This window comes from Apodemus sylvaticus, chromosome 15, assembly GCF_947179515.1.
Source record: "Apodemus sylvaticus chromosome 15, mApoSyl1.1, whole genome shotgun sequence".
Taxonomy (NCBI): domain Eukaryota; kingdom Metazoa; phylum Chordata; class Mammalia; order Rodentia; family Muridae; genus Apodemus; species Apodemus sylvaticus.
The window spans coordinates 50256309-50400487 of record NC_067486.1 but is presented as its reverse complement, the minus strand read 5'-3'; the positions used below and the strand labels follow the sequence as shown (position 1 = coordinate 50400487).

The 144179-nt window shown below is 40.0% G+C and overlaps 1 protein-coding gene and 1 long non-coding RNA gene across 2 annotated transcripts; one reads left to right on the top strand and one right to left on the bottom strand.

Annotated features, from left to right (window-relative positions):
* Positions 1 to 73483: 73483 nt before the first annotated feature.
* Ift57 (intraflagellar transport 57) lies at positions 73484 to 128662 on the top strand. Its single transcript, XM_052158265.1, has 11 exons — positions 73484 to 73814; positions 76145 to 76307; positions 77457 to 77575; positions 80439 to 80529; positions 86432 to 86500; positions 99620 to 99742; positions 123026 to 123097; positions 123904 to 124035; positions 125516 to 125578; positions 127152 to 127218; positions 128282 to 128662. The coding sequence occupies exons 1-11, from the start codon at positions 73603 to 73605 to the stop codon at positions 128458 to 128460; spliced, it is 1290 nt and encodes a 429-aa protein (XP_052014225.1). The 5' UTR covers positions 73484 to 73602; the 3' UTR covers positions 128461 to 128662.
* LOC127665741 (uncharacterized) lies at positions 117720 to 138094 on the bottom strand. Its single transcript, XR_007973493.1, has 3 exons — positions 137771 to 138094; positions 123867 to 123942; positions 117720 to 120074 (listed from the first exon to the last, which is right to left on the bottom strand). It is a non-coding gene; the product is annotated as an uncharacterized LOC127665741 (long non-coding RNA).
* Positions 138095 to 144179: the final 6085 nt, after the last annotated feature.

Here is a 144179-nt window from a genome sequence, read left to right as displayed (position 1 = left end):
AATGAATTTAACCAATATTTATAATATAATGTTTGCTGTGAGCTTTGAACCAGAAGACTGTGCTCTCTTCTTTTGACTAGTAAAATATCTACAAGTCGTTTCTGCCTCAGCCCCATTTCTACACCCTTAGGTACATCTCAGAAACTCTCTGCACCTCCGCACTCTTTCATCTTTTCCCCTGCTTATTTTTCTTATCCTTTATTAGAAGCAGTTCAAGGTTGTTTCAGATGCTTTTCCCAAAAGCTGTGGTGTGTAAATAAATAAATAAAAGCCTAATAAATGTAATAGCTCACCTGTTCCAGAAATAAAATGCTGACATTTCAAATGTTCCTCATTGTAAAGGTTAGATGATTAAACATATTCCTTTTCTGCTGCCTCAGATTATTCAAATAAACATCAACCTCGTGCAAACCACACAAACCACATCCGGCTTCGGAGCACAGGTAGCTTTGAGGAACAGATAGATATTTGAAATCAGGAGAAAGGAAAACACGGGTATAGCATTCTAGTTTAAAAACAAACAACCTTAAGAAAGCCACCAAATCTATTTATGCATATTACCTGCCCTTTCAAAATACCAAGAAATCCAGCTGCCAGCCAAGTGATTTCTCATAAATGTTGTCGAAGCACAGGACTGTTGCTTCCAGAACCTAGGCAGATCTGCTGTTAGCCCTCTTAAACCATCAGACCGGCTCCCCCAAGCTATGTAAATAACACTTAAAACTGGACCAAATCTCAATTAAGCCTCAAATTCCACGTTATTTTCTAACAAAGAAGACTTAATCCAAAACACACAGAGACTGGTAATCTCTATTTGCCTTCATCCCTCCTCTAAGGATGTCACAGGCAGCATCTCTCATCGCTTTGTTATCTAAGAGAAAGTTCTAAAAGGGAAAGCTCTACCGTAAGATCAATCATCTGAATGTTGTTTAACAGCTCACCTGTCCAAACATGTCAGAATCCTCCCAAGCAGATGCAAACCTCTCGGAGTCTCTACCAGGCTCTACCATCCTCTCCAGGCATGTGTAACAAAGTGTGGCAGGAATTAAGGGACCAGCAGGACCACACAGAAACGGAGCCACAAGTAAGACTTAACATCCTCCTCCACACCTAGAGCGCAGAGGGAGAGTCAAAGTATCTAGCTGCAAAAGAGAGGTTAACAGCTCAGGAAGAAATGAACATCGGTCCTTGGCACAGACTTAAGGATTCTGTGCGCCCCGGGGATCATCTCTGTTATCGTCTTTGGAGTATTTTCCGGTTGCCAATGCCCTTGTCTCCAAAGACACAGAGCACGCTCAATCAGTATGCACAGCACTTTTATGAAACAGCTAGGACTCAGCTCTGAGTCGGAGGCTCTTCTGAGGGCAGGGAACCCAGCCCTGGCACATACTTGATGAGCTACCTTGAATTTAGTCTAATTCCACAGGGCAAGCGCCCCTGATAAAAGGCTTAATGTGAGCATAAACACGCCATTTTCCACCCATCTGGGAAAATAAAGGCACTTGCTCTCCCGAAGAGCCGAACAGAAGCGTTGGCGCAGAGCCTGGCATCGTGCTTGGTAGGCACGGCAACTTTTGTATTCAGATGAGTTGGAAAATAATCCCGACGTTGAGCGTTAGTCTCATTAGACAGTGAGGACACCTTAGCGTTGTTGCCAGGTCAGGGGCGGGAGTAGCATCAGACCTGGCTCTGACTTTCAGCTTCAAAATGACTAACAATACCATTAAATGTAAGCTGTTCTACATGCAGTGATATGCAGACATCGAGGGGTAATAGGTAGCAGTTGCTGTTTTAATTCTTATGACAACCCAACAGAATTTTGACTTACTTTATAATGGACATATAACATCGGTTCACATTCTACATGATCTGCTGTTCTTTTGCCACCTCCTAGCTTGTCTTCTGCCAGATGGAAACAGGTACAAGAGATGTCAAAAAAAATAAAAATAAAAAAAAAATAAAAGAGCTACAGGTACTAGAGGCTCTCCAGAAAACAAATCTTCCCTTTCCTGCCAACTGCCCTCACTCTTCCTTGTCTATTGTGTACTCCCCAAATAAGAATCTGAGAAACTTGTGAAAAGAAAGAAAAGACTATTATCATTTTCATCACCATAATCATCTCCTCATGAAGGCCTTCTAGCTAGCACACAACATGTCATAGCAATGACCCACATGTCAGAACAATGAAAGGACCTCCAGTAGTAGATGCTGAAGAGGTCACATGGTGTGGTTCTTTGAAAGAGAAACACTGCCTCATAGGCCCATGTATTTGAACGCTTGTTAACCCTATTAGTAGAAGTGTTTGGGGGAGATTGTGGAGCCTTTAGGAGATGGAACCTTGATGGGAAATTTCTACTTAGCACTCTCTGCTTTGCATTTGCCTGAAAACCTGGTACCACCTCTCCCCTGCCATGACAGCCTGTGTCTCTGGAATTACAATCCAAAATAATTCTTCCTTCTAATAGATGCTTTGGGCAATAGAAAAAATACAGACCCCCAAACCTAAGGTATGTAGCAAGAGCAGAGTCAGAAGACACCAGGCTTGCTCACTGACAACGAGGAATGAATCCATTCCTGCCAGACTCAGTCAAAAGGAGAGCAGAATTGACCTACACCTACAAAGATATCATGACCCAATTATCACTCACAGATGACCTCTTAAAGTCTCATCACCTTTCAATACCTCTCCACTGCGGAGGGAGGTGTGAGAGACCAAACTTCTAGCCCATGAATGTGTCAAATGAGAGAGAAGGCAATCCCCCAGTCATGAGATTAAAGACTATTTTGTTTCTCAAGGGACAACATAGGACCACTGTCCTCATTTGATGGCTGTTCTCAGAATCTTTTGTTTGTTTCCTCTCTTAACATCTTTCTCTGCATAGAATATTCTAAAGACATAATTGTTAGTACAAGCTTACTGCCAACTTGTTCATATCATGATAAAACCCAACCTGCGTGTGCCTGGAGAAGTCCAGCAGGAGCAAGGTGCACCCCACACTGAGACGGGTCTAGACTTAGGCTGGGGACAATGGCACTCAGTGGAGAACGTGAGGCCTCCCTGGAATAATTACCCTTTCTCAGAAATAAGTGAGTTATGCAAATTAAGGAGGATTTAGTCTGAGTTTGAAGAAAATCCAGCATATGGATTTAAAGAGCTATGAAGACAAGCACTTCCTAAGTGCTCAGTCTCAGTTCTCACACCAGTAAATTAGGACCCGTGTGTTCAAGATCTCAGAGCTAAATTTCTGTGTCTGGTCAGATTTGACTCTGCAGTCAGCCAGGTTTTATTTCTTAAACCACTTTGTGGCTATTCTTTACCCTATACACAAAGACAGACTATATTCAGGTGGTTTGAACACACTGAACCCCACATGCATATGTACTTGATATGCATGACTGGAATACACTTGCCCACCTCTTCCTGCAGCCACAGTGTAGTAACCAGTTCTGAGGAAGACTCTGGTCCACTGAGTACATTCTGATATATTTTGTGTGAGAGCAAGCCTTGATCTAAAGTCCTCAGCAGGGAGAGTGAGAATCTCAGTAATACTACCATCACTCTGCCAACCCAGCACACACAACACAAAATCACAGAGGATGCTGGGAGGGAATGGATGAGTGTGTCTGTCCCTCCTCCTGGGAAATTGTTCTCAAATACACTTCCTAGAAATAAAATGTGCCCCGGTGGTGCAGTCTTTGGTGGTGACTTTACTCATGGTGCAGCTCTGTTTAGCTGCTTCTGTTATTCCCGATTTTACTCCCACTAAATTGCACAGCCCTATTTGCATTTGCACAAGACTACACATGCTAGCCTTTTTTTTCCATAAAAAAAAAGAAGCATGATTCAACTCTGAGGATGCCTGACTTCATATAATTATCTTAGAGTCTGAATTTCTAGCCTTGCGCCAGAGTTCATTTCTAATTGCCACCTAGACATTCGCACTGCCTAAATCTCCAGACTCAGTGGGTCAAAGGCACAGTTATCACCTTTCTAGCCCCTGTGCACCTTGTGGATTTTTGTAAATACATTATTTTTCTCTTCCCTGAGAGCAAACACTTAGAGAAATAATGTAAAGGAGAAACTGTTTACTTTGGCTCACAGTTTCGGGGCACTTCATCTCCATGGTTCTGTATTCCAGAGCATCGTCTGTTAAGGATGTATGATAGGTGAGCTTGGCCATGATAGGTAAGGGACAGAGAAAAGGAAAGGGGCTACACCAAGAAACCAGGGCAAGATACAAATGCCTGTGACCTACTTCCTCCAAGAATGCTTTGCCTTCTTCCTTCTGTAGTTTCCTGATCTGTCATTGTATGATGAACCAATCAATGGAGCAATCCGTTCACTACGTCAGAAGCCCCATGGTCTAATCCTTTTGGACAGTCTCACCTTAATCCCCAGAGGTACATTTCACTCACAGTCCTGCACTCTTATACTATCTATCAATGTTACGTGTCTTAGTAAGCCTCCTTTTCTCTTCACTTCTAAAGCATAAACTTTGCACCAACCGTTCATTCATCTGGATGTTTGCCCACTGCTGCCTTCACCTTCACATGACTGTTCAAATTGTTGGAAAGTGACGCCCCTAACCTCCATCTAAGCATCCCATCAGATGAACAGACTTTCTTTATACCTCTGTGGACACACTGTAAACTCCAGTTTCAAGCAGCAGAGGAGAGGCAGAGGTGGGGATAAACTCATCGGGATCCCTGAGAGGAATGAACATTCCGGAACAGGTAATAAAGGAGGAGGTAATGCGGAGACAGGTGAGAAGCCCAGCAGGCTAGGCTTGGCTAAAGTCTGGTCTCTGCAGCACTGAAGGCTGAATTGCGCCTCAGCCTTGACTTTTGCTGCAGTAAGAGGTTGATTGCATCTCTAAATATATCGGTTGTTGGCTAGGCCCTGGTCAGAAGGTATAGCTTCCCAGGCAGCTCAGAGCCAGGGCAGGCCCATCATTTGCCATTAACAGCAAACACATACAGAGTTTGGGTGCACCAGCCGGATTTGTGTAGAACACAGCAGGGTCTTCCGCTCACACTGACACTTAACAGAAGGCACAGCAAGTAGCAACAGGGTCAAGTCTGGAAACAGCAACAGCCAGGCGCTTGCTTTGCTTGTTTATTTTATGCTTTTCATAACAGAATGAGTAAAATCACCCAGTCATTATCAGTAACGAGAAGCTGCAGCAAGCCTGGAAGCCTGGTAATCAAAGAACTCCGTAGTAGCGGGGAGGCCCTTCTTTGTCCTGTAAAAGCACTGAGGTACAGAAGAAAGGGAGCCTCTGCCAGGACACACCAACAAGTAGAAATGGGGAGGAGGGTCTGGTTTCTTCACTCCCCTCTTGACTTTCAATTTTCTGCCTGGGCCTCCTATTAGCTGAGACTATAGAGATGTCAAAGAGGAAGGGAGTCTGGAAAATGTCGCTCTTTCTGATTGACAGCAGAGATGGGGAGAGCAGAAAGCACAAGAGCTAATGTGTGATTCTAACACCATTACTCTGTTACATGTGAAGGCTTCTGCTCTCACTAAGCAAGTTGTATGCTTACCCAGGAGCCATTTTTCTTCTGTTCTATAGAATCATCCAGCTTGGGGATGTATATATCTCTTTAGATTAAAATAGAAGTAATCACATTTTGTCACGTCCCACTTAGCGCAATCAAATATGTACCATGTGTTGTTTCTCTGGCTCAGATCCTAGCTCCCAAACTGTGCAAAAGACCAATCTTGAAAACAACGCTTCTACGGATGCCCATTCCCAGCCCCAAATTAGAACCAAGCAGAGAAATAAGAAAGAGCTCAAGCTTTTGAAAGTGACAGGAAGGATGGACGCAGGAAGGATATGATAAGGGTCACTGTCCTTGCCGACATCAGCCAATAGACATAGCCATAGGGTCAGTCCAGAGATATCAATAACTATAGGATGCCTATTCTTTTCAACAATTCACGAGGCACTAAATATAATTAAGCATTGGCCATAGGTCCATGTTTAGCCGGCACATTTACACATGTCTTTAATTACTATTTTTCTCACTATAGCAGTACTCAGATTACCCAAGAGACAGCTAAGACAAAAAAACCAATCCCAGGAGAATTAACTAAGTGATTAGAGGCTTATTGGGAAAGAGAGAAAGCCAAGCCTTTAGGTGTTGTTCTCTAACACCTGTGAATTACACAGCTGTGGGTGGGAGCAACTACCATGGATTTGCTATGAGTGGAATAATTTCTCAAGTCTACAAGCACTCTATGAAGACATTACCCTGTTTCTACTTGGTAAAGTGAAGATCAATTGAATTCTGCCAGCATTCTTGACTCTATATTGCATTAAAGCAGCGTGAAAAGCCTATAAGTTATAACCTACCAAATCTATCGTGGATTTTGGAGACACATACAAGCTTATGCAATAAATAGTATTTTTACACAGGTACGTCAGCACACAGTTAATGTAACTTTATTTGTGCTGGGAGTCATGACTGAATCCTCCTCTTAAAGGTTGCATTTAAAAAGTTTCAGTTCTCAAGGAATTTATACACTCGAGAAAATGACATAGAGTGAAATGCAATATCAAGTACTTACATCTTCCCTAAACTCTCTTTCTAAATGGCCTCTCAAGCTGTCAAATCAATCTTGAGATGCACCATAAGGGCATCCAGTTCTATATTTGCTGAGATGAGAAATCAAATCCACAATCATAACAAACAAGCAAATCCATCCTCACTGCCAATACGCATGTGGAATGCAGTTCATTTTCAGTGATTAACAACTTTTGAGAATCAGAATTCAGATCATTATACTGTAAAAATTTCCCTTGAAAATCCAAATGAATTACTCTGACTTGCCAAGAATTTTTTTTCAAAAAAAATCAACAATTAAGCCAGCTGATTTTTCTAGTAAGAGAAGAACAATATATCATTAATGTCAGCAGAAGATGATTGATGGTGGTAACATAAGCGTCAACAGAGTGTTTTGACGAATTTTGCATTTTAAGGTATTTTACCCCTGAAGGCAATTTATAAACTGTATAACTGCTTCTTCTCAGTGTAAGGTTTATTTTTGTTTTTAAATATCAAAACCAGGGATAAAATAATTCCCCCTGGCTTAGCTAGACTTTCTCTAGAAAAAAAAAAATCATGCCTTTTCTGGCTGAATTAGATGCCATCAGTATGACAAGCCACAGTTGGTGAACTACAAAGAAGGAAAAGCAACACAGTACTAAGTTTTTAAGAAGGGGAAATAATGAACAAAGGGCACGGACCTCACTCAACCTGACCCCTAATGCCAAGGCAGGAAATTGTAATCAGCAATATAAACTATAATATCAGATCATAGTGACACAAATACATGGTAAGGTGAACTGCTGCTGTTACTAAATAATTCCAGAGAATATATCTGTACACAAATTCCTTATGGCAAGTGAAGCTTAGTAGCTCAGTCTTTGAATGCAGATTGGACTTGGTTCCTCATAGTGCTGGAATATGAAAGGGAAGAAATGACAATTTAAACTTGACAAACTGCTTTGCACAAGCAAACAGGTTAACATTACACATGGCAGTGCCATGATGTGATCATGTATTATATTATATATACATGTATAATATATATTATATTATATATACATTATATTTACATGTGGTAAGTGTACCACATCTGTGAGTATTCTGCCATAAACACACAGCCTCATTCTAACCATGGGAAAACTATAAGCCAAAGCTATAATTTACCCATAAATTATCTAACCAATACAAGCTCCAAGTGTCAAGGTAACAAAAAAACAAAGCAAGACTAAGAACTTGAAGTTTAGAGAAGACTGGAGAGACAGATATGCTAAGCCTTTTGAGGTATTCTCATTGGGTCCGAAAACACATGAAAAATATGGAGAAAATGGATGGAATTCAAATAAAATTGATAGTGTAGATATGTATGCTCTTGTATTGCAACTATTGCATTATACTGTTCAATTGTAAATTTCTTAAATTTTTAGGAAAGCAACATAAATATTAGATGTAAGGAAACCTGGGAAAAGTAAATAGCATGTGATTGTGTTCTTGTAGATTTATTTAATCCTCAAATTTAAAACTATTTAAGAACTCAGAACTAAAATTTAAAAACTGAATGAAACAAAATAAAAACACTGCCTATGTAAACAGGCAAAATGCAATTCTTTATGTGATGTTGAGGAATTGTCCAAATGGCTACACAGAAGCCACCAGTAGCTGTGGCACTCCATGCCTCATGAAGAATCAAAGGAACAGTATATATGTATGTAACTATATACTGGTCTGGCTGGAGAAGATGAGGAACTCAGAAGTAGAAAAATGAAAGTTTTTCTTCAGAAACACAAGTACAGTAAGATGGATGAAAAGGCAGTGCAGCAGTGTTCTTGGAGCGTGCTCCTCTGAGCAGCCCAGGCCATGACAGGAAAGATCTGCAACAGGTTCTCGGGAAAATTCCACTAGAGAAATTCCCTGGAGGGCTAAAGGAATTTAAACTGAAGCAAACATAACCGTCCACGAGTATTGTTAGAGATGGTGAGAAGAGAAGGCATAGAATAAACGACTACTCGGGGAGCCTTTGTACCTGTCACCCGTAAGAGGGGTCCTGCATGGCACAGCACTGAGCCTGTTCTTAGTGCTGCCACTGGGCTCAGATGTGGAGAACATCACTGAGTCTCGGCAGCAGCTGGCATGCCCAGGAGTCAAGCCTGATCACAGATCTAGAAAGCATCAATTGGGTTCCCAGATACTTATTCTTCAGCCTGGCATCTGACAGCCATCATGGCTGTCCAAAGTACCCAAGTTGTGTTTTTCTAAGAAGGTCAAAAAAGGTTCAGCATTAGAAAGATTTATAAATGAGATTGAACACCTTGCATGCAAATCTCACGAGCCTCTTAGGTTACTGTCTTCACTGTTTTATTAACTAACTGTAATTTGAGAAGCTTATTAGCCAGCCATTTGTACTGAGTGCCAGGCCATTTTCTCAGAACACAACTTCAGAGCTAAGCCATCCACCTGGATAGCCTGGCTCTTCCTCATATTTCTGGAGTAAAATGAAACACTTTACTACAGAGTCTGAGATGTGACATCCTGAACTGTCATCAAAGGGGCTAGAGCCTGGAGATATAGGATGGTTTATCTCTGCATGCTAAATTGGTGCGTATATGTATGTGGGTGTGGGCATGCATGCATATATACACAGTACTTGATGGGAATTCATGCATGCCTCTGAAGGTCAAAGGAGACCATTGACTGTGTCAGTCATCCCTTTCTAGGTAGGGCATCTCTCTCATTTTTCTTCTTTGTATTGAAGACTACGTGGCCCTCAGGCTTCTGGGCGGTCTCTTTTAGCTGCCTCCTGTCTCCCATTAGACTACTGGATTATACCTGCTAGAACTATGTCTCTAGAAATCCAGAGCTTTCTTTTACATGGGTTCTGGGGATTCCAGAACAAGACCTCATGCTTGCACAGCAAGGACTTTTTACCACATAACCATCTTCCCGGCAACGGCATAGTAAGTCTTGATGGAAAGGAAATAATAGCTGTGGCAGGCAAATGCCTTCTCTGTCTGTCATCTTCAGTCTCATGAGACACAGCTCTCTATTCAGGCTCTAAAAATGTCCATCACTCTGAGTGAATGTAACTGTCTGCCACAAAAGTTTCCAAATCTCCTCTCCATTGCTCATGGAGAAGGAAGCAACATGAAAACCTATCTCTCACAGAGCGACCCATCCTGCCTCACTTCTGGTATCTTTACTGCCTCTGGTTCTCACCTTGGACATGAAATATCAACATTTTAATCCTTGCCTCAGGTTCATTTTTGAGAGAGAGAGAGAGAGAGAGAGAGAGAGAGAGAGAGAGAGGGAGAGGCTCATAATTGAACAGCTTATAATTGAAAACCAATCATCTGAATATGTGCAGAAAAACTAAGTTCGTAAAATAATTACCTTAACCCCATTATACGGAAAAGTACATTTTAATATGATAAAAAACTAAACCTTTAAAAACTGCAGCAAAGTTCTATGTATGGAATTAGTAGAAATGCTTAGGTTAAGAACATAGAGTCAAACATGAGTCCTAGTTGGGCAGCAATATAATAACCCATTGGAGTAGTTAAGAACAAATGACAGGGGTAGAGGTATGCCTCAGTTGCATAGTACTTAACAAATACAATGAATTGCTAAATTTGACCTTAATAATTTTATGGGGACTGGTTGGGTGGGTTGACACTTGATGCATATAAACTCAGTTATGCACAAATTATATACACACAAATAAAAATAAAGAAAAGTTTAAGATAAAACAGAACAAAAACAACCAAAATATTCTGTTGTCAGGGTTAAGGGAAAGTAGCATGAATGATGCTCTACCCCCAAAGATAAATGCAGGAAGAGCAGACTCTAGCACTCTACGCTGAAAGAATAATTTACCATATCCACAGGCAGTGGAAGTTTGCAGGGTAGGGCTCTAGGTGAGGGATTGAACAGACACTCAGACTCAGTAGGCTTCTAGTTTGTTGACAAACCTTGAAAGTCTTTCCTAATACATGATAGTTGGTTGACTTGGATCCTGCCATACTTAAGATCATGTATAGAAGATAGGAACCTTCTGGAAGGAAAGGAGGTAAGATCTGAAAGACACACAGACACACAGTAAGAAAGGTCACCAGAAGATGGAGATCGGCACTAGAATTACACTGCCACAACCAAGCATTATCAGGACATGCCAGAATCAAGAAGCAGGAAGCAAGAATTCTCCTCTGGAGCATTTGGAAGGACTGTGTGCCCCACTGAACCAAGATTAAAGACAACAGGGCTTCAGAACTGCAAAACAATGTGTACATTATTTTAATCCATCATATTCATGGGGGACCTAGGAACCTTTGCAGAGCCCACATTTGGACATTCGAAGAGTAATTTTTTTTTCAAAAGTATGGAGCATCCTAAAACAAGATGAAACGTAGACCATGGAGCTGACTCTGGTTGAAGTATAGTTTACACTAACACTATATGTCAACCCTATGGAATTCAAAGTCCTAATAAATCCCCTGACACACAGTACCCAATGAGATAGTCTAAACACAGCAACGTTGGTTTTAGTTCATACTAAAAAAAAAAATCAAGTTATCTCACAAAACCACACACTGTTAAATATCCACCCATGGCATCTAATTCAGGTGAATAGAAGAGATATAACAGATCATTTAGCCTTCAGAGAGTACTGTGAGGTCAGGTGATAGCAATTACAGCTATCATCATCAGTTTTAATGTCTCAAATGCAGTGCCCAAAATAATTAAGCATTTAAGCCTATCACATGTATGCTATATCAAACCTACTTGGGTATTTTGAGCAAAGATAATAATAGTCTATAAAAGAAGTAGACATTAGGAATAGCATTACTGGAAAGTAATGAGCAGAATATATACACAACCATGCAAGAATGAAACCCAAGCCTAACAAAATGGCAAGACAAGAGAGCATTGAAAAGCCAAGCAAATGATTGTTTTAATAGTAACCAGTGTAAATACAGAACTTGGAAAATGCAGAAGATATCCCATTGGAAGCCAGTCTTAAAACAGAGGAAGTTTGAGCTAGCCTGATTAATTCAGATGAATAGGATCAATGAGGTTAATCTTTAAGACACAAATGTGATGCTTGAAGTAAAAAATCCAGCAAATGGAGCAGCTGACACACAAATAAAATAAAAATATCCCCTGAAGTGAAAATAAAATCAAATCCTTTTACTCAAAGTAAGTCTGTCTTCCAATAAAAGTCAATCCAGCTTGCTCAGGACAAAGACGAGTACTAATTAAGCATTTGAACATAAAGAAGAGAAAGAGGAGGAAGAGGAACAAGAGGAACAAGAGAAAGAAGGAGGAGGAGGAGGAGGAGGAAGAGGAAGAAGAACAACAGAAGGAGGGAAAGGAGGAAGAGAAGAAAGGTTTTTCACTGGGAGAAAGGAAAACTTTGGTTTCTACACAGAAGACAGTAGGATTTGCTGATTCTGTGACTACTACCCACTGCTGCTTTCATAGAGAGAACAAGCACCAGAAAGAAAAAGGAGCGCCTGAAGGAACTATTTATGAAGCGAACTCATTTCCTTCTCTGCCTTTGCTGACCCTGTTACACAGTATCTTTAGTGAAGGCTCAAACTGGAAAAAAAAGCCACACACACACACACACACACACACACTCACCACCACCACCACCACCACCACCAACAACAACAACAACAAACCAAAAAAAAAAAAATCAAAGACTAATAGGAAAACAAAATCTTGTAACAGAAATTATCCTAAATATATCATAAACTGCTTTTGAAAATTCCATGGGACCAGAAAAATACTGTGACTTAAACTGAGGACAAGGACGCGGACAAAACTTGAAAAGGGATTGGAATTCAAAGGCAAGACAAATGCATGATTGGGAAGGCCTTCGCACTTGCGAATGAGTGGCATTGGTTGTCAGGAGCCAGGACTCCTCACCAGTAACTGAACAAATCAAAGTGGAGTTGGCAAGGGAAAAAGTTTTGTCAGATGGCTGATAAAGAGTCTGTATCTGTCACACATTCTTTCAGGAAAACAGTGGGAGGGAGGCTGAATTCAGGATAGTGAAATATTTACAGGTTTCTAGTTACTCTAAGGTTGACACTTGCAGATCTGAAATAAATAATTAACCATACTCAACCAGGAAAACAAAGTGAACCGAGATGATTTTTCTTTCAATCTCAAGTTACCATAAAAGTCAGGTTGCTATACCATCATATTAATATTCATCTCCCAACTAGGAAAATCAGCTCAATGCACTTATTAAGTGTATAATAATGTGTGACAATGAGCATAATAAACAGGCAGGGCAGAAATCAAATTTCTGCTTGTTTGGTGTCTCCTCAACCTACAACACAATTCAATTGTCTCCTGAATGAGAATAGTCTTGGATTAAACAAGTTTTGCCTTTTCTAATGAGCAGACAACACAGCAAGTAACTACTGAACTCCCTGTGGAGGGAAGTGTACCCAGAAATAAGACTCATTCAAGTGAGGTCAAGAGAAATGATAGAAGAAAGGTTAAGGTATGAAACTTAGAAAAAAGGGAATAAAGTGTGCTGATTGCTTGCAGGAAATGCAAGGTTTACTCACTTGAGGTTGCTTGAGTTGATGCAGACAAGACAGAACTCTTTTTCTTTTTTATTCCATATATTCTTTATTTACATTTCAAATAATTTCCCCTTTCCTGGATACACCTTCCCTGAAAGTCCCATAAGACCCCTTCCCTCCCCCTGTTCCCCAACCCACCCCTTCCCACTTCTCTGTCCTGGTATTCCCCTACACTGCTGCACTGAGCCTTTCCAGGATCAGGGGCCACTCCTTCCTTCTTCTTGGGCATCATTTGATATGTGAATTGTGTCTTGGGTATTCCAAGCTTCTAGGCTAATATCTACTTATCAGTGAATGCATACCTTGAGTGTTCTTTTGAGACTGAGTTACCTCATTTAGAATGTTCTCCAGTTCCATCCATTTGTCTAAGTATTTCATGAATTCATTGTTTCTAATGGCTCAATAGTACTCCATTGTGTATATATACCACATTTTCTGTATCCATTCCTCCAATGAGGGACATCTAGGTTCTTTCCAGCTTCTGGCTATTATAAATAGGGCTACTATGAACATAGTGGAGCATGTATCCTTATTACATGCTGGGGAAATCCTCTGGGTATATGCCCAGGAGTGGTATAGTGGGATCATCTGGAAGTATCATTCCCAGTTTTCTGAGGAACCGCCAGACAGATTTCTAGAGTGGTTGTACCAGTTTGCAACTCCACCAGCAGTGGAGGAGTGCTCCTCTTTCTCCACATCCTCGCCAGCATCTGTTTTCTCCTGAGTTTTTGACCTTAGCCATTCTGAATGGTGTAAGGTGAAACTTCAGGTTCATTTTGATTTGCATTTCCCTAATGACTAAGGATGTTGAACATTTCTTTAGGTGCTTCTCAGCCATTCAATATTCCTCAGGTGAAAATTCGTTGTTTAGCTCTGTATCCCGGTTTTAAGGAGGTTATTTGGCTTTCTGGAATCTACCTTGAGTTTTTGTATAACTTGGATATAAGCCCTCTGTCAGATGCAGTGCTGGTAAAGATCTTTTCCCAATTTGTTGGTTGCCATTTTCTCCTTTTGACAGTGTCCTTTGCCTTACAGAAACTTTGTAATTTTATGAGGTTCCATTTGTCAATTCTTGATCTTAGAGCATAAGCTATTGGTGTTTTGTTCAGAAACATTTCCCCTGTGCCCATGTGCTCAAGGATCTTCCCCAGCTTCCTTTCTATTAGTTTCGTGTGTCTAGTTTTATATGGAGATCCTTGATCCACTTGGACGTGAGCTTAGTACAAGGAAATAAGAATGGATCAATTTGCATTCTTTTGCATGCTGTCCTCCAGTTGAACCAGCACCATTTGTTGAAAAGGCTATCTTTTTTTCCACTGGATGGTTGTAGCTCCTTTGTCAAAGATCAAGTGACTGTAGGTATGTGGGTTCATTTCTGGGTCTTCAATTCTATTCCATTGATCTACTTGCCCGTCACTGTACCAATACCATAAGTTTTTAACACTATTGCTCTATAGTACTGCTTGAGGTCGGGGATACTGATTCCCCCAGAAATTCTTCTTTTGTTGAGGATAGTTTTAGCTATCCTGCATTTTTTCTTATTCCAGATGAATTTGAGAATTGCTCTTTCTAACTCTATGAAGAATTGAGTTGGGATTTTGATGGGGATTGCATTGAATCTGTATATTGCTTTTGGCAAGATGGCCATTTTTACCATATTAATCCTGCCAATCCAAGAGCATGGAAGATTATTCCATCTTCTGAGGTCTTCTTCGATTTCTTTCTTCAAAGACTTGAAGTTCGTGTCATACAAATCTTTCACTTGTTTAGTTAGAGTCACACCAAGATACTTTATATTGTTTGTGGCTATTGTGAAGGGTGCCATTTCCCTAATTTCTTTCTCAGTCTGTTTATCCTTTGAGTATAGGAAGGCTACTGTTTTGCTTGAGTTAATTTTATATCCAGTCACTTTGCTGAAGTTGTTTATCAGCTGTAGGAGTTCTCTGGTGGAGTTTTTTGGGTCGCTTAAGTAGTCTCTGGTTAGTCTGGCTAACGGTTTGTCTATCTTTTTGATCTTCTCAAAGAACCAGCTTCTGGTTCTGTTGATTCTTTGTATAGTTCTTTTTGTTTCAACTTGGTTGATTTCAGCCCTGAGTTTGATGATTTCCTGCCTTCTACTCCTCTTGGGTGTATTAGCTTCTTTTTGTTCTAGAGCTTTCAGGTGTGCTGTTAAGCTACTAGTGTATACTCTCTCCAGCTTCTTTTTGTAGGCACTCAGAGCTATGAGTTTTCCTCTTAGCACTGCTTTTATTGTGTCCCATAAATTCGGGTATGTTGTGCCTTCATTTTTGTTAAATTCTAAAAAGTCTTTGACTTATTTCCTTATTTCTTCCTTGACCAAGGTATCATTGAGTAGAGTAGTGTTCAGTTTCCATGTGTATATGGGCTCTCTGTTGTTTTTGTTGCTATTGAAGACCACCATTATTCCATAGTGATCTGATAGGAGACATGGAATTAGCTAGATTGTCTTATATATGTTGAAATATGTTTTGTGACCAATTATATGGTCAGTTTTGAAGAAGGTACCATGAGGTGCTGAGAAGAAGGTATATTCTTTTAATTTAAGATGAAATGTTCTATAGACGTCTATTAAATCCATTTGGTCCAAAACTTCTGTTAGTTTCACTGTGACTCTGTCTTTCCCTGATCTGTCCATTGAAGAGAGTGGGGTGTTTAAGTCCCCCCACAATTATTGTGTGGGGTGCAATGTGTGCTTTAAGCTTTCGTAAGATTTCCTTTACGAATGCCGGTACCCTTGTATTTGGGGCATAGATGTTCAAAATTGAGAGTTCTTCCTGGTAGATTTTTCCTTTGATGAGTATAAAGTGTTCTGTGTCTTTTTTGATGTCTTTTGGTTGAAAGTCTATTTTACTGGATATTAGAATGGCTACTCCAGCTTGTTTCCTGGGACCATGGAGGAAACTTGCTTGGAGAACTGTTTTCCAGCCTTTTACTCTGAGGTAATGCTTGTCTTTGACACTGAGATGTGTTTCCTGTATGCAGCAAAATGTTGGGTCTTGTTTACAAATCCAGTCTGTTAGTCTATGTCTTTTTATTGTGGAGTCCATTGATATTAAGAGATATTAGGAATAGTGATTGTTGCTTCCTGCTGTTTTTGATGTAATTTTTATGTTTGTGTGCTTATCTTCTTTTGGGTTTGTTGAAAGATTACTTTCTTTCTTTATGTGTGTGTGTGTGTGTAGTTTACCTCCTTTTGTTGGTGTTTTCCATTCATTATCTTTTGAAGGGCTGGGTTTGTGAAAAGTTACTGTGTAAATTTGTTTTTGTCATGAAAAACCTTGGTTTCTCCATTTATGGTAATTGAGAGATTTGCTGGATATAGCAGTTTTGGTTGGCATTTGTGTTCCCTTAGGGTCTGCGTGACATCTGCCCAGGCTCTTCTGGATTTCATAGTCTCTAGTGAGAAGACTGGTGTAATTCTGATAGTTCTACCTTTTTGTTTCTTGACCTTTTTCCCTTACTGCTTTTAATATTCTTTCTTTCTTTGGTACATTTGATGTTTTAATTATTATGTGACAGGAGGAATTTCTTTTCTATTCAAATCTATTTGGAGTTCTGTAGGCTTCTTGTATGTCATGGGCATCTCTTTCTTTAGGTTAGGGTAGTTTTCTTCTATAATTTTGTTGAAGACATTTACTGGCCCTTTAAGTTGGAAATCTTCACTCTCTTCTTTACCTATAACCTTAGGTTTGATTTTCTCATTTTGTTCTGGATTTCCTGGATATTTTGGGTCAGGAGTTTTTTGCATTTTTCATTTTCTTTGACTGTTGTATCAATGCTTTCTATGGTATCTTCTGCATCTGGGATTTTCTCTTCTACCTCTTGTATTCTGTTGTTGATGCTTGGATCCATGACTCCTGACTTCTTTCCTAGGTTTTCTATGTCCCGAGTTGTCTCCCTTTGTGATTTCATTATTGTTTCTACCTCCTCCTTTAGATCCTGGATGGCTTTGTTCCTTCACCTGTTTTGTTGTGTTTTCCCTTAGTTCTTCAAGGGCTTCTCCCTGATTACTTGTGTTCTCCCGTATTTCTTTAACGGAGTTATTTATGTCCTTCTTGAAGCCCTCCATGAAGCCCTCCATCAGCATCATGACCTGTAATTTTAAATCCAAATCTTGCTTTCCTGGTGTGTTGGGGTATCCAGGACTTGCTATTGTAGGAGAATTGGGTTCAGATGATCCCTAATTGCCTTGATTTCTGTTAGCAACGTTCCTACATTTGCCTATTGCCATCTGGTTGTCTGTGGTGTGAGTTAGCCCTGCTGTCACTGGCTGGTGCTTGCCCCTCCTGTGTGCCCACAGGCCTATCTCAGCAACCCTGGGTAACCTGTTTTCCCCTTGCACAAATTGCTGTGGTGCTGCCGAATTCCTGGGTGCAGGTGGAGTCCTGGTGCGGTTATGTCCCAAGCAATCTTCTACTCTGGCAAACCCTGTCTTCCAATCTGTTACACAGACATGGGAGCAAAGATGGTAGCAGAGACTCAATCTCTTGTAGTTGTATTTGGGTACGTAGCTCTGTGGCCCCCGATCAACTCTGGATGTAGGCTGTGCTGGCTCTCTCGTCCTTGCTGGTTGCTGGGTGTATAGCTGGCTTCCTGCGCTGCTTGGAGATGTTGCACTGTGGCCAGAGGTATTCCCGATCTGGAGGCAGGAAACCTGAAGGCTCTTGCCAGAGGCCTCCAGACGATCCTCCGATCTGCAGGACTGGTCTCACCTGTGCAGGCTGCCTCCTCCTTGATGGCTGCTGGGTGTATATCAAGACAGAACTCTTATAGAAAAAAAAATTGCAAGAATTTGTCAAACAGAGTGAAGCCATGCTAGGTCATCCTCAAAATCCCCCAAAGAAAAGGAGGAACAGTGCCGTCTTTCAAACCACCCAAAAGAAAAAATAGGGATATAAAAACAAAGAGGACTTGAAAACCTGGGGTCCAAGAGAAGAAGATGAGGTACATCTCAGCTTGTAAAATAGAAAATAAGAATAAGGATTTTTTTTTTTAGTTGAATGGGAGATACCTTAGGAAAAAAGACTGCAAAAGTATAACTCTAGAAGAAAACAAATATACTGAAAAATATGCTTAGAATGCTCAAAAATTACTCTAGAGGGATCCCTTAAGACTTATGAGTATATTCTGCTCTTGCAGTGGAGCCAAGTTTGGTTCCAAGCATCCACATCAAGTGGCTCACAACTGATCCTACCCTCCAGCTCTACAAGATCCAATGGTCTTTTCAGACCTCTTGGGGCACATATCACTCATGTGGGTGTAACTAATCACACACACAAATTTAAAACAAAGTAAATCTCTTTTAAACATACCATAAAAGGAAATGGAGTCAGTGTAAATGTAAAGGAATGTAAAGGAGCTTTCTGCCAACCAAGCCTGACCACCTGCCTTAGATCCTTAGGCTAGCTAACAAGCCCTATACTATAACTAGATAAGAACAGAATATACCTTCTGAAATCAGAAGTCCTCAAATACCTTTTTAAACAAGCTTTTTTTTTTTTTTTAGTCCTTCCTTCTGTATCTTTTTCTTTTCTTTTCTTGGATATTTTCTTATTTGCATTTCAAATGTTATGCCCTTTCTAGGTCTTCCCTCCTGAAACCCCCTATTCCATCCCCACTTCCCTGCCTCTATGAGGGTGCTCCCCCACCTACCCACCCACCCACCCATCCACTCCTGCCTTCCTGCCCTGGCATTCCCCTACACTGGGGTATTGAACCCCCACAGGACCAAGGGACATTCCTCCTACTGATGTCCAACAAGGCCATCCTCTGCCACATATGCAGCTGGAGCCATGGGTCCCTCCATGTGTACTCTTTGGTTGGTGGTCCAGTCCCTAGGAGAAGTTCAGACCAATTTCCCTTATGAATATTGATGTAAAAATACTCAATAAAATTATTGCAAACCAAATCCAAGAACACATCAGAACCATCATTCACCACAATCAAGTAGGCTTCATCCCAGGGATGCAGGGATGGTTCAATATTCAGAAATTCATCAATGTAATCCACTATATAAACAAACTCAAAGACAAAAACCCACATGATGATTTCATTAAATGCTGAAAAAGCGTTTGACAAATATTCAACATCCCTTCATGGTAAAACTCTTGGAAAGATCAGGAATTCAAGGCCCATACCTAAACATAGAATGGTTAAAACAACTGCTTGCAATTCAGTGGCTTATATTCCTATGTAAAAGAGCCAGAGTCCTACATCACATACACCCACACATATAACCTTTACTGCTTTCCTGATTGCTAGAATACACAAGCTTAGCATATTGCTTCATCTTAGCTATCTTATCTTCTCAAAGCATTACCTATACAATGTTCTTATCTTACTTCCATGTTGAACTCTTAGCATTGTGTTTTCTCTATACCAGTGGTTCTCACCCCTCCTAACACTGTAACTGTTTAGTCCAGTTCCACATGTTGTCGTGATCCCAAGCCATAAAATTATTTCATTGCTACTTTGTTACTATAATTTTGCTACTGTTATGAATCATGATGTACATACCTGATATGCAGGATATCTGATGTGTGACCCTAAAAAAATCGTTGAGATCCAATAGGTTGAAGCCACTGCTCTCTGCTCTCTATGCTCTCACATCAGTGATAGTTATAACTCTCTCTCAGACTGTCTGTCTGTCCTGTAGTGTCACATGTATGCATCTCCACAGTATATAAGAGTAGCCATGATCACTCATGCCTATTTCTTCAGCAGCTACCATTGCATTATGGTGCTTACAACACAGTAGCAGGTAGTAGACTGTCAATCCATTTGCCCATTGAATGCATGGGAGAAAAATCACAAGAGCTACAAAGTGTACCACAACAACAAAAAAGTGTGAAGACAAGCACCAGAAGTCTTCTATCTGCACTAAACCTTAGGATGGTAAGCAATTCTCCATGTTACGTGACTTCATCTTTGCACATCACTGACTACCCACTTTATCTACCTGTCACTCATGGGAGAGGACAGGCACATGAAAAACTCCTCCTCTCTTCTTATCCAGGTCTCCCTCCACAACTATATCCTGAAGTCATCTGTTCTAAACCTTTCATTGCCAACTAAATACTGATGTAGACGTCCCCGAATCCCCACAGTCACCCACTCCAACTTTTATCATCCTTTAGTAAGATCTAATATGACACAAGATCAAACTGGGACTTCCTTGAAGGATTCAGACTCTCCCAGCTTCCAACTCTGAATCCTTGAGAGCCATGTAGTTCCTGATACATCACAGCCACTCTTGAGTTCATTTAGGGAAATAACTAAGATCTGATAGGATTAAAGTATCACCACAAGGGAAACACACAGTCATGGAATCTTAAAATAGGAGAACTAGATGTTCTCTGAAGATGTTTGAAGTTTTAGAATGAAATACTGTATAGATCCAGAGATACTTGGTATGCAAAGATTGTTCAGACTATGGCTAAAAAAGGAACTAAGGTTTTTAAAAATACCAGTTACTGAGACAGAAGTCAGTCCATGCCAATGTTGAAGACTAGGTCAACAGCTTCATGGTTTGCACCTTTCCCTTGTAAGGTCTTTGCCATAACCACCCCAGTAAAAGGTACCTGAAGAAAAGTTAGATGGCCCATTAGGGAGCTACATAATCTAGCTACATAATCAAGATAGGGAGCTATCTTGCAGAAGTTCAGTTGTCAGTCACTGAAGTCCATTATCATTTCAGTTTGAGTTCTCGTCTGCAAAGTAGCTCTTTAATCCCTTCAAGGGGTGCCATATGAAATATTGTTAGCTGTGATTGTATCTATAATGCACACACACATATACCTATATGCCAGAGGAGAAGTTACAGAAACATCAGTGTTTAACCTTCATTAAATATATAAAAATTATTAAGGAATTAAAGCATCACTGCCGTGCCACTTGAGGAGGGCAGGGGAGCTGCCGGTTGATGTCTCAGTGATCAAAAAGGGCTGAAATTAATAATGTAACTGGAGGCTTTCAATTGTCAAAGCAGTGCGGAAGAAAGTGAATTTGAAGTGTAGAGCTGAAAGGGGGATCATGACTAAAATGTAGATCTTAAGTGGGTTTGAGGTGTAGAGGTGTTTTACTCTTCATGTATTAGCCACTTAAAGAGTATATATCAATTACTATTAATTCTAGCAGAATCTTCTGCCTAATATTCAAATCAATAAAAAAAAACATGATGTGTTAGGATTACACATTTGCTTCCCAAGATGCTAAATGTGATGTTGCTAACACTTGTGTATGTCCTATGTTCTGATCCATTGCAGTTTTGTAAATGCTGCATTAAGGGCGGAGTTCCCATGGCTTTCTCCATGCTTTCTCTCATCTTTTCCCTATTTTGTGGCTATGCCTATATGTCTTCAATATCCCCAGAAATTTTCAAATTTGTAATGCGTTGTCTGTCAAACAGTTTCACAATCTCCTTTTTTTTTTTTTTTTTTTTTTTTTGGTGAACAGGCAAAGCAAAAGACCCTCCTGCTTCTTTTAAGGTGATGACTAAGACTAAGTGGGCATGATACTCATAATGAGTAATTGTTAGTGGTTTTGGGGCATTCTATTAGACATCTTCATGCCCTGTCACATTCCCTTGATACAAGTCTTAGCTCTACCTATTATTGAGTCGACTAGCTCCATATGAATGCTTAATATCTTATCTCAGCCATAAAGTGTGACTCTCCTGCTTTTTGTTCCATATGTTCTTAACATCATAATAGGACTACTGAAAACGATAACATTGATATTGATAACCTCTGGTGCTGATAGAAGCCTATAGGGGTCAGACCGCTCCTTATTTTGTGTCTCTAGTCAACAATCCTCAAGGGTATTCTACATGGTTTCCCACCCGAACCAGGTACCTTGTGCCCATGGGAATAGCCTACTCAGCAATGCATTCTCAGATTAGATCACCCTCAATCCTGAAGATTTTCAGGATCTCTCCCTCTAGTCCATGGGTTCAGTTCCCAAAAGACCATATTTGTATGAAAGATTTATGGCCCATATTGCTTGGAGCACCCTCATTGAAAATGGGGTATAGGTGCATAGCCCACCAGGAGAGAGTGATCACCCAGCAGTGCTTTCACTTCTGAGCTCAGAGGTGAGATCTCCACCTTCTCTCTGGAGGGGACCAGCTAGGAGCACAAAGGGCACAAGATCAGTGGAGCAGCTGGGACAGAAGTCTTCCTGCTGCCATTTGCACCAGGGAGCCGGGAGACTCCACAGTCTTCTGTGCATAGCCTGGCAGGAAAGAGATCTCCCAGCAGTGCTTTCACTTTTGAGCTCAGAGGAGTAAGGACACAGGCTTACAGGCCCACAGGAGGAACAAACTCCAGCCAGAGACAACAATACCACCTAGCACCTGAGATAACCAGATGGCGAAAGGCAAGCACAAGAACGCTATCAACAGAAACCAAGCCCACATGACAACATCAGAACCCAGTTCTCCCACCATAGCAAGTCCCGGATACCCCAACACACCAGAAAAGCAAGAGTTGGATTTAAAATCATATATATCATGATGCTGATAAAGGGCTTCAAGAAAGACTTAAATAACTCCTTTAAGGAAATACAGGAGAACATTGGTCAACAGGTAAAAGCCCTTAAAGAGGAAACACAAAAATCCCTTAAAGAATTACAGGAAAACACAATCAAGTGAAGGAACTGCACAAAACCATCAAGGATCTAAAAGTGGAAGTAGAAACAATAAAGAAATCACAAAGTGAGACATCTCTGGAGATAGAAAACCTTGGAAAGAATTCAGGAGTCATAGATGCAAGCATCAACAACAGAATACAAGAGATAGAAGAAAGAACCTCAGGGGCTGAAGATACCATAGAAAACTTTGACTCAACAGTCAAAGAAAAGGCAAAATGCATAAAGCTGGTAACCCAAAACATCCAGGAACTCCAGGACACAATAAGAAGACTAAACCTAAGGATGATATGTATAGATGAGAACAATGATTTAAATCTTAAAGTCCCAGTGAATATCTTCAACAAAATTCTAGAAGAAAACTTCCCTAACCTAGAGAAAGAGATGCCCATGAACATACAAGAAGCCTTCAGAACTCCAAACAGACTGGACCAGAACAGAAACTCCTCCCAGCACATAATAATCAAAACACCAAAATCACTAAACAAAGAAAGAACATTAAAAACAGTAAGGGAAAAGGGGCAAGTAACTTATAAAGGCCTATCAGAATTACACCAGACTTCTCACCAGAGATGATGAAAGCTAGAGGATCCTGGGCAGACCTCATACAGACCCTAAGAGAACACTAATGCCAGCCCAGGCTACTATACCCAGCAAAACTCTCAATCATCTTAGATGGAGAAACCAAGATTTTTTTCCCTGATAAAACCAAATTTGCATATTATCTGTCCACAAATCCAGCACTACAAAGGATAATTGATGGAAAATGCCAACACAAGGAGGGAAACTACACCATAGAAAAAGCAAGAAAGTAATCTTCTTCCAACAAACCCAAAAGAAGATACCCACACAAACATAAAAAAAAATCAAAAATAACAGGAAACAACAATCACTATTCCCTAGTATCTCTTAACAACAATGGACTCAACTCCCCAATAGGAAGACATAGACTAACAAAATATTTCTCATGTAACTTTTTAATTTTATTAGAAAATGTTTATATTCCCCTTTTAATTAATTTAGTAATGTTTTTATGTCTACCATTTTACCTGCACTATTTTTTGTGATAACCTTCAATTTAATGTCTTTCTATATACTTCCTCTATTTTATCAGAAATGTTTTCAATTAACTCTTTGATTTTATTACAAATGTTTCTAATTCCACCTTCAATTAATTTAGAGAGTTTATATCTGCCATTTTATATGTAAAATTTTTCATGAAATAGTCAATTTTAACATGTTTGTCTATTTTTTTTGAATTTTATTTCCAGAAATATTTTCCATGTAAATCTTCAATGTTATCTGAAAATGTTTATAATTTCACCTTCAATCAACTTAGAATTATATTGATGCCTATCATTTTATCTATATGATTTCCATGATAATGTTTAATTTTAACATGTTTTTCTATATTTTTCTTCAATTTTATCAGAAATATTTTAATGTAAATCTTCAAGTTTATCAAAAATGTTTATAATTCCACTTTTAATCAACTTAGGAATACTTTTATACCTACCATTATTATATCTATATAAAATTTTCCATGATAATCTTAAATTCAACACGTTTTTCTACTTTTTTCTACAATTTTATCAGAAATATTTTCCATGTAAATCTTCAATTCTATCATAAAATGTTTCTCTCCCATATTTCAATTAATTTAGCAATGTTTTACATGCCTACCACTTTACTCTTTAATTTTCCATGAAAAGTGTCAATTTTAACATGTTTATCTGAAATATTTTCCATGTAAATCTTTAACTTTATCATAAAGTGTTTTTACTTCCCATTTCTTCCCTTTTTTTATTTATTTTTTTTATTCGATATAATTTATTTACATTTCAAATGATTTCCCTTTTTCTAGCCCCCCCACTCCCCGAAAGTCCCGCAAGCCCCCTTCTCTTCCCCTGTCCTCCCACCCACCCCTTCCCACTTCCCCGTTCTGGTTTTGCTGAATACTGTTTCACTGAGTCTTTCCAGAACCAGGGGCCACTCCTCCTTTCTTCTTGTACCTCATTTGATGTGTGGATTATGTTTTGGGTATTCCAGTTTTCTAGGTTAATATCCACTTATTAGTGAGTGCATACCATGATTCACCTTTTGAGTCTGGGTTACCTCACTTAGTATGATATTCTCTAGCTCCATCCATTTGCCTAAGAATTTCATGAATTCATTGTTTCTAATGGCTGAATAGTACTCCATTGTGTAGATATACCACATTTTTTGCATCCACTCTTCTGTTGAGGGATACCTGGGTTCTTTCCAGCATCTGGCAATTACAAATAGGGCTGCTATGAACATAGTAGAACATGTATCCTTATTACATGGTGGGGAGTCTTCTGGGTATATGCCCAGGAGTGGTATAGCAGGATCTTCTGGAAGTGAGGTGCCCAGTTTTCGGAGGAACCGCCAGACTGATTTCCAGAGTGGTTGTACCAATTTGCAACCCCACCAGCAGTGGAGGAGTGTTCCTCTTTCTCCACACCCTCTCCAACACCTGCTGTCTCCTGAATTTTTAATCTTAGCCATTCTGACTGGTGTAAGATGAAATCTTAGGGTTGTTTTGATTTGCATTTCCCTAATGACTAATGAAGTTGAGCATTTTTTAAGATGCTTCTCCGCCATCCGAAGTTCTTCAGGTGAGAATTCTTTGTTTAACTCTGTACCCCATTTTTTAATAGGGTTGTTTGGTTTTCTGGAGTCTAACTTCTTGAGTTCTTTATATATATTGGATATTAGCCCTCTATCTGATGTAGGATTGGTGAAGATCTTTTCCCAATTTGTTGGTTGCCGATTTGTCCTCTTGATGGTGTCCTTTGCCTTACAGAAACTTTGTAATTTTATGAGGTCCCATTTGTCAATTCTTGCTCTTAGAGCATATGCTATTGGTGTTCTGTTCAGAAACTTTCTCCCTGTACCGATGTCCTCAAGGGTCTTCCCCAGTTTTTTTTCTATTAGCTTCAGAGTGTCTGGCTTTAAATAAAAAATAAATAAAAGAAAAGAAATAGAAAAAAGAAAAGAGAAAATGGGGTACAAACGTATTGTTTCAATTTCCCGGTCCGTTTTTCTTATTACCTTAACAATCACCAGACCTTAAGGTCATGTCTATCATATCCATTTCAATCTCTGAGAAGGCTACCATATTTAATATTTAAATATGAATCATTTAATCTCTTTATGCTTTAATTTAATTTATTAATTTTATTTAATAATTTAATATATGCTTTGCATATATTAGGTGCCTAATTATGGAAAGCTATGGTTACCTTTAAGGCAAGCATTGCCTCGGAAAAAGAATACATGTATAAAAGCAGAGACTGTCTGTAGACAACTCAAGAGAGTTGGAGTAGCTATCTTTACCCCATGACATTTCAGTCTATAAGACTTCCTGGCAGGCTCCTTTTTATTTTGGGTTTTCTAATAAGAAGTCAGACTTTTATTCTTATGGCTTCTTATTTTAGATGTGCATGGCTTATTTTAAGCAGTCTCATCAAACAGAGAAAACAAAAAATATCTTTACAGATCTGAGGCTTATAATAGAAATAACATCAACATTTACCAGCTGTAATTATATATACACATGTGTATTTATTGAGACTTGCCCCTCAAAGTTTTACTGGTGGGCTCCTGGTTGTTTGTTTTTTGTACAGAAAAAAAAGATATTGAGAAAAATAAATGAAGCATTTGAGGTGAAATATCATATCACTGTCAGCATGCTCTATAACATAGGAATGAGAAAAATTAACTGCTATTATCGAGTTAGAGATGATAAATTTAAATATAATAACCCAAAGGAATTATTCTATTCATCATTCTGGCTATCACGTTAGTTGGTCACACTACTTCTGACATAAGAGCTCCTAAGGGTCACTTAGGATACACATGTTTAACAGAAATATGAAGGCAGACAAACAATGCTATGCTTGTTCATAAGAGTAAAAGGTTATATGTGAAAATGGGAGGAAAATAACAGGACTCCTGGATCTCAGCTATATTAAAGTGTCTGTTACTCTAATATACCATTCTATATTTATTCTGTGGTTTTTCTAATATATATATATATATATATATATCCAATCTATGTAGAATATTTAATAAATCTGTTCTTTCAAAGCAAGCATAAAATAGAGACCTCCCATCAGCAACTAACTCATACAATTGGCACTAGAACTGACCATATGATCAATAACTTAATAGAAAACAACTTGGTAAGAACAGGTAATTGGAGTTTAGAGTTTGCCATTTGATTGTAGATTGATTGCACTTTACCAGAACATAAGAATAGTAGCAAATAATTCATTTGGAAAACAGGGTATGACAAAAAAAACTTCATAATTACTTTTAATTATTTAGTAAAAACTGTATTTTAGAATTTTGGTTGTCTGCATGATTGTTGGGCTGTCCCAGGATCTGACCTTGGGATCTTGGGCTTTACCATTGAAGTCCATCTCCAGTCCTTTTTTTTTTTTTTTTTTTTTTTTTTTTTACTTTGATACAGGGTTTCATTATGTTTCCAGAGCTAATTTTATTTACTCAGGAGCCCAGGCAGTTGCTGAACCTGTGATCCTCTTGCCTAAGCCTATGAAATTGATGGAGTCACAGGCCTGCACCACTGGATCCATCTGTACTTGCTTTAAAAGAGATATTGTTTCTACCTCCTTTTCTCCCTAGCCATCATAAACAACACAGTTATGTGGTGCAGAAGTTCATGACCAACCAACTACCCCATAGGAAACCAGTGATTGTTGATGGCCTTTACCACAGTAAAGCAATGATACTTAGGGCAGTAATTTTAGGAAAAGTAGCCAACACGTATAGACCATCCCAGATTTCATCTTTGAAATTGGATTCAGGGCTCATTTCGGTGGTAGCAAGACAATGAATAGCCTTTGACATTATTTATGACTGGCTATTTGGATTGTGCAAAGAAAAACGCGCCAAACACTGACTTGTAAGGTTCGGCTGGTGTGAGAATAAATCCCTTCAAGAAAACAGTGAGAAAACTGCAGAGGAAGAATGAAGAGTATTCAGGGGTCAGCAGAGGCCAGCAGGAGCCCTAACAAGAAGCAGAAGTAAGGATTCTATGATGATTTTCTCCATGGTAATTGTGCAAAAACAATTCATAAGGGGGTTAAGAAACTACAATTTCCATGTTTTAGAAATTGACCTTGAGCTGGAGAACTGGTTCAATAAAGCATTTGCCACACAGGCATAAGGGTCTGAGTCGGTTTTCCAGAATCTGTGTATAAATGCTTGAAGGAGTGCAGCAGCTCATATGCCTGTGAGACCAAGGCTAAGGAGGTGGAGACAGACAGACACATTACTGGAGCTTCTTGGCCATCCAATTTGGCCAAAATGTAGGTTTAAGGACAATAAATTTCTGAAATTTTTAGCCAGCACCTAGATATTATCATCTAAGGTTGAAGGTTGGCCTCCTTACATACTAACACATTAATGCAAACACACATACAAGCACACACACCCACACATACACACACATTTACTTACACATACAGCCTTTGAATTGCCATGCAATTTACTAAGAAAATAAAATACTTTTATTTCTGTAAGTCTACTCCCCAACTGATTTCATGTTCCATTACAATGGAAGTGCTCATACTTACGAAGGCTTTCTGTAGTCTCCAGCATTATTATTAAAATTTAATTGCTGTTTTCATGAACATGCAGCAAAGGCAAAGTTGTGATAGTGCTCTCATCAATGTGATTAAAATTGTACATACTGAATCTAGTCACTAGCAATATATATTGAGAAAAGATCCAGGCATCCGGATGACAAGGTAACAAAAAGTGAACAGTAGACATTGCAATGGCCTTGGCTGCTGGCAGCTTTAAATGGTTGCAGATGAACAATGGGAATCAACAGGATCCAGCAGGATCAACAGTGAGGAAAAAAATCTCTTTCAAACTCAAATTAAGTCTAAGATGTCAAGTAGTGGCAGACAGGGTGGACTTTATTGGATATGCATTATGAAGTCTTCATTCTGGGGGAAATTATATACTTGCTCTAGAAACAGGGCAATTATGTGAAACATTAATGAATACTTTCACACAAAAGAAGTGTCAAAATAGCAAAGTGGGATTGGATTTTATGAGGAGGTTAATTTCTCAAGTCAGCAAAATATTCACAATGTCAGAATTACCTCTGAAACTTCCTTATGAAAATCTCTTCCTACATAATGACCAGACAGGAGCAGGAGAGTTTTATATATTTAAAAATTAACTATTTTCTTTCATAGGTGTGTAAGTATGTATGTATACAATGCACTTATGTATATTGCATATAGTTTTGTGTAAATATAAAATGATACACTGAGACTTTATCAAACAATCTTGGTGTTATTTGTCCTGTGTCCCTCCTGTCCTTTATTGACCTCCTCCCTTCTCCCCAGCTGGAGACATCTCCTTGTTATTCCAACTCCGTATCACCTGTGTCCTGTGAATTCCCTCCCCCAAGTCTCCCTGAACTATGATCCCCTTATACTTTCCTGGTTTCTGCTTATACTCACATCTGAGAAATTGAGGCTAGGAACTGGAGACCAAAGAGAACATGAGACTTTTGTCCTTCTGGGTCTGAGTAACCCCACTCAATAGAAAATTTTCTAGGCCCATACATTTAACTGAAAATTTCAGGATTTCATTTTTTTCACAGCCAAATAGTATTCCAGTATGTGTGTGTATGTGTGTGTGTGTGTGTGTATACACGTGCATGCACATGCACACATGCACACGCGTGTGTATATTGAAGTTAAGCCACTTGGGCTGACAGAGCTTTCTACAATAATATACATATATATTTTTATACATATGACATTTCATCTATTAATAGACATTTGGGTCATTTCCATTTCTTATGAATAGGGGCAATGAATATCTCTGTGGAGAAGGATTTCAAATCTTTTGGACATATTTCAGGAAGTGGTAGAGTTAGTAGTTTATATACACACACACATATATTTAAATATGTATCTTAAATCTTGTATATAGTTAAAATATATACTATATGATAATTATATATAGTTAGGAGACATATATGATATAAATCATTATATATTATATCTTATTATATATATATATATATAAAATTTGTGCATGTGTATGTATATTAGTTATATATTATATTGAACTTAAGTCACTTGGACTGGCAGAGCTTCCTACAATAATCACAGTGCAACAAAAAGCTCGTACCAGGCATGAGAAATGTCCTTTCGAATGATTGCTCAGGCTAGTCCAAGCGACTCCCAAATCAAATATTATAGCTGAAACTTTTGGTTGCCTTTCAGGGGCTGAGAGTCAGGCCCTACCGATGAAGACACTACATATTTAGGTCTTTAGATAAGACATAGGTCTTGTATATAAGATAAGTTGGACCTGACCTAGAAGCCTTTTTCCTGTAGCCTTGCTACCATGGTTCCAGAAAATACCATAGAGGCTGCAAGGAGGAAGCAATTAAACATTCCTATCCAGCAGCAGCATCTAGGAGCCATGGCATTTGCCAGCATGACAAGATATACGTAAAGGTGCAGTCGATGATACCTGTATGTCTGTGTCAACCAGCAGCTGCTTAATTGGACTTAAGGCCCACTCAACAGAAGGAAAACCATACCTGGTATTGGAAACATAGCCAGTTTCCTGGGGTGGGGGTGAGGGAGTCTTGGACCTTAGAAAAGAATCTACTGCTGCCACTTTGCTAGACCAGCATGATTCCTAAATATATTTTAAATTTTATCTTTATACCCACAAGTAAATATAGCTACCACCCCTCATCAGAGAAGCCTCTTCTTACAGCAAATGCAGACTATGGCAGAAAACCACATCTGGATAAGATGCAGACATCAACTGATCATGGAGAACCCCGGCCAATGAATACATCTACATCCTAACTCATGCATCTAAGGATGGCAGAACACTGTGGAAGAGAAGGTGGATATCCTATAAGATCCAGAATACCAGGAAGTCTACTGTGAAATGTTCTTCCTCCCCACTCCCAAAGGATGGCATAAACAAAACCAGAACAATAGACATATTGGTGAACATGTTAACATACATGTTAGAAAAAATTTTGGGTTCCCAAGGCTGACCTAGGAACTAGAGGCAACGGATGATGGTTAGGAAAGAAATTAGTTTCTCCCAGGGAAGGGAGGTGCCTCTTACCTGTTGTCTATTGCAGAGAGGTCAGTCTCGAAATCATTTACATGAAAATAACAAAAGTGGGCTAAAAAAAGTTCTATTTATATTAGTATACACACATCCCTACATACTTTCATATTGACTTTCATGTGTGTGTAGTGATAATGAAGAGGAAGGCTACCAAGTTGAGAATAAAGAGAACATAGGAGAAGTCTTAGAAGGAGGTATCTGAGAGGGACTGGAGGGAGGAAAACAAGGGGAATAATGATATAATTCTATTTCAATAAAAAGAGGAATTAAATAGGAAAGAAAGAAATTACTGTTTTCTCAAGAAGACTTGATGTGGTCAACTTACGTTTAGGGGCTATGCAGTACCAAAATACCTGCTTTAAAAGCAATATTCCCCTAATTACTATGAAATGATGTCACTCAAAATTGTTCAGTATGACTTTTAGAAAAAAAGAAAATTCTCAGAACACGGCATGGTGCCAATTGCCTAAGACTGTTAAGAGTTTCCTCACAGATGGGAATGGAAGCAGATGCCACTCACTCCCTACACTAACTTCTGGGTCTGAAAAACTGGGTCATTGCTCCACGGACAGCAGCAACCAGGAAGCTCTGACCCACAATAAGGAAAATCAGAAAGCTCCGTGGAATTCTACAATTGGACCTCTCAGAACTAGGACTTTAGGTTAGTAACCACTTCAGTCTCCTGAGTCTGAAGACATACTTCGAGTCATTGCCGCAGCTTCGGAATTAATGATTCTTTGACACAGGAGCGAGTCAAAACTTAGTCGATTCTGAGCACATGCTTTCTCAGCAGACTTGCATTTGAACCCTATAAACAAACACTTTAAACATTTATTTTGAAGATACCCTGAACCTCTTGCCATACAGTTGTCTTGGCAGTGTGGTGACCCATCAAGTCATTGACCAAGGTCCTAACTGCCACACCTGGAGGCCTACAGAGGAGTGGGAATTTTATCAGGTGGAGAGGAGGTACTGGCTTCCTCCCAGCCTTCATACTGAAGCATGGCCTGGCGCCCCTCGGCCCCTGGGGTTCTTCCTCAGCATCCTCAGTAGCCCTGCTGCTGCATCTGCAACAGCCCTTGGTTCTCCATCTTCATCCTTCCGGTTGCCCAATAAGCAAGCGAGTGTTCGGTTCACTTGCAACCAGTGGTCCCTTCAACCAGAAGGCTGAGCGGACTGAAATTCATCCCGCATCTTTCCAGACACACGTCCTGCTGGCTTCCCCTCTCCCCCAGGACTTCTGCGGTAAGCCCTCTCCTCTGGCTGCCTGAGGCCACTGGAAAACTCCATTCCCAGACATTTCAGTGGTACCGGGTGTCCCACAGGGAACCTGACCTCGCAATCCATGGGATGCAGATCCAGTGTTTACACCTGGGGTCAGTCCCCAGGTTGGCAGAAAGTTTTGTCAGCTTGGGTGTTACCTATGAGCACAGAAGTTTTCAATGGATTTAAAAGGTAAATTGGTATCCTCTTTGGAGTTGGAATCTGAAGCAGGACCAAAGGCTCTTAAGAAAGCAGTGCTTGCTGGAGTCTGCAGCTGCAAGGCTCTGCAGATTCCTGAGAGCACTCCCTGCAGGTCACTCTGAGCCTCGCCATCTGCTGACACTGTAGAAGACAGACACCTCATTTAAAAATCGGGCATGCCAGCACAGCTCTGACAGTGACAGCCAGACTCTCACTGTAAAAAATACACTGGGGACATAAGAGAAGGAAGAAAGGAATCACAGGCCTAGAGGAGAGTTTGCGGTCTGCCTGTCCCCGTAGCCCTGGGTCAGAGATAACTGCAGGAGTACGCTACTGGTGATTGTTGAGACCACCAGAGAACAGACAGGGATGGATTGGCAAGGGATGAGCCACTGAAGAGTTGAAGGCAACATCAAAGTAGTATCCAGGAGGCTGAGATCCTCTGAGAGCAAAAGAGAACCGCCTGGGCAGAGGCAGAACCTGAACCCGACCAGTGTAGATGCTGAGCAAGTGAGGGCATTGATATCGCCAAGATTTGGGCATGTGGATGAGCTTCTGTGGCGTTAGAGGCAGCACTGCACCGGAAAGGGGGGCAGCGACCTGTAGAGATGGATTCAAGTTTGCTACCATGTCGTTTCCAGGCTAAGCAGCCCCTGTGGCTCTTCAATACTCATTCGTGCTGCTTGGACTTTCTCTCGCTGAAAGCCTGTGCTTCATTGTAAGAGTTTCTGTGATGCTCGCACATTCTGCAGTGGGAGGAAGGGAAGTTTGACTTCTCGCCTCATTTTCCTCTGGATGGCTGGGCACCAGCTGTGGAGCTGCTGTCAATCAGGCCTCCCCCCCCCACCCCGCCCCATTTTTTTCTTCCAAAATAAACTAAAATGTAACAGTTAAAAAATCGTGTAGGCAGTATCCGGTGTAGTCTTTATCCAGTTTCTCAGGCAAGCAACGTTTCTCCAAAGTGTAACAGAGTATCCTAACAGTCTATTCTTTTCTTTTGCTATAGCAACGCACCTTCCGGCTGACTGACAGGAACAAAATGTCTCACAGTTCTAAATACTAGACGTTCAAACACACGATGTCAGAGAGGTTATTTCTTCTGAGACATTCTTCTTGGGCTCGCAGGTGACTGTCTTATCCTGTACCTCACAGCATTGTGCTGTGTCTGTCAGTCAAAATCGCTCTTCTTCTAAGTAATCCAGTCATATTAGACTTTGGCCCACAAAATCAGTCTTCTTCCAAGGAATCCAGTCATATTAGACTATGGCCTACCCCAAAGACCACTTTTTTTAGTTTAAATATCTCATTAAAGATGCATATGCTCCCATTCTGAGATACAGGAATTGGGGTGGAGGTGGACATGGTTTATCCCAGAAAAACTAGATTACTGATGGTAACACAGCCAAGACACGGGGTTTTTTGTCACCATAGAGACACTCAAGTTGACCTCGGGTAGCGTCTCTTCCTTCTTCCCCTCAACCCATTTAAACCTTGGCAATTATTCATCTGCTCCTCATGATTATAATTTTATCATTCCTGATCCATCTTTTAAACAGTATCCCAGTACGAAACGTTTGAGAAAGGCTTTTTATTTAACTCAGTAAAACTGTCAGGAGACTCATCCAGGTAGCTGTGTATATACATCAATGGTTCTTTCTTCTTATGGCTGGATGGCGTTCCATGATCCACTTCTCTTTAATCGTCTACCCACTGAAGGACATTGGCTTAACTTCAGAGTTTGGAAATATGAGTCTGGATGTCATAAATATCTGTGTGCAGGTTTCAGAGTGAATATAATATTTTTTATTTCTCTCTGGGAAAAATGCCCAGGTATACAAATGCTTTGATATTTAGTGTTTTAAAGAACAGGCCAAACTGTTTTCCCAGAACTCTCTACTATTTACACTCTCAGCAATATGCAAAATCCACCAATAATTGGAGCAATCTGACTTTAAAACTTCTCACCAGGATTTGATATTGTCATTATTTTTTATTTTAGTCATTCTGTTAAGTGAGTAGTGGTATCTTGTTGTGGTTGTAATTTGCATTTCCCTAATGTCTAATAATGTTGAACATCTTTTCATGTACGTATTCACCATCTGTATATGCTTTTGGGTGAAATGTCTCTGCACGTCTTTTGCCCATTTCCTAATTGGGTTGTTTTCATGCTGTTGAGAATTGAAGGTTCTTTATATATTCCAGATTTCATCCTTTGGCAGATATGAGAGTTTGCAAATATTTTGTCTCATTCTATAGTTTGTGTTTATATTCTTTTAACAGAGAGTTTTGCAGTGCAAAACCAGTTAATTTAAGAGACTGCGTTATTTTTACATTGTATTTCAGCTGCCTTTTTCTGACACGGCTCCAGCAGGGGGAGAACAAAAAGGCATTTGACTACCACATACTGCAGGCAGACATCCAGATCCCAGCATAGTCTCCATCAATGCCCTGGGGAGCTCTGGAGGGCACAGGGCTCATGTTAGTTCCTGGGGTGGGGGATAAAGGTCCAGAATCTCCATTCGGCCTCCTGTGACAGCAGCCTTGAGAGTGGGCACATCCTTGTAGCTGCCAGGAAGGAGAAATTGAAGTTCTCAGTCTGAACATCAAAGGTGCCACAGGCCACTGTAATAACATCCCATCTTTTCAGCAATTTTCCTTCTCCCTTATTTCCTGTTCCACAGCAAGGAACAGCTGGGGACTGTGGAGACAAGCAGAATAGGAGGAGTACAAAGAATTGTCCAGAGTCCAGGACTGCCTTGTATGAGAATTCTAGCCACTATAGGACAACTCAGGACCCCTTTTTGAAGTTATAACCAAGACTCTCCTTTATAATTGAATATGAATACATAGCCAATGTGTTGTAGAGCTATATAGCCATATGTATGTAGGTTAAACTACTGAGTGAAAGCTACACATAAGCAAATAGAAGCTAATATTCCAAAAGAATATACCCTCTACTCTAGTCTCCTGTCACACTGCCAAGGGCAGATGTATCAGGTGCCCTTCAACATTTTTATTTCCCTATTTCTCTAGAGCCCAAGCTACCTGGAGTGGGGAGTTTATATCTTTGGTTTCCAGAGGATGTGAAGATTGTCTCACTGGATGTGAAGATGGAACCTATTTTCCTCTCTTCATTTCTGAAGAACACTTGTCTTAATTAGACCTCTATAACGGTAGAGTACAAGTGATATCTTTGAAAAAATATTAAATAATCATTTGTTATTAAATGGCTTTAAATAGGCCAGAGTTTCCGAACTAGGAAATTGCAAGGCATATGATCATAACCCTGAGCTTAGTAAGCTGATTCAGTTTCTGGATTCTAAAAAGTACAAGAAAATCTCAGGGGAAGAGGCTGTCACATATCGGAGGAGGGCTGGGTAGGCATCTGATTACCACACTAGTCATCAAGTTTTAATATCTAATTTTTTCATAAATGATAAAAAAACATGCACGTGACCATTCCTTATTTAGTGCAAATTTACCATAGTCTGTTTCCCTACTTTGAAAGCTGAAAGATAAGATTCTACAAGGATGTTGTGGTTTGTATAGAGCTCAGACATAAATGGTCTCTGTTCCTGCATGTTGAAGAGGAAATTTTAGTGTTTAGAAATGCAATCTTACTGACATTCACTGAAAATGGCTGATCTTGGCATGTGGTGAGTGCTTGCAGGAAATTCCAGCTTCTTGTGTCTGGCATAAAGAATTCAATAGCAAATTAGACATTGGTAAGCAATGTAAGAGAGCAGACTTAGAAAGGCTGCTCCTCTGCAGAAGCAGGTAGACCCCAGGAGAGAGAAAGTTTAATATCTCAAGTGTCCATTCCTTTGTGAATAGGGTTGTATGTCTATGTCCCAAAAGTCCAAACTCTTGTCTCATTTGCATAGCATTGTCTTTTTAATTCATGTTTTGTTCCATACAACTCTGTACTTTATATGTCCCATTAACAGCTTAGGGCTCCACCCAAGAATATTTTAATTAGCATTTATATTAGTATTAGTATTCTAATGAGGCATGGGTTACTCTCAGACACTTAGAAGTGCCTCTGAGCCTGCACCTGCTGTACCCGTGCCAGGGGCGCCAGCCAGGCTTAGCTGACCTTTGGAAGGCACCTCCGAGCCTGACTCTGCCAAGTTGTAAGGCTATGCAAGCAGCCTTTACACCTTACTCTTCCACATTGTTCTCGTGCTACACTGCCACCTGCAGATGAGTCCGATGACCTTTGACATTATGGCTTCCCCATTCCTCTCTAGATATCCAGCTCACCTCCAGTTGGGAGTCTGTTTCTTTGGTTACCGCGGGATGTAAACAATTTCTCAACCACAAGGAAGCCATGTACTTCTCTTTAATTTGTTTAGCAGACCCCTTCCAGGAAAGGGTTCTATTTCGTCACCAGTGTCACCCTAGCACCCTGGCTCACTCACTGGCAGTCATTAAGGAGCATGGATTGAATGAGAGAAACATGAAAGGAGTTTTAGAATAGAAAGAAGAAAAGTGGCTCTCGTGAGCATCACGGGGTGTGTTTGCTGGACTTGTGCGGGTTGGGATTGAAGCTAGAGTGTGGGGGGAAACAGCTCAGAGTCAGCAGACACAGCCAAGGCAGCTGTTGGGAGAGGAGCCCTTAGCAAAGGTCTTCCGATGGGAATGTGTGGAAAGTGTTTAGCCCTTCAACACCTTTCACTGGAGTAAGATAACCATGAGCCTTAGAAATGCACCAGCCCGCTTTCCAGTGGACCAAATCCTGCTGTAAGAGCCTTCCGTGCAGCCCAAAATTAGTACTCTAGGTAGCAAGGGAGAGAAAAATAAAAGAAACACGGAGGCAGTAGGAGAATGCTGTATGAGCGAACCAGAAAGGGTAAAACGTACAAGAGCGAGCAGCAAGCCGGCTCCGAGAAGACAATGAGAGAAAGCGCGCACCCTTATACAGCTGGATAGCAATTGTTTGTTGCTGGTTGTTGGGTTGCATTTTCGTTAGTGGTATTTTTCATCTACAGAGGGCTTTTCCCAATTGGAATAAGATACAGTTTCAATTAGTTCTGTTAAAGTACCCATTTCTCAAAATACACAATCTTAATTTTTAGTAGGAAACACTTGGAAAATGTTGGCATTATAATAGTTACTAATATTTGTATTTGTGCTAATATGGTAGATTAAATGCCCTAAACAATTTGTTTCAATTAGACATAAGACAGCAAATAGAAATATAAAAATCACCCATGAACTATCAATAAGCTGATACAAAATTAAAGAATATGAAAATTTCCAAATCATTTAAAACAAAGAATACAGGACAATAAGAATGGCACCGCGATCGGTTTACCAGTCTCTGCTGACCTATGAAGATTCCTGGGTTTCTTTTGTGTGCTTTAATATGAGTAAAGGCGCTTACTAAGCCCTATGCCCAGTGCAGTTGGAGAATCCAACAGAAAAGCCTTAACTAAAATATTGATACCTTTAAGATATAGAGAGAAAGAGTGCCAAGGAAGGGGGAAAAGGGATAAAATCAAGAAAACATACATCCTCAAACTTAGTTGTAGAGAGCACATGTACCATGTACACAACTGTGCCTCTGAGCATGGCTATGCCAAGGACACCAGTGCCTAGTCCCAAAGGGAGTATCAAGGGTTTCCCGTGGTACAAATGCCAACAACATGTACTGGAAGTATTGACAGCAGCTTCTTCCACGGCAAATGACTGTGGCTGAAACTGCTTCCCTGCAGAGATGCCCTACCAAGATTTGTGAACACGCCTCCTCCTCCAGCTGCATATAATAAAGCCAGGACATTTCTCCCAGGCTGGTGCAGCTCCACCAGAGTGCACAGTTCACCTGATCCCAGATTTTTTTGTGTGTGCATCTGTTGAGTTCAGTCTCAAAGCTGCTGTGCGGGTAGCAGCACTTAGCTGTAAATAAAGCAAAACAGAAACTCATTCTTTCCTGAGAGCACATAACTACAAATTAGTCTCTTGGTTTGATGGAAAAATTCAGGTCATCCGTGTTGTCGAAGAAAATTCCGAGTACAGACTTTAATTTGAAATTGTCCTGGATAAGTCGTACCTCTTGATACTGATAAAGCAAACATCAATTTCTCTCAGAATAACGAACAGTTAGCTTAAACTCTAAAAATTTTTATAAATAAATTTCAAGTGAAGTTGAACATACAAACACACATCAAGATACAAATAAAAAATGATAGTGAAAGCTCACTATGAGCTAAAACTGGGTATTAGAATTATCAGTGGTAATAAAAGGAAACGAGATTCTGAAAAGTAAGCTGGGGATCTATTGTACAAATAGAACGAGAACTAACAGATTTAACACGCAGTCATATGGAATGTGCGTAAACTAAGAATCCAGTGTGTCAAATTCAGAGGAAGAACTTGAAAAGGCTGAATAATTTTATTTTCATTCTGTGTCTTCTTGAAGTCCATTTTGAGGAGACTTCCAATACATGTCCAGGAAAATTGATGCACACTTATAAAAGAGACGATATGGCTAATAGAATGTAAACCCCACATATGTCCAAATCAGGTTCCAAAAGAACATAAGAACTGGAGGAATAGAGAGAAAGAAGATCGTGGGTAACAGAAACATGTGCTGATATAATATGGAGGATGGAAGACGAAGGTGTGTTATGGTTAGAGGGAGAAAGAGAGTACTCTATACCTAGAGACATTCTAAAGAAAGAGGAAGTGGGTACTTCGAGAAAGCCGTTGCATCTTTAAGAACATGGCCTTTCTCTGCTCTTGAAATGTTCTTTAACTCAGAATTAGGATGCTGGACTTGATGCAGTGCCAATGGCCCCAGGTCTGTCATGGTGTCTTATCACAGTGATATAAAGGAAAACTAAGACAGGAGATGATCTGCTGGTTAGTCCAGTTGGCCCAGCCATTAAGGTGTCCAGGGGCCTCCTCTCAGTCACCTACTCAGACATTGTTTCCAGGCAAAAGGAAGAGATAACAAAGAACCATGAACCAGAACTCTCCTCTGCACTCCTGATCTCCACAAAGGATATTTTAAAACTGACACTTTGGGGTCCCTGGGCCTGACCAGTTTTTATCTCCTTTTTGCATCATTAAGAAGAACTTTGCTAGGGGCTGGAGAAGTGGGACTCAGCAATTAGGAGCACTGGCTGCTCTTCCAGAGGACCTGGGTCAATTCCCAGCAACCACATGGCAGCTCACAACTGTGTAACTCCAATTCCAGAGGATCCAATACCCTCGCACAGACATAAATGCAGGCAAAACACCAATGCACATAAATTTTTTTTAAAAAAAAGTTTAAAAAAGAAGAACTTTGCTGTATTAAGTTAAATAAATACCATTCATTTGGGTGGGAAGCAGGTCTATATTTAGAGAGACTACAATATTAAACAATGCCCATAGATTGGCAACATAAATATTCAAATGTTTGTTGTTCAAGTCTCTCTTTAAGAAAGAATCAGTGTGGTCTGTTATCAAACTTTGCTCTGTGTCTTTGAGATCTGTTGGTGTTTGAGTGAAGACAGCCCTTCCTGAATAATCCCAAACCAATGACTTAAGACTGTACGGAAATACAGTATACTGCTTACTTTCCCCCATAAGCATCACAGGTATCCCCAACAATATGACAGGAGCTGTTTCGATCTCTGTCTTCACAATTTCATCCTTGAAGATACAAGCTAACACCATGGCTTTGCAGAGTAACGACAGGTATCAGGTAGGAGGCGGTTTGGGTCCAAGCTTCTAGTGATCAGGTTGAGTTATCCATCCTTTGTGCTCTGTGAGACAATGCTAATTCTTTACTGCAGTGGGACAACTTGAGCACTTAAAAATTAATTATATGTAGGCAGTCAAGGAAAGCAGAATTGATTAGCTACTACAAAAAACGGTATCAACGATCTAACTACAGGGAGAGGGTAAATAAGACCATAGGGCAGTTTCAAAGTTGATAACCAATACGAAATACTAAGGTCCTGTTTTGGGAGAAGTAACAGAAATGGATGTCCTTGAGGGCTATGCCTCTGAGGACATTCTGAACCAAAGACTATTAAGATCCTTCAACCCTGCCTCTTGAACAACAATTTTGACCTCTTGAAAGATGTTGCTTTTCATTAAGGGAAGCATGCTCGGAAGGATACAAAGACTCTGTCTCATAAAGCGTTTAGTATCTACATCCCCAAAGCCCCCAGGGTTTAGGATTTTAGGATGACAATTAGGGAAATCAGAGCACAAGCCTGCTGAGTGGTACTGACAGGCTTGTTAAGGGCTGACGAAGAGTAGTTCCCCAGAGAACTCTAAAGACTTTCCAGACTTGCTCTAACAAGGACAGGGTGAGTCCCCTTGTAGCAGGCCATCCTTTATTCGGAAATTTCAGTCTCCTTACTTACTCCCAATCCTCTGGGAAAGGGCAAGATTCTTAGTGACTCTGAGCCATTATAGACCTCACAGTGGCATTCTCCAGGAAATCCTCAGGTCAGCTAATGACATCAAGCAATTAGTTGCATTAACTTCAATTTCTAGGGTCTAATCTTCAGACTCGCTATGGCATAAATGTGAGAAATGTGAGATAACTAGACAGACAGGGAACCAAGGCAGAATAGTCGATGTAGCTACTCTCAATTCCTAGGTATCTCATAGAAAGTGATGATATTGAAATAGGAACTCCGTCTGAGAAGTGGGCACAAGCCTTTCTGCCAACCCCTAGTGGAACCTAATAACATCTTGCTGGTCATTGAATTAAGAGATAGGACACAAGTGCTCTATAAGTAGAAACAGGATAGTACTAAAAGATCCAAACAGAACTAGATCCTGGGCTGCCTTGGAACTAAAGGGAACACACACACACACACACACACACACACACAAACACACACACACACATACACACACACACACACACACATACACACACACACACATACACACACACACACATACACACACACACACACACACACACACACAAACACACACTATGAGTGAGACTGGTATGTACTCTGCTCTCGTGACTGCTGTATTCTACATTTAGGAATCCGTTTTTAGCCCTAAGAATTGCATGAGATACAACCTATTTTAAACCACAGGCACCAGCCTGCTTCAAACCCTGTACACCTCTGCTAGAACAGTGTGTGCAAGAGAGTGAAAAAGTAGCAGGGGAAAAAAATCTCAGGAAGCCTCGGCAACAGAAGAGAAGTAAAAGAGAAGGGCACATAAGCCAGAGCACCAAGCAGGAGCAGGCGTTCTCTCAGCATTAGTATGTATCAGATGTTACGTGCAAGACTGCTGCTAGCACTTATCAAAACAGGACAATAACAATAAAACAAATGCCACAAGACATTAGAAGAGTCAAATAAAATTTTACACATATTAGCTTAAGATTTGAGGGTGTCTTTGTCCTTGATATTTGCATCTAGAAGCATTTAAAAGCAGAAGCTGGAGAGATGGCTCAGCAGGTAAGAGCGCTGGCTACTTACTCTCCCAGAGGACCTGGATTTGCTTTCTAGCACCTGTATGGCAGCTCACAACCATCTACAACCCCACTCCTGGGCATCCAATGCCCACTTTTGACCTTCACATGTACTGCATGCATGTAACAAAGATGCACACAGGCAAAACACCTGTCTGTACATATAGAATAAAAGTAGATTTTAAAAAATAACCAACAGCAAATATAAAAAAATCATTCTGAAATTCATTTTTATAATTGAACTCTTAATGTTTAAAAAAAAACCTGAATGTTTCCAATAATTGTAATAGATTTTCCTGTCTCTTTTTCTTATACATTAGATACTGTAAACTTTTTTTTCCAACCACGTAAACATTGATAATGATAAGCTTTTGTGGGTTTGGTATTATCAGCACTGGCTTAAAGCACAGACATTCTTCAGAGTCGACAAAAGCTACTGTGCTAGCCAGCTAGATGTGCCTAGATTCCAAGCAAGGCAACAGAAGTAAGGATTGTCTGGGTCTGGTGCCCCCATCAGGTCAGCCGCTGTGCATCTGTGGCCTCAGGATGCAGAGGATGAAAAGGATGCAGAGGATGTGGAGGGCAGGGTCTCAGGGAGTGGTGAGTACAGAGATGTTGAGAGATTTTAGGAATTTGGCATTTGTCACTGTGCTTGGACAAGGAAGTAGGCTCAGATAAGAATACTAGAACAGTGACCGTGGGGCTTTGCTTGCTACTGTGCTGAATCACTACCTTATGCGATCTCTTTGCTGACTACTTTACTTAATTATTACTTTGTGTGATCCTTTGGCTTACAGCTCTGCTTGATGACTTTCTTGTGTGCTCCTTGTTTACTACTTCACTTGATTACTTTGTCTTTGGACTAAAAACAGAATATTTTTTTTTGGATATAACTAGAATGATATAAAAGCAGGCTGGAGAGAAATAAAGCAGCTTCAGCCTCAGGCCAGGCTAGAGTCATGGTATAATTTTCTCTAACCATTTTTCTTTTTCAATCCTCACTCCCTCCTTTGAGACCCTGTTGATTCACTGAGCTGGCTTGGCCATGGAGTGTATGAACAACCCAACTGACTGTTTTGAACGACAGCTCTTATTGAAGTAGCTACCATGCCTAGCTTAGAGAGCTCCAGTCAGGGGAAGGAAGGATAAAAGGTCATGGAAGTGTTCCAGTGGGGACATGGGCCTTCCAGATGTATCAGCTAGATTGGTAGACTGCTTGTCCCATGGTTTCTGAGAAGTCAGTTCTCTGTCAGGGAAACCAAAGCCTAACTGGTTTTATCATATCATGACATTGTCTTTGTAGAGCTGAGTAGGCCCAAGCCTGATTCGAGGAGGGAGCAGCCTCATGCCTGCTGTGCTCTCTGAGTGGTGTCCAGGGCTCTACCATCTTGGGAACCCACAGTACTGGCTCAGGTTGGTGGTTTAGAAGCTATTAGAGGCAATTGGCTATATACATATCCCTCCATTCTAGCAACATCGCGTGTTCGCAATCAAGTCTTTTACATCAGAAGACTTTGAAGGCCATCTGAGATCCAAACTTTAACAATCACTCAAATGTTGAAAAATCACAAGTCTTATCTGTGTTGTACGTGGAAATTGAGAAAAAAAATCTGGGAACTGTGAAGCAACTTTCTCTCTCCTCATATGTTCTGATATATACACGGAGAAGAAAGTTATTAAATGAGCAGTATGCAAACTTGACAGCCGGAGGTGACACCGGCAGAGAGATGTATGCTCAGTCCTCTAATTTCACTGGCTGTTGTCCAAGCATCTCTGTACGCCAGGTGCGGATTTGAAAGCCAAGTTGCAAATAAGATAATGGGAACCCTTTTTCTATAGCCAGTTTCATCTTAATGCTGGATCCCCACGACTGCCCGGATTCAGAAAAAAAAAAGTCATCCAATTCAGTAATTATTTCCAGCCAACTTCAAAATCACCTAATTGCATTCCTGTTTAAAGATCCAATTTGAAGGGCTTCTCCTCATTCTTGAGTTTCTCAGAAATGATGTCACTTGGCTGTGGGGTGAAAGAGGAAAAAGACCCTGTGTTTTCTGCCTGTGTCTGCATAGCTGGTAAAGTCTACGGATAGGTCTCCTAGCAGACATTCTATCATATAGAGTGAATTTTTACCAGTACTGCCCCTTTCCTGACTTGTAGTCTCTCATTTTCCACTGTCCTATAAAGACCTGGCTGTATTAAACTATAGCTTGGATCTTGACACCCCAAAGGCCTATGTATCAATGATTCATCCAGTGGCTCTCTTGTGAGGTGAGACCTTTAAGAGATAGGAGGTCCTTAGAGCCCCTGAGACCCTGACCCCATCTTATCCTCTTGTGCTCCCTGGCCATGAGAGGGCAGCTTTTCACTGTCACATGCTCTTGACATGGTTTGTACATGGTTGGGAATAATGGGGGCACTCAATCCTAAATGAGACCTTCCAAAAAGATTGCCTAAAACACCCTTTTTCTCTTTCTTAATCAATTATGTAGGATACTGTGTCACAGCAATGAACAAATACCTAATATATCAGGGATAGGTAGCTCATGACCAAGTATGATCTATTACATGACTTTGTATGTTTAAACAGTTGAGAATTAGAAAAAATATATATAGAGAGAAACAAACAAAGAAACCATATGTCTGCAAAAAATTGAAGAATTTTACATTTTGTCCCTGGGAGGCTATCTCCTTTTGAGCCTATCAGTCCCCGTCAGGTTCAATTCTGTGGAACGGGTATTTTATTACCTGATTCTTATTGTTAACCACCTGAATTATTAGAGATTTTGAGCCTTCTTGATGCCAAGTTCATTGCTGTATTAATTAGGGATAAAATAGGCCCTCTCTATTCTAGACTTCTTTACCATGTCCATCTGCCTTCTTTTCCCAAGAGAGCTACATTAGATCTGACTGCTTAATAAACTCTAGTCATGACACTAACTCTAGAGCCCACCTGCCTTAAGGAAGAATCCATTTACTACTGTAATCTCTAGAGTAGAAGAGCATCATCTGTTTCTCTTATCCCTTATAGGCTATACTCTAGTGCATTAATGTCAAGAGTTACTCAGGAATTTCTCAAAAAAAAATTAAAGCTAGGCCTATTGTAGCCTCTCTAATTCCTTGAAAACGTCTGATTATTCAAGTATATTTAATAAAAGTCAGATATGATCAAGTAACCCATCCTTTATACAAGTATGAAAAATGATATGAACATCATATCAAAAAGTTTCTCAATTTGCTACAGTTCTTGGTTTTATATACTAATAATTTCAATCTTGATAGTCATCTAATAATAGATTAATATGATACCTTTTGGCCATTCACAGAAATACATGATTTTAAGAGAAAACCAACCAATCAACAATCAATTCCCCGCCTCTCTCTCTCTCTCTCTCTCTCTCTCTCTCTCTCTCTCTCACACACACACACACACACACACACACACACACAGAGAGAGAGAGAGAGAGAGAGAGAGAGAGAGAGAGAGAGAGAGAGAGAGAGAGAGATTCAGAGAAAAATACTTATAGTGCTCAGGGAGACATCCTGGGGAAAGAATGACTGGATCATGCTCTAAAAACATAAATAAAGGTGAGATAACTAAAATTTCAAGTTGTTTATCATTGACCCAGTAGGTAGCTGACAAGACAATAAATTTTGGATCATGGAAAAATAACAGTTCATACTATAGTGTAGTGAGACCCTCCATAAAATTGACCCTTGTTACATCATGGATGCTTTTAGACAATGTGGGTCCCTGATAAGATGACATCAGTGGGGAAGAGGTTAAAAAAAATAGTGCTTACCATTGTCTGAATTTGTTAATGCATAAGGAATCAATAACTCAAGAGAGCATTACCTGATGTGTCAAAGTAAGAAAAGAAGGGACAGCTCAGGGAGTCTGGGAACTGTTTGTCTCCAGTTGGTAACGAATAAAGGCAGACGTGGGGGCTTAGAATTTACTGACACAGAAGAACCAAGTCAGTGGTCAATTGTTTCAGAATAGTGGTCGTTTTCAGTGAAAAGACACAATGATTTAGCTTTCCACGCCCAAACCCACGTTCAAGCCCAGTACTTATAGAAGGAAGCCCAACTTCAAGAATAATTGTGCACATGTCTTTTGGCACAGGATGCTGCTTGGACTCAAACAAGTGAGAACCCAGTTTCTGTAGTAGTTATGGTCCAGAGAACCACAAGACTAGATCAAGAATTGACAGGTGTTTGATACTGAACCAGGCACTTGGTCCTTAAAACAAAGTTTGAGAAAGTTTTCAACTATAAAATGGGGACATAATCTACAATACTGTTGTCAGATGTAGCGTGGAATGACCAAGAATAAAGAAGAAACTTCCCAATGGTGAGGCTGAGGGCAGCAGAGCAGGTGTCTTCATCCCCAGGATGTATCACTGAGTCCCAATTAGAAACTACCACCTCCAAGTTCAGGACTCCTTGAATTCCCTTGTTGATATTAGGATTGAGAATTGTTCTACACCATGCTCCACCCTTTCCCACCTGAGCGGCTTCTCACTAAGGTCACTTTCTCCTGATTCTTCAAGGTGCACTGGCCACGTGAGCAGTTGGTACTTAGTCATCTTTGCTCATAACTCTCCAGAGAATGATTACCACTCAGAGGTGCAGGAACTTTGACTTTGATAAACTGGCTGGAATTGGTTTTTAGATGCTATTTCTCAAGAAATAGCAACAATTTCTCACTTGCAAGAAAAAAGATAATGTCCTGTATTAGTGCCACAGAGGTTAATGTTAGTGCTTTTTATTTATTTATTTGTGTATTTATGTATGTATGTATTTATTTATTTATGTATGTATTGGTGACCATTTTTAAACGAAATGGTGGGATTTTGCTTCCCTGCCCTTTTGGAAATTGGCTAAGGCATCATGACACTTCTTGGACAGAAGGTTGTGGGCAAAACCTATCACTTCCAGGCCAACCCTTTAATTTTCATCCCAGTATCTTCAACGCCCTCTTCCCTTTGTCCCTGCAGTGCTTACATTAATAGCTTATCCATCAGGCCCTGAGTGACCATGACAGGCAGAAACCCCGTGTTGATCCATAGTTGACAAGCTCATTTCTCACCCAAGTGTGCAGACAGTTCGAAGCCATAAAAATCTGGGAGATGTTTGCTACTGCAACATAGTCTAATCAATCTTGACTGATAAAAGGGGCCGATGAGGATCACAGAAAAGAAAGAAATGAGCATGTTGAATTTATGAAATTATTGTCTTCAGATACACAGCTAGATAACAAAGATCTTTAATTTATTTTCTCTGTGATACTTGCAATAGGAGATATTGATAAGAGATTAATATCTAAAATGTATAATAAAGAGACAGGAACTCCAAGAGGGAAATAAAACTGTACCAAAAATATACTGACAGGCAATTTATGGAAGAGAACCCAAAGGCTAGCAAGAATATAAAATGATCCCTAAGCTCATTAATAACCAGAGAAATGTAAATTAGGAAAAGATATCACTTTACACCCATTAGCCTGGAAATGGAAAGCAAAATTAATTATTAAAGGTTGGTAAGAATGTGACAAATGGGAAGCCTTTTGCTGATGGGAATGAATGATGGGACACTTGACTGGCCCAATCTTCCTACTAGACTATCGGTCACCAGTAACAATCAAGGTAAGAATAGTTAAAACTATTTTTTTTGGTAATAAAGATATAAAATAGAGTAAACTATTTCTGTAAGTGAACAGATATGTGTAGAGCAGTACATATTTTATAAGGATACATAGAAAACACTAACATCAAATCAATGTCAGTAGAAGACAACAGTAGTAAAGAGGGAGAATCCACTAACATAATAAAAGACTTAAACCATGAGGCACAAGGCGATGGACACTGCCCTCTGCTCTTGAAATCTCCCTGGAAAGAAGCAATGTGCGTTCTTCCCTCACCTTAATATCATAATTGTCATATGGCAAAGGAGTTTAAATCACTGAAAGAAATAATAATAAATCCAAGATCCCTGAAGCCTATAAGTAAATAAATCCCAGTGGCTGCAGTGGAATGAGTCAATCTTTAAACGGTAGTCTACTGATAAATATTTAACAATTGCATCTGGATGAGGGAGTGTGGGTTTTGTTTGCAGGATGTGCTGATTTCTGTGGTATAACTATTCTTGTCCTGGCTGATTTTACACTATCAATCATTGTATTAACAGATGGCAGAGCTCTTAACATTCCACAGTGGACGTTGCTGAGCATCCAGGAGCGTGTCCCCACATGCTACCTTTGAGGTCCCAGTGGCAAAGCACCAGACCAACTGATTTAAACACAGACCATGCAAGGGTGTTGCATAAAACAAACACTTAGACATTTCCTGTACACAAGCTCTCAGAAAGCACTTTATTTCACTTGCACCGAATCATTAATCTGAGCGAAGGGGACCCTCTTCCATCTTTCAAGTTAAAAACATTTAATTGTTGCACGTGTGTAAATCTCTTTATTAAATGGGGGCCAAGTGGCATCTCCAGTTGAGTCACAAATTCTGAGCCTCGGATGGTATGTTTGTTCCTAGAAGCAAGAAGCAAGACTGAACAGTTGAATATTCCTGCAAGTTGGACAGGGGACCTTAAACAAAATGAGGAGACTGAATGCCTATATCTAGCATCTTGCAAATACCTTGCATTTTCAAAAGGACAAACATACAAAGAGATCTCTATAGTGCTCACTGCTGACCTGTTCCCCACCTGACCACAAGCAATCCCACAAGCTCTCCAATGTCTAATTTTTCTCCTTGTTCTTTTGAGAAAGATTTTATTTTCCAACAGTCTCTTCTTCTACTAAGTGGTTATTATATAAGGACAGTAAAATCCTCTGAGACTTTTTATGAAGATTAGAGGCAGAATCATCAAAATAGCCTTTGGCATATGTTACATGCTTACAGGGCAGTTTCCTTTTTCTTGGTTTTCTCATTATAAATAAAGTTACAGAAAAAAAAAACCCAGTAATACAAGAATAATACAAGATCTAGGTTAATTTTTTACTTAGCTGACAGTCTTTGCTAATAATTAGCATATTCCTCAAGGACCTTTATCATACCACCCTTTATAATTTGTATCATCTTTCCTGCTGCCACCAGAAAGTTGACAGAGAACCTACATGTGCAGTGTTAACAGACTCAAAAGCCAAACCTCTCAGTACTCCCCAGGAAAGGGCAGGAACATGAGTTTGAATTGTGGGATCATCACCAAGTCAGGCTTTGTAAATTAGGGAACATCTTGGTATCCTAGGAGCATTGCCTGTTTTCTGATGATTAGTGGTAAACACATGGAAACTTGGGCATTTGGTGAATAGGAGCACAAAGTCCTCCAGGTATTCTAATACCAACAAAAAAAATCCAAACTCAGGAAATACTCTTGTACATGTTTTTGGTTTTTTTCTTGGGGGAGGAGTTATGTGTGTAAGAGTGTGTGAATATGTGTGTCCCCTAGAGTGCTAAATCTGCTACAAAAATAAATCAATACTTTATTAAATAGAATACTGAAAATTTACATGCACGCATACAAAAAGTCAGTATAAGTTAAGGGAATATTGCACAGAGAGGAGCATAATTGGGATAAAGACATTATTTTTAAGCTATTGGATAATTGACTTACTTTCTGGTTTCTACCTACTCAATGTAGCATAGCACTTCCCAGTACATATTAGTTAAAAGTGCAGATGTGCAATTACTGCAAAAACTCCAGGCAGATTGCAAATGTATCATAGACTTGGGACTCCCTTTAAGCGACTAGATGCCAAATATTATCAAATTAGAGGAGCATATGGAAAGCTTACTGCATTTCACTACAAAAAAAGTGTATTAAAATTTTATATCCTTAGCCATCTTACATTGTTTTTGTTTAGTACAAGGATAAAACTTTATGCTGTGAAAATAACAATAAAAGTTTTTGTAGTTGTTTATTTTTCAGCCAATTACTTCAACACTATGAATGGGAATTCATTTAGCACACAATACTTGAAGTGTCTTATTTTCATTCACTCGATAGCCCCAGTGGATTACGGATGACTGTGGCCTTCTCTGACTTGGTTTATGGCACTAAATGTGTGCCCCAACATGGATAGGATTTCAAACCAGGAAACCTGACAGTTTGTCCCCATTATACCAGGTATTGCAGTAGAAAGAAAGAACGTGCATCATATGCACACTGCTCTTATTTGTAAGAACCTTATATTCTTGTAGATTCCATCTCAGAAATCTTAGATTGGCATGTTACTTCTCCTTCTGCTGAGGCAATGCCCTCCCTTAGCATGCAAGCAAGCAACAACAACAACAACAACAAAAATACTTGTTTGCTTATGCACAAGATCACAAGATGAGCACATTTATTCCATTTATTCTGATTGTGAATGCTTTCTCAGTAATGTATGTCAAAATCTATTTCCCAAAGTGATGCACTGGTGTGAGCCTTTGGGAAATAATTTAAGAGGAGAAAGTATAATCCTCATTAACAGTATTAATGGCCGCATAAAAGAGAGCACAAGAACCCTCTGGCCCTCTTACAGTATGTGAGCGCACCACAAGAAATTATATTATTTAATTTAAAAGGAATCCTTCAGCGTCCAACTGTACTATAATTTTCACCTGAAACTTCAAGCCTTTATGAATAGGGAAAGTGAATGTTTGTTTAAGCCATTCAGTGGTGACAGCAGACTGAGGTGCCATGGCTTCAACATCGTTGTCTGGCATGAAGTAGTGTTGGCTATTTTTACTTTTGTGCTCAAGACTAAGATATTACTATCTTACCACTCAATTGTCTTTCATGAAATTGGAACTGGATATACACGCATAGCCATATTGAATTAATTCTAATATTTAAGTATTTTCTTTAACATAATAAAGCACTGTATTGTCATTTGAAACTCATATACCCAGGCACATTATAGATGAACTTCATTTTGATATAGAAACATCTGTGATAAAGGAATCCTGGAAACACGGGTTTGCATGAGTCTTAAACACATTCCTTAGCAGTAGGGTAATCATCATTCTATAAGGCCAAACACCTGTCTATAAGTAGATGAACAGAACTTTTTATTTTCCATTCCCCTGAATTGCCTATGGAACCAGCTGTCTTCCAGTTGATTTTTTAACAATTAAAATGTAAGAGCTACACATCAATTACAATGGCAAAAAAAAATCCTAACAATAGTAACCATTGCTGAAGACATAGAAGAAAACAAACACTTACTTGTTGGTGATGGGAATGCAAAAAAGTACAGTCATTATGGAAAAGAGTTTGATATCCTCTTACAAAGCTAAACATAGTCTGACCATATAACCGAGCAATCATGCCTGTAGATGCTTACTAGAATGATTTGCATATTTATGTTTACACAACAATCCACTTGTCAGTGCCTATTGCAGTTTTAGTCACAGTTACAAAAAAGCTGAAAGAAATCAAGTCATTCCTCAGTAGGTTGTTAGGTAAACTACCATGGTGTGTGACAGTGCACTACTAATCAGGGATTAAGAGAAGAACTGAACTATCACACACTGCAAAACGACATGGATGCACATATACGCTCACTAAAAACTAAAAGAAACCAGTCTGAAAAGCTATATAATTATGATCCAAGTTATAAGACCCAAATGACAGAGATCATAAAAAGAGCCAGGTTACATGGGTGAAATATAGAACAGTTCTTTTCTAGGCACCACTTCTGCATAATTTTGATTATCAGGGCACATCATTACATTTGTAAAACTCATGGAAATTTATTGCACAAACATGTATACACAAATACAAATATTTACAAGGTCCAGTAGTCTATGTATAGAATGCACTGTGTAGAGAACCTAAAATGTATTGCTAATATATAGCACAATCTCACTGAAGAGAGTGGGAGGTGACTCAAGAAATGAGCAGACTGGTGCTAATGTAAAACACACACACACACACACACAAATTAGCACCTAGCACTCTTGTTCATAAAGCTCATTCCCATACAGTAGATAGAACAGGAACCAGGTCTCTTCACTGAGAATATGCGTTCAAAGTCAGAAGGCTAAAGAGAGCTATGTGATAACAGACCAGACAATAGTTTGATTTATTATAATGAACTCATTTAGATTAACACAGCTATATATGCTCGCATATGGAAGTATATGTAGTCTCATGTATGCAAATGTTAGTTCGTAGATAGGTATAAAACAGAAATTTTTGTCATGTTGACTGAGAGAACCTAGGAGCAAAGACAGTAGCAATCTAGAAGCCATGTCCCTGTTTCAAAACCACTTTAAACATAACCACAGTTCTTTTGAGAAATGACTGATTCTAGCATTGAGGCTAAAATAGCCCAAGATGTGATGACTTAGAAACAGTCGCACACTAAAAAAGGCATTTGAGTCAGTGATAGGTTGCATGTTATGAGATGCTATAATGTTACAGTAGATCTGAAATATCCCTTTTGGCCACTGACACCATCACAGTGTATCACTCCTGCTTTAGTGATTCAGAGAAGCCTACTGTGCTGTCAGTCATGTAAACACAGAGCCCACGCGATGACATCCAGTGCACAGTATTTACTCACAATAATAATACACAACTATGTTATCAGATTTCATATTTACTCTTTTATACTTTTAATCTTCAGGGTTGACCGCTCCTGTTTGCTGAAAACATTCACATAAAAACAGTCTCAGCCAAGTCGGACATTCTAGAAGAAGAAGGAGCTTTTATCGCAGGAGACAACATGAACATGTCCTTGACTGTTATTCCTGCAGAAGACTTTCCACCAGGATGAGATGTAGAGGGAAAGCAAAGGACTCAATGATCCATGACCCTCATCCAGTGGCAGCCTAAAGACAACAAGTTTTGTGTTAGCTTTAAAAAAATTAACCATTAAAATATTGAACTAGAAAGAAAAGGCCAGTGGATTAGGAAAGAACAAAAAACAACTTTTGCATACCTGCACACTGTGTTTGTGTCAGACAGTTGAAATATAAGTGTTTATAAAGTCAAAAGATAGAGTAAGCAAGAGTTAGTTTACTACTGAAGGAAGATTCCTTTATAAAACTGGGATAGCCAAGTATCCCATGCACATAAGGTCCACACACTGTGCACAGTAATGTCCTGTGTTTTCATGCCCACCCACCATTCACACACACACACTCATACTCATGATTTCTAGTTGTGGAAACTCCACTCTTCATACTGCCCTGACACAGGCAGTGGTTTTAAAAATCTCTCTACCATATATTTTCTCTACTTTTTCTCTCCCTGTGTCTACAAATACTTACCATTGCCTGCAGTGTCCAGTGCAGTAGGACACTATGCCAACTTATACCATGGGAGCAGCAAGCAAAACTGGACAGTTCATGTATATACCAGGAGCTGAGCCACCCAGGCTTAATATGACACACTTTCTGGTGTTTCCACAATGATGAAGTTTCCTAATTACAGTTTTCTCAAATATGTAACCCCATCATACATAAGGAGGCATATGTTTATAAAATGTAAAATTGTAACATTTTTAGTGAATGTGAGAGAAATCTTTGGAATCACAGATAAACATTTCTTAGACTGTATACTGAAATTATGACCCAGAAAAGAAAAAATACTGTGACTGGGGCTCTGTTAAAATGTAAAACCTTCAGTCTAAGAAAGACTACATTGGGAGACAAAGAAAAAGCATTTCTCTGTAAGCCTCTTCTCTGGTGAAAGACTTGCATCTGGAATATCACATTTCAACAATAAAAAGCAATGAACACAATAATACAATGGGAAAAATACACAAAGAGATATTTCATAAAAGATAATGTAAGAATATTTGTATGAAAAGATGCTCAACATTATTGGACATATGAGCTATCGCCATACATCGACCACATGACTGTGATAAAAGCCCATGACAACTCTATGGGAAAGAAAGTAAGAAACTGGGACATTTGTACACTGTTGTTAAAGATGTCTCACAACATTTTTGCTAGTTTCATTAAAACAAAGCATACAACTATCATACTATCAATAATTACCCCTAAAATTTCATCTCAGACTGACAGTTATACAAAAACAAATACAATGATATTATAGAGGCTTCAATAACCATAGTCCAAACCTGGAACCAATGTAGATAATCCTTTAGGGGAATACAACTCAGCAATAAAAATGAACCAACAGTATATGTGAGTGTCCAGGGAGTAAACTTTAGTTTTACAATGCAGTCCCCAAAGGTTTCATACTGAAGGTGATTCTCTTCACCTCCAGTGAAAACATTCCTCATTATAATAGTATACAACTGAACAGCTCAGTAGTCCCAGGGGATTGAGGGAAGTGGACAGGGCTAGAAAAAGTCAATCTGAAGGATCTCTGTGGTGCAATGGATATGCTCTGTATCTTGATCATATCAATGTCGGTATCTTAGTGATGATCTTGTACAGGTTTTGTACAATATTAATTAGTGTGAGGTTTGGTAGGTAAAGAGATACTGAATCCTTACTAATTTTTTACAAGTGTGTGTGTGTGTGTGTGTGTGTGTGTATGTGTGTGTGTGTATCTATACTGATCTCAAAATAAAACGTAAAACTCAACTTAAAAATGCCTCATCAAAGGGCAAGGCAATGGAGACTCTTGTTGTATGTAATATAATCATTTTGTTGGAAGCTGCTACTTTATTTTAGTTTGGCTTACAGTGGAAAGATTATGAGTTTGTCATTGGAGGTGCTGGATCACAACCTATGGCATACCAACCTGTGCCTTTTGACAATATGAACCTAGTGTCTGCATTTACAAAATACTAAACACCTTTTAAGTTTAGTGTGAGATCATGCCTAAATTTGATACATGAAGAACCAAGTACTATTACCCCCCCCCACACACACACCCAGGACTGTGTCTGACACACAATTAGATTCAAATGCTAGCTAGCAGGGAATCTCAAGAATTGCTTAGGAAGCAATTGTCTCCTCTATCCTTTTCATTATCTTTGATAGTCGAGACTTGAATAGATTTTAGAACCAGCTATAAAAATAAAAGAGAAATCTAACCAGGAAGACAACCAAAGATGGAGATATATCTATCTACAATAAAAATGATCAATTACAATTTTCTTATATTTAAAATACTATATAGTTATATTTAGAAAATGAAAGAAAAATCACAAATATCATAATAATCTGATGGTAATGCTGTGGTTAACATGATTCACCTTGTTATAGTTCCAGAAGACTGATATTGTACTCTTTATAAAATCTTGAAACCCTCTTTGAGCATGAGCGTTTTTCCTTGTCATTAAATATCTCAAAGTGTCTTTTCCAGTGTTTTCTAAGTAAGCACTATATATTCAATGGAATATTAACTATGTACCACTGGACATGCTATTTGGTTCCAATTATTTTTCTATTGTACGAACTAATAGAAAAATTCTATTTACATAAAACTTTGCATTGACTTTGATGTAGCAATGTTTTATGCAGAGGGAGTGTTGAAGGGAAAAGATATACACCAAGTTCTTGATTTGCCTGATGAGTTCTTCTGAAATGAATGAAGTGGGATTTATTTTTAAAGAAGCTTCCTTTAAAAAAAGAAAGAAAGTATATTTTCTCCCTGAATTGAATTCACTTGGTCCACAAATTATTGCATTTGGGAGAGAATAGAAACCCTGGGAAAAAGCGAAAAAGAAAAAGAAAGAACAACCAAATCTATAAAAACCAAAAAGGAATGTCAGGAGCATGGTAAAGTGTGAGGTACTAAGGAGGATTATTTCAAAACAGTGTACTCTGATGCCAGATACTCCACCGTGGTGAGAGACAGTTGGGACTGGTAAGAGGTTCAACTACACCTGGGAAGGGAAGGAAGGGAAGCTCAGGGACAGACAAAACAAACAATGCAGATGTGGTTTCGGGGAACTAGCTATTACTAAAACCAATAAAGGGCTGCTTCAGGAAGTTAAAATTAGACTTGCAGAAAAGCATTAAAGACAAGACAGATCCCATTACTCAAAGAATAAGATGCTTTAAAAAGCCATCGAGTGAAAGAAGGCAGAACCACTTGGGTTTGTTTTGAGTTCTTTCTTCATAAGGAAAAATCGTTTTACTGTAAGGTGGAAAGTTCAAGATTGATGGAGCAAAATGGCCGCTAAAGGAAGAAAATTTACATCTTGCAGAATCGCAGGACTGGGTAGTCAAACAAGCAAGCAGTATTCCCGAACAGGATGGTAGTTATGATTTCTTATCCATAACAGCAAGATGCTAGATAGAGGCTTTAATGTTCCTGGAAGGATGATATACCACCTACCTACATGTGGAACTCAGCTGCAGAAACTTTAAACATACCTTTAAACAGACTCCATCCAATCACTGTAAGTTAGAATATCCTTACGGATCGATGGGATCCGACATCTGCATAGCAACAAGACACTGAGCCTGCATGTTTAAGAAGACAGAGCTGACCTGAACCCTTCCGGCTTTCAGAGACTGAGCCACCAACCAAAATATGGAGGCTGGACCTACATCCCTCACCACACACACACACACACACACACACACACACACACAAACATGTAGCAGACACACAGTTTGGTCTTCATGTGTGTTCTGCACAATGGGGACAATCCCAAAAGTTGTTGCCTGTCTGCGGGATATGTTCTTTCAGCTGGACTGCCTTGTCTGGCCTCGGTGGAACACGGTGCTTAGAGCCTTGCCAAGACTAAATGTGCCAGGGTTGGGGGATACCCAGAGGGGACCTGTACCCTCTCAGAGGAAAAGGGAAAGGGGATATAAGGAAGAAATTGTGGGAGTGAGTGACTGGGAGAGGAAGCCAGAAATCGAAATGTAAAATGAATAGATAAATTTAAAAAGAAATTTTAAAGGCAGAAAAAGACGATAAAGAGGAACACCAAGGAACACCAAAGGGTAGTAGTTTAAGTACCTAAAAGACTTCCCAGCTAACTCTACTTCTACACTTAAGATCTGAGATGTACCCCCTACATTCACATTTTGAGCACTCACTTCCTAACTGGTAGCACTATTGTAGGGCATGTTGGGCCATTAGGAGGTAAGGCCTCCCTAGCAGAAGTACATTCATAGAAACAGACCTCTGAATCGAAGACAACTGCTGCACACTGATTCCAGACACCATTTCCCAAGTTGTCAACTTTTGACAGGCTGCCACAGGCTCCACACACTGGCAGAGCCGTCTCGCCTGCGTACTCTGCCACGATGAAATCTCTCTAAAGCCAAAACCAAGCCAGTCATTCCTCCCTTCACCTATGTCAGGTAGTTCTGTTCACCATCACATAATAGTAACTGATAAATACATCAACACTGCAGCCAGAAATGCTGTTGACCAAATCAGTCATATATATGAGTCAGTAAATTCATATCGTCTAAGTATACACGGCATGACTGTGCTATCTTGAGTCAAATAAATCAAGGGTTTCCCAAATTCTCAAACCTTCTCTTTTTTCTCATAGCTGACGTCAAAGTCAGATGTACCTGTCCTGCTCCCTCTCTCTTCGTAGCTTAATCAAGATGCTTCTGCACAAAAAGATCTTCCTGGGTTCATTGCACTATGCACTGTGACTTTAAGTTGTTGATTCAGTAGCATTTATGCTAAAGCAATGGGCATCTGTGTTCCATCCCTGTGAGGTGTTCTCTCTGACTAGGCCTGCTGGAGGTGAGGTGGACAGATGCAGAATGTGGGTCCCTTCACCTTACTCAAGTCTCCCCCTGAAAAGACCATGAGCATGAAGCAGATAACTCCTGATCCCACCAGTGATCCCAAGATCTCAGGAAAGAGAGGCCAGAGTACAAACATCAGATTCTGGATACTTTAAGGTAAACCTACTAGTTTATTAAACCAATAATAAAAAGCACAGATTGCTATGAAAATTGTCTTTTATAACGTCAATGCATCTTTCTCTTTAAAATTCTGTGCATTTCTTCAATTTCCAAACAATGCCAATTGTCGCCAGAAAAATCAGTTATAAGTAGCTCATGTCTTTTGCTTTCCCACTAAGATGAGGATTTTATCTTTACGGATAAGTCAAAGCTATGTTTCCAAGAAGGATTTAATTTATGATATAGCTCCGTCCTGAGTTTTAGGGAGTCCCTGAGCCAATTTATTTTAAGTGGTGGATTTTCTTATCTTCCCAACTAATTTTACTTTGGAAAAACTGGCTTCACTCTGATACCTCTGAGTTCTCTAAACAATATTGCAAATTAGCCAGCTCTTCAAGTATAAATGACATGAAGATTAAACAAATCGAAGGCTGATTTGGTGCACAGCCACAAGGTGTGTTTTGGGTTGGTCTCATTCATCTCCCTTTGTTTCTGCTGCTACACTGCATTTTAACTCCCAAGCAGACAGGAATTAAATACTTTAATCTGTGTTGTTATCTTATGCCCATTTAGATGTGAGTAAGATTTCTAAAGGAATATATGACAATTGCAATGCTAACTAGAATTAGTGTCCTCCAGGACAAAGTGCAATTGTTCCTCTCTTTCTCAATCAGGGGTTGGTGATTGCTCTAGAATACACCAAGGAAGCTATCCTGAAACTGCAAGTTACCTGTTGAAGGCCATTTAATTGCTTTTGGATAGAAACTCAGCTCCCCAGTTCCCATTTCAAAAAGGCCATTTCAGTAGGCAAATTTGGGTTTTATTATTTTGGAATTATATGTCAGCCTAGAGTTGAAATGTTAATCAACCATCTCAGAGGGAAGAAAAGAATCCCGAAACAGCTCCCTGTGATCTGTTTTGAGGGTAATTCTTGCTTTTCATCAATCTGTATTTAATAGAAATGAGAGAAGAAAGGAAAGTTAACTCTTCTGGTACCCGTTGAACCACATCAACTTTTAATTTTATTGTCCTAAATTGTATATAATCATATGCAAATTAGTCGGAAGCCCAGATGGCAGGATGCCTCTTAAACACCTCGGAAACAGATGAAGCAGAACACAGAAGACAGAAACAAAAGTAAATGAAAAGTATCAGCTAAAGAGTGTTAATCATTATAAGTGGAAATTCAGGATGCTAATGGCAAAGTGTTGTAAAGCAACGACGGCCCTCTTCATCTGAAGGAATGTCTACACGCATACAAGCCAACATTATACAAGCAGAAGCCAGGGAGTTACACTCAGAACTGAATCCTGAAAGTGCTTGACCAAGGCAACCAAAAGATATAACTCAGTATGTAAGGGCTCACCGACTAGGGGAGTGATTCTTAAGACCTGTGATTAAATACTCAAGCAAGGACTTCAGAATGGCTAAAGTTACAGCTGCCATAGTTCCTAGAAGCCTGACCAATACACAACCACATAGAAATACCTAAGATATCCTAGCAGAAGATAGGTAAAGGAATAAAAAGGCCAAGGAAATTTGATATGTGGAACAGATATATGACAAAAAACAAGAAGACCTATCACATTATGTTTCTCAGAAGGGCCCTGAGAATACACCCTTTACAAACACTATCAAGAATGTGATAAGGACAGGGACACAGAATTTTGTGATGCTCCTTCAACAGGCCAGAGACTATAAGCCCAGAAGCAGTCACATAAGACTGATTAACATCCATGAAGATGATGAGGTTTTCAAGTAATACAAGCCTGATGACAGCATTTATCCTGTGTGTTCCAGGTGCTTGCAATTATCACAATCACTGGCAAAGTTTTGACCTCCAGGGAGCGGGAGAAGTGGTTCATTCAGCATAGATGTCTACATACCATACTGGCAGATAACAAGCCTGCTGTTTAAAACTACAGCCAGAAGACAAGAACGGGTGAGAGGGTGCAGGGAGTGATTGCTAGTACAGCCATAATCGCCTGCTCTGTCCTCAGACCATGACACATTTTCACATCTGTAACCCACCAACTAAACAAAGAGATGAGGCCTGGGAGGAAAGACTGCAGTGTCCCTAAAAGCATTCATTCCGATTTAGACAATTAACAGGTGGAGTGATCCCGTCACCATGTTCTGAGTTGGTGGAAAGCTTTCACAGTGGAGAGAGATGAATGGAACCTCAGAAAGAGCTCTAAATTCTGAACTAAAAATAACACATTGTCTCATGGAGGGATGTGGCAAAATAAATAATAAAAGGTGTATCTGCACTACACAGTTAGGGGATACACATGGTGGTTCCTATGGTGGCTAGTGTCATCATTTAATATGCTACTCCAGTCTCTTCACAAACTAGACTGATCTGGAAAGTAATCACAGGCTATCACAAATGTAGCCAAGAAGTGTCACAGATTGTAGCTCCTGTGCTATGGGGTGGTATGGTTGATAGAATAAATTGATGTGGCCTCAGATACACAATAGGCAGTTGTGCATCTAGGGAATGCATCCTCTCCAATCTCAACCAAGAGAGTCAAAAGGAAACAAAAAAAATCAGTTAAGAGCTTACATTCACACAGAAGGATGACAATCTTCATTTAAAATGTTTTCTGTCTATTTTAAGTAGCCAAGCCATGCCAAGCCAAGCCAAGAGCACAAAGGATTCTAAACCCCAGGACATCCATCCTAAAGAAAGTCTAGTAGTCTAGTTGATCTATCACATCTAAGACATAATGCTGATGGAAGAGGAGAGAAAGGTTGTCACTAGACTAGAGATGTGCTAAGATGCATGCACCAGGGAGGGAGAGAGACTGAGCTATGAAATTGTGTATCAGTCACATCAGTTGAGTATTAAGGATCCAGGGATTAGGAACATGCTGATACAACACCCTCCACAACCAAAAGTCAGTTTATTTATTTGTATTTTGTTATAGATGGGTCTGGTGCTGTTCTTGTGAACCAGTCCCCTAAATAATAAAGGAGCCAATCACTGGGTAAGTAGGCGGGACTTCCAGGTTGGACAGAGAAAGAGAGGAAGTAGGAGAGAGGGAGTTCCTTTTGGAACAGAACAACAAAGGGGTAAGATGTAGCTACTAGAGTTTCCGGTATCATGGTTGGTGTGGTAGTAACACCCCTGGGGACCTAGCGAGCTGGGTGGAGACATTTCAGAAGCTCTGGCAGTGAATCTCCAAGAATCTCCAGTGCATGGCTGGCCAGGCTGCCAGTGCAGAGACTTAGGGGCACAAGCTTGAGAATGTGCTGGTTCTACTTTTTTTACTATTTCACTCAACAGTTTTTCATGCATATGTATGCATATATGTGGATGCTTGTATGTATGTGGGTACATGTATGTGAATGTAGAGGTCAGAGGTCAGTGTGATGTGCTCGCCTCCATTGCTCTTTGCCTTGTGTTTACTAAGGCTGGGTCTCTCTCTCTCTCTCTCTCTGTGTGTGTGTGTGTGTGTGTGTGTGTGTGTGTGTGTGTGTGTGTGTTATGGCCTTGGAGCTCATGAGTCCTGCCAGTTTGCCCCAAGGATGCCCTGTCTCTGCCTCCCATTGCTTGGATTACAGAAAAGCTACCAAGCCCACCTGCCTTGCTTCTATGTGCATACTAGCGATTGGAACTCCTGTTCTAAAGCTAGTAAGCCAAGTAGTTTTCTACTGAGTCGTCTCCCCAACTTCTGCAAAAATAGAAATTTCTGTATCTTAGATCTCCTACACAAAGAAAGAAGACATTTGGAAAATCTCTTTTGCTTCTGGAGACAACACATTACAAATGTAGGTATATTAATTTGGTGGGCATACAAGATGACATGTAGGCTTCCAGCTCTAAATGAGGTCATTAACCCACCTGGCACCATCGAGTCTGTTCTCTCCAAATTTCCTTCTTTTTATTCTTCTCTTGGCATTCATGTTGTACCAGGGTCTGACTGCTGTCCTAGTCTTTGCCAACTGATTTTGCATTTCCTATCTCAGGCACACAGCCTAATAAAATTCTTATGTGTCTAATCCCATTTTTGGCCTCTGCTTTTTGGAGGACCCAAGCTAGCATAAATACTTTAGAGAAAAGTCGCCATAGAAAGAAGAAGTTCACTGCTCATTTTAAAACAGTCTGTGGAGAAAAACAAATGGGGAACCAGGAGTCAGAGAATGAAGAATAGATGTTTATATGGAGGAAGAAAGTTGATGACAAAATAGTTCTAACAACTCCTGTCATTAAATCCTTTCCAGGCACAAGTCGGGAAAAACTAGACCCTTTGGTATAAGGGACTTAACCAGAGGCCCTGTCAGTGCGATGTTAGTTGTGTTAACTAAATAACCAGAAAATACTGCAAGAGATATCAAATCTAATCAACCACCATTAAAGTTTTACCAAGAATGTGGCTCATCACAACAGGAAAACTGTTAGAATATTTCATCCAGGGAGTAGAAGGTTACTGAAGGAAGTTAGTAGCTACCAAAGTTGCATGTTGTAACTTTATGTTGTGGAGACTCAATTACCTTGATTTTATTCAAGCAAGCCGAGGGTCAAACCTATTTGAAATCAATGTAGTTGGAAAACGATGGGCCCAATAACTCCTCTCTCTCTCTTTCTTGCAGTTACGTAAGAAAGATTCAGTACATTTCTTTCATGTTAGGGAGAAATTCCCTGGCTGAACGCAGCAATCACAAGGTTTGATTTTAGTCAGCAATAACTGGCCATCAGGAAGTTCAGCTTGTCAGTTACTCTAGCCTACATTATCCCTTCATTCTGCTCATTATTTATTGATCCCGTAACCTCAGCTCATTTGAGATAATTAAGAGATTCCCTTAATAGAGAAGAAATACCAGGAGACTGGTGGAATTAATGCCTTAGGGAGGCTCATCCTTAGAAAAACGGCCTTTTCTAAAGCCCAGAAGCTGAATTAAAATTCAAAATTTTGTATTTCTTCTTAGGATTCCTACCCTATGTTGTACGAGCTTCGGGCCTCACAAAGCCTGAATTTGTCCCGGGAGGCTTATATAACAAGCTAAGAAATTTGGCCGCTGTCCTGAATAGAGGGACCATGAAATGAGAGTTGAAAGTCCATATTTGCATTTGCAGGAAGATTACTTGGAGAACAAGGTAGACAAAAGCCTAAAAGAGGATCAGATCTGGAGGGAAAAGCATGAGGAAGTCATCATTGTATTTCAAGTAAGAATAAAGACCTTTTTGCTTTTTATTTGACAAAGGGAGACAGCCGGTGTTTCCTTTGAACCAGCCTACTCCTCTGGGGGATTTCTAATATGACTTGGGAAAGCACTCCTCCCTCGACCATATTTAGGAAGGTTTTACTTCCTCACAGAACCTGAGCAGAATAAAGACTCTGAGAGTCAGCCTTTGCCTCCCAAAAGTAAAGTGTGAGGTTTTCATACTCAACACTGCTACCTTAAAGGAACTAGTGAGTGTCTGTCTTAAAATGGACTGTCAGTTTACGAATAGGAAATAGGCAACTTTTCAGTGTCTGCTCACTGACTTCAAATGAGAGACGATAGTTTAAGTTATGCATTCTGGGTGGTAAGTTCGATTTCTTTAAACATATATATTTTACAACATATGTTTTAACACTCATAAATGTGGCTTCTTCAGGATGAATAAATGTTGAATATCAGGAAGACAGAGCAGTGAAGAGGTGGATTTTCTACCAGACATTCAATCTTATTTCAAACACACAAAGGATAACCATCACCCCACATACACCAAAAAGAAAGAAAGAAAAAAAAAAGGAAGAAGGAAAGAAGGAAAGAAAAAGAAAGGGAAAATATACCAGTTACAGACAGCCAAAAAATATTCGCAAACGTTAACTAGAAATGTGAACTCTGCAAATAGACCAAATAAGTGTAAACATTCCACATTAATTTCAAAAACAGGATGATCTGGTAGGTGCTTAGCTATTTTTCCACCACTCTGGGGTGAAGGAAAAGTGGTCTGCCATTGCTCCACGTATAGGAAAGTTCTCCTGTCTTCCTGGAGGCTTAGATAGCCACACACACTGCATACAACTAACTGTAAGCTCTTCTTCCCAAAGTATTTCTACCTGGGGTGTCAAAATTTTTTTTCAGTGTACGCTTGGCGTACGGAGCATGCCAAAGGCAGACTGGGCAAAAAGGACAAGTGTTGTCATGAAGTTGCAAGAAGAGATGTTTATGCTTCTGATTTGGGGCTATTATGGAGAATTTTCTTTAGAATTTACTTAAACACACTTCCATTTGAATTCTCAGTGGCTAGATCAGAGAGTCCTGCCGTTTCTAGGTTACAGAACTATCTGGCTGAATATGCTGCAGACTGTACTGAAGCTTACGGGTGCACACAAACAGAAATCAGCTCATGGTCCTGCACACCTGAGCCAGGGGCTAGGGGAGTGGTATCACCACTCCTCTCACTGGGCACATAGCAGTGGGTCTGGGAACTTGGCTCTGAAGTTTCGCTCTGTGGATTCCCTCTAACTGTTCTCACCCTTTGGAAATAAGAAGGAATATTGAGATTATTAATGGGGTCATGTCACAAGACATGGGAATAGACGGGGAAGAACAGCCACCTTTTTTGTGGAGAGCTAAGAGAAAATATTCTCCACATGTGGCTAACTCCTCCACATGCTACTATACTACAAATGCAATTTCCAGCGAGACAAGTCTCCACAATGAAACATGACTATTGGGCACAGAGACAATACAGATGAGTCTTTTGATGGTTCATCCCCAGTGCCTAACATGCTATCTGTATGTAAATGTTTGTTGGGAAAGTCAACCACACTAAAAAAAAAAGAAAAAAAAAAGCACTCTCTGCCAATGTCAAAAAGCATCGGAGTGGCAATGTATGTATGAGTTTGGGCTTCAAAAGAGGAGAACATTTTTCACTTCATAAACTGTTTTAAGTCTAGAGTAAAGCCCTATCCACTAAAGATGAAGGAACAAAATTAAGCGTTTAAATTCGACGCTTTATTATCCAATGTGATACTTTGGAAACGAACTCTAAAACCCAAGACAAAATTCCAATAACTATTTGTAAAACAGGCCATCAGGAAGGTCTGCACACTGAGCGCTGAGGGCCAGGCTTGGGCTCTGAAGGTGTGTAATGCCACATGCGGTAGCATGGAGCAGACATTTTTATTAGCCTCTAGGGAGCCTCATTAAGAGAGGTTTCTACTACGACATTTATTATTTACTCTTCGCTTTAAATTATTTTTTCCCAGAGACAAACCACTGTCCCTGGCTATAAAGTAATTGGATCTTTTAAATCCTGCTCTTGAAAAATAAATGGGTTTTTATTTAACCTCCAATACTCTGACAAATCAGATCAATCCTTGTTAGTACCCAATATATATCAAATCAAAGTGTTACTATCATCTGTGGTGGATTGGAAGCCTCATTTGGGGATTTAGGCTGAATATTTGAATATTTGGAGAGTTATTTGATGTGCTATTTCTGTCTGACAGTTTACATCTTATCTTTTTTCTTTATACACATAAGAATATTGACTTTAGTGGGCATATATCCCCACTCTGTCCCTCCCTCCCTCTTTCCCCTGCCCTTCCTCCCTCCCTTCCTTCCTTCTTCCCTCCCTCCTTCCTTCCTTCCTTCTTTCCTTCCTTCCTTCCTGATTTGAGCCAGATTCTCACTGTGTACCTCTGACTGGCCCAGAATACAATATATGGACCAGGCAGTCCTTGCGTTCTCAAGACATCCTCCTGCCTCTCCATTTTGAGTAATAGGCATACGTTATCAACTATTGAAGCTGGAAGATAGCTCAGTAGTTAAGAATATGTTCTATTCTTACAGAGGACCCAAGTTCAGTACCCAGGACACATGGGATCAGATGCCTTCTTCTGGACACTGTGTCCATCTGCACTCAACTGCACACATTCTCACATGCAGACATACATATATGCGCATAGAGAAACACTAACCTGAATTTTTAATGCCAACAGTTGTCTTAAAAACTGATACTGGCTTCTTTCTCCAGGATCCTGTTACCATTCCCCAGCTATTAAGAGCATTGTGTGATGTGTTCATAGCTGTATCTTTCTCATCCATGAGTTACCTTGCTCATAGGTGCTTGGGGAAGCTCAAAGCAGCCAGGAGGACAAAGCCATAAAAGTTAACATTCTTCTCCCATACGAGAAGCTTTGCAGTGCTGCTTACGTCCTAGACTATATGCCAGATAAAACATTCTTTTTCCTAAGATTTGTTGTCACCCTTCCCACAATTCTAGTTGCCACTTATCCCAGTTTAAGAACATATTTACACTAACTATGAAAATCATCTTTGGAATCAATTGTTTTCATGCTATATTCCCCTTTGTACATCATTGCCATGCGCTAAAATGCATACTGCAAAGCCATCTACCTTCCTGAGGTTGCAAATAAGTGGGTCCTTGATTCTAGTGCCTTTGCTTAGGCTCCTATTCATCTGTTTGTTTTGTCAGATTCCAATGTTTTTGTTTAACTTATTATATCTTATTATCATCCTTTAGAAATCTGTGTGTTTGCTAATAGAGACATAAAGGGCGTGGATCTGTAGGGGACAGGAGGGGAGGGGAGAGGGGAGGAGGACCTGGAGGAGTTAAAGAGAGGGGAAACTGAAATATAACTAAGGCATATATTACGTCTTAGTCAATGTCGCACTGCTGTGAAGAGAAAACATGATCATATAAAATCTTACAAGGAAACGTGTTTAATCAGGTCTGGCTTACAGTTCAGAGTTCAGTCCATTGTCATCATGGCCGGAAGCATGGCATGCGTAGGCAGGCGGTGCTGGAGAGTAGTTGAGAATTCTACATCTAGATCTGCAGGCAGCAGGCAGAGGAGGGAAGGATGATTTGAACATCTGAATCTTCAAAGACCACCCCCAATGATACATTTGTTCCGACAAAGCCACATGTACTCTAACTAGGGCCCTATGGTGGCCATTCTTATCCAAACCACCACGTATTATATAAGAAAAAATATATTTTCAATACAAGGGAAGAAGTCTGAGAAAAAGTCATCTACCTTGAGCCCCTCTCCCTAACACACACACACACACACACACACACAGAGAGAGAGAGAGAGAGAGAGAGAGAGAGAGAGAGAGAGAGAGAGACCAACTTGAATTCCTTAAATAATCATTCCCATAACCTATACAGATGTTACATACTCAGCATTTCACACATATGGTTCATTTTCCCATAAGAAAATTAAATCATTGAACCCATCAAAGCGTTGAAGAATATAACGCAACTGGGTGATATTTACCCACCTTGAGAGTTAAAATTAGTTGACACAGTTAAGTGTAATCTTAATGGGGTTAGAAGAATTCCATTAATAGGGAACAACTGCCTGTGGAAGGAAGGAAGCCCAAGGGAACGGGTTATAAAATCATTTCCCTTCCTAACTCAGGGAATTAGAGCACGTTAGGGCTTGGTGCTTTGGACAAGAATCTCTTCTACATTCGACCCAGGACTCTCAACACCCTGGATGGGAAACTCTAAGTCACCGTTTAAGATGACAATTTATTTTCAAGATTGAGTGTATTTCATTGAAAGTTGTGGCACTAAGCACAATAATAATAAAAATCAAACACATAATACTAATGATTATGCTAAAAATTTACCTTGCACATTTAATATCAACATATCTAATATATGGTATTTGGAAATATTAGAAAAACTAACTTGTTTATTGTATGTATTAACTTAATCCATTTTTGCGGCTATAACAGAATCCTGAGATTAGGTAATTAAAACAAATCTTTCAGTTCTACAGGCTGGAAAGTCCACTCAGGTAAATCAGCCTATAGTGGAAAATGGATGAGCAAATACATTATAGTTGAAGAGACAGAGTAAACCCTCTTCTCTACTAGACAGTAATTCATTCCTGAGAATGGAGGGATGCCCCCTCCTCATTTAAACACCTCCCACGTGACTCTTCGACCCAATACTGCTGCCCTAAGGACCAAGTTTGAAACATGATTTTGTGGGTACATATTCAAACCACAGCTATAACTACGTAACTTAAAAAAAAAGCTTTACGTCCATGTTTGTGTGTTAGAATAGTTAACAGAACTTATCTCTTCTCTCTTCCTTTACTTTCAGACGGAGAAGAGTTATCAGTATCTGAACCAGTTTGCCAAACACGGTTAAAACAAGTTCAACAGATTTGTGCATGGTTTAAAAATCCTTATATAAGTTGTAATCGCTCATGTTTGGTGGTAATAAATCTACATTTGTAACCTGAATAAGATTTAAATAACATTCTAAAAACTTCAGAATAGCACTGTTCAAATTTGAACTTTCATACATTACTAAATCAAGTCTCTTTAATAGTAAGAAGCCCCAGACATATCTTTGATCTGGGACATATATTTAAAGGTCATCCTCAAGCACTGGGAATTCACACAAATGTATAATATTCAAATTGTTACAAAATCAATGCTTGTGGCAAAACGAATTCTTGCATAACAAAAATGCCCTGTCTTTGAGAAGGTGAATTTTCTATTTCCAATATTCTGTACATAGAAGGCATTCATTTAACCTTTGGTTAAGGGCCCTTTAAAAGCCATTTGCAATGTCAAACCTTTCACAATGTCAAAATGCATTTTGGATAGTGGTGCCCAACCAGAAGTGGCCCCTCCCCACACCCCACTAAACACACACTATTAAAGGCCATTTGACAATATCTAAAGACATTTTTGGCCATCAAAACAAGTGTGGGTGTTACTTCAGTCTAGTGCACAGTAGCCAGGTATATTTTCATAAGTTCACAGAACAGCAATTCCCACAAAGGTACACAAAACAAGAAACTTATCAGTCTAAAATGTTAATGGTTTTAAGTCCCAGAAACTCAAATCTAGATCACATAAGTTTCCCTGACACCGATTTATAATGATCATTTTATGTTCTTTAGAGTCTAAACCATGGACATCTTTTTTTCCTATATGGATCACAAACAACTTTCTTCTTTGGTTGGTACCTATTCCTATTTTCATATGTTTGACACTAAATTATAATGAGCTTGCCTTTTCAATTTTTATATTTTTTTTATTTTGGTAAAATCCTTCACCAAAGTTAACAGTTCTCTGCCTTCCTCTAAATATGACAAATATACTTCACAATGGTGCCTTCAATACAAGGGATTTAGAAATAAAATGTAATTGTTTCTATGTGGATGGCCCATGGCTTCTTACCATGTTGAGACTGAGTTCATCTCCCCCTCCTCGTCAGTCTACTGATTTCCATGGAAAGCCTTGTCTATTTCCAGGCCACTTCCTACTCACTCCTGTGATAAAAAGTTTCACTTTTATTAGGCAACTAATTCCTTCCTTGTATTTCACTAAAGTATACTTTCATATATAAAGCGCCAAGTAGTGTCCTTTGAGTAACGTGGAGTTTATAACCTTGGCAATGCCACTGAATCTCTCATTCATAAAAACTGTATTATGCATTTCGATTTCAGTAAAGTTTAAGATTTTTCCCATAAAAATAATAGATTTATTTTCAGACTTACACATTTTTTTTTGGAATTGACACTTTTTGTCTGTTTCTCTGCCTGCAGTAAATTTCCTTTAGTTTGTCTATGATAGGTGGGAAACGGAGCTCTCTATAGCTTCTATCTAAATTCTTTGGATTCCTTCGCTCACATTATCTGCTGTGTCCAGGAACACAGTGCACTAGCTACATGCTTTCACCCTGCTTAGGGGGGGTCACTCCAGCGTTCACATTTGAATATGACCTTTTTCCTTTCCAGAATTTTTGCAGCACTTACCAGACTGAAGGAATTTAAAACTTCCTGCCCAGATACTGATGTGAAATATTGATTGGTTTGAGTGGGTAGCACTTGCAAAATGGCCGACAGAGGCATTCTCTCTGATCTCAGTTGGTACTTAAAAGCAGATCTGAAGTTTTCTATGAGTCAGTTTCTACCCTATACGGGGAGGAGAATCATGCTTTTATTACTGGACATTAGAAGTTGCTGCTGAAATGAATGGACATAGACAAACATATTAAAACAGCACTTATCTTTCATTAGTTTTAAACACGCATTTCCTTATCCTACAATTTATCACCCTTAGAAGCTTGAAGTGATTTTCCTTTGTCTTACCACTCTGCTACAAATGTGTCATTCACATTTGTATTAAAATAATCAGAGAGTGCATATGCTTTTGATCTTAACTGCTGCTTTTTAAGCAGGATTCCATGTTCACAGAATGCTGTTAAGTAAAATGTATGTGCTTCTGTTAAGCTATGCATGTCTAATTTAGTTCTCCAGCCTAGACCTTGTCACATAACCCAAGAGGAATGAAAAAAATAAAGAAGCAAAAGTTTCCAACCTTATAGGGTTCAATTGCAAAGACTTATTTAGTGATTTTTTTATTTAGTGATTTTACTTATTTAGTGATTTTTTTTCTGTCATTTTAGCATTCCCTCTGAGTGGTACTGAGCACTTTCTGAATCAAATAAAAAAAAGTATTTTAGTTTAGTTGGTGCCTGTTGCTATAACAGAGCAGCTGGGATTAAGAAGTTTATAAAGTTTGACAGTGGACTCTGGGACGTCCAGGAGGATGGCGTACCTGTTTAGGGAGCTTCTTGTGATGGTTTCCACCAATTCATGGAAGAAGGCAGAAGTCAAACAGAGCATGTGCAAGCAGAGAGAATGGATCAAATTCCCACTGTAGCCAATCGATGCCTCTGTTAAGACCATTACTACAGCCAGGAGAGCTCCTTCTTCAGGACCAAAACCCTCCCACTAGGCCGGCTTAACAAAGAAAGAACTTGTTTTTTAAGCCTGCCCAATCTTGCAGGACTTATTCCCCCTATTGGGAGGCTCACCAAGAAAGCCTTCCTCCATCTTTCGACTTCTGCCTTCTGCTATCAGCTTTGCTAAGCACCTTTCACAGAAATCCATTTAGCTTAAACCAGCTTTGGCTGGGATTCAGTTGAGTTTTCCGAGATTAGCTTGCATACAGACATAGAAAGGCTTTTTCAAAGTCTTATAAACTACTTCCAATCATTTCATAGATGGGGTGTAAGAAATGAAATGATCTGAAGCCTGACCACAGAGTGGTCAAGAGGACTGTGAGGATAAGTCTTTGTGGGAAGTGTGCACTTACCGCCACATTCCAATCTCTTTCAGCCCATCTAAGGCCTTAGTCAAAGGGTTAGTCTTGCAGAAAAAAACCTATTAAAAATACAGTATGGCACTTCCACGAGGCTGAGATAACTGGAAGAGGATATGAGTGGATATTCTCATGAAGGGAACTACTTCCTTCAAGAAAATGGCTGTTGGTTGTTGGCAGCTCTTACAAATAAATAAGGAAACGGGAAAACATCTGGGCTTATTAAAGTTGAATGATATTTCTGTGTTCTTTTCTATTTTCTCCCTGTGAAAAAACATAATGTGGTAAAGAGTTGGATTTTCTCTCTTTTTATTGTCTATGTGCCAGAATTATTGAGGATAGTTTAAACTTTAGTCCTTCCTTTCTTTCTTCCTTCCTTCTGTCCCTCCTTCCTTCTGTCCTTCCGACCCCTTACTTTCTTTCTTTCTTTCTTTCTTTCTTTCTTTCTTTCTTTCTTTCTTTCTTCACATCTTCAATGGGAAAACTAATTCTTTACCTGCTTGCAAACCAGGACAAGTCAGGGAAGGTAATGGCTGGATTCTGGAAAAGGTATTATTTTCCCCCAAGTCAAAATACATACTTTATAGAAAGTCATTCAGAAAGCAACATTTGACTATTTCCTAATGTGCCGCATAACCTTCCAATAGTGTCAGAACTTCTTATGTAGGCAGCATGCTCTGAGTGAACGCCCCCCCTGCTATCCCAGAGCCTTTCAAGAATCATTTAAAAGCCATGAAATGCTTGTTGTTTGAATGAATACTTATGGCCTTGATTTTATTTCTCAAACATTTCATCTTCATCTTGTAATGCTCTCAACGTCCATACGTGGTCATTAGGTATGGCCATGGCTGGGGATAGTCACTGTCATAGGATAGCTAAGGAAATTAAAGGGTAATTTGTCAGGAGGGTAGAAGCAAACTCTTTACTAATAGCCACTAGCTCATGACTTATAAGCCCAGTGTTATTCAAAAAGCAATTCTAAGGTTGTGAATACAGCTCAGTGGGTAAACATTGTGCTACAGGTGTATAGACTTAAGTTCAGTCCCCAGAACCTATATAAAGATGAGGACTGTAGTGTGGGTTTATAGCCCTACAAAAGTATAAAAGTTAGAGATGGGAGAATCCCCTAGACCAGTGGTTCTCATAATGTTATGACCCTTTAATACAGTTCCTCATGTTATAGTGACCCCAATCGTGTAATCGTTTTCATTGCCACTTCATATCTGTAATTTTACTATTGTTATGAATCATAATGCAAATATCTGATATAGAGGATATCTGATATGTGACACCCTCTCACCCCCAAAAGGGGTCTTGTGACCCACAGGGTTGACAACTGCTGCCTCAGAGGGTTACAGAAAAGCTGCCTGTCTCGAAGAAGTAGTTGAGGATTGATACAGAACTCCACTCACATATGAACATGCATACACAGTCCTGAACACATTGATTAGAGAGAGATTCAAAAGAAATGCAATTATCCACTTATCTTCAGACTTTCCCCCTTCACTTTATTTTCTACATAAATCAGTAGTTTTGTGTGTCTTCTATTTGATGAATAAAATTGTTTTGCATTCAGATACCTTTATTAGCATTAGAAACAAGGCTGATTAGAAAGATAAACTCATTTTATCATGAGGGTTCTACAACTATGGTTTTAGTTTCAGATTTTAGTTACGTCAAAAATATGACTCTCCTACATTTTTTTAGGGTGTGGTATAAGATGTTGATGATCCCTTCATAGGCACAGGGTTAATCAGACAAATGTTAGACCTCTTGCTTCTGAGTTATTGTAAGAAGTAGACCGACAGCTACTGTTTGCTTCACTTCTTCCTTTTCACTGTTAGGAAAATTGCCTGATTCAGTACTTTTCTTAGAATTGTAAGGATAAGTCACACCTGTGGTCAGTTATGTCTCCATGTGTTTTCTAGGTCGATACCTGCAGACGTAATAGCAGAAATGTTCTTATCTAATGTAAGTGCTGCAACGCAGAACTTCCTTTCCAGATATATTTCTCGGATTTCATTAGTACTCAAGAATTTACATCTGTATGGGCTTGTAACAGATTAAGAGGCCGATGTGTGTCTAATATAAATCTTTCCCCAAGCTGACCGCTTCCAAGCAATCAGTTTCCTAATATTGGAGTGAGATAGGATCCTTATAAGACTTTAAGTCTTATTTAAAATATACTAGTAATTCTAGCACTATCTATTAAACAATTAAGGTAAGAAATAGACTAGTAGTCTTGTGGGTGGAATTTCTGAGGTACCGTGAATCTAAGGACAGCTAGTTTCACCACAACTACGATAACTTTTGAGAAAATAAAACAAGAATAACTGAGCAAGCATAGCCTCCAACACTCTGTTCCGTTTCGTTTCAGTCCTTTGAATTGCTTAAATTGCTACCTAGATGACCAGATGTCGGTTGATTCAGCAGCCCTGAGCAGAATACCAGATCCTGTGGTCCTCTTGACTGTCTTGAGCAAGAAGAGCTAAATAGCTGGGGGACCTTGGCGCCTTTAAGGCTCCTGGGAGTAGCCGAAGGGGCGGGAACGATACACCACGCCCATAGGGTGGAGCCACCTCCCAGGCCAGAGGCCGGCATGGCGTGACGTCACCTGTAATCCAGCTTTGATTGGTGAGAATTTAGAGAGGCGGGGTCTGGTTGCCGTGGTGACCGGCTGCCCTACGGTCGCCTGGTAACGGTGGCGACTGTTCGGTCTGCGAGGTGCAGTAGGCACAGGCCGCAGAGATCCTGGCCAGAGCCCAGCCCGGCGCTGGGGGTCTGAGCAGCGATGGCTGCCGCGGCCGCGGTGATCCCGCCGTCTGGCTTGGACGATGGGGTGTCTCGGGCTCGCGGGGAAGGCGCAGGGGAGGCGGTGGTGGAGCGCGGGCCGGGAGCGGCCTACCACATGTTCGTGGTGATGGAAGACTTAGTGGAGAAGCTAAAGCTGCTCCGCTACGAGGAGGAACTACTCCGAAAGAGCAATCTGAAGCCCCCGTCCAGGTGCGTGCCCTGCCCCCAGCGCCGGGTGCAGGCTGGGCCCCAGGGGGACGCTCCCCCTCGGTGAGGCAAAGACCCGGCGCAGCGCGGGGATCCGCACATCCCTTCCTCTGCCGTCTTTGCTCTGGAAGGGAACTTCTGCACTGAGGAAGGTGGAGTTTTTCAGACTTGATCATTTTGTGGAGAAAGTAAACAAGTTTTGTAATGGCTGGGAGGTCTGGGGAAGACAGCCTGTCCATTCTTCAACACAGACACGCACCGTCTACTAAACACAAATCTTGCTTTAAATAAAATATCCAAAGTAGAAAGGGCAGAAAAACCGATCTCTAGAGATGAGTGACCTTATCATTTAGATCTCTTTCTAGTTTCTGTTTTCCTTTATTAGACTTTGTAAACTAACAACTGTGAATACTTAGGACCTTGCTGAGAACTTTTTATGTAGAAAATAAACTTGTGGGCTAATTACTATGGTTCAAACAACTTAATGCTTTTGCCACAACAATACTCTTAGAAACTGTAAAGTGGACTAGGCAAATGAAGCTACGTGTTGGAATGGCCCTCATTGTAGGACCTAAAGTTCCGCGCTTGCCATGGTGGGACTTTTGAAATATCCCGAAGGCAGTGCCTTTAGTTGCCAAGAGTGATAGACAAAACTCCCTCATATAATCTTGGTAGCTTAGTGATAACTGTGTTTTATTGCTTTTCCTTCACTCTAAAGCTTGTGTTTTATTCTGTAAGAAGAAATTAAAAAGAGTTATCTATCGTACTTTCTTTTACGGTCTATGGATAAGCTCATATCATTTCTCTTGGCATTTTTGAGCCCTTGTCCTCTTTCTGACAGGTCTGGAAGGATTCTTAGGCTTGTATAAAAACTGTCCACAATGCCAAGTTAGTCTGCAAAAGAAGAAAAATTAGGGAAGAATGATCAACTTGATCCTGATCCACAATAGAAGTTTTCAGATTGGGATTATTATTTACTATAAATTGGTTATAGTAATATAGATGGACAGCTTTTTTGGTGTCGATTAAGTTTTTCAAATGTATTTGTCAAACAAAGGGAAAATGGACTTACTGTTAATAGTCATAGTATTAGTACTGTGTCATACTTATTAATACCTTGCTGTACTGAAACTCAAAGCTTGAGCAAGATACTTTGTACCATGGATTTGTGTGAAGATGTTCTAGCCAGTAGTTCAAGGTGTGACCATGAGACCTGCAAGTCAGCATCGCCTGGGAATATAGGAAGACAGTCCCAAGGCTCTGGTCTAGGCCTACCTTTTCAGAGGTTCTGTAGGCAAACTATCTGTGGGTGATTCCGATGTGCCTTCATGCTTGAGAGTCACCATCACAGGCCCACAGTATCTGTCAATGTCCCTTCCTCTGGCCTTGAGAAGTGACAATTGATAAGGAATAAACAGCTATTGGTGGGTAAATTCCTTGTAAAACTATGCCTGAACATTTATAATTTCTGGATGGAAAAAGTTTAGAAAATAGAAGTATAGACCACTGATTCTTATGTAATTGGTTTTACATACACACACACACACACATATTTAAAAACATAAGTCATTAGTCTCTTAAATTCATATATATATATATATATATATATATATGGATAGCAACATAAAGAAAATAAAGCAGATGTCTGATTCAACCTTTTGAATGATGCTAGTTGTACCTTTTATGTCCTCCTTAGCTCTGTATAAATCATACCCTCATGGGAACATATCTAGAACAGTACTGGAGTTAGCAAAGTTCAGCAGTGGCGATGCAGGGAGACCTGACAGAGGTCCTTGGTCCTTCCTGAAACCCTGAATCATCTAAGTTGGGAACCTCTGAAATGAACCTGTGCTGGCTTTCATGCCCATAAGTTGTGGTTATGCAGGGCTGAGGGGCACTCCTGGCAGCACTTTAAGGAGTTGATCTGAATATGCAGTTAAGATGAAAATACCAGCTTAGCAATAGGCTGCAAACATTAAAAACATGATAGGTTATTATTCTCTTAAATTCTAAGAGTCTCATAATCCACAATTGCCACTTGGAAGGGAATGCACTGATGAGCAGTTCATTGATTTTGGCCAAAGCTTCATGTCATTCTCAAAAATTACCACCTTCCATTCCCTGATTGTAGAGGGGTTTTGATCAAATATTTTGTGTAGTGTAAGGATTGTCTCCTGATACTGGTTCAAAACTTTGTGAGTGCCAAGAATCCCTAGATCAGAAGTATTGATGAAGGCTGCTTGAGGGAAAACTAGCAACTTTGGACGTGTCTGACCTATTCACTGTCGACTTGCTTTATATCACACATCTGATCCCCCCTTGCTTTGAAACAGACACTACTTTGCTCTGCCTACCAACCCTGGTGAGCAGTTCTACATGTTTTGCACTCTTGCCGCGTGGCTGATCAACAAAACCGGCCGTGCCTTTGAGCAGCCTCAAGAATACGACGATCCCAATGCAACTATATCTAATATACTGACTGAGCTTCGCTCTTTCGTAAGTGAGATACTCTCTTCTCCGTGTTCTCAAACTGTGGTTCAGTGGTAACAATTCAGTCACAGGTGAACAGTAGCCTTTTTGATGACTCTTTTGGAAGAGTAGACAGACAGACCGATAACTGACTGAGATGAGTGATTTTGTAATTTATTTTAAAGTAAGACCTCTCCAGAATAGTTGATATTATACATAACATGAATTCCACTTCTAAAAATGTTACTACAGACTCTCTTTAGGCCAGATTAATAATAATTTTCTTACGTTTTATAAGCCTCAAAAGTAAATTTGTAGGTAGTTGGTTAGCTCTTCCCCTCAAGGGATGATTCAGAGTATAAAGCAAATAACATACTTTGAAACGATTTTGGATTTGTTAGGATTTCTCACTTGTACTTTGTTTCTGACTTTTCCTGGGGAAAGGCAAGAAGATATTTTTGACACAGGTTGCTAATTTTTAGTAAGTGATTCACTGTATTCTTTTTTTAAAATGCATTTTATTGTGCCAGGAGTTTTGCTGGTTATTTTTCAGTACTGATATTTTTTCCCTGCTATGATGAAACTGCCTTTATTTATTTATTTATTTATTTATTTATATTTGAAATTACAGAAAGTCAGGTCTTTAGTATATAGGATATAGTATATTCTTTGAAAAAGAGACAATAAATTAAGATATTAAAAAAGGACAGAGGGAAGATTTGCTGGTTTCTACATTGACCATGGTTACAGAGATCACCCCTCCAGGCTGCCTGTGGGTTCCTCAGGTGTGATGGGAACACAGAGCAGCAGTGTTGAGCCAGCATGGCCATTCTCCACAGTCAGCAGTCTGGCTGCTTATGTGAGTCCTAGTTCTGGACTGTGCCTGAGGCGGTCTCAAGGGTGGGCTGAGGGTGTGTAGACCTGAGGGTTCTGGGGAGCATGTGTGATGGGAGTGTAAGTGCCTTTTAATTTGGTACTTCCAACATAAAATATCTGTAGTTTCCTTTGTGTAAATGTGTCAGTGGACTGGAAATACTTGGGAAGTGAATGCCTAAGGGATTACCTTTATCTTGCCATTTGAAAAGTGGGAAATTTGTACATGTGCTCAGTAGCTCCTCACTGAGTCGATCTTGACCTCTGGAAGGTAACTAACAAATAATGTCTTTATCTTTTCAGGGGAGGACTGCAGATTTTCCTCCTTCAAAATTGAAGTCTGGTTATGGAGAACATGTGTGCTATGTTCTTGATTGCTTAGCTGAAGAGGCATTAAAATATATTGGCTTCACTTGGAAAAGGTAGCGATCACCTCATAGACGATATTGATATTACGAACTTAATGGGTTTTGTTTGTTTGTTTTGTTTTGTTTTGTTTCTGAAATGCAGAGCTGTTTAATTAAACTAACAAGAGCTGACTTATCTAAACTGACAGTGGCACTAAAGATTAAGTAAGTTTAGACAAAATTTAGAATGCTGTCTAAATCTGTTCTGAAATGACGTGTCATCCATTCCAGTGCCTCTCCTGTTTGTAATTATTGTAATCCTTGCCAGTTTGGAAAAACTTTCTAGGTTCTCTCTGTGCTTATATTTATTTATACCCACAACCATTGTGTGTGCATGTCGAAGTAAATGAAAGCCTCATATTTAAGTGGAAAGAAATTAATATAGTACCGAGTATAGGACTTTCTTTTCCCCTTGTGCATTGGCAAGAATAACACTGAAGAAGCCGCTTGACATCTTCTTGGGTGGTGTTCGTAGCTTTTCTCTGCTGTGAAAGCACATTGTTTACTTTTATAATATTAAAATACAGGAATAGCTTTATTGCTACAAATTCATCATATGTAGTCTTTGGTAATTAGCATTGTACTTAGTGTATCATATATGTTCAGTATATATTGATGAATAAATATAATCAGAGTCTTAGATATAGGGCATGATAAAAATATATACATTTCATCTTTTGAAAGCTGATAGGTTAGATTTTATTTACTGATTATTAGATATTATTTATTCATAGGTTTGAATGTAGAACACAATACAAATAAAATATGACTTAGCATTGGTGTTTAGATTTGGACCTTCTGCAGCTAGAAAGAGATACATATTATTCCGTGCTAATATATTTATACATACACAATTACATTTATGTTAAAAATCTACTTCCTTTTAGTAAGTACTTCTAAAAATGTGTTTGTGTGTGTGTTTGTATGCATGTGTGTATATACAAGAATCATGTATTTAGGAATAGCTATACACATATGTGTGTAACACCGATGAAAGAAAAGGAGGCACTGAATTTGAAAGAGAACAAGGAGGTGGGTGTATGGGAGGGTTTGGAGGGAAGAAAGAGGAGGGGAATGATATAATCTCAAAAAATTGCTAAAACCTACCTGGTTTAAGCTGTCGTTGGATTTAAGCATATTCAATAACTGAAATCCATTTACTTTCAAGGTAAAACATGGCATTTTTCCCTTGTTTCAACCCAAACATTCCATCCTGCTAATTGTAAAGAATGGCTCTGCAGTCCCTAACAGTGGTGGTTAGATCTCAAGAAAAGATCAATCACATGCTGCGCTGCCCTAGTTGGTTAGTTCCTAACTCCATAGCTCAGTGTATCATTGTTGCACTGCAATGAAACAATGTTGCTGTTTCAGCACTATTCAGTTTGTACTTCCTTTGTTTCTAGTATGATCTTTGTCTTGGCCTATGGGATTTGACTTGGGTAATTTGTAGGAATTGTATATACATGAAGAAGAAAGGAAATTATTTGAAAACTAATAAATGTTGGAAATTCTATCACCTATATAATGTATAAATTACACAGAACTTTCTTACTTATAAGCTATTTTTATTCCTATGTCAAATGATTTTTATAAGAACTTTGTTTTTGAGATAATTATATAATTGTAACTTGTGAAAATTGGGAAACTTATCATACAAGATTGATTTAGTTATAATACTTTTTCCTTCCTATTATATTTTAATCTGTGTGTTTTGTTAAACAGTTTGAGATATTTATTTTTAGAATTAGTAGTCACAATAAATGCAAATATGTCTGGGTAGTTTTAATGTCGAAATAAGTAGATCTTAAGGGGGAAATGGTTGCCCAACACTGTAGTATTAGAACCACTAATTGGACTTTAGAGATAAAAATGAAGCTTGCTACCTCTATAGAAATAAATTGCATATTTGAGTGATGTGAATTGAAAATAAAAACTATAGACATACTAAAAGATCAGAGAGCTGTAGGGAGGTGTGGCTCAAGGGAATACTTTAAATATATAATATTAAAGTTCTAGACAGGAAAATGTTGCCAAATCTCTCCAGTAAGAATTATAAGAGTCTTCACTATTCATGATTCTATGTAGTTAAACTAGGGAAGAGATTAGATTAGATTAACATTAATTTTCTTAATTTATAAAAGTTTAAGAGTATAAATAGTGTGGTCCGCTAAAAAAAAATCATGTATTAAATATATAAAGCTACTTAATCACTTTTATACTTAAGAAATTTAAAGAAACATTGATATTTTTCACTGATATTTTTCAGTTAGAGGTTCTAACTTTGGAAGAAGTTGTTTTATTGGCACACATTATTTTATGTACATTGGTAAAAAATTGAAACAGAGATGCTTTTCCTCACTATTCTTGACAGTATAAATTAGGATAGCATCTTGGAAGCCAACTTTGGCAGTTTGGTAGAGCAATAAGGAACATGTTCAAAGGTGTTGATTTAGCCACTCTACATGGACAAATTTAAAAGATCTGTCTAGTAATAAATTTACAAATATGATCTTTATAGTATTATATAGCAAACAGTAGAAATGACCCTAGTGTTTTAGTCACAGGCTGAGAGTTTAATCGTAGAACTGCTGTTCAGTGGAGTGTGATGCATATGATATTAAGTGTCTTGTGTGTATGTGTGAGTGAACATGTTAGATAATAGTATATTCAGTATCAATTTATTTTTGTAAATGTGCTTTTAACATTTTGTGGTAGACATCTTCACCTTTTTTTTAACACTAGGGAAGAAACAATAGATTCACTTGGAGGTTTCTTCATTATATAAGAAAGGAAACAGTCCACATCTTTACCATTCCTCACAAGATACTTTTTGCCTTATTAAAACTTTTTAAGCATTCAATAAATCTTGTTATTTCAGGCCATCATACCCAGTGGAAGAATTAGAAGAAGAAACTGTTCCGGAAGATGATGCTGAGTTAACATTAAGTAAAGTGGATGAGGAATTTGTGGTAAGTGTGTAGCCCAGCTGCCCACAGCTTTGCCTTTGGCTTGTGGGGCTTGCTCTCCCTCTACTGACTGTCCTGCTGGCTTTGTCTGGAATGGGTTTTGTTTCTAAGGGCAGTACCATTGTCGGTCCTTAGGCCTTTGTTTAAGTTGATATTTATGGCCTTCATTCAACTTTGGAAGAGGTTCTGTGTGTGTGTGTGTGTGTGTGTATGTGTGTGTGTGTATCACCAGTTATATGAATAACATTTGTTAACAAGCATGCATGATCTTAAAAAGCAATAACTTGCAAAAAATTTAGAAGAGAAAATCAGTTCGTTTGGCTGAATGTATGGTGCATACCTGTGAGCCCAGATTTTGGAGTCAGAATTGAACTGAGTACTTTAGAATGAGTCCACATTATCTGAACTGGACACACGATGGGGCAAAGAACTTGTATAGTATTTTTCTGTCAAAAACCAACTGAAGATTTCATTTTTTTTAATCAGTAGATAATCCACTCCATATTTAGGAATAAATAACCTGTATAAGCTATAAATTTGCTAGTTGCTGAATTATCTTAATATTACAAGTTAATAAATAACCATTAAACCGGGCGATGGTGGCGCACGCCTATAATCCCAGCACTCTGGGAGGCAGAGGCAGGTGGATTTCTGAGTTCAAGGCTAGCCTGGTCTACAGAGTGAGTTCCAGGACAGCCAGGGCTATACAGAGAAACCCTGTCTCGAAAAAACCAAAAATCAAAAAAATAAAAAATAAAAAATAAGTAAATAAATAACCATTAAATAGATTGGATTGTATCCAATCAGAATCTTATGTAGCTGATATGACTTATTTACAGACAGTAATGATATGAGAATGACAAATTGAGCTTTGTTCTACAAAATTAGCTGTCATCATGGCCATCATTATGTAAAATATGTAATAGTACCAGTATATTAATATTTGTTATAAATAGAATATGGTAGGCTCTGTTTAATATTTCTTAGTACTTTAAAGCATTTTAATGTATATTTAATTACAAGTATAAAGGATACTTTTAACTATATTAAAATACATGGCTCTGCATAACTTTGCTAATGTTTTTAGCCCCAAGGCTGAGTCTCACTGTAGCCAGGCCAGCCTAGGACACTCACTATATAGCCATAGTCAAGTCTGGGCTCTGGTTCTCAACCTAGACCACAATAAAACCATCCATCCCATATACAGTTACCAAGCCCAGACACTATTGTGGATGCCAACAAGTGCTTGCTGATAGGAACCTGATATAGCTGTCTCCTGAGAGTCTCTGCCAGAGCCTGACAAGTACAGAGGTGGATGCTCACAGCCAACCAATGTACTAAGCACAAGGTCCCCAATGGAGGAGCTAGAGAAAGGACCCAAGGAGCTGAAGGGGTTTGCAGCCCCATAGGAGGAACAACAATATGAATCAACCAGTACCCCCAAAGTTCCCAGAGACTTAAATCTCCAACCAAAGAGCACACACGAAGGGGCCCATGACTCCAGCTGCATATGTAGCAGAGGGTACCCTTGTCAGTCATCAATAGGAGGAGAGGCCCTTGGTCCTGTGAAGGCTCAATAGATGCCACAGTATAGGTGACTACCAGAACAGGGAAACAGGAGTGGGTGGGTTAAGTGATTAAGGGGAGGGGGGATGGGATATGGGGTTTTCAAAGGGGAAACAATGAAAGGGGATAACATTTGAAATGTAAACAAAGAAAATATCTAATTAAAAAAACAAATATTTTTAATATGATAAAATTTAAAAGTCAAGGCAAAAAAAATAAAATAAAATAAAATGCAGTCATCAATTCTGCGTGCAGCTATTGAAACCCTGTTGTGTAAGAGGCAGGAGATAGATAGCTCATGTTCTAGAACCTGAAAGCAAGAGGGTGCTGTGTGTGACCCTGGAGCTTTGAGAAATCAGAGCTTCTGGAGTTGAGTCAGGCATAGCTTCAGATGAACTGGAAAGATAATTTGGGCATTTAAAGAGGTTTAGACTATATTGTTCAATAGACTTTCCACTCAGGAACAGAAAAAAAATCCTCATTCTCATTTATTTAGTTATTTCCCCATTTAATAGTGTATCAGTCTTTACTTGGTCCAAGTATACCAACATTTAACTTCAAAACTGTCACTCAAAAGTATATGAGTCCAAGGAAAGGCAAAAGGCCGTCCCTCAGGAGCGGGTGAGCTACGTGGGGGAGACGCTCTCTCCTGCGCCCTCCATGGCCCAGCTTACTCATGTGGTGTGTGTCAAGTTTTCAGTGTTTGACATAGAATCTCTCAGGATATTGTGTAACTTTTCAAAATCTTAGCTCTTTTTTTTTTGAGGCTTTTAAAGCTCAAAGCAGAATTGTTGCATTTATCCAATTAGGGAAATAAATTAGACAGTAGCCTCCTTATATGTTCTTATGAACCAGGAAGTGAGGAGCAGGTGTCGCTGGGACCTGTCTGCTTTTGTCAAGCTGCTTGAGTGTCCTCTCTTTTCGTCCACCTCCTCATCCTAGGCTGAGATCCCTTTCCTCCTTCCCTGTTGTTGTTGTTGCTAAGGAAGGCTGGGTTGGTGCCTGCAAAGCCCCACCGATCCTGCTTCAGAGCTGTCTGTGTGGGTCAAGGATGGTAAAGATCATTTGTGACAAACGTGTGCTTTTATAGAAACTAAGGACCTTCAGCTAGAAAGTGCCAAATCAAAAAAGTCACAATGCCAATTAGTTTTTAAAATTGACAGTGATGCAGAGTATTCTTTATATGGACATATCTTTAGTAACAAGCAGAAGGGAATTAGCGCCAATTAAACATGGAGGTGGTAGGAAAATGTGCCTTCTGAATTACGGAGATAAATCATAGAGAATCCTATCGTGTTTAAGGCATTTTCTTCTAAGCTTGAATTCCCTTTGAGTTCTCATCATACTATTTAGTAAGTGAAGTTCTTTTTCTATGTGTTAGTCTAGATTCTCTAAGAAGCAGGACACACACACACACACACACACCTTTAGAAAGAAAGTTTGTTTTGGTTTGTTTCTTCTCTGGGGTGCTGGGAATTGGATCAAAACCCAAGCCTCACACTCACCATGTGAGGATTCTCCCCTGAGCTGAGCTACATGGCATGGGCTCTTTCCACGTTACCCAAAGCTAAGCAGACCTTGAGCATATGCAGCCTAGGCAGGCCTTAACTTCTGATACTCCACCTCAGCTTCCGGGTCTGACTAGAATCACAAATCTGCACAGCAAGTTTGACTGAAATTTTTTACATGGAACTGAGTCACATGACTATGGGGGCCGAGAAGTCCCAAGATCTGCTCTTAACAAACCAGACCCCAGGATAACTGATGGCATAGTTCCCCGTGTGAATGGGAAGACCACAAGAGAGCAGTGCTTCAAGTGTCTGTCTGAAGTTTATACCACTGCAAGACAAGACTGATGTGCTGGCTTCAAGGAAGGTGCAGGCAGGAAAATCTTGCTCAGGCTTTTCAGGTGGCATGAGACACAGCCACCATGGAAAATACAGTCCATTTTATTCAGCTCTATTAATTCAAATATTTCTTTTACCTAGAAATACCCCTCAGACACATGAATAATATTTAATAAATTATTTCAGTATCACATGCTCCATCAAATTGATACTTAGAATTAGCCATCATGCCTCCATCTCTTGTCAGCCTGGCATCCTTTAAATTACATTTAATCTCCAAATAAAGGCAATAGCAAGATCATAATTCTGATTAATTATATGATACAGTCAAAGTATCTTATATTTATGAAAAAGGTGATAAAAAAAAGGAAAAATACATTTGCAAGCAAATAAATATGTATGACAATACAATTCTTATTTCTGTAAGAAGTTATATAGTTATAAAGTACTATTTATAACTACCTTCATTCACCACACATTCAGTGTTCCCTTTGCCTTTAGCACCTCAGCTGACTGGTTATTTACCTGGTGAGTTAGCCAACCTCCATGACTGAAGTGTCTGGGTCATCAGAAGCCTCGTCTGCATTAGGTCATTGTGGTTTTCCATTGAGTGTAATCACAGAGTGTGGCAGTCCTGAAGGATACACTGAAAGGTTGCCTGTTTTCGACATCCTCAGTCATGCTTCTGTTGTAAAGGCAGTGTGAGTTCCCTTGAGTCAGGACCAGTCATTCCAGCCAGCACAGTGACTCTTCTCTTGCCTATTGATTCCGAGGTGTGAGGAGCCCAAAGGATCCAAATAGTGCTCAAGCATGCAGCTCAGTAGAGTCTTCACCATGTCTCCTGGTAGAAATGCTCTTCCATTCGGAATGAGGACCTGCAGGCGAACAGAATGATAAAGTCGCAGACACCACAAGCAAAGATTTTGCTAATGGCTAATTAGAAGAAGTGGTGCCACTACCCTTTACAGCCTGAACCTGAGTTAGGGCTATGAGAGAAACATTACCATATGCTGATGATGGCTCATGCTAGGGTCCGCTATGGAAGCTCTGCACTATTAGTGTTCAATAAAGTACAAGTATTGGCTGATCGCCTGTGTAAACAGTACTGATGAGGTCATGGTAACTTTACTGTAACCTTGTTTCTTCAAACAGCAATGAGTCATTGGCACTTTAATGAATTACTCTGGTTGTTATGTAGTACAAACACAGAATACACTCAAGCAACTTTTCAGAAGTATCAATATTTACTTGACTTATAAACAAGTCAGTTGTGTGCTCTGTGCCTGCTGAATTCTTTCCATTTCCTCAAGGCTTAGGGACATAGCTCTCAAGTCTTACGTTTGTGGAATAGATCTTGGATAGGACCTTAGAATTTTCATTCCAGCAAGTTCCCAGACAACGCTCAGTAACTGGTCTCAGCATCACATTCCAAGACCGCTGGCTTATGTTTCTCAAATCTTTAGGTAGGGCGATCTTTGAAATCTCCCACTGCAGCCTTGAGCAGCCCTACGTGTGGAACTGTTCGCTCTCTGACACTCGTTTTTTAGCCTGGTTTGTGTGTGTTTCTGTTTACAGGATCATATGACTTGGGGACCAAGTGTTGTGGGCATTACTATGATGTTTATTGTCCATATGACTGATATTTCTATTAGATCACGTTCACCTACAGTGTCACCACAACTGCGTGATTTTGTGAGCCTACAGACCCTCCTGCTTATAGAACACGTTGAGTCTCAAAGGGTCACTTCCTACCCACACCCCCACAACCACCTGCACTCAGGTGAAGAGCGGTTTCGACTGTCCTTTTAAATGGCTGTGAGGGCTGTACACCACACATTACTATTATTCATTAACTTAACAAGTTTGAGCACCCAGTGTGCTTCTCACACACAGTGTGAAAAATGTATCTTCAGTGCTGGAGAAATGGCTCAGTGGCTAAAACCTTGCTGCTCTTCCCAAAGACCTGACACCCAACTTTCTGCCTCCCATGAGCCCTGGAACACATGTAGCATGCACAGGCACAGATACAGATACAAACTCAGAAGAAAGCACTGCTTTAAGTGCATCTACACACACTTGTCCCTGGAACCAGTGAAATGACTGTGTCTTTCAGCCTTCATTTTCTTTTTTCATTTCAGTCTTGTTACTCAGAATTCCATAAGCTGGCACTATCTCACACATGCCACTTGGGCCTATTTGTCTATTTTTATATTCATCAATGAACTGTAGCAATTACTCCTTCCCCTCCCTCTTTTCCCCTCCTTTTTTCAGTGTCTGCAGAAACAGGTTTTTTTAAATGGCACCATCAAAACTTCAAAGAACATATGAGCTGTTAATAATTGTCCGCCCTACTTTATGCATATTTATTAGACTTTTAAATATGCTTTACTGAGTCAGTCATATTAAGTTCAGCATAGCTTAGGATATTATGTATTTAGAAGTCTATATTTAAATGATAGTTTTTTAATTTCAAATATTTTTATTTTTCAAAGGAAGAGGAGACAGATAATGAAGAAAACTTTATTGATCTCAACGTTTTAAAGGCCCAGACCTATCGCTTGGTAAGTGTTGTTGGCTAAACAGTTAGCATACATGTTCTGCTGGAAATCTGGCCATTTGCCAGACATTATTTTATGTGCCTCTTGCAAATTAGTTATGAAAATTGTCTTCCTATATATAAAATGTTACAATTATAACAAACATAAAATCCAGAAGGGCGAGTGAAGCTGCCTCCTGCCCATGGAAACCTACACAGTGCCTCTGGGGTACACTGAAAATGTATTTGCTGGATGCCATTTTTAATTATGGAAAACTATAAATTGTTCTGTTTCAAGTTATTACCCATTGATGTAGACCAGAAGCAGATGAGTTTTGTTTGTAGGAAAATACTTAAGTTGTATTTCTATGAAATAAAATAAATTCTATTCCCTTGTCAGGCATTGCTTTATGAAAGTTTCTCTCTGTTATGATTACAAAATAAATCTAGCCTATAATAGTGTGCTTACTGTCAATGAGTTATTTTAAATAAATGGCATTTTGCATTTTTATATGTATATCATAATAATTTATATGCCTATGCACCCTCGAAAAAGTATACCTGCACTATATTCTCACTGACCCTCTATTTCCATGTCTGAAACCTCAAATCCAGCCTGGATCTAGTTTTTGTTTCATTTGAAAACTTTCTTGAGCTACCCTGATGATCTCTCTCTATATTACTTACTGCCTAGGTATTGTTGATTTTCCAGTAGTTATAATCCCTGTGTATGTGCTTGTGTGTATGTGTGGGTATACATGTGTGTGTATGCACATACGTGTGTGTGTCCCAACTTAAAATGGAATATAATATTGTGCCAAGTATATGGCTTAAGCTCTGTACTTTACTAAGATTCTAAACTTGAACAACTTTCTAAGCTTCTTGGAAAATGTTACCCTGTTCCTAAGAGTTCTATAATTAAAAGTTAGAATATAACTGTATAATACTATAAAACTTGCATCTACCACATAGAAAATGTTTACTGTATGGTGCTAAAAGCATATGTGAGAGTCACCTGCCACTTTAGCCTGTCTATGGCTATTGTCCTTGTTTGGGTCTCATTTGGGTAGCCATATTGAAGTATCATGGATGATGCTTCCCTGTCATTTACAGTTTCTGTGTCTCCTATTCTACAGTGTTACCTCTGCCTTGGGCACAGGAGTTATGTTGTAGATGAGGACTGGTACTCTGATCAGTTGTTCTCTGCATTTTGGTTGTGATTTTCTATAATGTGATTTTCTGTTGTAAAGAAATGCTTCTTTAGTGAGGGTTGGGAACTACAGTTATCTGTGGGTATAAGGATAAGTACTCAGAATGCAGTTAGAATGCATGCTAGTTTAGTAAGTTCTCCTGTAAAATCAATCACTTCACTAGCCCCAGATAGGTTGCTAGGTTTCCAGGATCAGCCATGATTTCTTTCCTGTTGTGTGGGCCTTAAGTCCAAGTAGAGAGCTGTTGGTTACTGCCAAGGTACGAGTGCCACTCTTACACTCTAAGGGACATCTTGCCACTTTGGCCATTGTTGTGGGCCACAGTCTTCACATGGCAGGAACTCTTGGTTCTTTCCTCTCTTGGCAGTCAACAAACATTCTTCATCTTCTACTCCCTCCTCACTTTCTCACCTTGGGCTTTGTCTTCCCTTCCCCCACCCCCTTATTAAAACCTCCAATTCCCCATTTCCCTAATAAGGGTATTTTTATTGATTAAAATTCTATAAGATAATGTTGTGTCCAAATAAATAAATTCCAGTTATTTGTTTATACCTTATATTTTAGATCATTTTTAGTATTCAAATTATTTAAGATACTTTCTACTCTTTTGAGGTATTTATGTAGTTGCTATCTTATTTTCATTGATGTAACCATAGCATTTATAACCTCAAGGTACTTAAATTTTAAGTTAAAAATTGTACTACCTATGTTCAAAATGTGTCTTCAAAGTCCAGGTCTTATAACTCTTCCATCTTATAACAGGTTAACAGAGTTTAAGTGTGGTGTGACTCTTACGTGGACCAAGTACTTGGTGGTACCTGTATTCAGTTGGTGGATACCCTGGAGACGATGAGGATACTTGATTATAAAATAAAGTAGAGATGAATTCGCAGTTATCCTTAGAAACTGATCTGTGTTGGTAAATAGTCTGTGAGGTGGAATTTCCCCTTGAACAGATAGCTTGGATATCAAGAAGAACAAAAGTATCTTAAATTTGCCTCTGCCACCAATTTAACTTGTCACTGAAATTAGAATATGTGAAGGATTTTCTTCCTCCTATATGTGAGCTTATCAATTATTTAAATATTAGCTCATTTGGCAAAGATTGTATAATATATATCCTTTGGAATTAAAACTATGTGACATTTTCATGGGAGGAAGAAGTCTAAGCCCCAGGTGTTTGTGGATGGTCAACCATGAAGTACTAATGAGACAGAAAAACTCTTTCATATTTTGAGAAACCTGGCAGGCTTATCATATTGCCCACTAAAGCCATCTGTCGGGGACAGCTGTGACTGACTCCAGCTTCTAATGGCTCAGGCTGTTCTTTCCCCAAGACAGAATTGCTGTGTAGGTTAGTAATATAGATTTAAGATCGGATGTTTAATGCAGCAGGTGGGCTCACAACACAGTAGCAATACCCTTTCATAAGCTTGCTAGGCTGCATAGTATCAAGAAAACCAGTGCACCAAACATATTTGTGACTACAGACCTGGAAAGGTATGGGTGACAGCTAGCCGTGTTTACTTGTGACTTTAAAACAGTGGTGCTTCCAGCATTATTCTGTATCTTCTCATGCTGCCTTTTTATTGAGAGACCCAGTGTCCTATTTTAATAATTACTGACCTGTTTATTGTCTGTCTACCTCATCTCCAGAATGCACAGTCCTCTATAGCAGGAGTTCATTACTGCCTTTTTGAAAACCTGTATCTGGTGTGTGGCAGCTATTCAATAATCAATAATACTGAATGAACACGTGCTGAGTATTTAATAGATATGGAATTTTGTAGGCAAGGTGTAATTTAGTCTTCATTGTTGCTTCTGTGTACTGTGTATGAAACACAGAAAGGTGTGTGTGTGTGTGTGTGTGTGTGTGTGTGTGTTCTTTTCACTAAATGAAATAAAGCCTAGACTGGAAATGTTCACTAAGTAGCATAATTCCAGGATTTGGAAACCTGTCAGTTCCTGGCTTTTGCTAACATGAAGCAAGGAGAAAGGCCCCTGAGAAGGACATGCCAGGGGTCATGTTCTCAGGAAGCAGTCAGTGAGGACAGAGGAGAGACACTCAGCTCATTCGGTCAGAATGATGCCGATGAGAGGACTGGACGCAGAAAGGAGTCTGCTTGCATACATGGTAGACATCCGGGGGAGGAGGCCTGCCTGGGACAAGCCCTCCACTTGGCTCTGTCCCAGGAGGCAGGCTGCCCTAGAAGGCTTGCTCCAGGGTGAGGCAGCCTGGGGTGCAGGCAGCAGCAGGCCATCTGCTGCTAACCTTCCCTTCCCTGAGAGAGGAGCTGGTGACCCCACTTCTGTAATACTGTCATACCACAATATAGTGAAGGCTGCACCTGCTAACCAGAAGAATACTTATGCACTTACTATCCCCGCCCCGCCCCTCCTCACCTTCCCATCCTGGCTTAACTTGTAAAGGACTGCCTAAGCAAATCACAGCACAGCAGCTCTCTCTCAAGTACTGAAGGAAGCGAAGGCTCTTCCTGTGGGTGGTTAATGCTGACAGCTGATTTGTTTAGGAGGAAGTGTGCTGCTCAGAGCACTCCTTTGCTCTGAGATTTAACAGTGTCTTTATGGCCATTTTTACTGTCTGAGTTTCCCCTATCGCTTCCTTATCCTGATTACGAACTTGCTAAGCATGCTTTTCAGGAAACAGCCACAATTAATGAGGGATGTCTGGTTTTCCAAAATTTCATCTATAGATTATCTGAATTTTGGGATACCTTTTCTTAGAAGGAAAACCTTATGAATGGTATTTGGCACTGAGGCTGGACCACGGATTTCCATATTCTCTAATTTCAGAGTGTTTTGAGTCTGAGATTTAACTAAACTCAACTCAGTCCTCCAGGGCTGGGCTGGGCAGGGCTGTGGGAGGCGTTGGTGAGGAAGGTGAAGGGCCTGCAGCGGTGTGCCCCGAGATGAGAGAGGACAGCTGTATGGAGGACAAGGTGTCAGTGACGTTTGCTGGTCATTCTGTTTCCAGGTGACATTTGTCGTTGCAGAAAGCAGCCCGTGCATTTGTGTGGTGGCTTTGCTGGCACTCCCCTTCATCTGAAGCCTCAGATTCCCAGCCACAGTGTCCTGTCTGCGGAATGCAGATGCAGCGTGCTCCAACCCAGTGAAAAGGAGCCGCGCGCGCTCTGCTCAGTTCTATTTTTAACTGCCCATCACTTCATTTCAAAACATTTTTTCAAACATGCCATAGATACTATTCTTCCTTGAGTTGCTAAATTTGAGGTTTTAGAAACCCAGTTCTGAGTTATGCAGCATAAAACCAAGTCTCTCAAAAGCCTTGAACACAATTGGTTTTTAATTACTAGCAAAAGAAAGAAAGAAAGAAAGAAAGAAAGAAAGAAAGAAAGAAAGAAAGAAAGAAAAAAGAAAGGCCTTCATTATACCAAGAAAAAGCAACTTTTTAGCTTAAAAAGCAGAAGCCGAATGGAGATGAAACTGAGGTCGTAGAATGCAGACTTCCCTCTAGCTTTATAGACGGTCATCCAGGCAGGTCGGCTGTGTGTAATCAAAGGTGGGGATAGGGATGGTTTGCCTGCTAAATGCCGTGAGAAATTTGAATTTCCTTTATTTTACTTCACTTTATACCTTCCTCATCAACACTGTCCTTTGTGAGTGGTGTGGGGCAGGCCCTGCTCTACCACACAGCATGCCTCATAGCCTGCCTTCCATCTGGCTTCCAACTTGAAGGAGCCATTTCCCCCCTTTCCCAAACCATTGGTGTGCGTGGTAGGGCTGTCTGTGTGTGTTGTAAGCAACTCTGTGGTTGGTATTTTGCCCAAGCAAGGATTAAAACGCCTCACATTTGACTGCAGTGGGACATTATGACTAAGTAAATGCTTTTATTTCTCTGGCGGCTAACCTGTGCCACCCCATGAGTTTCACATCCACAGGAGAATAGGGAATGCAGGCTGGAGAAGAAAGATGAGCTTCCCTCTCTCAGAGAAGGCTCAAGGGTGTGAAAGACTGATCACTTGATCTTTAGTGAGCTTTTGAATCCACACTTGAACAGACATCCTGATTTCCATCTTGGCCTTTGCAGACACAGCAAGGAGATGGAACCAGGACTTTCCAAGGTCCCTCTCAGCTCCAAGTCCAGGCCTTAAAGGTAGATGCAGTGCTGAAAATAGCTTTTGATGAAAGCTCTGACTGTGTATGTTCTAGCCACAGGACCCTAGCAAGTTAATTAACCTCTCCTTGATGCTACTTTCTTATCTCTAATGTGGGGACACAATTCCTCCCGGGCTTCTTTTGAGATTAATGTAACCTAACTTGTGGACAGTCTGCACCTGGCATGGTGCTGGCATAGACCATGTGCTTGCTGTATTTCTTCTTTTGTAGAAATGTTCACCTTTCTTCTAGAGGCTGGTATCAGGTGCTGCACTTGAGTTCCCAGCAGGAAAACTAAAATGGCGTAGATACAAACAGCTCTTTAGATTGCCGTCATCTTGATAAGAAGTCCATTTCAGGGTAAACTTGAAAACCCTGCTTACACTATAGCTTTACTTTCATAATCCGATTTCTCCTACAGAACTGACACATAAGAATTAATGAAAAACAATGTCCATATATAAATGAGCAGGTTATGTTTCCTGAATCAACACTAGGAGTAAATATTTGTTGTATGATTGAGTGTATTAAGTGGGTGTCCATAAAATGACTGTAGTCGTCTGCCCACTGCCTCCAGCCCCCCTTCATGGCTCACTCCTAGAACACTTGTGTATTGAATATCTGACTGATTTCATTTTCCCCGAGGCAGCAGTGTGGTCACTGTGACATGTGGGTGCTACGTGTTTCATTTCCCCCTTTCAGCTGTATTGCAAGGCCATGTTCTCTATAACCTGACTGAACCTCAAAGCAGACTTTAATGGTCTTCATACTTACCTTTAGACTTTTATAAGGTGATTCAGGTTTCAGTAACTTTTGAGACTTTTTTTCTGCCTACAAGTTTATGTACATAGATTATGAAGCACTAAGGCTTTGACGAGGCTTCAGGCTGCAGTTTAGTAACTGCACTTCATGCACCTAACCTTGTGCTGGTTTTACAAACTGTTATGATTCAAGGTAAGTCAGCAATGTCCTTTTTGTATAACTTTCTAGTTTGTATAACTCTGTCTCTGTCACTGTCTCTCTGTGTATGTGTGTGTGTTCTTCCTATATCTCTCTTTGCCTCCTCTCCATGTGTGTGTGTGTGTGTGTGTGTGTATGTGTGTGTGTGTTTGCATGTTTGAATGGGGGTGGATTGCATGTGTTTGCTCATGTCTAGGAAGGATCACCTAGGCTGTCCTTCTTCACGTGCCATCTATCTCGGTTTTTACAATAAGATCTGCAATTGCTGACTCTCAGGCAAGCTAGGTGGGCTGTGCAGGGACTGACTCCATCCATCTCCGCCTCCTTGGTCCTAAGACCACAGCACATGCCACCTTGCCTGGCCTTTGTTACCTGGTGTCTGGGGAGTTAAACATAGGTCCTGAGCTCGCAAGGCAAGCACTTTACAGACTGAAGCACCATCCGTTCCCTTGTGGGACCCCTTTTGACTTAGTCTTCTGTTTAAAGTCATTCTCTCTACCTGATGAGGCTCAGCTCGTCCTCCTCAGTGACACTTCCCATTGGCTTCCACCCTACTCAGCTCTGTGCCCACAAACCTATAACACATAGATCTTTATGAAGCAGGAGAGTACTTGTGCCAGGAGGTTTCCATTGATTCATTGTTCCCAGGACTAGCACAGTATGTGGCAATAGTAGGCACCAAGTAAATATTTATCTGCTAAGTGAATGAAGTCAGCGGACCTTATTCGTACTTCTGCCTCTTCCCTGGCCCAAAGGACAAAAGTCACATTTCATGACCTAGATTTTCAGACAGCATTCTCCTCCCGAGTCCCTGCTCACCTCTCATTGTGATTTCCACAGGCTGTGTTCATTCCTATTTCAGTAGTCTGCCTCTTGCTATTTTCGTCACTGTAAACACCTGACTTTGTCTTTCCTCTGCTGCTCCACATCCCATACACCTTTGTAAGGATACATTTAGACTCACTGTTGCCAAAACACACTTCCTCCTGTCTCATCACACAAAACACAAAAGCCTGCCCCACCTAAATTTCATCTTATTTTTAAAAGTTAGCTTATGTTTTGCCCCTGCCCCAACACAGGTGCGTGCGCGCGCGCGCGCGCGCGCGCGCACACACACACACACACACACAAGGGAGCAGGGGAAGAAGATATTAATGTAGTCAGCTCATTTGAATTGGCATACCCTGAATTAAAAGGAGTGCAGGGAGGGGGAGGGAGCAAGGTTAGCTATGTATGTGATCAGTTGCCAAAATTGCAAATTGAAGTCTAACCAAAACTTTATTGATTCCACAGTCTATGTACATGTATATGTAGTCAGAAAAAAGCTTCAAGTTTTATTATTTTAAAAACAAATGTTTCCTGTAAATTAGAACACAAAAGAGTACAGTGGGGAAAATGTGAAAATATCTCTAAATATCTGCATCTAGATATAAACATTACAGCCTTTATTCTCCCTCTGCCCCCAGTTTATGTAAGAGCCTTCTATTTCAGGATCTGGGTGATGGATACATAAAATTGTTTGTGTTTTTTATGTAAGTTGGGGTGGGTATGTCTGGCTAAGAAACAGAACTATAGACTAGTTTAGGATCCATGAAAGGATGTAAAAATGTGGCAGTATTAACATATGAAAGGACGTCATCAGTGATAAGCAGCGACTTTTCGGGTTAAATGGTGGTGATATAACTGACTACTAACTACTAATGTGGAGAAAAAGAGTCTCCCGCATTCCGTATGCCTGTGTAAACTCCACCTGCATCAACAGCCGGAAGGAAAAGAACAGAAGGATCAAATAGAAATTTGACTGACAAGTGTTAGCCCCATAGGTGTACTGATGCATGATAATACATGATATGAAAATATCAAACCATAAAATAAAATGCTAAGAAATTTAAAGCATAAATTACAACTTTATATTAAGGACCAGTGGGGAGGAGCCAGCAGAAAGTTAAAACTCAAGAAATAAGAGGTGGGATTTGAGGTCTGCCACTTTATCACGTACAGTGTACTTTTATGGCTCTCAAGAGGGCTTTGTTCCCTCAGAGGAGCCTTGGGACTATTAATTTCTCTTTTTTATTTTGGACAAAGCTTGTGTAGACCAGGCTGGTCTGGAACTTGCTCTGTAGCGCAGGCTGGTCTCATACTCATAATTCCATTTCATTAGCCAGCCTGAGTGTTGGAATTGCAGACTTGTGTATCACACCTGACTATTTAATCTTGGCAGTTAACTCCACCTGAAGTTTCTGTTGGTACGTTTATGAATTGAACTCTTCAGAAAAATTAGTTTATCCATAAGGCGGTTATGTATTTATATATGTGTGTTTATATTATATCAACATTTATATTTGAGGAACACACACACATACTCACACATACACAAACACAATACAGTTTTTCTTTAGATGTTTAACTATCCTGTCCTGTCTTTTTTAACATTACCTGGGAGAAAGACATTACTTACTGGCACAGCGCTCTGTGAAGGCTATTAACACTGCCTGTTTGATCTTTGAACTGACTTTGATCTTGCCCCTCACTATTTGAGCTGTGGTTACTTTGTGGGATGGGTTGGACCATTATCCTCAGTTCTTCCTCTCACAGTGAGGATCACTTCTCAGTTCATCCATCAGTCCTTTTACCTGAGACCAAATTTCACTCCCATTAACTGACCTCAAATGTTTCCTAAGGCGCTGTAAACCCCTTGCAGGCAGGAATTAAAGTCTTTCCAAACCTGTATATATAGTACCTGGATTCTTGCCTTGAATGTTCAAAGAATTTAACAAATGAAGTGTTGGTTGAGCTAATTAATTATAAGGAAAATGCTAGATAGGCTGTGTCTCCCAAGCTTTTAACTGCCTGTTCCACTAGAGTAACTAGAGAATGCAGTTTCCTGAGAGCCAGGATCTTAGTTAATATTGCTTCAGAGAGAGATGCAACATTTTGATCAAATCAAAACAGCAACTTTGTCTTACTAATACCCACATGTAAAATTCCATTTGTTAAATAAAAAGAAATGGTTTTCTCCAAGTGTTCTAACTAAGGCAAAAAACAGAACTTTTAAATGATTTATCTTTGCTAGTGCGTGCAGTTGCCAGATGTTAGGAGATGTTGAATGAGGATCAAGATCATGAAGTAAATGTGCAGATGTTCAATAGAAGCTTGGTGTTGCTCGCCCAAGCCCGCGGTGCTCGGGTTGCCTTTCTTAGCCACTGGCCTGTTTCTGCAGGGGATAAATACATCCCGAATAAGTAAAACTGCTCGGACCCTTGAATTAAATGACCTCAGCACATCGAGAGTTAGGAAATTAGACCAAAAGAGAACTAACGAACCCAGTAATGGTAAACACAACTTTTTAAAAGGGCCAATGTTAAAGTGCATATGTACTTGAGTCTCCTAAAGGAGTGTTTGGTCTTCATCCTACAATTGCAGAATCTGGGTCATAGTCAAATCAAAGTCCATTGAGAGAGGGGAGAGGGGAAGGGAGAGGAAAGAAAAGGAGAGGAGAGGGGAGGGGAGGAGAGGGGAGAGGAGAGAGAGGAGGGGGAGGGAAGGGGAGGGGAGAGGGGAGGGGGAAGGGAGGGGAAAGGAGAGGGGAGGGGAGGGGTGAGAGGAGGGGCAAGGGGAGGGGTGAGGGAAGGGGAGGAGAGGGGAAAGGAGAGGGAAGAGGGGAGGGGCAAGGACAGGAAAGGAAAGGAAAGGAAAGGAAAGGAAAGGAAAGGAAAGGAAAGGAAAGGAAAGACATTGCTGAATATATTATTTCTACTTGGAAATTCTATGTCCCAGTCTAAAGAACGTACAATAGGAGAAATGGCCTTTTTATCAGGCTAGGTCATTTTAAAATGTATCCTTTTGAAAAACTAGCAAGGAGAAGAGGCAAAAATGAGGGGCTGAGGTTGGACAGCACAGGCTCTGGATTGAATGCACCATGTGTGGCTTGAGTTGAACTAAAGGATGGTTCTATAATTCAGGCAGCTTTATGTCAGTAACCATAGCTTCGACATTCTTGGGAACCAGGCCGCCATGCTACTGAGAAGACAGATCCTCTTTTTTTCAGTCTGGCTTTATAGAACTGTGATGTGGACCTTAATCCTGGCAGGAACAGGCTGTGTGTCCCACAAAGCTTCACATTGTTAACACTTACATTCAAGCAAACACAGGTCAACCATCCCTGCTACTCAAAATCTGCTTGGTGCAAGTGAACCAGTCCTAGTAGCCAGATATGCTAGTGAGGGTGCACCCATTGCACTTCCAGGAACATGTGTATTATGAGTGTCAGTAAAAATCAAAGGACAGAGAATTGTTTCCAGCCTTTCAGTGGGAAAACTACTCTCCTTCCCTGCCCTGCATCTCCCATAGACGTTGCACGTGTCTGCTTAGTGAATACCGCAACCCCCTCTCCTAGCCAGCTTTGATGCGCAGTGCTTCTGTGCTGCCCTGTGTTTAGTTTATACACCATACAGTATTCTCTTAAGTGCTCAAAACGAAGGTTCCAATATGTAAATGGACAGAGTAGTGTCTGAGATTCACTCTTGGGCTATTTTCACTTAGATGTCCGCATTTTGCTTTGATGAATACTTATAGTTTTAAAAAAGGTACTTTGAGTCCTTCTAAATGGGATACAACTGAATAAATGCCAAATGTACATACTGAGGTATATATCCCCAGATAATGGAGATAGAGGTATAAAAGCAATATCCAGTCCGCTTAAGGTTCTGAGTCTATGTGGACTTGCTAATAGATGGGAGGCACATAGCTCTGTCAGAAGCGCTGGTCTCACGAGAGAACTCCATAAAGAGAGACCCCGGGCTTCCACAAAAATGCAAAACACTGCAAGGCAATCCACTTAGAGTTAGACATTTAAGGAATGTCTTTCAGTGCATAAAATTCACATTGAGAGTGTAATTTTACTATGATGTTTACATACTTTTTAAGGTTTTATGTTTCCATTGTGTTTATTGTTGAATTTTATATTACAGAGCATTTCAAATGTAACAAAATTAGATACTGCCCCTTATGCACCCTTGCCTGTTTTAAGTTATTAATACTTCTTCAGTCATGTTTTAGCCGAGCTTACTTTTTGTCCAAAATATTTTAAGGTAGATTTCAGACATTATTTAACTCATCTGTAAACACTCAGCATATATTTCTAGCTTATGAGGGTTTTTTTAATATTAATGCAATACTAAGTGATACCTCTAGAATTAATAACATCCTAATTAATATCCAGCAATTTCTGATGCCTTGACTGTCTCAGCCCTATCACTTAATGAGGGTGGCAGCGTGGCTGCATACATGAAGAGCTGAGTTGAGATTCCCAGCACCCAACATCAAGCCAGGTGTGGGGGTTCACATCTGTAACCTCAGGAATAAGGAGTAGAGATGCCCTGATCCCTGGAGCTTGCCCGCCAGCCGCCCTAGACCAGTTTGTGAGCTCTAGGCAATGCGAGACCATCTCAAAGATAGTAGTACAGTGAGTGATGCTAGAAGACATATACTACACACGCACACATACATGAATTCACTTATGCACATGAGCACATGAACTCATATAGCACATAATACACACATATAACAACCACAAATAGCATTTTACAAGGGGATGGGAAGATGCCTCACAGGGTAAGGTTCTTACTATCCAAGGATTAGGATGTAAGTTGGATCCTCAAGATCCAAGTAAGAACTGGGCATGATGGTAACTAGCTATAACTGTGGTGCTGGAGGGTGGATACATAGCTCCTGGAAGCTCCCTGGCCAGTTAACCTAGCCAAAATGGTGAACTCCAGGCTCATCAAAAGACATACCTCAAAAATCAGAAAATAGGTAGAAAGCAGTAGAATAAGACCCTCATGCCAGCCCTGGTACCTATGTACACACACACACACACACACACTCACACACATACATACACACACGCACGCATGCACATGTGCCTATGCACACACACATACATGCATTGCATGTGCACATGTATGATCACTTGAGTGCAATAAACATTTTTAAATTTTAATTTAATTTAAAAATATGTTACTGATTATTTTTAATTAGAATTCATATAGGGTTCATGTATTTAGCTACTTATGCTCCTTGAATGTCTTTTATTATATATAAATATTTATATTTTTCTTTAGAATCACTTATAATTGATCAGGGGAATTTAAAAAGAAAAATTGCTTCTAAAATTAATGCTTTGAGCTTTATTTTTAAATAATTAGTCTATATGTTTTCTACATTTTTAGATTCATGATATTTGATGCTAATATATGAGAAAAACAGAGATAGGGAAGATTTTCCTTTGGTGATGAAATGGCCATGAATTAATTTTGTGACCCAAAGGTTCTTATCCTTTGGAGATCAAGCATGCCTGTGTTATAACAAGTTTTAAAGTGCTCTGTACTTTGGCCGAGATATCATTCTCATAATGAATACACAGTTTGTCAGTAAGCACTTTATGTCTGCAGATATATCTCTTTTTTCTTTCACATTTTGGGTTTATGTTTCTGTATCAAAAATTCAAACATAAGTATTTGTATTCTTCTGCTGATATCAGTTAAAAAGACTAAATGGTGTGTCCATTTTATACAATCATTGAGTTCAATCTGATATTTTCAAAGCACTGTCCTTTGTAAACTGGTTGGACCATATAGTTATCTGATTTCTAATACTTATTTTGTTTTTCTACCAAACTTTCTTGCAGCCTAGGTAGGAGAACTGACAAGAATTTCTACTGCACTATAATTTCAACACTACTATCCTCAATTTAAATTGTGCAGTACTGCATAAATGCCTCAAGATTTTTCCAGTTCTTTTTATAAACTTCAAATCTTGTGAAATCTTTCCTTTCTTAGGACACAAACGAGTCTGCCAAGCAAGAAGATATTTTGGAATCGACGACAGATGCTGCGGAATGGAGTCTAGAAGTCGAGCGAGTACTACCGCAGCTGAAAGTCACGATCAGGACTGACAATAAGGTACCACAGAGTGAGCATGTTTGCCCAGAGAGCCTGCCTTATAAACTGCTTCCAGGTTGAGAATCCCCAGGATTTGAACAATGGGAGGAGGATGGTAGGGTTCAGAGTCCAGCAGGCTAGCCTGTGGTTTTCCTGCCTCAGCAACTCCAATGCTGAAATTATAGGTAAAAGACACATGATCTCTGCTTTGTCTTAACAAAATCTAACAAATTATTGAATGAATACTGTAATACAGTCTGAAGAGAAAAAAGAATCTTCAAAAGGATTTGGAGCATACATATGTGGTTTCACTTGGGTTGAGGGATTTTTCTCAATAACTTTCATATCGTTGATTGAAAATCATATTCTCTTGAGATGAACTGGAATTCTCTGATGGTACCAGATGATTGGAATTAAAAGATGTTTTAGAACTTGCTGTTTTGTACCACACATGACTGGAGGTTAAAGCCAGGGCCGTCTCCCTGAGTCCCCAGCGCTCAGGTGGCTAAGGGACAGGAATCAGGACAATAGGCAAATATTAAGGACTGTAGGCCTCTTCATTTTTTTCTTTTGCAAAAGAAAATGACATTTCCAGTTCTTTGATTTTTGCCAGAACAGATTCTCTTTAAAAAATAAAAAATCACTATTGTTGTGATTCTACATATAATAACATGTTAAAATTGTTGTGTAGTTTGAAATGGTTTAATCCTAGAAGAAAGCAAATTTAAATTGTTTACTTTAATGCTAAATAAATTCTTAGAAGTAGACATATCCCTAAGAATCTAATGCATTTTGTGTGTGTATCTTAGCTATTCCCACACACTACAGTTAACCAAGAAGGAAAGTGTAAACATGGGCGCTAACACAGGCTGCTTTGCTGAACGAACTGCAGGTTAGATTCTAGAGTAGACCAAATTCAGAATCCTGGGCTGTGAAAAAATCAGGACAATCAAAATTGTTCTAACTGGGGAAATAAATAATTAACTAATTTAAAATTGGACACTCACTCCTACCACATGCTGCCAGCTTAGTCCCCTGAGGATCTCCTGTGCCAAATTATTTATACAATCAAGTATGTGAGTAACATCCCCAAGAGCAGATGTTTTGATTTCTCAGTGATTCTTAGGACATGGATATTATTTTTTTGTACATAAAATTCCCCAACTTTATTTTTTATTGGTTATTTTTTTAATTTACATTTCAAATGCTAGCCCCTTTCCCAGTTTCCCCTCCAAAAACTCCCCCAATCCCTCCCCCCCCTGCTTCAATGAGGTGTTCGCCTACCCACCCACTCCTGCCTCACCACCCTAGCATCCTCCTCTGGGGCATCCAACCTTCACAGGACCCAGGGCCTCTCCCACTGATGCCCAACATGGCCATCCTCTGCTGCATATTCAGGGACCTAGACCATAGGTGCCTCCATGTGTACTCTTTGGTTGGTGGTTCAGTCCCTGGGAGTTCGGAGTATGGGGGGAGCTCTGGTTAGTTGAAGTTGTTGTTCTTCCTGTGGGGTTGCAAACCCTTTCAGCTCCTACAGTCCTTTCCCTAATTCCTCCATTGGGGACCCTGTGCTCAGTCCAATGGTTGGCTGCGAGCATCCACCTCTGTATTTGTTAGGCTCTGGCAGGGTCTCTCAGAGGACAGCTATATCAGGCTCCTGTCAGTAAACACTTCTTGGCATCTACAATAGTGTCTGGGTTTGCTGGCTGCAAATGGCATAGGTCTCTAGATAGGGCAGTCTCTGAATAGCCTTTCCTTCAGTCTCTACTGTTTGTCCCTGTATTTCCTGTAGACAGGAACAGTTCTGGGTTAATATTTTTGAAGCAGGTAGGTAGGTGGGTGGGTGGGCGGGTGGGTGGGTGGGTGGGTCATCCTTATCCCTCAACTGGGGGCCATACTTAACCACTGGATATGGTCTCTACAGGTTCTCTCTTCCCTTTCTTGGGTATTTTGAGTAGCTAGCTGCATGTGAATTTTCTTCTCAGATCCTATGTCATCGAGCGCGCTGCGGGTTCAGGGCACATCCTCGTCTGCCTTGATTCTTGGCTCTACCAAATCACAGCCTTTATTTGGCCAACAGAGTGATCTGTCACTCAGCATAGGCTACTTTGGGCATTTAGAGCCCCTTCTTACTTCAGTTCACATTTGAGGAAGAAAAAATTAAATATTGGAGAGTCAGTATGTTTTACTGGTTATCATGTATTAATATTTGAGTACCATAGAGATTCTGGGAGACACATAATAAAGGGTCTCATTATTTAAATTCACTGTAAATTTATTTTAAATGACTTTTATTAGTAAATAAGTTTCATATTTGTCTGCTATGGGTAGTTTGCTTCTTTTTTTTTTTCACTTTTCCTTTCAACCTAAGTTTATTACTTCTATGGTTTCTTGCAGGTAATTTAAAAAAACCAAGGGAATCCTTTAGTTTGGGAATATGTTCTTTACATGTTCCATTTGTGTCCACCAGATTTCATTACATTCCAGTTTCCCCTTGGAAGCCTTTCCTAGTGGTGCAATCAAGTTCTTTTTGCTAATGTCACTCTTATCTAGTATACGGCACTACTTGATACTGTTTCCTCTTTCCAAAGAATAGAAACTAATTTTAATATTAGCATAAACAAAATAGAATTAGGAAACAAAATATGTGCCCAAAAAATACAAATAATGTGCTTCTCAACTGAAGACAAAGGTCTCATTAGATGCTAACTGAATAAAATTAAAAAGTTCAGACTACAAAGGAAATAAGCAATTGAAGAAATAACCTATAGAATTGAGAAAAATCTCTGCAAGCTATGCGTCTAACACAGAATTATTATCTAGCATCCTTAAAGAGCTCAAAAACCTACCAAAGAAAACACCCTATCAACAAACAGACTAATGAAAAGAACAGACTGTTCCCCAGAGATGAAGTACAAATGACCAGTGAGCATGAAAAAAATCAATATTCAGCTATCAGAGAAATGCAAATTAAGACTACATTAAAATTCTATCTCATGGCAGTGAGAATGGCTATCATCAAGAAACAGTAACAAAAGCTAGCAAAGCTGGGGCCTGGTAGGGACCCTTCCTCACTGCTGATAGAAATATAAACAGATGCAGCGCTATGGAACTCAGCGTGAAGGTTCCTCAAACAACAACAACAACAACATGATGAGTAGTAGTGTATGGCCCAGCTATGCAGCTTCTGGGCATAATCCTGGAAACTGCTGAGTCAACATACCATAGAGACACGTGTACATTCGTGTGCAGTGTGGAGCTTTTCACTTATACAGGTTAGGGAAGCAGCCTAGGTGTGCCTCAGCAAATGAGTACGTGTACTTGGTTACATGCATAATAGAGTTTTAGTCAATCATAAGTAAAATGTGGCATTGGCAGGAAAATAGATGCCTACTGGAGATCATCAAATTATGGAAAATAGAAAATAACTCAGACAAATATTGCATGGTGTGACATAGATACATAAAATCATATTGTGCTGGCTGGTTGTATATCAACTTGATACAAGCCAGAGTCATCGGAGAGGAGAGAACCTCAGCTGACAAATTGCTTCCATACTATCAGGCTACAGGCAAGTCTAGGGGGCATTTTCTTCATTAGTGATTGAGTGGGGCCACCCCTGAGCTAGTGGGCCTGGGTTCTATAAGAAAGCAGGTTGAGCAGCACGCCATGAGGGACAAGCCAGCAAGCAACACCCTCCATGCCTCTGCAGCAGCTCCTACCTCCAGTTCTCTGCCCTGATTATGTCCTGCCTTCCTTTGATGATGAAAGAATCCCTTAGCTCCCCAAGTTTGGCATGATAAAATGATGTGGCATTTTATCACAGCAAGAGAAACCCTAACTATAAACACACACACACACACACACACACACACACACACACACACGAGAGTGGAAGAGATGTTATCTGAGGGAAACAAGGAAATTAGGGCAAGACAAATGAGGGTGTGAAAGAGGAGTTGAGATGGTCAGAAGAGAACGTGATGTACTCTGATAAAAGTGTCTTTATGAAAACCATCATTGTGTATAATGAATATACAACAGTAGTTTAAATTCAATTTTGTTTTTAATTATGAGAAAAATATGCAAGTAATGTTTCAAAGAAGAACAAGCCAGAGTGTTCTGTGAATTAGATCCAAAGCTTATTTATTTCCTAGTTGATTTTGGTCCACCTGATACCACCTGGACATGTCTTGAAAGAGAGAATCTTAATTGGAAAATTATTTCATAAAATTGGCCTGGCAGATCTGTAGGGCAGTTTCTTAATTAATGATTGATGTGGAGGCTCAGCTCATTAGGAGCAATTCCAGTCCTAGACTGGTTTTTATATAAGTTGGTCATGGTACTTTGATGGAGCAATAAAAAAGGAAGTAAGAAGTTGTTACCAGGGAGTGGGCTATTGTTGTGACAAGCCTGACCATGCTACTGTTTAGAGAAATGTGGAAAACATTGATTCTTTCCAAGTAGGAACGTGGAAGACAATGCAGAGAGTGATATGGACTACAGAGGTCCAGCCCAAGAGTTATTAGAGGGGAATAATAGTAGTACGTGGCCCCGGGAGCGTTCTTTTATAGTTTGCTTAAGAATGTGGCTACTTTCGCCCTTGTCTTAAGAATTTGCCTAAAGCTAAACTGACAAGTTTTGTACTAATTTCACTGGCAGAGGGAATTTTAAGACAGCCTTATATTGACTCTGTCATATGGTTACTAGTAATCACTCTCATTCAGATATACAATAAAAAGGAGTAAGCAGGCAAAAAGAAATAAAAAATGTACATTTTTGAGAAGAACAAGAACTATAAGATATTTAATGTTGGAGCCATGGCTTGTGCTGAAAGACACAGGGAGAGATGAAATAGACTGGCACCCATGGAGTGAGACCCGGCCTGGCTAAACTTGTAACTTGTGTAAGGAAAAGGTCTACGGAGTTACTGTTTGTAATAGAGCAACAAGGAATCAAAGCTTATGCCAATGTGATTGAAGGAGAGGCTGGTTCCATCCCCAGCAGAGCAGCCAAACTTGGCAACAGTGATCCAGTGGAGTCATGATGAGGAGTAAAGGTGTTGTACAATCATTCTCCAAGGTTAAAGAAAATTGCAGAGACCAGGCTGTGGCAGGGGAGACCAGCAAAGGCCATGTGTAAAGCTGTCCAAGTGAACCCTGGACTGTGTAAAAGACCCCAAGCCATGGATCTGTCAAAGAGAGATGTAGACATGGAGTGGGGACAGACAGACAGACAGACAGACAGAAAAGAGAGAACTGTGTTATAGTCAACAAAGTTCAAATGCCAGAGGCATTTATGCCTTTTGACATTGGAAATGGAGTTAGAGGATTTTGGGTTTGCCCTGCTGGTCTTCTGTCTTGCTTTGTCCAGTATGTTCTCACTATGCCCCATTTCCTGCCTTTTAATATATATTCTGTGCCATCAATGTTAGAAGTATATAATTTGTTGTTTGATTTTACAGGGGTTTCAATTAAGATGTTACGTTGAATCTTGGGAGGGACTTTGAACTTTGGACTTTTAAACTTTATTGAGACTGTGAAGGACAATGGAGGACTTTTTGAAGTTGGATTAAATTATTTTTGCATTATAGTGGGGCCCCAAGCATATGGGGACCAGAGAGTGGAAGTGGTTTGGATGAGAACAGCCCCGATAGGCTTGTTTAGTAGAATGCCTGGGCCCCAGTTGGTGGAATTCTTTCGGAAGGATTAGGAGGTGTGGTCTTGTTGGAGGAGATGTGTTACTAGGGGTAGCTTTTGAGGTTTCAAAAGCCCACATGCTGGGCAGTGGTAGAGCATGTCTTTAATCTCAGCACTTGGAAAGCAGAGTGGATTCTGAGTCTGAGGGCAGCCTGGTTTACAGAGTTCCAGGACAGCCAGGGCTACACAGAAAAACCCTGTCACAAGAAACAAAAAACAAACAAAAAAATCCCACTCTATTCCCAGTTAGCTCTCTTTCTCTCTGCCTTATGCTTGTGGATCAGATAAAAGCTATCAGCTGCTACTCTGGGACGATGGCTGTGTGCCTTCTTCCAGCCTCCTTGCTGTAATAGTCATGGACACCCTTTGGAACGGTGAGCCCAGATTAAGTTGTCCTGGTCATGGTGGTTTGTCTCAGAAATGTTTTACAAAGTAAAAAAATAAGACAGAATATGTAGTCAGTATATTGTTACTACTACTACTACTACTACTACTACTACTACTACTAGCAGCAGTAGTACTGCTATTGTATTCTTCTACTGTGGGTGCCAAATCAGTATTCAGGAAGATTTGCGGGGTGCATGCAGTGATGCTTCTGTCATTTTAGGAATATATAAAAGCATCCACATTATATTCTTGCATGCGTTTAACAAGGTTCGTGTTGTTATTCTTTGCTAAATCTTTCCAATCATCCCTAGTCGCTGCACACATTACAACGCATCATTGTAATAACTGGGTTTTACTGTTTACTGTGTGCCAGGACCTGATCCTGGAAGTGAACATGTGTTATTTCGCTTAACCCTTTCCCACCACTCAGAAAGCAAGTCCTTTTTACCTCAAATGAAGAAATGTAAACAGAAAAAGTGATGAACATAGTATCTGAATGCCAAGGCAGGCATTTGGCTATTCAGATAAAGACTGTAACATATGATTAAAAGCAGACTTTAGAAACCTCGGTCACTCAGCATCACATTATAGTGGTGAGGAGCCCAGCCACCCTGTGCCTGAGTTTGCTCATCTGGAAATGGCATTTGTTACCATGCCGCCCTTAAGGAGTTATAGAAGACTAAGCAAATGAGCGCACGTAAAGCACAGGATGGCATCAGAGAGCCACGCCATGCTGACCATCGTTCTGCACGCGGTGTCCATACGACTGATACTGTAGTGCGGCTCAAAAATGTAGCATTGCAGCCAGGCATGATGGTGCAGACCTTTAATCCAGCACTTGGGATTAAAGGGAGGTAGAGGCTAGAAGATCTATGTGAGTTTAAGGCCAGCCTACAAAGAGAGTTCCAGGAAAGCCAGAGCTACTACAGCAAAGAAACCCTGTCTCAGAAAAAAAATATATACATACACATATACATACATGTGTGTGTGTGTATGTGTGTGTGTATACACAATCATTGCATTGCATTATATGTATTCCCAAACCTTGTTTTAAAATAGGAATGAATGGTATCGTGGCTTTAGCAGAGCTTGCACCTAGCATCAACACCCACCTGCTTTCCAGGTGGAAGAGCTAGGTGTCCAAGTTCAGCAGGTGTGGAGCAGATGGGGAAAGTGAGGGCGGCATTGTGCGGGAGCTAGGGGGTAGGTTTTGTGTGTGTCTCGGTATTGTCCTCCGTTTGTATATTTGTTGACCTAAGGTAAATGACTTCTTAAAATCCTCAATCCTATTAGTCTCTATTAGGGGAATTCCTTTTTATTTTAAATTAACGTTGTTTTGTTTGTTTTATAATAATAGAAACCAAGTAAATACTACTATTTTTGTTCCTCAAAAATAAGGAAAAACAGAAAGTGTGAAATCAGTTTTCAACTAAATTTCACCAGTAATGCAGTGCTTATTTCTAAAAGATTGTACATGACAATGATTTAATATTAGGTATTTAATAGAATGAACAAATGTTCTAATATGCTTCAATGCCCTATGGATATAGTAATTAAAATTTTGATTAATTTCTTAAATAGATTTTTTCCAAATTATAATTAAATGTTTCCTGCTTTGTTTTTCAAAGAGATAGTTGAGTAGGTACCTCCTTCATTTTGCCAAAGTGTCTCTAGTAATTACGTAAATCTTCAGATTCATTACAAGGAATTTAGATAAAGTGATTATTCTAAAGGCTTTGGAAATATTACAACATATATTTCTAATTATCTCAAACCTTTGAGTCACTGAACTGCTTTCTATATCCTTTCCTGTTCTATAGTATCTCACTCAGACTGCCATTGTAAAAAAAGAACCTGAAACTTTAAACTTCACCTCCAAACAATTGAATTTTGTGTTAAAGTAAATAAAGCACTCAGGTGTTGCCTGGGGTGACTTACAGAGGGAGACCTTTTGGGAAGAGTCATGGTGCTTAGGATAAAATCATGGCAATAGTTTTGAGCCTTTGGGCTTCTCGGTCACCATGAGAGCTAAAACCTAACAGGGAAAAGAGGAGCCTTCATTAATCAGCAGGTAGAATTCCATTTAAATGAACCTGGAGGGACCACAGAATTACTATATTGGATCTCAGTCTCTTCAAATTGGAAGCCAAGTCCTGCAGAAAGTTACAGAGGTAGATTTTCTCTTTTTATTATTGCAGACAAATTTGTACCTGGGAGCAATGGAGAGCAGGTCTCCCATTCCGAAGCGGTGGAGAGACTAGCTTGCTTTGCCCTGTCCCTGTCATTGCATTTGGGTACGGCATGAGAAGGTGTTAGCAAAAGTTAGCATTTCTAAATATTTATGTATTGTTATAGTTTGGGAATCAGAACATTTCTTAAGACATTCTCTAGTTTTGGGGTAGGAAATATTGATAGTATTCTTGCATTCACAAGCCAAGAGACATAATATATTCTGTGTGCTGGAATGCAGGAATGAATTTTATGTACATGATCATTATTAAAATGGAAGTCTGCCTATTATTTGCATAATGGAGAAACTACGTTTATAATTCTTAGAGATGTTCTGGTAGACCTTCTATTAAAAATATTCATGTAATTTTAAGAAAAATAAGACACCCAATTCTAAAAGTCAGCTTTTACAATTATAGCAACAAATGTAAATACAGGTGGCAATAAGTTGATCTCCATGAGGCTCCATGCAGGAGTAATAGCTCCAATTACTGTCACAAATGTTTGTAATTGTATCTATTGCTGCCAGACAATAAATGCTTTTTAATATAACAGGGCCATAAATGTACATGTACTGTTGTTTAAACAAAATACAATTTTCAGTAAATTTATCCTTGAAACACCTGCTATAATCAAAAAGAGGTGAATGCTATCAAAATAAACTGCCTGAATTAACTAGACACACATACATTTTTAGAACAGCCTGCATGATTACTCAACTGCCACATTATCTCAGAATGAGGGAAAATACTCGTTGATGGACTTTTATAGCTGGTATTCTTCAAAAGAGATTGCACAAAGCAGCTATTCTTTGAGACCGTTGTATTATTTCAAACAAGATGTTATTTTGTGGGCCGGAAGTTGTCTTTGCAAGGTCAGCTGTTTGCTTTGGGTTTGTATCTGCTTTGTTGCATATGGATCGTGACTAGATACCAGATGGTGGGAAAGGTTGTTGTGCTTAAAACTATACTGAGTAATTCAGAAACACGTGGAGACAAAGTCAGTCTCCCTAATCAAAGTCAAGATATCTTTGCCATCATCCTGCTGAAGGCTCTAGCTATTGTTTAAGCATGGCTGATGGTGCCTTCCTCTCTGTTTACCCTGAGCATGATAAATGCTTAAGCTAGAACTAGTAAAGTACCCATAGATCACAAATTAAAATAGATGAAGGAATTTTTTGACTTAGTGATTACCATTAGCTGTAACTAAAGAGCATCAGCTGTGGTGGCTGATTACAAGGAACTAACCAGTGGAAACTGCATGCTTTGTTAATACTGCAAAGTCAAGAAACCAGTGCCTCACTGCCCGCAGACCTCAGACACCTGTGATTGAAAGTGGTGAATTAATATATATTGATTATAATTAAAATGTCTAGACTGCCTAAATATTTCATTATTGTAAAGTATGATTTAATGTTTCCCTTGAATTGCTTAATATAAAATATGAATTGGAGCAGAAACCATTTGTCACATGGACCTTCGTGCAAAATGTAGTTTTTATTGGCTTGACTCATTTTTTTCCAATCCAATGTTAGAGCCATTCTCACTATTCCTGTGTTTTATTTGAAGTTTCTTAGTACTTGAACAAAACTTTATTCCCATGGCTTTTGTTCCATTACTTTTGCCTGTTCCTTTGTACCAAAGAAATGGTGTATGTTTCTTGGTTCTTTAAAAATGTAAAAGATAAGCGTTTTTTGTTTGCTTGCTGGAAAGATGCTGAACATCAGTCTAAGATCTAAGTTTTGATCATTGGATTCTTAAACTTAGGTGCAACTGCTGTTGGAACCTTGATACAAAAACAAAAGTCACCTGGGAAGAGAGGGTCTGAATGATTGCCCACATTAGATTGGTCTATGGCCATGTCTATAAAGAATTGTCTTGATTGCTGGTTGATGTGGGAGAGCCCAGGCCCCAATGGGCAGTGGGACTCTGGGGAAGGTGGTTATAGACTGTGGAAGAAAGCTGTCTGAACTCAAGCCTTCCTCCATGCTTTCTGCTTCAGCTATTGCATGGGTCCCTGCCCTGACTTCAGTCTGTGATGAACTGTGACCTAGAATCACAGGACGAAATGAACTCTGTCCTTCCCTAAGGTGCTATTGCTTATGACGTTTATCACAGCAGGCAAACATGCTGGGACAAGTGTCAAGTGAATTCATCAGTTCTCCACTGCAGTTACTCGGTATCACATGAAGTACTCATTTCTAACTTGACCTGTCAGTACTTGCCTTGTGAGCTCTTTTCTCTGGGCTTGTCTTCCTGAAGCCTGTGAGGCCTTCACCAAGGTCTGTGTAGTCGTGTAAGAGCAGTGTGTAGTGGAGTAGCCATAGTGACAGGTCTTAGTTAACACAGGAGAGCTCTTAGGTGCTCATGGTAGTCAGTGCTAACCTCAGTGCATAGTTAGAGTGTTGTTGTTTAAGAAGTTATCACCTTTAGACCCTCTGGATCTCTCGTTTGAATTCAGTTATAGGCAGGTATGAAGTTGTCTACAAGGTTGAATGTCTCTCTAAAACAAAACGAATATCTACAAAAGAGGAATTTCTCAAAGAAACATGTCTTTTCTAGTGGTGATTATTCCCACACCGCCCAAAGCAAATTGACTACAATATGCATTCCACTTACATACAACAGTTGCCACTTTGCCCACAAAGTGTGTGTTCAAAGATTGTGAGTGGACACCTGTGCCTTGCCAAGGCTTTGAAATCAGTGAAAACATCCAACCATGAATTAAAACCAGGAATCAAATGAAAGTTTCTCTCTTTCTTTCTTTCTCTCTCTCTCTCTCTCTCTCTCTCTCTCTCTCTCTCTCTCTCTCTCTCTCTCAAATTTTGTTTTTTAATAATCACTTTATGTCCTGCTCATCCCCTCCCCCAGTTACCCTTCGAACAATCCATCCCCCATCACCTTCTTTTCTAAGTGGGTGGGGCCCCCTTGGGTATTCCCCCACCCTGGCACTTAGAAAACTTTCTCTTAAGTTGATTTTTCTTTAAATCTTTTGTCAAATTGATGAGAAACTGACTAATGCAATAGCTTATTCCAGTTAACATAATGTCCCCTCATCAATATCGCTGCAGATGCTAAGCATTGTTAATGCTACAGAACAGTCTGGAAATTATGGGCATTGACTTTCTGCATTGGCAATTTATGAATTCCCCCCACATGCCCCGCTCAACTTCATGCTCTCTCTCTCTTTTTAAGAACTCACTGAATCCAACTAATACTGGATTATATGCACATGATTTGGGGGACACCTCTAAAGAAAATTGACTCTTCTTCCCCTAGAAGCCATCAACTATCACTACCTACTGTTCTAGGAGTTCTAGATGTTCTAGAGGCTTCTTTGCCCTCTGCCTCCATGCCAGGATGCTGCCTGACTCAATTGTGCACTGGTATTGTTAGGCAACCACTGCTGCTGCATGTGTCTGTCCACAGTACATGGAACATGCATGCCACAGTGTGCATTGGGAAGTGAAAGGTCAACATCATGGAGCTGGTTTTCTCCATCCGCCATTACATGAATTGCACAAATCAACCATGGGTTATCAGGCTTGCTTCCACAGCAAGAACCTTTACCCACTGAGCCATTGTGCTAGTTTGATAGATTTCATTTGATCATGGTGAGGTGTGTGTGTGTGTGTGTACATAAATACATACATGCAAACATACTTAACTATGCCTACTTTGAGACCAAGACATACCCTGAACCTGGATCTCACAATTTCCCTCGGCTGGCTGGCCAGGGTGCCTAGGATCTAACACTGGAGTTTCAGGCTCAGCATTGGCAGAGGCTCCTAGCTTAGATCCTCATGCTTGATAGCAAGCACTTTCCTGCTGAATCATCTCCCCGGTCTATTATAATTTATATTTTGTTGTGATCTGTTTATATTTGATAAAATTCCTGTTCAAATTAATGTTCTTTTCATTATTTTATTGAACTTTCCAATTTTCTTATATTTCATTAAACCTGCTTTAAAGTCATCAAATGGAATCTGGTTTTTTTTTTTTTTTCCAACAAATCATCTGGATGTTTTCACTGCTTAGACCTGTGGCAAGGCACAAGGGTTAGGGTCCATTGCTAGAAAGTGATTATGTTCCATTGGAGGCATGATTTGTCCTTCTTTATCATGTTGTATTATGTTATTTGTGCAGGGTGATTGTGATTGTGACAGGGTCAATCAGATCTATTGATCCTGTCAACGCATTAGAGGGCTGTTGTAGCAAAAGACTTTTTTCTCTTAGCAGTATGTCCTATGATTTCAGTTGTATATGGTATGTTGACTTATGACTAACGTGGGCATGGTAGTACACTCACTGAATATATCCTTCAGGTGTCATCTGTATTGGCAAATGCCTGTATGTATCTAAGTGGCTTCCCCTGTAGGAGTCTGTGGTATTGCCTGTCCAGCTAAGATGTTCCTGCCTTGGATGGGGTAGGTCACCAGTGGTCTCAGGATGATAAGCAAGCAGTGAAGCCAGGATCTCCATCACTTTCTGAAGGCTTTCCAGAGGAAGGGTGGTACAGGCAGGTTCAGGTGAGCACGGTATAGGAGGTTCAATACCAAACGTGGGCCACCTATGTTATTGTATGCACGCTGAGTGGAGGATAAGCCCATTCTGGTGTTCTTTGGCAGGTACAGTGTTCCTGACAGCAGAAACAGGATGGTGGTGTTTGTTGGCCCCTTGGTCTGGACCACACTAGTGGTTTAGGAGGAGGACACCTGCTGCTTATCAAGGGCTGCAGACATGCTTTTGCAAAAACTGCGGTTGACTTGGGAGAGTTATCCTTGCTTCCCAGTACCTCACTAAATCTAGCTCTCTAGCTGCTTTCTAGAGCCAAGGGTGCCAACGTGTCAGCATGGGTCTGGGCAGAAGAGGCTCGAGAAGACATAACATGGGCTACACTCTCCAGGCTACTGAAGGAGTTTGTGTCTCCCAGAACTCCCTAAACTGTATTCAGACCTCTGAGGGATAGATGCAAGATTCTTAAATAACAATATGTTTCAAGAATTCCTGGTATTCATAGGAAATTATATTGACCTGCTGTTAACCCCTGTTAACCCTTGTTAACCCAGTTGCTGCCGTATGAAGTCCCTCTTGATTCAGGATCTAGGTTAAACTGGGGAGATAAGATGGGTGGCCGCATCTCTGCCACATCCCTACCGGAGGTCGGTGAGAGTCCTCAGACATGCTTGCAGAATAGTACTTTGGTTTTTGGTCCTTTTGTGTTGAGGAAAGTATGTCAAGCTCCCCTCATTAGCTAACTTGCCGATGTCATGCTTCTTTTAAGTATTAATTCTTTAGTGTGAAATGAACCTTGCATTTTTGAAATAAATTCAAAGTAAACATAAGTTATTTTTTTATCTTTTTCATCACTACATTTGATTTGCTAATATTTTGTTTAGTATATTTTTAATTCTTTTTAAAAGGTATAAAAGGCATTAATCCATGGTTTGTTGTTTAGTTGGTGTTGGCTTTGTCAAGTTTTAATGTAATGCTGGATGGGCCTCATGAAACGGATTGATGCTGTCTCTCCCCTCTCTCCCTCCCTCCGCCTCCCCTCTTTACCCCTCTCCCTCCTTTCCACCCCTTCTTTCTACTTGCTAGTACGAGATTGCTATTTCTATTTAATTAAATGTTTGAGAATATTCACTGCTCAAGCCATCCGAGTCTGGATATTTCCTAATGAAAATGTTTTTAATTGTATTTGCTGATCCTGTGAACATTTTAATTTTTTATGGCACTTAACATATAGATAAGCTCTTGAAAATTTTCAGATATTAAGAGCTATGTGAACTTGTCTTGTAATAACAGAAGCGCACTAGCCAGCATGCATAGAGAAAGGCTTGTCGGGTACTGCCCGGGAGCTTTCTGTTAGCCTGTGGCTGTTAGAAGAGAGCATATTGTATTTTAGTTTGTTCTCGAAGTGTGGTAAACAGCTTGCCTCATGGCAGGAGTGTGGGAAACAGAACAGGTTAGGATCCGACTGTCCTTCTCAAGAAGGACATAGCCTGCACACAGCAGTCCAGATATCTCTCACTAGGGTCCAGGAAGTTTCTTTCCCTTCCTAATGCCTCCTAGAAGTCAAGCCATATGGCTTGAAACATTTAGACTCTAAAGGTTAGAAGCTATGAAAATCCAAATTTTACTACAAATCAGATTAAAGTCATCCTTACCCCTGGTCCTTTTGTCCTTATTGGGAATTCTGTGTTTAGATACTCCTGAATAGGTTTGTGCTTAACAATGGATATTTACCTGTGTGACTTGGGATTTCTACTTAAATATAACTAAATCTTAATTTCTGCATCTTAGTAGACTCTCTAAGCAAAATATATATACTGATATTCCAATAGTTATTAGCATAATGGTTGCATATATTAAATATTATGCTTGTTAACATTGTAGATTTTAAAAAAGCATAGGATTTATGTGACTGTTGCGATCCTATTCTACCCTAAAGCAAAGAAGCAGAAAGACTTTGGGCTAGCCAGTATGTCTGTGTATACCTATGTGTTACATATGTATGTCTGTGTCTTAGTTCCAGTTGTATTGATAGGAAGAAATGCCCACAGCAATTCTTATAAAGGAAAACATTTAATTGGGACTGGTTTATACTTCAGCGGTTTAGTCCACTATCATCATGGCAGAGAGCATGGCAGTGTGCAGACAGACCTGGTGCCAGAGAGGCAGCTGAGAGTTCTGGATCCTCAGGCAGTAAGAAGTGACAGTGACACACTAGCCAGGTTTCTGAGACCTCCTCCTAGTGACACACCTCCTCCAACAAGGCCACACCTCCCAATAGTGCTGTTCCCTAGGGGTCTATGAGGACAATTTTCATTCAAACCACCACAGTATGTATATATGTATATATGAATGTATGTATGTATGTATATACATGTATTATGAATTATATCAGTATTTTATATTACATATGCATATGCATGTATCATGTACATGTTTATATGAGTACATTGCATTATATGTATATATAATGTATGTATGCATGTGTACACATTATAGGTACATACATGTATATAAGTGTATTATATAAGTGTATTATATGTATACATAAATGTCTATGTATATATGTATATGCATATTTACAAACACGTATCTATTGAAGCTTATTTTTTTGTAGAAAAGTCCCATAATATCTGGGAAAATTGTACTTTTGTTTTAGAGATAGTCCTTGCAGGGTTGTTCATCTAGAGCAGATTAGAAGCAACAAGATTCCCCTCTGTCTATACTTTAGCAAAACAACAGGAAAATGATTTCCTTCGGTGTGCATGTTTGAATAGGGAGTCCTCAGGATCTCTGTTTTTCTTATTGAAATTGGGAGACAGGGTAAGAAAATGACAGCAACTGCTTGTTGTAAAGGGAATCTGTCTGTGATAGAAAAGGACATTTGGTTTCCTTTTCAATTAACAATAAACTGTGAAAATGAAACAACCTCAATTTGTTCCTCAGCCTGTGAGTTGTAGGACAGGATTTCTTCCCTTACACACTACAGTAACTATGAAAACTTCCAGACAAATTCTGAATTGAAACCAAGCCTTAATGGGGAAAATGAGATTAACTGTCTAAAATAAGAGCTAATACAGACTTTTATATTTATTAAAATGCAACTGCAAAGCAGCGTTGCACTGAGATTTCACTGGTAATTATCCATAGTGGGGCTGGGACGGAGACTGAGAGGACAGAAGAGAAAGGAAGGCAGATGGTGGAACAGAGGAACCATTGTTGTCCTTGGGAAGTAGTGATTCTAGATAGAGCAGCGCCTTGGGCTGTGTTCCTGCTTTGAAGAAGCAAGCACTTCACTGGACCCTGTGAGCATGTTGGTTCTTCTGTGTAGAGCCGTGGGTTTCTCATACGCCTAGAAGAATAGACTCCAGCACACAGAAGGAGCCGGCTTTGGCTTTTGTGCAATGAGTTTTGTTTTGTTTTTTAGCACTGTGCCTGTCTATGAGGGAGGAAGCCCAGACTGGATTTAAGATGGAAGGGAGAGTCTGACATTTTACAAGTTATATGTTGATGAATATGGATATACAGTCCACCCTAACTCATGGTCTAATCTTTGCCTCCTCTCCCTGATAGTTTCAGAGTAAAGCTTTTAGTCATGGAGGTGGAAGCTTCTCCCAAACCCCACAAAAAGTAAAAGAAATTAACTAAATCTACATATGCAAAAGAGACCAGTCAGGTGGTGTTCTGAGGTGCAGCTCAGAGAACTGTTAGCCTCCACAGTCCCCTAACAGCTGCAGCCGGATCACATCCATTTTCATTGTGTGCTGTACTGTGAATTGCCAGCTATAGATTGTCCACATCCTGAAAGAAGGCGATTCAGAATACAATTGAGTGCCAGGGAATTTAGAGTGAGGGAATACCTTTGCTGTTTACCTCTCACTAAGGATAGAATTAGGAGATTTTGTATGAGAGGATTTTGAAAAATAACAAGCCCGAAGACCTGAGAATAAAAACAGATGGTCAAGTCCCCAGCATGCTCGAGGCCTAGGGTTCAGTCACGAACACCGCAAAGAGAAAGCACGCCTAAGGAAGCGATGTGCTGGATCAGTGCTCTATTCCATTCCGTTGAGAGAGAATGCTTATGAAAATAGGTGAGACAGGATCTTCAGACACTGAATAAATGCTTAAAAGAACCCAAGGATGTGCTTCAGAGCATGAGGAATAGGTGATCAGTGGACTTCAAAGACACACAGCCCTCAGTGACTATGTAACAGAACAGATCTTAGTTTAACTATATACACTCTTGGCAGTCTGTTTTGTCACATAGAAAAAAATCATTATATGACGTACAAAAATCCATAGGTGTGGAAGTTCATTTACCAGACTGAATGAACACTGCAAAGTTCCTGTGGCCAAACTAACATGGCTTCCTTCTCTATAAAGTTTATTTGTTGCTGGGTGTTTGGCAGCATATGCCTTTACTCCCAGCACTCAGGAGGCAAAGGCAGGGAGACCTTTGAGTTTGAGACCAGTCTGGTGTACAGAGGGAGTTCCAGGACAGCCAGAGCTACACAGAAAAACCCAGTTTCAAAACAAAAACAAAAAAATGTATATATGTAATGATCTGCTCCACAACAAAACCTCTTCCAGAGCACAGTGTCTCACACAAACAGCTCATCATCCACAGGCCAGGTAACTGATGTGTGGTCAGGGGCAGCTTAATTCTAGTGAGGCCCATACTTCTCAGTCCCAAGCCTCCTTACTTTGGTGGATAGGACATGGATCCTGTTTTGATGGAGATTGCTCGTAACTTCTATACTTCAGTCCACCATTCCACTGAGAAGAGCCGTGCAGCCTAGACCAGCTCAGTGGACCAGGAAACTGCATCTCCCCAGTTACCAGCCAGCAAGTCTCATGAAGGCCCATGGCACTGGCAGGGAGGGGACGGAGGGTGTAATGACCCTCACAGAGGGTGTATATCAAATATCTCGCATAAATCATATTATGCATATATCAAATACTGCATAATAATTTGTTACAGTTGCAATGAAATTGTCTTATAGTTGGGGGTCACCACAATATGACGAACTATATTGTATTGTTTTTGAGATTTTTAATAGTGTAGTTTTCTTCTTTTTTTAATTTTTTTTATTTATTGAAAAGGGAAGTAAAAACACTTTATGATAAAATTAAAGAAACATTTTATGATAGAATTGAAGATTTACATGGAAAATATTTCTGATAAAATTGGAGAAAATGTAGAAAAACATGTTAGAATTGAAAATGATCACGGAAAATTTTATACAGATATAATAATGGTAGGCATAAAAGTATTCCTAAGTTGATTAAAAATGGAATTATAAGCATTTTCTGATAAACTTGAAGATTTACATGGAAAATATTTCTGATAAAATTGTAGACATATATAGACAAACATGTTAAAATTAAAGATTATCATGGAAATTAAAATGATAGGCATAAAGATAATTCTAAGTTGATTGAAGATAGAATTATAAACATTTTCAGAAAACATTGAAGCTTTACATGGAAATTATTTCTGGTAAAATTCAAGAAATAAAAAGACAAACACGTTAAAATTTACTATTTCTTGGAAATTTTTACATAAATGGTTGATGTAAAAACTAAATTAATTGAAGGTGGAATTAGAAACATTTGTGATAAAATCAAAGATTTACATTGGAAACATTTCTGATAAAATGGAGAAAGTATATAGAAAGACATTAAAATTGAAGGTTATCATGAAAATAATGCAGATAAAATGGTAGACATAAAAGAAATTACTAAGTTAATTAAAAGGGGAATTACAAACATTTTCTGATAAAATTGAAGATTTACATGAGAAATATTTTGTTAGTCTATGTCTTTTTATTGGGGAGTTGAGTCCATTGATGTTGAGAGATATTAAGGAATAGTGATTGTTGCTTCCTGTTATTTTTATATTTGTGTGGGTATCTTCTTTTGGGTTTGTTGGAAGATTACTTTCTTGCTTTTTCTAGGGTGTAATCTCCCTCCTTGTGTTGGCATTTTCCATCAATTATCCTTTGTAGGGCTGGATTTGTGGACAGACATTGTGTAAATTTGGTTTTATCATGGAATATCTTGTTTTCTCCATCTATGGTGATTGAGAGTTTTGCTGGGTATAATAGTCTGGGCTGGCATTTGTGTTCTCTTAGGGTCTGTATAAGGTCTGCCCAGCATCTTCTAGCTTTCATCGTCTGGTGAAAAGTCTGGTGTGATTCTGATAGGTCTGCCTTTATAAGTTACTTGCTCTTTTTCCCTTACTGCTTTTAATATTCTTTCTTTGTTTATTGAATTTGGTGTTTTGATTATTATGTACCGGGAGGAGTTTCTGTTCTAATCCAGTCTGTTTGGAGTTCTGAAGTCTTCTTGTTTGTTCATGGGCATCTCTTTCTCTAGGTTAGGGAAGTTTTCTTCTACAATTTTGTTGAAGATATTTACTGGGCCTTTAAGATGTAAATCCTCGCTCTTGTCTATACCTATAATCCTTAGGTTTGGTCTTCTCATTGTGTCCTGGAGTTCCTGGATGTTTTGAGCTTTGTGCATTTTGCATTTTCTTTGACTGTTGAGTCAATGTTTTCTGTGCTATCTTAAGCACCTGAGGTTCTTTCTTCTATCTCTTGTATTCTGTTGTTAATGCTTGCATCTATGACTCCTGAATACTTTCCAAGGTTTTCTATCTCCAGAGATGTCTCACTTTGTGATTTATTTATTGTTTCTGCTTCTACTTTTAGATCCTGGATGCTTTTGTTCAGTCCCTTCACTTGATTGTTTGTGTTTTCCTGTAATTCTTTAAGGGATTTTTGTGTTTCTTCTTTAAGGGCTTCTGCCTTTTGACCCATGATCTCCTGTATTTCTTTAAGGGATTTTTGTGTTTCCTCTTTAAGGGTTTTTACTTGTTGACCGATGTTCTCCTGTATTTCTTTATGGGAATTATTTAAGTCTTTCTTGAAGCCCTCTATAGGCATCATGAGATACTATTTTAAATCCAACTCTTGCTTTTCCCATGTGTTGGGGTATCCAGGACTTGCTGTGGTGGGAGAACTGGGTTCTGATGTTGCCATGAGTCCTTGGTTTCTGTTGGTAAGGTTCTTGTGCTTGCCTTTCGCCATCTGGTTATCTCTGGTGCTAGTTGGTATTGTTGTCTCTGGCTGGAGTTTGTTCCTCCTGTGGGCCTGTAAGCCTGTGTCCTTACTCCTCTGAGCTCAGAAGTGAAAGCACTGCTGGGAGATCTCTGTCTCTCTCTCCTGGTGGGCTATGCACAGAAGACTGTGGAGTTTCCTGGCTCCCCAGCAGGGAAGACTTCTGTCCCAGCTGCTTCACTGATCTTAGGCCCTATATGCTTCTAGCTGGGTCCCCTTCAAAGAGAAGGTGGAGATCTCACCTCTGTGCTCAAAAGTGAAAACCTGCTGGGAGATCACTCCCTCCTGGCGGCTATGCACAGAAGGCTATGGAGTTTCCTGGCTCCCTGGTGCAAACGGCTGCTGGTGAGGAACTATATATATTAAAGCCATCTCAGCATTAGGCAGGTTGAGAACCACTGCTCTGTAGGGAAGGGAGAAATGGATTAGAAGGGATGACAGCGTCTACTTATCTCTCCAAACCTTTGCGTTTTAAATATGTAAAATTACATTAAAGTGGCTGTAACTTAATGCATCCTCCACCAATGTTCGAATGCTAGCATCGTTGAATAGCTCCTTTTAATGTTACTTATTACTAGAACGCAGGTAGGCTTCAAGTCCTTACATATCATTAAAACCATTGCTTCTCCATTCTTAACCACAAAAACCTTTGTAAAGCTTTCAACCATCTCAGCTGTCGGTTCTCAAATGTATGCCTCCCCCTTTTATATTCGTGTTTTCAAAATGTTAGCTATAGTCAGAGTCACATCCCAGTAGAGCTATGTTAAAACCTGTTCAGGAGCTTCTTGGACAACTATGAGTTTTTTTTCTCTTTTCTTCTTCTGATTATTAATGTGATAAATTTTTCTAGGGAAACTTAGCAAATTTTAAAGGATAAAAATGAAACTTAAATTGTTCTATATTCAAATTCATGCTTTAATGTAAAGCACAACATATACAATGCTAACTTTAAGTATCTAGTCTTTTGAGATTGTATTTTAGTATGCTATTAAGCACACAAGTTTGCTAATCATTAAAAGGACAAGAACTTAACATTTAATATATGCTAATGTTTATAATGCAAAATACAGAGTTTTAAATCTCAAAAATAGAACCAGCCTCTTTCCTGACTTGGTGTTGAGCAGGATACCTATGTGTTCTGCGTTTATCTTCCCTCCCCTGTCCTGGCACCTCCAGTCCTCCAGTCTGCGGACTCCTTAGCTGCTTCCTGCCCTCCTGGAAGTTCTTGGTTCTTGGTTTTGAGACTTATAAAAATACCTTCATACCATGTGCATTGTTTTTAATAGTAGAATGAATGATGCAATATTAGCAATATAATTTCTGGTGTTTAACAGAAAATATGTGCATAAATCTGTGTGTTTCTAGTTTAGGGTGGGAATATCTTCCAGAGTTAAACTGTTTGATTAAAAAATGAGAATATTTTAAATGCTTGTTTGCTTCTTTTAAAAATCAGTTTTCATCAGGAAATATGTCCATGAAGATTTTAATAAGATATATATTTTGAATTTTCTGGCAACTAATTCTAAATCATGATTAGCTTTGTATTTTAATTGCCTATAAGAACTTAGAGAAATTTGACAAGTGTAACACCAAATTCCTTGGTATTTTTGGCTTTCTGGAAGTCTGTCCTGTTGTTGTTATGTGTTGCATGACTTGGTATTCCATTCCTTTGTCCATTGAAGGCCCTCAGTGGCTGTCCCTCCACTTCCCACCTCCACCAACCACTTGCACTCACAAGTCACCTGGTAAGACCATCCTACCAGGCATGTCTCTGCAGTGTCATTCGGATGTACCCCTCTCTACCATTCAAATCTATGTGAGCTTGACCACTGCACAGCCTTCTGACTGCTCTCCCACCAACCAGTCTTCAGAATCTCGATCCTTCTAGTGAGTCCAGTAATCTATCACTTTTTCAAAACACAGACTTGACTTGAAAATGCAAACCAAAACCTGTAATAGCATACCGTTGTCCAAATGATAGAAGCCATACTACTCAGGGGTTAGGAACAAAGCCCTGACACAATTTAACCTTCCTCTTCCTTTGGTTTTATTTCGCCATGATCAATCCTGTCTACCTCCCACTCCATAATTTTGTGCTTTGCACTTGAGCCAACCTACACTGATATGTTCCCACTGTTTTTCCTGTTTGTATTACCCTTTCAACCTCTAATGCTCAAAATGCTGAGCTACTTAATTGTATTATAAGGATAATTTATTAATGGTGAGGAGATAGTCTTGAAGGTCCCTTCCAGCCTTTATATCTTGAGATGCTATGTTCAGGATACAGCAAGACCCAGGGACGGGTAGTGCTTGTCTGTTCTGTTTTTTGCCGTTCTTACTAGTGTCGGGTGGCTAGTTGTTCTCCCCTTACCCCTGAACTGGCAGTGGGCATCAGTCAGGAACTTAGTCTGCTAAGTGCATGTCTTCAGTGGTGCCTTCTTCTGTAGCCAGGTCTCTGCTTGCAGTTAGGTGTGAAATTAGATATTTCTTGAGGCTCTCTGCAGCTTAAATATATTATAACTTGATATTTGGTATGTTTGAAACACTCAAGACATTTTTACACCCTGTTGTCATGGGTGTGTTTCAGAGTAAAAACATCAGTAGAGTGAACTGTTCACATTTTTTTCTTCAGAAGATGGTGTAGCCACAGGAAGCAGGCATGTCAGTTTATGCAAACAGATAGTGAGACTGAGCCTAAGTCCCACCACTATCCTCGGTTTACCTCTCAAGATGGACATTACTGAAGTCATTTAATGCTTTGATTTATAATGATATAAGCTGAAATAATTTGAAGATATCTTGAGGGGATTATACAGTTGACATCAATTTAAAATGATTCCAGTAGCAGTAGGCTCTAGTAATCAGTATAGACTTCCTTTTTAAGAATGATATTCAGAAGTCTTGCTGAAGACTTCTGAATAAAAGCCTATTTTCATTTCCAAGGGACAAACTAATCTTTGATACATGATATTTGAGTATAAAGTTGAGAGTTGCTTCTGGCAAACATAATCGTTACTGCTTAAGCAAGTATTTTTTTTTGCTAATAATTAGATTTTTTTCATTTTGATGGGTAGTCATAAATATTAACCACCAACAGAGCAAGAATAATTTGTATTCAAATTACCAAATATCACTCTGTGAACACATAAAATACTTTACATTTACTCAGGGCTTTTATCCTAAAGGGCCCTATGCTCTCTTTACATTCTGATTGCAAGCTATATATAGGACTCTGCCACCAAAAATAGGACAGCTACCAAGTAATCAAGGTAAAGGACACACCTCCACAACAGACAGGCAAAAGGTAAACATGTGGTATTTTGTGCTTCCTTCCCATTTGTGCTTACACAATAGGACTGGAGGATCCATGTTGACCAAATGCACCAGCACAAAAGTGGCATTGAATCTGCTCTAAAGGAGACCAAGGTACGTGAATGACCTTAGCCAAAAAAGCAAAAAAAAAAAAAAAAAAAAAAACACATTTACTTATTCGGGCCTGTCGCAACAGAGCATAAATGGAGAACAGATTATCTTTGAGAATATGATTAATTGAATATATACCATATCTTCATAGTCCCAGTGCTACACCAAGTAAAGCAACTATAGTCAGGCGTGGCAGTGTGCACCTTCAATCCATTTGTATTTTAAATATGTACATGGCTGTCACACATTACACATATACAGCTAATAGATGTTTTAGATACATATCAATCTTTCTCTTGATTGCCAGCATTGTATGAACCCCAAGCTGGCAATGACCAGGATTGGCAGCTCCCCCAGCCTTGTTGCCATGGTGGAAGTGGGATCTTTAGAGAATGCCATCAAGAAGCAAGCTTGAGTGAAAAGCTTGGGTCCCAGGCTAGACCAGCTCCAGGTAGTCATACTATTCCTTAGCTGCTTTGAGTTTGAAGTTTATATACAACTTATTGCAATGACATAGACCTTAGGCATTCAGGTGTGCATGGGAACAAGAGGTCACTCACACTCCCAAGCTGATGTCCTCTGAAGAGAGGTTCCATAAGCAACCCAGGCGTAGTTAGTTCCCTGGCTTCAGCCTCCTACTTTTGAAAAGGTTATGGTGTAACTAAAGTGTTTCTCATCATAAAGTTTGTTTGTTGTTGAAATTTCAAGCTGTCTTCTTTTGCACACATTATGAAAAATATTTAACTTATTTTCCCAGTCTTGACAAACTTACTTATTCTTTTATCTTCTAAAATCCCACGGATCTCCAGGGGTTTCTGGACAAGCTCCATAATGAAATTAGCAGGACTCTGGAAAAGATCGGCAGCCGGGAAAAGTACATCAACAACCAGCTGGAGCACTTGGTCCAGGAATATCGCGGGGCCCAAGCCCAGCTGAGTGAGGTAATGAGAATGCTTTGCGGGATGTGTTCCTCCTCATGATCCTAATCCCTAAAATGCCATAATACATTTTGTTTATGAATTGTAAAATGGAGAGAGGGGAGAGCTTGAGGTGGCTGTAATCTAAATGGATCCCTGTGCGAAATGATCAAAGAATACAGAATGTTTAAAAATGTTCATCAGCAGAAGTATACGCATTCTCTGCCCACTTGAAGCCAAGAGAGGGCAAGAAAACCTCCATTTCTATGAGATAGAAGTGATTATCCCCCAGTAGTCCCTAAACACGCTTCTTCATTTTATTTAGATAAATACAGGTTTGTTGTTGACAATCATGACTTAGACCAGCAGGAGAGTGTCAGGATGCTGTGTCTCATTTCCAAGTCTGTTCTTAGTCACTGTTGAAGTAGAAGAAAGAATCATGTGCATTTATATGTGCCAGGGGGAAAGCAGCCCTCGCCAACCGTGGCTTACAGCTTCATACTAAGGAAGACAAAAACAGATGAATTCAGAGACAAGCAATTTAAGTCAATGACAACAATTTTTCATTCTTTTAACATTTTAGAATTTTGATCAGAAATAATATCCCTGGCTTCTGAAAATGCCTTTTGGAATCCTGTAACTTCCCTTGGGAATGTATGAGGAAAACCCTTTTTTTCCTGATGTTAAGAGAGAATACATGCAAATACGGAGGTTCAGCAGGAGGGGGACAGGAGAAGGCAGTGTGGGGAAATATGGCAATGCATTATATACATGCACGGAACTGTCAGTGAGTCACACTCTTAAAGAATACTGGCAGAAATAAAATGAAAATAAGTTTCAGATAACTCATATTTTCAAAAGTTCTGAAAGACCAAGGTGAAAATAATTTTCACATTTTATTATATTCACTCTGAATTCATTATTCCCTCATATATACATGAATTCCTTGAACATTTTCTACTTTAAAAATGCCCTCTGGTTCAAGCCACTGTGTGTGTATCTAACACTGTGTGTGTATCTATTAATATTGAATAATTGATTACCAGATTAGTTTCCGAGAACATATTCTAGTTGGCTGCACTGTCATCCACTTTATTAATCCTTATTAATTGCTGAGCTCCAGACTCTACTCTGATTGATTTTTTTTTCCGCTTTAGAACTGATTTTCTTTTGCATAGTACACAAATTAGATTGACTGAGAGTCACCCTCCCAGAGTGTTTGGAGAGGGCGGAGGACAGTTTTTATTGTGGACGGTGCCCATGCGAGTTACACAGCTGCCACGGGAAGGCCGCAGCAGTTCATCATTTTATAGTGCTTCACTTAAATGCATGGCGCCTATTAATAAGGACATGAAATAGCTACAGTTAAATGTCACTTTCATAAATATATTCACAAATAAGAGAGTGTCATAAAATGCTGTGCAGAAACTGCACACACACCGAGGTCATATTTAAATAATCTTCTTGGTTAGGATTTGCCCTTAAACCCAGTGTTTTCTTTCAGGCAAGGGAACGCTACCAACAAGGCAATGGCGGAGTGACTGAACGGACCAGACTCCTGTCTGAGGTACACAGCAGCACTCTGGGCTCACCTGTCAGCTGAGCCCCACCCACAGAGCTGGATGCTGCCTGAGGGTGCTGATTTCATGAGTGCCCCTCCCAGTGTCCACTCAGGGACTTTAGAAGTTCTCTAGCGAGTGAACCAATCATCCTTCTCTTGTTTCTTTAAGATGCCTGAGGTTGCTGGATTAAATTAATCATAAAACTTGCTGTTATTATCAGTGCATTGATAACCTTCCTAATCTCTATTTAAAATAGTAATTAATAATAGAGGAGCTGGTAAGGCACCAACCTGAGGAGTCTGTAGCCAATTGTAATGTGAATCTTCAAGAGATAAAGCCGTTGTCAGTGATTGCTGTTAATAGTGTGCGTGATCCAGCGTGGCCCTGTCTACAGTGAGGTAGCTTGCAACCTCTTCATTCAGGAACTTCTAAAGTGAGTGTCACTGCATTTGATTTCATGATCTTACAGAAGAGAAAAGATATATCTTCTCACTTTTCATGGTGAGACTAAGATCTAAGACTATCTATAGTTACAAAGCCCCACAATTTCTGCAAGCCTTATTGTTTGGCTGGTAAGAAATTAAGTTTCTCTTATAACGATTATTTCAGAAATATTTATTTTACAATATAGCATTAGAAATATTTAGGCTCTAGCCCTATAGTGTTTCTAGGCAGATAAAGCATTCCTCGGAAGGCTAGTGCTCACTAATGTGGGGTAAATGAGTATTTGAAGGGCGTCCAGGGACCACTTAGCCCTCTGGAGTCTGCGGGTGTCCCCAGTTGTGAGGTTTCAGGTGCCTGCAAGAAATTAATTTGCTTCGCCTTGATGAGCACTTTATTCCCTGGGAAGGTTTTACTCACCAGCATGATAGAAATAAAGCCTACTAAGTTACAGTAATTACAGCATAGCCCTAGATTATGTAAACACATTCTCAAATTTTAGAGATTATAGTCCTGTATCATTTTAGAGATTATACTGCTGGTGCAGAATTCCTCCAGGAGAGGCTGCAGCAGTATAATCTTGAAGTCAAGTGCAGATTCTTCCCGAATCTTCTTGTCAGCACTTACGCCTCTTAGAGTTCAGGGTTCCTGGACTTGAGAGTGCAACAGAGGATTTTTGCCATATGGTGTAAACATTTCCTTACTGGCCTAGGCAGGAAAGGACAGTCTTCTAATAACTATACTATTAAGAAAGATCCCTAGAAAGCCAGAGCAGGGTTCTGGTAGCATTGCGTTGCTAATAACTAATAGTTAGAGAGCGGCATGGTAAATGCTAGTGATAATTGCACAGTTTGAGGGCTTCATACTGCAAACAACTTGATTTTCATTCTATAATATCGCAGCATGAGAAAGTTAATGTGAAAGCAATTTGCTGGTGTTTTATAAGCAGTTCTTAAAAACCGAAAAGCTTTGTGTATCCATATATGTTATCTTTTATTTGAATTATGTCCACAATATTCTTAATGCTTTATTTCCTTGTATCTGCATTGATTTTTTTTTCAATGCAGCATTCAAAAACACTTCAGGGTTCATTAAAATTCAGCATTCATAGGGTTTGTTTGTTTTTTTCAATGAAAGGTTACAGAAGAGTTAGAAAAGGTAAAACAAGAAATGGAAGAGAAGGGCAGCAGCATGACGGACGGCAGTGAGTACTCCTTCCCCTGGGGCCTGAGCTCCAGAGCCGGGGCCAGGGCATTGTGGGCCGGGGCATTGTGGGACAGTGTGGCTCAGCAGGTAGAGGTGCTTGCTTCTTCAGCCTGACGATTTCAGTTCTGTCTTAGATTCCAAGATAGAAGGAGAAAACCAACTTGAGAAATCTGACGTCTACACACTCACACACACACAGCTAATATATAAACAAATAATCTATTTTTACTTGTTTTAAGACAAATAAGTGGTACAAAAATGATGCCTGGTCATCAGAATATTCTGTTCATTATAAATCAATTGAGAAAAAATAATTTTTACTCTAATTTAGGTTTATTAATTCAAACTAATGACTCAAAAGAATAGAGTGAGAAATATTTATGTATTTTTCCTCTAACTATTTAAAAATATATTATTTTGTTTTCACCGTTTATATGCAAAAAACCCTTAATACCCAAAATGACACCAGGCCAATGATGTGATGGCACTTGGGTCTCTCCCTTCCTTGAAGGAAGCCCTGACTGAGCTGGGTTCAAACAGAGACTTCCTCTCTCAGTGATTATCCTCCATTCCAGACTGTTGAGTCTGACAGGCCAGAGTTCCTCACCGCTGACTTGTATTTCAGAAAGACTGTCTAGTGTTCCCATGCTCTGCTCACAGGCGGGGACTCTCGAGGGCGGCTGGGGATTTTCTTGCAGTGTTTCATCGGGTCCGTTATTTGGATCTGGAATGCATCTTGCCTCCCTCTCTGGCTGTTCTAGTCTCTGTTCCTGCGGACAGACCTGTGTTGAGCACATCCTTAAACACCCATTAGCACTCTTTTCCTAGAAAAGTTAGAAAATTTAGCCTCAATGAATCAAACATTGAACCAGTTCCCATGCTAAAACTCTCAGGTGTTTAAAATACCACCGCAAAGCTGTGTGAATGTCAGCAAGTCATTGGCTGTGGTTTAACCCTATTTCTGGCTTAAGACAAACTGAGGAAAATGTCAGGCAATTCTCTGGCAAACTGATCCATCCTCCAAACGAACATTTTCATTATGTGCTGTTTTTCTTCTCCAGCTCCTTTGGTGAAGATTAAGCAGAGTCTAACCAAGCTGAAGCAGGAGACTGTCCAGATGGACATTAGGATCGGGGTGGTCGAGCACACACTGCTTCAGTCAAAGCTCAAGGAGAAGTGTAACATGACCAGAGACATGCATGCGGCTGTCACCCCAGAATCAGCCATCGGCTTCTATTAAACACGTGGGCTTTCCTGCTTCTGATTATTGGTTTTTTTTATATATCAAATGATTTTTTTATTGTTCCATTGATTTCCAAACACAATTTATACTTCTTCAACCATATCAAGCGGGCATTTTTGCACATGTGTTGATATCATGGTGATTATGATAGCTAAAGCCTTTACAATGAATATAGTATTTAATAAAGTACTTAAAATTATCATGTTCGGAGAAGCTTTCACTGGCGTTACCAATGACACACTGCGGTGTGGTGGCTCATTACTATTCCTTGTGTGTAAGTGACCCATATACCGTGTATCCTGTGACACTCTGGACTACTAACAGAGGACTGGTACTTCTGATGATGCCCAGAGCTGGTGCCGTTCTACAATGATGACTGGTACTTATGTATTAGAGGAGATGAGACTAGGTATTGGAGCTCTTCATAGCAAGCCACACTTCCCTTGCCTCATCTCTACGGGTACATGGTTATCACCTCCTTAGCTGTAAAGTAAGAGTTCCATGTCCATGTGAGCAGGTGAGATCTAGCTTTTGGGCCGTATTTGGCTCAGATGCTGAAATGAGGACAGAGATGCCTGGGCCTGTGTCTGCATCCCACCCTTTCTATGGAGTCAGCGATGCTGAGCACGCTTCTGTAGAAGCCACCATGATGAGTCCCATGACCACCCTCTGGTACTGACACTCTTTTCTACTCAGCAATTTTTCTAGACTATGATTTTTTTTTATTATTTGACATATTCCTGATTTACATTTCAAATGATTTCCCCTTTCCTGGATCCCCTTCCCCGAAAGTCCCATAAGCCCTCTTCTCTCCCCCTGTTCCGCAATCGACCCCTTCCCACTTTCCTATCCTGGTATTCCCCTACACTGCTGCACTGGGCCTTTCCAGGACAAGGGCCCTCTCCTTCCTTCCTTCTTGGGCTTTATTTAATATGTGAATTGTGTCTTGGGTATTCCAAGCTTCTAGGCTAATATCCAAATATCAGTGAGTGCATAGCATGAGTGTTCTTTTGTGATTGGGTTACCTCACTTAGGAGGATGTTCTCCAGTTCCATCCATTTGTCTAAGAATTTCATGAATTCGTTGTTTTTAATGGCTGAATAGTGCTCCATTGTGTATATATACCACATTTTCTGTATCCATTCCTCAGTTGAGGGACATCTGGGTTCTTTCCAGCTTCTGGCTGTTATAAATGGGGCTGCTATTTATTGCAAGCTGGGGAATCCTCTGGGTATATGCCCAGGAGTGGTATAGTGGGGTCCTCCAGTAGTATCCTGCCCAGTTTTCTGAGGAACCTCCAGACTGATTTCCAGAGTGGTTGTACCAGCTTGCAACCCCACCAGCAGTGGAGGAGTGTTCCTCTTTCTCTATATCCTCTCCAGTACATGTTTTCTCCTGAGTTTTTGATCTTAGCCATTCTGACTGGTGTGAGGTAAAATCTCAGGGTTGTTTTGATTTGCATTTCCCTGATGACTAAGGATGTTGAACATTTCTTTAGGTGCTTCTCAGCCATTCGATATTCCTCAGGTGAAAATTCTTTGTTTAGCTCTGTACTCCATTTTTTAATGGGGTTATTTGGCTCTTTGGAGTCTACCTTCTTGAGTTCTTTGTATATCTTCGATATAAGCCCTCTGTCGGATATACGGTTGGTAAAGATCTTTTCCCAATTTGTTTTGTTCCTTTGACAATGTCCTTTACCTTACAGAAACTCAGTAATTTTATGAGGTCCCATTTGTCAATTCTTGATCTTAGAGCATAAGCTATTGGTGTTTTGTTCAGGAAATTTTCCCCTGTGCCCATGTCCTCAAGGGTCTTCCCCAGTTTCTTTTCTATTAGTTTCAGTATATCTAGTTTTATGTGGAGATCCTTGATCCATTTGGAGTTGAGCTTAGTACAAAGAGATAAGAATGAATCAATTTGCATTTTTCTGCATGCTGACCATGTTGAACCAGCACCAATTGTTGAAAAGGCTATCTTTTTTTCTACTGGATTGTTGTAGCTCCTTTTAGACTGTGATTTCTAAGTCAGCCAAATAAGTATTATTGAAGAGTAGCTTTCCTGGGCTGGGGAGTCTGGCTCAGTTAACAGAGTTCTTGTCTAACAGGCAGGTAGCCCTGGATTTGATCCTTAGCACTGTATAAACCAGGTGGTGATGCACACCTATAGTATAGCACTCAGAGTGAAGAAGGAGATACTGAAGTTCAAATTCATGGACCTGCAGGATGGCTTAGTGGGTGAAGGTTTTTGTTATTAAGCCTGATAACTGGAGTTTTATCCCCAGGTCTAGAAGTTTGGCCACTTGTGTGTACACCTAGACACAAGTGTGCACACATAGACACATGCACAATAGACAGACAGACAGATATCATTAGTTTTAAGAAGTAAAAAGCACTTTAAATTTTTTAAGCACTAATAAATTTTGACTTAAAATGCATATGTTTATTTTTATGGTTAGGAACAAGATATTGAAATACAATTTTTAATCCTAATACCTTTCTCCCCTAAATTGTTCTCTTTCTTAGCCCTAACTTTCTAGACATACAATACACTTACACACACACACACACACACACACACACCATGTTTGTATTCACTAAAACTCTCAATAAGTATAGATAATAGAAAAATTGATGTCTATCATAAACTACCACCCAAGACAATGACAGTCCTTACAATGGCAAATCAGACTGTTTAATTCATAAAGGGGAATAATCCACAGTGGGAGGACAGGGAATATGAACCTCTGCCATTGTGCTCAGTGGAAGAGCGTAATAGAAAGTGTGAAACATAGCCATTGGTCTGGGAACTCCTTTGCCTAGGCTCTGTCAGAGCTGTGGGTGTCAGAGGTCAACATTATATCTTTTTTGAGGTAGGGTTTCTTGCTGAACATGGATGTCACCAATAGCTTGATCAGCCAGTGAGCTCCAGGGATCTTCCCGTCTCCTCCTCTATCTCCCAGTGCTGGGTTCACAAGCACATTTGGCCTCAACAGGCTTTGTTTTGGGTTCTGGGGACCTTCCTACTTGCACAGCAAGCCACTTACCTACAGAACCATTTCCCTTCCCATTTCCTAATTATATGCTCTGCAAGGGTCTAGAGCAGCGGTTCCCAACCTGTGAGTCATGGCCCCATTTGAGGGTTTCTAAGACCATTGGAAAAACAACAGATATTTACAATCCATAACAATAGCAAAATTATAGTTACAAATTAGTAATGAAAATAATCTTTTAGTTGGATACAAGTCTAGAGGCAGGGATTACCCAGATATAAGTCTATGCAATGCCTAGAATTCAAACAATGCCTTGATATCTAATGTAATGCCTTGATATCTAAATTATCTACTTAGAATTAAAAGAAAAATGAAACCAAAGCATTCCTTTTAGAGAACTGATTCCTAAACTGGGAAGGAAAGCATATATGTGCCAAAAATGTCTGACTCTGCCATAAAGTACTCCAAGAATGTTGGGAAAATATCCAGTGAACAGCCAGGTAGACAAGTTGAGCATCATTGTAATGAATTGTTACTGCAGAATAAGCACAGGCCCATCTAGATAAGCCCAGGTGAGTGGATAGAAGAGATGAGAATGACCTCCTTACAAGAAGGTGTCTGATGTGGGACATGGGTGCTGCCTTTAGAAACACAGCAGCTGGCAGCTGCCAGGCTGGCTGATTGGAGTGAGAATGTCAGCGAATGCTAAAACGACTAGGCTGAAGCTCAATGAGAAGTGGGGTGACTGCATGGTTTCATTGTAGGAAAGGTAATGCACAAAGAGAAAACTGTCACCATACACTGGAAAATCTGGTACACAGCTTACACTAAGTTCATCAAAGTTAACAGCACCAGTCTTGGGCAACTACCATTTACCACCTGAAGAGGGCACACAGTTGTTGGTCCTACTGGAGATGCACAGCCTGAATCTAATATCAAAATGACCAAGTTCAAGTTGAGAGACATGTACAAACAGCCTGTGTGCGTCAAAAGTGATGGGATGAGGCACAACCACCAGGAATTGTCCCTGACTACAAGGGCCAGCAGAACCATGGCATTGGAAGACAACACTGCTCTAGATTGGATCAGTAAGAACCTGCAGACTATTGCTATAAAGTACATTTTAGCAGAAAAGGAAAAAGCAGAGTAAGGTCTATACATTAGAAAACTTCATCTTAATTTCTTAAGTTGGGTTTGAGCTGTGGTAATTGAAAAGAATTTATGTAAAATAGTACACATAGTGATTTAGCCATAAAGGGCCATCATGATGCCAGCAGTGTAAATGGTTCAAGGAATGAGTGTGTGTGTGTGTGTGTGTGTGTGTGTGTGTGTGTGTGTGTGTGTGTGTGTGAGTGTGTGTGTGGTGTGGTGTGTGGTTGTGTGGGGTGTGTGTGTGTGTGTGTGTGTGTGTGAGTGTGTGTATGTGTGGTGTGGTGTGTGGTTGTGTGGGGTGTGTGTGTGTGTGTGTGTGTGTGTGTGTGTGTGTGTGTGTGTGTGTAAGCTTGTATATAGAAAGGTGAAAGTGATAAATCGTGATGTAATAGTTCAATCCTGATTACTTGATTGGATTCTAGCACACATACAACTTGCTCCATTAATATGTACAGCTAACATGTTAATTTAAAAACCTAACAGTAAATATGCTTCTTTCCTGAATGGTTTTTGGATGCTATTTCTCAAGTCTCTTCCCAGCAGGTGCCTAAGATTATACTAAATTTAAAGGAATCACCGTGACATAAGATTGTTAACTAGTCATTAAAAGCTTTCACTAAAAAACAATGGAAATTATGATAAATTGTTAACATCTTGAGAATCAGGGTAAAGGATATGAAGAAATCTGTTGAACTGTTTCAGCTTTTCTGTAAATCTAAAGTAATAGTTTGTACAGAGACTGGGCAGCCTCTCCCCCAATCAAATATACAATTCATTTATTAGAACAATATGACCTTCCATTGAGATTCTGTAGTTCACTGATAAAACAAAGTTAAAATTGTATTCACCAATCAAATTGAACAAATATTAATCATTCCAAACAAGTTTTCTTTTTCCTTATTTCCTTTTTCCTTAAATTTGTGAGCAGTGCTTAGGTTTTTACTGTTGTTGTTTGTTTTTTAAGAGTATCAGGACCTCTTTTGTAAGGGTTAACAGAGAACAAACACCCCAATGCAAATAGGCATGATAACCGTATGTAATCTGGTTCTATGCTCCATCCCTTCATGGGTCCCAAGAGCCTGTGTGAGAAGATGAGACGGCTGTGGATTTGGCCCAGAGCTCCCAGCACAGATGATTAGCAGACACTCTGTGCTCCCTAAGCGTAATACACTATGAAGATGTAGGATATTCACTGGCCATCCTAAAATTACAAGGCCAGACGCTGTTCTTAAAATTTCTGTACAAATAAGAATGGTCTTGAGAGGACTACGAGTGTAGTTCAGTGGTAAAAGGCAAGGTTGTCACACAGAGGGCCATCTGGTGAGCCCTAGCAATAACCCCATTTAATAGTTTTTTATATATTTAAAACAAAATTACGATAGAATTTTAGAAGGTAGAACGTGTGTGACCCTGTTTGTGGTCAAATTACAGTGATTATAACTTCTTTTTTTTTTTTCAACTTAATGTGTCTAACAACCACAAAGTTTAAACTGCTTATTATATTTTTAAATTAGAAATTTACTCTCTTAAATAAATAGGAATGATTTGAATTCACATTTTTATAGGCGGTTTGATAGAATTTAAGATGCAAGAGAGGAAAGCAGTGACCCCGTCATATGAACAGAATCTAAGTGATGTCTCAAGCATTAGAGGTCTGTAATTGTATAATTTTAATCCAGGATCAAAATTCTAATCTGATTTGCAGATCTGCTCCTAGCACCTTGTTTCAGGCCCAGAGTGTCCCCTTTAGTATCTATCCTTGCCCTAAGTAGGACTCTACCAACTGGCCATCAGAATGCCTCCTTCAGCCACCATCTGCCCAAATTGTTGCTCTGAGCTCTTGATGGCTTCAAGGTCCTGTGCATGGTCCCTTTTGTATGACTCAGAAGGTACCTCATGGCTGCTTCTCTACTGTTCTGCAAAGTATTCTCTGTGCTAACAGTCTGGAAACTCCCCATGGCCTAGGCATCAAAATCAAGTGGACAGCTTAATCAAGTAGACCTGTGTGCCCCCATCCCTAGCTAAGGGGCTACTGGCAATTGAGAGTGGCTGGGAAGGAATTGTTGGTGTGCATGACAATGGCCTCCTTAGGCTCATGCTTTTGACTGCTTGGTTAGACATTTGGGAAGGATTAGAAGGTGTAATCTTGTTGCAGGTAGGTTGTTAGTGGTGGTGAGCATCGAGGTTTTAAAGGCCCATACTGCTTCAGTTGGCTCTCGCGGTCTAGTGTTGGTTGTAAGTTCCCAGCTGCTCGCTCATGGCTGCCTCCGGCTGCCCTGCTCCCTGCCATGAAGGTCTGCTCACCCTCTGAACTGTAAGACCCAGTAAACTCTTCTGGAAGTTGTCTTGGCTGTGGAGTCTCATCACAGAAATAGAAAAGTAACTAAGACAGAGGGAGAGAGCTAGTTTTCTTCAAAGACATGACCCCCTTGAAAAACATCGGTCTACCATGTTCCAGGAGATGGCCATACACCAAAACGTGTTTGGGCAACACAAATCAGGCTCAGGAGATTTAAAAAGAAAAGAAATTGGGTAAGGAGGCTGGATCTAAAGGGAGTTGGGGTAGGAGGAGTGATTATGATAAAAATGTGTTGCATGAAATTCTTAAAAGATTAATAAATATATTTTTAAAATGCCTAAGCACCACTTGGTAGACCCCTTCTCAAGTTTTACCTCATAGATAAGAATATTTTGTTTTATTATTTTTTTAATTGTGGAAGGGTTATCAGGTATTTTAAAAAGCTAATGTTGATATTCAGTTATCTATAGAACAACCCATCTAAAGATTCCCTCCCCAGGTACAAGTAAGCAAAACATTTCAGAGTAAAGAGACTTTTCAAGAAAACTAAACTCATTTTTCTTCTAATATAGCCTATGGAATGCCTTAATATTCACCCCACCTGATAAGTATCATAGATAAATTAATACACAATGGTAAAAAAATGCTCAAGAGAAATGAAAAAAAAAAAAAAACCATCAGCATCACCTTTAGAAAAGTTTGTTACCCTCTATCTGATGTAGGATTGGTGAAGATCTTTTCCCAATTTGTTGGTTGCCGATCTGTCCTCTTGATGGTGTCCTTTGCCTTACAGAAACTCTGTAACCTTATGAGGTCCCATTTGTCAATTCTTGCTCTTAGAGCATACGCTATTGGTGTTCTGTTCAGAAACTTTATCCCTGTACCGATGTCCTCAAGGGTCTTCCCCAGTTTCTTTTCTATTAGCTTCAGAGTGTCTGGCTTTAAGTGGAGGTCCTTGATCCATTTGGATTTGAGCTTAGTACAAGGAGACAAGGATGGATCAATTCGCATTCTTCTGCATGCTGACCTCCAGTTGAACCAGCACCATTTGTTGAAAAGGCTATCTTTTTTCCATTGGATGTTTTCAGCCTCTTTGTCGAGGATCAAGTGGCCATAGGTGTGTGGGTTCATTTCTGGATCTTCAATCCTGTTCCATTGATCCTCCTGCCTGTCACTGTACCAATACCATGCAGTTTTTAACACTATTACTCTGTGGTATTGCTTGAGGTCAGGGATACTGATTCCCCCAGATTTTCTTTTGTTGCTGAGAATAGTTTTAGCTATCCTGGGTTTTTTGTTGTTCCAGATGAATTTGATAATTGCTCTTTCTAGCTCTGTGAAGAATTGAGTTGGGATTTTGATGGGTATTGCATTGAATCTGTATAGTGCTTTAGGCAAAATGGCCATTTTAACTATATTGATTCTACCGATCCATGAGCATGGGAGGTTTTCCCATTTTTTGAGGTCTTCTTCCATTTCCTTCTTCAGAGTCTTGAAGTTCTTGTCATACAGATCTTTCGCATGTTTGGTAAGAGTCACCCCAAGATACTTTATACTGTTTGTGGCTATTGTGAAGGGGGTCATTTCCCTAATTTCTTTCTCAGCCTGCTTATCCTTTGAGTATAGGAAGGCCACTGATTTGCTTGAGTTGATTTTATAACCTGCCACTTTGCTGAAGTTGTTTATCAGCTGTAGGAGCAAGAAGTTAGACTCCAGAAAACCGAACAACCCTATTAAAAAATGGGGTACAGAGTTAAACAAAGAATTCTCACCTGAAGAACCTCGGATGGCGGAGAAGCATCTTAAAAAATGCTCAACTTCATTAGTCATTAGGGAAATGCAAATCAAAACAACCCTAAGATTTCATCTTACACCAGTCAGAATGGCTAAGATTAAAAATTCAGGAGACAGCAGGTGTTGGAGAGGGTGCGGAGAAAGAGGAACACTCCTCCACTGCTGGTGGGGTTGCAAATTGGTACAACCACTCTGGAAAGCAGTCTGGCGGTTCCTCCGAAAACTGGGCACCTCACTTCCAGAAGATCCTGCTATACCACTCCTGGGCATATACCCAGAGGATTCCCCACCATGTAATAAGGATACATGCTCTACTATGTTCATAGCAGCCCTATTTATAATTGCCAGATGCTGGAAAGAACCCAGGTATCCCTCAACAGAAGAGTGGATACAAAAAATGTGGTATATCTACACAATGGAGTACTATTCAGCCATTAGAAACAATGAATTCATGAAATTCTTAGGCAAATGGATGGAGCTAGAGAACATCATACTAAGTGAGGTAACCCAGACTCAAAAGGTGAATCATGGTATGCACTCACTAATAAGTGGTTATTAACCTAGAAAACTGGAATACCCAAAACATAATCCACACATCGAATGAGATACAAGAAGAAAGCAGGAGTGGTCCCTGGTTCTGGAAAGACTCAGTGAAACAGTATTTGGCAAAACCAGAACGGGGAACTGTGAAGGGGTGGGAGGGAGGACAGGGGAAGAGAAGGGGGCTTATGGGACTTTCGGGGAGTGGGGGGGGGGCTAGAAAAGGGGAAATCATTTGAAATGTAAATAAATTATATCGAATAAAAAAAAAAAGAAAAAAAAAAAAAAGAAAAGTTTGTTACCATCCTTACTGTTGTGAAGAAGTTCTCCCAGTTCGGCCTCCCTGGAAGAACTTCAGGTCCACAGCCCCTCCCACTCACCGAGTGTCCCCCACACCCTTATCAAGACCATGCATTCTGTTTCCACCCATGCCCCTGGGTGACCTTTCCAAAGCTAGTGTGCGGAAGAGGCCTGGCTCAGAAGCCCGGCCAACCAGATCCCAGTTCCAAGTTTGTCAGTAAGAATACACTCACAGTATTTCTGGCACCAAATACGAGGAGTTGTCCACACCAACCAACAGCCAGTTTCTTCCATCTTGCACATGTCCCCTTGCCCTTCTGACACGCTGTGCCTCCACTTAAAGGCCCTGCTCAGAACAATGAATGTTCTTGGACTTCTCTGTCAGCGGCCAAGAGCCAAAGAAGCTTCTATTGTTAGTTATCCAGACTCTACTTCTGTTACCCACACAGTGAAGTGCAGCAGGTAGAGCATCAGAGAGGGTGAGAATCCCCTGGCCCTCCTCCTGTCTAAGCATTCCTTGTGCTCCCCTACTGGAGAGCCTCAGAACCCCTTCATTTAGGGTTTCCTTTCTTTTCTTTCTTTTTCTTTCTTTTTTCTTTTTCTTTTCTTTTTTTTTTTTTTTTTTTTTTTTTGAGGAGTTTCATTATTTAAGCGTGAAAACCTCAAGAGTTCTAGGAAACTGCAAACTATTTGGAAACACTCTGTCTCAAACATTACAGCCCAAGGTCAGACTTATCTCTTCTTGAGTCACAATTTCTCGGCTGAGAACATGCTGTGTGGCTTTTAAGTCATCGTTCATCTTGGGTTTTCTCCTGCAAGGTGATAGAGTCATGTTTTCCCTCCCGTCCAGTCACTTTTCTTTTACCTTCTGTAAAATCTTCTACAGGGGATGCTCCCCATGAGTCCCAACATTTAGTAAAAGTACAAAGCACTCACACAGTCACTGGTAGTGCTGGGATATTCTAAAGCCTCCTGGTGCTACAAGTGCATGGTGGTGAATCTCCTGGTGGCTTGTGCATTCCCTTGCAGTAGACTTAGAGAGAGAGTCAGCTCTACCATCTCTGAAGCCGGTTGTTGGATATTCAGAACCTTTGAGAGCAGGGTAACTGTTGATAGTTTCCCACCAGCCCATTGTGAGTGTTTACACCACAGGAATAGAAAATCACTACACGTCAGACCTTTAGACAAACTGCCAGTTTACTCACACACCACTGACAACAGCAGTTTATTCTACAAACCAGACTTAAATCAGGAGGTACCCAACAGTATTTTAAGGTACACATTTAAGGCACATTATTATTATAGTGCTAGTTGAATTAGGCCAGATTTGTAAATTATTCTTTTAAAAATTTCATTAAGTCTACATAAAGCTACTCTGTGTGTCAGATGTATATCCACTGAACCATTTTATTGATACTACTCCATGGCCCTTCCTAACTATCACCTTTTACTGCTTCTCAAATCAATAGGCTAAAGCAGTCCAGGCATCTTGCTACACGGTAGATTCAAAGATCATGCTCGTACAACTGAAATAATGTAGAATTCACAGCTAGTCCAATTATTTGACTATAAAAAAACTAATTTAGCTCACTGCATCATTGATCCATTTAATTGTACAGCAGCTTCCTATTGATAACAGGAAATGGCCCGACCCAACTGTGCTGAAAATGGGAATGGCCACTTTTCCATAGCCATAAATTTAAATAAGGACTCTATCTTATGTGTGGAGACTTAAAAAAAAATCATAACCAGGGTTAGTTCAATATTTATTTTTACTGATCTCTTTGTCTTGCATATGACCTGGTTTCTTCCATACTTTCTGGACTTTGTAAGTCATTAAACGTCAGCCTCTGTTGATGCTCATGACTGAGCGTTTTATTTCAGATAGATACTGTGATGAATCTAAGCTATCCTATTCATTCTGCCCTTGGGAAGCATTCAGAAATCCCCCAGCATCGCAGAGGCTGCTGGTGACCTAGAAAAACTACTTTCTGTGGTATTTCTAAGAAGCCTCTTGGTCCAGGCTGCTCCTGTTCAGTACACATATGGAGTGTGAGTCAATAAGCATTTGACAGGTAACCACTTGTTGTGGTGCAGTGTGAGATATTAAGGGAGGGAAATGCAGATGAGGCATAATTGCTTCCTTTACCAGCTCATGGCCTGCTGGGAAAGGCAACACAGCTAACATGCCTACAAGAGGAAGTCCTATGAGGAGTGGGGGAACAGAAACTGGGGTGAGAAAATCATTCTAACGTTGAGAAAACAAAGAATATTCATAGAATTAGAATTGAAAGATGACAGGAACCCAATCTCAAGGAAAATAGCCAGGCAGATAGCAAGAGATGAAATTATGAAGGTGAGAGCAGGCACCATGGGGGTCACAGGGGGGTGGGTGTTGACAGAACACTACAAGAAAAAAAGATGAAAGGGAAGAGACTTGGAGGGCAAATAACCTGGCAGAAAAAGATTACAGAGAAAATGGACGCAAGATAATAAATTATGACAAAATGATAAAGTTGCACACAGCAGAACATAATTGAACAGATGTGTGGAATTGAGGCTTCTGGAAGTTTTCAAATTGAAGAAGCTAAGAAGTGCCAGGATTTAGAACCAGGATGAGAGAAGATGCAAGATTGGAAAGAGCAGTGAATCCTCTGCACTGGGCTAAATGTTATTGTCTTGTTTCAGATTTTAAATGTCCTTGGAAACCTGTGTATAAAGTGCCTGGTCCTCATATTAGCGAGAGGGCTCAGTGGAGTGACAGTGCTTGCTGCCAAGCCTCATGAGGACCCCTAGAACCCCTGTGGTCCAAGGAAAGAGCCATCTCCTCAGACCTTCAGCCAGTGGCACAAGCTGACCTCCTGACACCAACACATACACACCAGAGATGGAGGAGAAGAAGGGAGGGAGAGAGACGGGGAGATGGAGACAGAGACAAAGTGTGTGTGTGTGTGTGTAATGAAAGCTTGGTCTGAACCTGACACCTCAGTGGGAGGTGTTAGAACTCTGGAAGGTGTTGTTGGTAAGCTTCTGAAGATTGAAGTCAGCCTTGACATCTCTCTCTCTCTCTCTCTCTCTCTCTCTCTCTCTCTCTCTCTCTCTCTCTCTCCTTTGTGTGTGTGTGTGTGTTTCTGTGAGTGTATCTTTCTATATGTCTTCCTGTCTCTGTCTCTCTGTCTCTCTCTGTCTCTGTCTCTCTCTGTGTGTGTGTGTGTGTTTCTGTGTGTCTTTCTGTATATCTTTCTGTCTCTCTGTCTCTCTCCCTCTCTGTCTCTCTCTCTCTCTGCCTCTTGTGTTTTCTCTTTCCTCGTCTCTCCCTTTCCTCCTCTTTCAAGGGCACAATGAGTCTTTATCTATAATCCCTTCTTCACCATCATATCCAGCCACATCCCAGACTCAAAGCAACAGAACAAACAACCACAGACCTCTGAAAATAAGTGAAATATTTTTTGTATAAGCTGTTTTTCACAGGTACTTTTTTAAAATATAATCATGAAAAGCTGACTGATGCATCTATGGTATCCCATTTTATTGTGTAACTAAAGGGGTGTTATTTCCATTCGCACGCATGAAAATGAGATCCAGAGCAGCTTAAACAAAGGGTGTAAGTCCATCATGTCTTGTATGTGATACAGGAGGACACAGATAACTCAGATTGTTATAATGTCAAAAAATTTCTTGAGTTGCGATTACCATTGGTTGCATGTATAGTGTTTTACAAGGACCTTTATATATGTATCGAACCATCACAACAGTCTTAACAGAAAAACAAATTAGAAATGTCAAAATTAGGGATTGGGAATTTGAGAGGGGAACGAAGACTCCCGTCCTCATGACTGTCCAGAGACAGCCACAGAGAAGCAACGGAGGGCGTTTAGAACAGAGGAGGACTACTCTTGCATCCTGTATCCACTACCATTGACTCATCTCACAGAAAGCCCACAGCACAGGGAGTTCTACAGAAAAGGGACCATGTTTTGTGTGACGAGAGAGACCCAACTCCGTGTGAATGCTGTTGAAGTCCATTGAAAAAATCTGCAGGGGTATGGAAAAAACAAAAAATGTCTTCCATGAAAGGTCTGTGTGGGGCAGTTTAACATGAAAACTGGCAGGACAACCTGACTACAAAGTTAACTGGAATATGAGGACCTGGACCAAGCTTCCACTTTTTCAGATGAGGCCAAGAGAACACAGAACGCATCTGCCCAGGGACATCCTGCTTGGCTCCAGAATCAAGAAGTGGCAGTCCCGGAATTTGAGTTAAGGAATGACAAACCAGGGATCAGAGTCGGCCTGGTACAAAATGCTGAGTTCGAGGTAATGCCAGCATACAGAATGAAAGTTTGAGATGCGGCCATCCCAGGCCGAGTGCTGGGAGGGAAACAGGAAGTAAGAACGGATACATAGAGAGTGGGTGTGACTCCCTGTTATTAAACTGTGCGCGCCCCTCAGAAACCACTTATCAGCGGGAGCCTTCCAGATGACATAGCTAGTCTAAAAATGCTACATTGGTAATATTCTGACCTCTTGGTTTAAATAGATGCTATTTGGTCAAATCTCACTGGGACAGGCTCCAACACACACCAGATACCCATAAGCAATTAAGCCCCACGCATTTGAAAGTGCCGGCGGTAACTGACTGTGGCAGGGTGTGCTCAGGCTTTATAACACAGAACGTGAAACTGCTCTAAAATGCACAGGGCCACGGGCTGAGAATCCCTGTTCTGAAGGACTGCTCAGAGGAAGGAGAGAGCTGGATCCAACAGACAAATCGAGGACAATATGGCTTCCTAAATGATCTTTGTCATCTCCCCTCATTTCCTAGGTATGACATTATTCTTGGCTTTGCCTTGTAACTGGAGCAGAGCTTCAAAAGGAAAACCCCTTCACTGTAAAACAAGAGCAGCGTGCCCTAACCCGGGGAGTCACATGGGAAAATGTAGCCGCTGTCCCTGTGTTCCTTGAAACCACCCCCAATGCTAGAGCCCTGCTCCCCCTACACTGAGGTTGCACATCCTACTCACTGTGGTTTTATTAGACCTTTGATCTTATCATCAAACAGAAACAGGGGTTGAATGAACTGGGTATGGGTGATTTCATCCGTGAGAGAAAAGGGGAAAGAATCAAGCCTTTGGTTTCCAAATCAGCTTTTACCGGACGTTGGAAAGGTGTTCTTTGCCCCTGCCCTTCCGTGGGTGAGAAAATTGCGGCAGTCAGGGGAACTGAAATGCCTTCTTCAGTTTCCTTCCTGTGGCTGAGTGTTCAGGAATGGAGGCAAAGAAGCAAGACGGTAAATCATTTGGTGCTACTTATCCTTCTAATAGTGGAGCAAACCAGTTCCCCAGAATGCCTCGAGAGAAGTCTGTGGCTTAGCAGTTCCACGTCAGCGTGGCCATCGCTCCGTGCCCCTTATTAGACGCGGCTTGGTGTTCCTGATGACAGTGGTAATCGTGAAGTCTGCTCCACATAAGCACCTTTCCTACCAACTAGCTTGTATGGTTTATCCTAGAAACCCACATGGCCTTCAGAGCCTGTTTCCGCTACCCACATTAGCTCCCTTATGGCCAAGGGATCCAGGATAACTGACAAACCATGGAGAAGCTAAAGTGTTTCTGAAACAGTATCCTTTGTCTTCCGTCGTCTCCCACTACAGAGACAGTGACAGACTTTTGCTCGATGGCCTGGAAGCTGTTCACTTGGTCTCTGGAAGTCAGGTGCAGCTCGGAGAAATAAGTCAGAGCATCAGGTACATTTTGTGCCACCCAGGTACTCAGTGTTAATCAGCGTCCCATGCCATCTTCTCCACACCACCACAGGACACATCGGTCCCCAAGAAGTCCGCTTCAGCCTATTACAAATGTGGTTGCACAGACACTTACGCACTAACATTCAGAAAAGGAAATTTTTCCTTTAAAATCCAGACCGAGTAAACACTGTACTTCAGTCCTCCCGACTCCCTACTGTTTCCTGGAAACCAAACAGTTGCGATTCTGAGTACTAAACAAGGTGAAAGTGGATCTCGCGATTGCTTGGCTTACCTGCTTTACTCTGCGTTCTCTGCCTAGTGCTGTAGGCGTTTAAGTGGAATCCAGGGAATTCTCACCTGCCTACTTCACTATAAGCACCATAGCTCCCAGATCAACAGACCCTGCTTAGCCAGCCACTGACTGAAGTAAAAAGTAGATCAGTAGATTATTTTCCTGTTATGTTTCCCTAGAACTCTCACAAGAAACATAGTATCCGGCCCCTGGGGTCATCCACAGACCCTGGGTCTGTCCCTAAGAAAGGAACACATTCTGGTGGGAATTTGCACTGGTCCCTGGACATGTCCTAACTCTTCCAAGTTTGAGGAAAAACTCCTTTCTTCCTATCTCAGTTCCATGTGAACCAGCTGAATGTAGTTTTGTGTGTGTGTGTGTGTGTGGCTTTTTTACTCCAGAGATTTTTAGACAGGGTCTCACTACATAGCCCAGGTTAGCCTGGAACTTGCTATGTAGATCAGACTTTCCTTAAACTCACAGACACACACCTGCCTCTGCCTCCTCAGTGCTGGGATTAAAGGCATGCACTACCATATCTGGCTCTAAATATACTTTCTGATGTTGCTGATTGCTGTTCTTGGCATATTTCATCCTTATGTTT

What these genes read in the sequence shown, in the direction of transcription:
- Ift57 (XM_052158265.1), top strand. Translation starts at nt 73,603, where the DNA reads ATGGCTGCCGCGGCCGCGGTGATCCCGCCGTCTGGCTTGGACGATGGG. An exon ending in TGACTGAGCTTCGCTCTTTC is followed by an intron (nt 76,308 to 77,456) that starts GTAAGTGAGATA and finishes TTATCTTTTCAG; the next exon opens with GGGAGGACTGCAGATTTTCC. An exon ending in CAGCAGCATGACGGACGGCA is followed by an intron (nt 127,219 to 128,281) that starts GTGAGTACTCCT and finishes TTTCTTCTCCAG; the next exon opens with CTCCTTTGGTGAAGATTAAG.